We start from the raw sequence: 144,179 nt of genomic DNA, 5'->3' as shown, positions 1-144,179 counted from the left end.
ATGAGGTGGGTACATTTTATTTCAAAAAGTTATGGAGTACAAAGCTTAATGGAAAGATTAATTTTATTTCATCACTAAAGACATATAAGAAGTGTTTGGATGAATTTTGTGTTTGAAGTCAAAAGCAAGTATATGGACTGTAAGGTTGTTTTGCAGCTAATGGGGTGAGAAGAAAGAAGATAAAACTAAGTGTCAACTAGGTCTTATCACACTTAATGCATTTCAAGAAGGCTAATTGATCACAGATTGCCAGTGTGAATAGTTCAGGTGCTTATCCTTACCAGGCCATATGAATGTGCAAAGTATGATGCTGTATTATCCCATGTTGTCATCCCTTGCAAGTGGAGAATAACTGTGGTACTTAAACTTGAGAAGGTAAATGCACCTCCTGAGCATGGCCCTGCTAATTCTGGGACAGAAGTTTCCAGGTTGCAATGTAGATTTTAATCTAAGGACCGACAGTCTCTGGGCGTTTTGCACTTGCTTAGATTTTAGGCATTTTACAATTGTATCTGCTATGCAGACCGAGTTCATCCTGCATCACTTAGGAGGACTCTCCAAGAGATTTAAAAATCAATAACAGCTGGTGCACTGCTGATTGAATCAACAGATTGGGAGTGCCACAGAGATGGATAAATACTAAATACTTTTGTTTTCAGAGGTATAAGAAAATTCTTGCCTCCCATAGGGGAGCAAGCTCCATCTGTCTGTGCAGGACCATTCTCTGCCAATGGTGCCAACCGGAGTGGACTGGCTGGCATCTGTACAGTTCACAGAGAAATAATACCCTGTCTACTAATTCTAATTGGCATACAGGCATGAATGATGTTCATTCTGGAATACTCTATCAAGCTTACAACTGAAGGTCTTTCAGTAGGTAGAAGGTGTTGGTTCAGACTTCTGCTGTGGAGATGAACCCCCATCCTTATGTTATGAAGCTGCAAAAAGCCAGGCACCCCTATACTGCAGTGCTTCTGGTTCTGAGCCCATCCAGTCTGGCTTTGTAAATAAAGTGAGTTGACAGTAACCTCAATAACCATGTGGTGCTGATCTCACTGCAGTGCTTCTCAGCTTGCAGTGCTGCAGTGGTCTGCCTTAACAGCACGTCTGATTCAGAAAGCTCATGTCCTGGTTTCACAGGAAATTAATTACACTAGTTCTATCTCAAGTCGGTATCTCTAAGTCTAAGCAATGCTCCCAGTTTAAACACAATTGACTTTTAGGCTTAGCTGTCCTGTTCACACTGAGAAGTTGCTGCAGATAGCAAAGATACTGAAGTTTACCAATAAGTATTTGCCCCAGTTTGCTCTGGAATGTGAGGGCTTTGGCTCTTCATGGTCAGATTTAGAATCCTGGTGACAGAATGATTTGCTTACAGTAGAATATTTGTTTGTAAATTTTATTAAAGAAAGAAACACAACAAGAGAAAAAAGGTGTTTTTTCAAAAGGCATTTGTATCAGAGGCAGTTTTACCTAGTCCAACCCGTGTTTACATTTGGGGCATTCATTTTAATTTCCTATTGAATGGACAGAGAAAAGTGGCCTGAAGAGGGTTCTAGTTTTCTAGCTAGGAGTGAAATCTGGAGACTTGCTTATGAAGGCTTGCATACAAGGAAAAGCTAAAATGGCAAAATTAGTTACTATGTTGCAGCACTGTTGAATTCGACTTCATTTTACATTTTAGTAGCTTTTTTTTAATACAGTCAGTATGAAAAAAAAAAACACGGGCTAGCTACAAATTAGCCAGACAGTTGTTTTCAAGCAGAAAGATCATTATCCTGTTCTCTTGGACTAATCTGTCTAAAAAGTTTATAGCAAAGCTATCCTGGAGTTTGAAAGCATTTGTATTCAACCATTCTTTTTAGATTGTCAGGTAATTTTCTCTTTATGTTTTCTGAACCATCTATACTGCTTCACTGTCAGACCTATTAATAGCTTTGTGTGTTTTTCTTTTAAAGCAAATTGATGGAGAAGCATTTCTGCTAATGACCCAATCAGACATAGTCAAAATAATGAGCATTAAACTGGGACCAGCCCTAAAAATCTTTAATTCCATTCTGATGTTCAAAGCTGCAGAGAAAAACTCACACAATGAACTCTGAAGATAACGGAAAATGTGTACAAGCCAGCTTCCTCCACTGGAGCTCATGTTTTATTCAAAGCACAAAGACTCACCAGAATTATTGAGTAAGGACTCTCAGAAAGGAAGAAAACTATGTTCTGCACTGGTGGACTGTTCATATTCTCCTAGAGCCGGTATACATCTGAATCCTTCTGGGAAGTGCTCACGCTTTTGAGAAGGTACTTTTTAACAACCAAGTCAGCTAGTCCTATTTACCAAACTAATGGCGCTAATTCTCCATGGAGGGTTAGGATCTCTAACACTCTCTGGACATCAAGAAAAAACCTTCATTGATTATTTATGCTGTATTATATAAGGGAACATTAATATTTTCTAAGAATTCCTGAATTCTGCTTCGTGTACCCATTTTACTTTTTGGTAGCTATTATTTCTTACCATCGAAATAAAAAATGATTAGCCAAAAATTAGGCTATGGGCCAGATGAGACTGTTATGGCTAATACAAATTTGTGCCATAGTTTAAAGATGAAACCGTTAATGTTACATATGTGACACTTTATGCTACAGCATATAACTTTACAGATTATAAAGCTGTCTGTTTGCTTGTAACAAACCAAACCTTGTTGGGGTTGAAATTACAATGCTTTTTTGATAACTGAATGTTTTTACTTTTGCACGATTACAAAAATGTTATGTGAGTTTTTCCACCAGCATCTTTAATGTATTTTACCAAAAGATCAGTATAGAGAAGGCTGCAACTGAAAAATACAGTTTGACTTCATAGAAGACATTCATTTATGCTGCACAATAGAGCCCCAGCCTTTTACATGGGAGCCTGCTTACAGTCCTTCCACACATGAAGGAAAATACATGTATTTTGGGGTAAGATTATTAGCAGAAAAAGAAAATATATTTATTCATGGCTGCACATGATAGTCTCCAGTATACATACCAAAGCAGTGGAGATAAACAGTGTGCTAAAGCTAGGACTGCTACTCTGGCTTCATATTCAACGTAAGCTTGTATTCCTAATGGTGGGAGAATTATTTAACCAACCACTTCCTAGCTGAAAAATCTGATTTATAAAGGAATTAAGCATAGTAGGAAAGCCCAAGCATGGAGGGAAAAGCTACTTAAACACCTATCCTGTATAGGCATGAACTAGGTAAAAGGCATGGGTTTCAACAAGTCATTAGCAAGGCTGCAGATTCCACTAGCAGGTACTTGGAGGCTTATTATGTCAGGGAAATTTGTTGCACTTGGTATATATACACATAAGATGTAAACCGGATGCACTTTACACTGGAGAAAGCCTAGCTACTAATATACCAGAATTTTGCTTTTACAAGAAGAGAGAGAAGAGTTGGATCAAGCTTTTGGCAGCCCTCATCTTAGTACTGAGGTGGGCAGTTGCTCAGTAAGAACAGTTTTTCCGTTGTACAGAACTTGGAGAATTTAAAATCTTCCCACAGATTTCGCTAGGCTGTTCTTTGGCTGAAGTTCCTTAAGATTTCAAGAGCCCTTTGTGCCCCTTCCAGATCACACTGGTGACTGGTACCTGCCCCATAGTATGAGGTAAAACAGGGTCAGTATGAAGTAAGTTGCATTGCTCTATTAATTTCCTTCCATAGCATTGCATAAATAATATTTTTTACATTTTGTTCAATATTTGTACAGTCAAATTGCACTCTTATTGTACTACAATACAAATAAAACCTGAATTGGACCTGTCTGTTACATTCATGTATGCCCAGGATTCTCAAATTAAGCTGGATGTTCCAGAGGGTGGTGCGGAGTAGTTCTTCACTGTATTTCATTGTGCTTGTGCATCTGAAAGAGCAACTCAGCTACTGCAAGCTGACCTCACCCAAAACATTTCCTAGATCCATAAACTTGAATTTTGTCATTGACCACAGCTGACATGGAACGGAAGATGCTACATTCTATAGTTTTCCTTCCATGTACTTCCTTGAACTCTCACTTTCGGTGTGTGTTTTTCTCTCATGTGCCAGCTTTGAAGCCTTCAGGGAATACCAATGTTTTGCCACTTGACAGAAATCACTTAGGAACATTAGCAACTACCTGAATTCTTATATTCCTACTTATAGGGTACTGTAGTTTAATGAAATGGTTTGGTTAAATGAAATGGTCTGGTTAATTCTCTCTACGAGATGTAGAAAACTTCATTTGAATGAAGCTCTCTTTACTTAGCAAGAGCATAATCACTTCATTCACTTTTGTATGATATGTGACAAGGTAATAGGGCAAACTCTGTTACAAAGCACCCAACAAAAGCAGTAGGACACGAAAAATACTCCAACATAGTTGATCTTTGAAATGATAATTGCAGTTGTGTTGGAGATGACCCAGCAGTTACATGGCTAAGGATATCCCAGTTTCCACGAGAGGCAAGTGAGAATCCTGAAACTTCTTTCTATGAGAGTCAGGTCATTTATTGCAGTATTCTCCCCTCATACTGCACTATACCACTGTAATCTCTGAATTGGACTCACCCTTGTGCAAGCAGTGCTTAAGAAAATCCCTGCAGCTTCCTAAGCCACATTTTTGAGTGTGGAGAATACTGGTGAATGCAGATACTGCTTCGACTACATCAACACTTCTAGAAATGGTGAAAAATGAAACTCTTTAGCAGAATGTTTTGGTTTGGTTTGATTTAGTTTTGGTTTTAAAAAAAGCTATTTACCATCCTGTATATACTAACTCATGCCGTGGTCAAGCTTGCTGGCAGCTGCTGTTGTCCATCCAAAGCTATCCACTATATCAGGATTTTCAGGGGTGCAAGGCACTTAAGGAATTAAGAAGGCTATGGTAGGGAGTAAAGAAGACTGTGGAAGAAGAGAGTAGGGCTCCATTTTGTGCGGGCAGACAGGACACATACCATGTGGAGAAGACTGATCTGTTCTGGGGAATAAGCTCAGATAGAAAATGAGGCATTTGTTTCCGAGCACAAAAGCTGTTGTTACAAATGCATATGACAGCATCCCAGAAAGTCATTCTTGCTACTTTGAGAACTGATCTCAGAATCCTCATTTGGCAAATTTTGGATTAATGTTAAAAGAAAGAAGAAAACATATCATGCATTGGCTAAAGAATGAAAACTCATCATCTTCAGTGTTTTAAAGCAAAGAAATACATTCAAGCACTTTCAATGATCACATGAAGATAACATAGTAAGAGAGGTAACAAATCTTTAATTTGTGTAAATTCAGAACACTAAGTGCTCACATTCACTCATAAGTACTTTTTAATTCTGATGGTAAAAATACTGTCTTAATTTGTAAAATGCTTTATGTGGGAAACTGATACATAACACCTGCAGCAAGCTAGAATATTGTATTTACTCTAATGCTTCCAGACTGCTCTAGACAGTTTTAGATTTTTCCAAAAGTAACCAGCAGGCATCGTTAAACATAACAGTTAGTAATATACAGACGCTTTCACTAGAACAAGTGCAGTGATTTATCCTCACAGCAAAGATATATGACAAAATTCCGAATGTTCCTGAGTACACTAGCAAACACTGGGATGTTTAGGTATCTAGCCCTCTCTTTACTTGACCTGGGAGGAATGCTTGAGGGATGTCCATCTCAAAAATCAGGGACATGAGGAATTTCAGCGTCCTTTGGATTCTGCTTGGGCACTGGATATTGAACACGTGAAATGCAGCCACCAGTGCTGCCAGAGCTGTGGTACAGTCACTGAGCTGGGCTACTTCTTGTTTTTCTATGTACAGAGCAAACCTGCATGAATTCACATTGAAGGGATTTTTAACTTCCAACACTGGTGTCAATACCTTCACCTAAATGAAGAAAAAGAATATTTCAAATGATATCACAGCATCATTTGGCAAACTGTAAGTTGTAAAAACATCAAAAAATTCAGTAAGCGTAGTAGTACCACTTTGAATTTAACCTGCATTTCTGCGAATGTTTGCCTTTTATCCAAAAGGCAGGAGAATGTCATCCTTCTCCAGGAGCTAATTTGGGCCAGCAAGAGGCTGAGGGATATGCCCAGGCAGCTCATAAGAACAAGACCACAGCTGCTGGTGTTGTTTCCTACCTCCTCGTTCACTGCAGCAAACAGACTGCAGTCATCTCCAAAGACATCTGGCAGAAGTAAACATGCGGCAGTCATCTTCATATCTGTGAAAGACAAGAATTTTCTGAAATACAGATGAAAACATTGTAGCACTGTGATATCCTGGAAAAACAGATTGTGGCTTATGAAATAACTAACAACTCAGCAGTGGAACTGCTGCTCAGTCCAATTTGATGAGTAGCTTGTGCCACAGTAAAAGTTTAGGTGCCTCATCTGGCAATTGGCCATAGTATTCAAATTCATAACACACTCACAAACTCTATAGTCCAGTTAGGAAATGCATATCTTCCTCGAGTGGTCATGGCACCAAGTTTACTAGAGTTCAAGAAGCATCTGGACAACACTGTCAGTCATATGGTCTGATTTTTGGGTGGTCCTGTGTGGAGTCAGTAGCTGGACTGCCTATGTGTCCCTTCCAACTCAGGTTATTTTATAATTGCTTTGACTTCCTGGAATTATGCCTTTTTGGACAGCAAATGAAACTCTCAAGAAGCACTTCTCACAGAGTTTAGCTGAGGTGCAGGGATCTACAGCTGCAGTTCAAGAAGGGTAAATTTTATGACTAATTCTTTCAAATGTTTTGTCCCTACAGAACTACCCTCACCCCAGTTTTCAGATCAAAAGGTGAGTGGCAGCAGTTACTTGCTCCTTTCTCACAGCCAGCAAGCCAAACATGACATGGACCTCTCTGTATGACTCAGATCCCTGCTTTCCAGAGACTTTATGCTGTACCAGTTTGTGCTTTCACCCCTAAAGTGAATTTACTCCTGGAGAGACAGGGTACTTGAAATACAGCACTAAGTACTTCTTACATTTTTTCACTTCCAGCTTAAAAACAGTCCTTCTCTTTCTAAGGGAAAGTTTTTTTTTTACAAGACTGTTCCTCCTTCTGATTTCTTGAGGAAAAGATGGTTAACCTCCTTAAAGCCCACAACCCCTTTTTTATTGCTGAGCATGTTATATGGCATGGAACATCTCTTTTACTAGTTAGGGTCAACTGCATGGTTGTCCCCATCCCAGTCTCTTGTTCATATCCCCCAGTTCTACTCACTGGGAGGAAGAATGAGGAACTGCCTTTAGACTGTGCAAACAATGCTCAGCAACAGCTGACAAACTGGTGAGTTATCAGCCCCATTGTTTTGGTCACTAATCTAAAACACAACACCATACCGACTGCTCTGAAGAAGGTTAATTCCATCCCAGCCAAACCTAGTACAGATATTCAGAGCATAGATTTGTACTGACATTTTAGAACGTTTTCCTCTGTGTTCTCTTTCAGATGTTCTTGCAGCATAATGTTCATTGGATTATTCTTCACCAGACATAAAGATAATATGCTTTCTGAATAAATCTCCAAAATCTTAATTGTTTTCTGATAAACATCCATGTGTGTGAGAAGCTGGAACTCCCTAAAAAGCTAAAATAAAATATAATTATTATTGCAATGCTTAAAGCCAAAACTGAAAACAATAAATGACAGTAAGATAAGTAAAAAAAAAAGACTGTAAGTTGGATGGTATCATGGCTTCATTTCTTTTCAAAACAGGGAAGAAGTATATGAAGTATCATCAAAGGACTTCCAACAACCTGCTGCTGTTGCATGGCATGGTTAACTCTTGACTGATGCAAAAAAAGTTAAAGAGAACAGTGTTGATCCAAACATCCCTGAACATCCACAGTTGTGTCACATCTATAGTATAAATCAATGTCATTATTAAGTGTACTTCTGTTACCTGATAGGGGCATCTTAAGAAAGGAAAAAGTCTAAGAATGTCCTTTAAAGGTGTCTTATCACAGATCATCTTCCTTCGTATTTGCATTGTTGCATTCATTTTTTTATTCACTTCTTTCCAGTTTCTTAGAGTTTTCATATATTCTTGCTTCAGCCAGTTAATCTGTACGTACATTGCATCACCTTCAAGATAAGTAGATTCTTCCTAGCAACAAATCAAGCACAGAATTGTAACAAATCACTTTTCATCTGATGTGAGTTATCTTGTCAGTTCACAATGGAGTCTACATCAAAGTGTAGTGAGTGAAACTTAGCAGAAGGGTCCTGGAGGGCAGATTGAGTACTGGCTCTGTGAATTGACTCTTGTGTACTGTCACCCTATCATATACACAGAATCTGTCTTCATGTGGTTCCAGAGCTACCAGCTAGTTCTCCCAGGCTCAATTACACATTAGAGGAAATGCATGTGCCTAGTTTGCCTAATTGTGGGGTTGGTATTGTTTTTTTTGTTGTTTTTTTGTTTGTTTGTTGTTTTAATTAATAGGTTGTTCTAATATCATAGAATGGCCTGGGTTGAAAAGGACCATAATGATCATCTAGTATCTCAGTGTAACTCTTTAGCAATATTAGATCTGTATTGCCAAGAAAAATAGGATTTTCTTCATACTCATCCAGGTACTAAAAGCAGGACAAGAAACTTCCATATTCATATAATGGAAGTATTTACCAAGAAGGAAACCAGAGGAATTAAGAGAAAGAAACCTCTTAATGGAAAGCATTATTTGAGTCACTTGACAGACAATGTTATTCCATACTTGAAAATTTAATTAATGATTTTCCTCAGAATTATTATTATTTATTGTCCCTGCTGTAACTCCACAAACAGTAATTACAAGTGTGAGAGGTGGTTATCCATAGCGGTACATCTGTGGCTGTAGCCTGTGGCTATTTAGTTTCTACCATAGGAAGCAGTGAATTTGCCCACTGAAGCAAGCTGAGAAAACATACAGATGCTTTGTTAGTGTCATTACCACTCTCACACTACACTTAAACCAGCTTTTCTCAAATGTATCATCACTAATACAGCTATCATCTATGTCAGTGGTGGCCTATGGGTCAGGGCCAATGCAAGTTGAGACACTTCTTTGTTTTATTTCCCAGAATATTTAAAACATAGAGCTGAAAAAAATACAACATTCAAGACTGCTTTGCAGAGCACTCCGTATACAATTTAATTTTCCATTTTAACATCCTTTTTTAAATTGTGTATGTGAAATTCCAAGATTTTCAAGTACAACGTATAGAAGTAAAACATTGTCTCCCTCCTACTATATACCCATGGATTTCAATAGCCAATGTTATCGAAGAAGAAAGACAGCCCTGAATGTTAATTACCGTGATTCCCACAGGTACTCCCTAGCCCTTGCTAGGCCAATGTTACATCAGCATAGTCTGCTCTCATAAAGGACTTGACTGAACAGTAGCATTTGTGCGTGACCAATTAGACCAGGCATTCCTGTCCTCTATCTGAATGCCCAGAAGGAGAGGTCACAGATCAAATGATTTGGTTCATACCCTCCTCAAGCTGGCCGAGAGGAAATGGCAGAGCAGTGGCCATTTCCCTGAGTCCTTTCAAGACTCCAATGAACAGGGGCTGGTGGACTTTAAGTAGTCATATTGTTATATTTCTTAGCCTCCAGTAATTTTTTTTCTTCCATCATTTCTTCCAGTCACTTTTCCAACCCAGGCAAACTTGTGCCTTCCACAATGCCCTGCATTATGTTCAGCAGTTTAACTATTGTGGTGTCGAAAGCTATGCCTTCATCTTCTAATGATCTTACTGGATTCAGTCAGATAGAGGTCAAACAGTTCGCTTCTAGTTGTACAGCTACACCATGTTCTGTCCTCAATTATCTATTTTCCAGACAAGATTGTCCTATTTAATCATTCCACATAAAACAGTTGTTCTGTACTTTAAAAAATCCCTGTTATTATCTTTGCACATTGTCTGATTTCACTAAAGTCTTTACAAAACAAGCACCATACAGTTTAAAACACTAGCTGAGATACTGTGATACTACTGGTGTGTACAGGGGAATAACACATTCCCTGTTGTTTCTTTCTTAAATAACTCTGAGTATTCAATGTTTTTCTTCAAACAGCTGCTTAGCATTGTGCCAAATGTTCTTCAGCAAGATATAAGAATATCATTTGTGGATGATAATAATAAGCTTAGAGCCCATAGAGTCTATGTTATTAGAGCTGGGTTTTCTCCTTGATCCTTATTGAGCATCTATTGGCATTGAATTTTACCAGCTGTTTTTCTGCCCTGTTAACTCAGTAACATGAAGTTCTTCTACCATTCTCCAAAGACAACCTTTGCCTTTAGTACCCTTAGAAGCACCAGCAAATCTGGTCAGCCAGCTGTTCTCCTTTTTCCGCGTTGTTTAGAAATATATTTAACTGCATAAACTAAGCATTAACAATCTTTTCTACAGTACAACCAAACTATTTCTGCTCAGCTCCAGTTTATCCCCTCAGATTATATCTTTTAAGAGCATTTGAAAGGCAGGTGGTGAAATCTCTCCTGAAGTTAATGTAAACTATCAGCTGAATTTCTGATGCCCTCAGGGTTGCTGAATGCTTCAAAGAACTAACACCTTTATGAAGCATGGCTTCTGTTTACAGAAATTTCATTGATTCTTTCCCAAGTAATTCATCTCTTAGTTCTTGTCAATTTGGCGAATAAAAATAGTAAATTTATTGATCAACACGTTCCCAAAATTTTGGAAACTGGCATCAAATTTTCTACCTCCAAGTTGGTACATCACATTTAGAAGTTTAGCTGGTTTATCATTGAACACATTTGAAGTTTTTTCACAAATGTTGTTTGCTCCTAGGAATTTGCTACAGCTTATTTGAATGATTTATTGTGTAACTTCTCTACTGACCCCTTAAGACACAGAATCACAGAAATGTAGGGGCTGGAAGGGACCTCCAGAGATCATTGAGTCCAACCCCCCTGCCAAAGCAGGTTCCCTACACCAGGTCTCACAGGTAGGTGTCCAGATGGGTCTTGAATATCTCCAGAGAAGGAGACTCCACTACCTCCCTGGGCAGCCTGTTCCAGTGCTCCATCACCCACGCTGTAAAGAAGTTCTTGCGCACAATCATGTGGAACTTCCTATGCTCCAGTTTCTGTCCGTTTCTCCTTGTCCTGTTGCCACACACGGCTGAAAAGAGTCTGGCCTCACCACTTTGCCCCTCACACCTCAGATATTTATAGACCTGCATCAGGTCCCCTCTTAGCTTTCTTTTCTCAAGGCTAAACAGACCCAGTTCACTTCACCTTTCTTTATAGGGGAGATGTTCCAGGCCCTTCAGAGCCAGTTGAGACCTTGCCCTTGACTCCAGTATATCTCCATTCACCTAGGCAAGGCAAGCAGCTACAGCTGCATATAGTTATATGCATATAGTTATATATAGGGACTCTGCATATAGTCAGCCAAGTCTTGAAGAACTAGTTAGGTTAGTAACATTATTAATTAGCTAGACAACTCCATATGACATTTTTGTAAGGAACAATGGACAGGTACTGGCAAAAATAGACCAGCATCGTCAGAAAGAAACGCTGTCATTACCCACTAAGAAAAATAAAGTGATGGAAAGCCAGACTTTGTTATGGTAATCATCCATTACATTACAGGGAACGTGATCATAAGTAAGTGATTTTCTTGCAGTGTTCTGCCTGCCTAGAGCAATCATCACCTATAATCTTTTCATCTTTTTAAGCTGCACTCCTAGGCTGAAGAAAGCTATTGGTAATCCTAAATTATACCTTGTAAATATACCTTGTTTAAACTAGTAATCTGTATAATGGATAAAAATACCTAGCTGTGAAGTGCATCTAACCAATCAGTCAAATAACAGAACTTCAGAAACCTATGAAGTCTGCACTAGTACCATTTAGATAGAAAAGAAGGACAGTTTTCTACTGGCTTTAGTAGCTTTCAATATTTCAGAGATTACTTGGTTGTTTAAGTGCAGGAGAAGCCAAAGTTTATCTAAAGGATGCTTAATGATAAGTCTGAAGTAGAACACTTGGTGAGTGCAGAATATTTCTTGCAATGAAACAGTGTTCTGGAGCTGGTATTAGACACCAAATTTGCTATGATTTGGGGGCCTCCTCGTCTCCTACACACAGTAGCAAGTCTATGCCTTCTGTATCTAAGCAGTTCATTTAGTCTCTGTACAGTTTCATTCCAAGTGTGGAATTATACAAAGAATATAAACAATATACTGTAATATACAAAGCTACGGAAATACAGATTAGGTGGTAGTTGAGAGGCTAGAATTACTGCATCACTGCATTCTTCTATTTCCAGCTGATTTAGAGCAAGCGTGCTTGTTTATCAGTCAGGAACAGCATAGAACAGTGGACCTCACTGGTGCATAAAGACCAATGGCAGTGGCTGCCTTTAGCAGAACCAGCATGAAATTAGAGAACAGCAAACTCAGATGTTTATGGATGAGTAGCTGTTTACACAGGCAGCCTAGCTGAAAATATGAAGGGAGAAAGTGTCCTAATGTATACTGTTCATTATTTCTAAGCATGGTTCCATTCAAATACAGTCTGAAAGCTGTTAATTGAGTGGGAGAGTATGGCATCACTTGAATTTTACACAAATAATTTAGAACCTTAGGATTTATTGAATTCTAACATTGAGATAAATTTTGTCTTTTATACATATATAAATTAACAGACTGTCATGCTTGCAACAAAATGTCTTCAGTGCATAACTTGCCTTATAATTGAATTTTCATAGTCTTCAACCCCTGTTCCTATTTTCTAATTTGCTTTTTTTCTGGAAAACTGTAATAACTGAACATTAACTCAGTCACACCTAAACGTGGGACTCAGAATATTTTCATTTTTTCCTTTTAGTTTTTAATTTGTGAACAGGTTGATTGTTAAGGTAAGTAGGAAGGTAACCGAGAGGTGGATTTATTTGGGGAAAAAGAAGTTACCTCAATGGGACACCACTTTGCAACCTATTTTGCACTAATTTCAAGTGAGATGTCAAGTTAACTTTGACATTTGGGGTGTGAATGGGTTTGGAGAGTTGACTACTGAACCGTTATGCCAACCCCATCGCATTCTAATTTCTGGAGAATCTATCATCAAAGCAAGAAAGCTCATCTAGTACAGCAATATCCCAGTAAAAGTGTGACAGTAACTTTAACCTTTGGTTATTGCAATACACTGTGGAAAAGCAATCCTATGTAGACTAAAGACAGATCTGCATTAAAGATCTCCTTTTTCAGTGTCTAATTAAACAAATAATCCTTCATGTGGCTTGATTTTCAGTCATGTTACCAGTAACGCTGACTTTCATTGGAGTGATAATAAGACTGTTGGTTAGCGATATTTAATGTTTTTCAGCACAGTCTTAATGGCAGTGTACTTACTTGCTGGATAATAGGAAGAAATTCCTTTATTTTTAAATAATAGAAATTGTGGGTTTGTTTTTTGCTGGAACATGAGAATTTACTTTGATACCTTTAAAAAATGAGGGTTTTGTTTTGTTTTGCTTTTTGTTGTTGTTGTTTTGCTACAAGCAGATGAGAAATACTGTGAAACAGAATAGAAAAAGAGGTCAAACATTAATGAGGTAAGCAGGGTACATCCAACATTTTTACATCAGCGTAGCCTAGACCTTGCCTGAGGCCCTAGGAAGACTCTTAAGCCCTTGAATAAGGGAAGAATGACAGTTGTAGGAAACACATACTTGAGTGCCTATGCCAATAACCACTCTTAACTTGGCATCTCAAGTATCTGTAACTAAAGTCACTGGATCTGGGAGTCACACAGATAATAGGGCTCTTTGCTAGTGCTACAGATAGCTTTTGGCAGTCACCCTTCCCACAGAGAATATTCAAAGCTTTACTGGAACTGCATACAAATAGACTGCATCAAGATGCTAACCTTTAAACAATGAAGCATACATACATTAAAAAACTATGGTCCAAATGCCTCACCTATCTCACTTCCTGAAGCAAGATAGTTAGTAGTTTGGTAGGAGATAGGTTCTTAAACAAAGCCCAAATTCCACAGTGTCCATTTCATTAATCTTGTTTTTTCACCCACAAGATATGGCCAGAGATTCTAGTAAAAATATCAGTTAAGTTCTTGTTAAAAGCCCTAACTTGTACCCTTTAGCATGTTATGAGTGTCCCAGTCAGAGAAGTTGCTACTTCTCTTTAAGGGAAGGAAGAATTTTTATGCATGATGTGCATTACCAAGGTATAAAAGCTTCCAGTTACTGTTAAAAGCCACTATCATAAATCCTAGAAGTCATTAATGTCAACACCAAAGTAAAATGACTGACTAATCACAGAGTGATGAAAAGTCCTCTGGTGAGAACAGCAAGCATCTCTTGCTTATCTCAAGGGTGTATAGCAGTTCATGAATAGTAAATGTAGCCTAGCTGTTGTTAACGACAGTGATCAAGATCTCTTTTATAAAAAATGCCAACAGAACCTATTAACCCTTAGGTTTTAGAGAGTGAATTGAGAAAGGACCAGTAGAGAGCCCTGCACGTGATTGGTTTACTCACTGTAGACCACAGATTCGGATCTCTCACCTGGGACATATTCTTTTGAGGGTCTCCACTAATTTTTTCTCTAGAAAAGGCAGGTTAGATGGTAATAAAAATCACACAGGCAGGATTGGTGATGCGAGCATGTGAGTTTGTCTTTTAGACCATACTTTGATACAGGGACCATCTTGCTGACCAGTGGTAATGTTGGTATAGCTGTTACATTGCCTTTCGTTATGCTGTTTGCAGTTCTCTCATCAGCTCCCAGCAGCTAATAATACGATTTCCTTTGAAAAGACATCCCTAATTTCCTTGCAAGCCATGTTATTGCTTAGAGTATTGCTACTGCTTAACAGTTCTTGATTGCCGAGCCTACTTCCATCAGAGCTGGCATCAATTGTCAAGGTACTTATGCAAGCAATCCTGGCAGTAGCCTTTTCAGTGTTTTCTCTTTGCCTAAACAAAAAATATGACGTTTGCATACTCACTGGGAGTGTGGTGGAACCCTTGCCTGGCTAAATGGGTTCTTCTTCAGATTAAGAAATGGTTTTCATAGGTAGCTATTTATGTAATTATCTGAATCTTGTGTCTTGATCTTCGAGTACTAGAAAGTGGGTCTTACTGTTCTTTTTGGAATATGTTCTGGCATATTGCATCTCATAAAAACAGTGTATAGAAGAGTTTTTAATTCCACTATTGCAAGAAACAGCCTTTTTTTTAACTTTTTTTTTTTTTTTTTCCTGTGGCAACTTTCAAGTTTATCATAATGATGTTTAGTACGAAGTACGTCTTTTGAGTTATTTTATTTGGGGAAAGAATGATCAAGTGAAAAAGAAAATCTGAGTGATCTGTCGCAAGTTTGAATCTGAAACATAAGCAATAAGTTGAACTGAGAAAGCATAGCAGTCATGGCACCCTTCATGTCCAAAAGCTGAACACAAAGACTGGGGAAACAGCATAGATTGCTCTCATGCAAAATGAACATGTAGCCTACTGAAGGATCCACACTGACTCATATTTAATTAAAGTAGGCTCTGCTTTAATTATACACAATTACCCTCTTGAGCCAGTCAAATACTTTCAGAGCTAGACTTGCATGTCAGTATTAATTGCAAACTTTCAAAGCCACGTAAGTCATTTTATTTCTGACCACAAATGCTTTCTAATTTGCAAACTATAAAACAGCAAAAGCAAAATGGGATGAAATTTGTTATGCTCCATCAAGGAACTGCCCATACTTCACCCCTTCATGTTAACTCACAGAACAATGGAGATATTGAATGATATGAAAAAGCATGAGGCATAATGTGCGCAGCAGCAATTTGTACGCAAAGGTTTTCACTTGACTATCAGAGCACTTTAAAATACTAACTAAGCAGTGCCACACACTATATGTACACATCAAAGTTTTAGTAGAAAAACATTACATCAATACAATCATTGAATGATCATTTGTAAATCCACTTTCACACTTTGGCTGTGTACCTACAAACACATGATTTTGAGGTTTTTAATATAAGAGGAAAACAGGCTATCACTCCTGCTTCAGCAGTGTACAACATTCACTGCATAGACTAATTCTGTAGCTGCCAACAACATCCCTCAACCACGTGGCTCAGAGAAGAGTTTCTGTATCTCCTGCACATCAAGTTAAAACTTTGAAAATCTTTCACTCATTTAATTAATTTGGTTTCTTCTTTTACCTGCTGATGGCTTTTCTCCCCTTCATTTCTCCCTTTCCACCCCTATCCTGGGATCTCCTGCCAACTCCTATACTCTGCTTTCTTTGAAACCTTGTTTCAAGTTTCCAGTTCCTGCAGTGGCATAATCACATTGATGAACAAGATGTCATTTGTTTTAATCACCTCAAAGACAAACATACTCCTACAAAATGTCTAAAGGGGTTTCGAATCTAAAGTTGTATTGAGTTAAAAGAAACTCCATCTCAGAGTTGGCAGTACTCGTTCATGTTTACTTCTTTCTTCAGAAAAGACAATTTCTTAATCACAGTGAGTGGGAAGCCAGTGAAGTGGCATGAGACGTACAAAAGGATTGGTTTTACCATTTGCCTCCCTGCAGTAGGCCCTAAGACCACCCCCAGAGGCTCCCCAGTTTATCAGTCTGACAGCAGCAATATTTTACACAGACTAAGACTCAAAGCAAAAAAGACAACAGAGATAATCTGTTTCACCTCATTAAATGGTTGCATGTCCTTCAATAGTCAGCTCCCCTGTGCCAATCTGTACAAAGACTGTTTCCTACATCTGCCCTAAATCAGGTACTTTATACAGGTTAAAGCTTCTAGACTTCATCATGTAATTTGGCTCTGGTTATCCACAGATTTTGACCAAAGTCAGGAAGCCCATCACACTGCTTTCCTCCAACCCTCCTTCTGTTTAAAGATAGGAGGCCCATCTATTTTTTCTGAAGGAAGCTTTCACTGAAGTATCATCATTGAATGGGAAATCTCAGCCTTATGGTAAGACTGTTCTCACCAGCTGCATTGTTCTATATTGCACAATAATGTCAAAAAAATCACATACAGTATCACATATCTCAGCTTCCACCTGGATGCTTCCTGGGCCAGAGGCAAAAATGTATCAGGCAAACCACTCTTCCTTCCCCAAAGACAGATATATGCCTGGTAAAGAGTTAACAGTATGGACATACATAAACTAATTGATTGAATCTCTTCTTTATCATATTCTTGTAATTAAGTTTTACCATATTTTAATTGTAGCACTGAAAGGAATGTGAGGTGCATTGCCAAAGCATAATGTTTATGAGCTAATTAGTGTGCTTAAGACACTCACTGGGCATTAATAGCTCTTTGCAAGTCATTTAACTAAAGGGAAATAATGCATCTGCACATATACGTTTGTAAGCATCACTAAGCATGTTGTGCATTAGTCCAAATAGCTAGTATGTAACGAAGTGTGATGTGGTAGTAGGGTATGACCATTTCATGCCTTCTCAAGCATCACTTTGCATTCTTATTTTTATAGGTTTCAGTTCTTAGGTGTAAACCTCTATTGTTTTTCACTGTAACTGGAGATGTATAACCTAAGGCAGAGTGGGAACACTGCATTAAATATAAAAGAATTTTATGTCCAATTGGTGACATCTATAAATGATATCAAATATGCAGAGCATCAAAAGTTGGGTACCTCTTTCTGCGCTTTGACATCATAAGGTTTGTTTTCAGAAGATGAAGATTTCCTCCTCTGTCCTCTCCTGTGGCCAAACTTGCATTTGTTCTTCAAAACTTGCTCATCATCTTCAATGGCTCTCCGCACATATTTGAAACGATCTTTAAGCGCCCGTTTCCATACCAACTGTACCACAAAACAAACAAAAATCTGTCGTTGCCGGTATCTTGTAAGGATTTGCTCCATTCCTAATACAGGTTACTTAGATTTAATCTGATTCGATTTTACTTTATTTTTTTAATAGTTTGCCGCTGAACAGAAATATGATGTGAAGGCTTATATTTTGACATTAGCATAGTGGTGGCTTTAGGACTGAGGGATGCACAAACACCTGTCATGATCTGCCTCAATGTCTGCTAATCAAAAGGCCTACTGGCACCTGCACAGTTCCCCAGGTACATCTTTGAACCTATGGGTAAGGTTAGATGAAGACAAGATCACCAGTGCTGTCAGCAAAACCACAGCTTGTTTTCCTTTTCCAGCTCTTACTTCTGGATATTATCTCTGTGACATCAGGTAACAAAGCTATGTGGTGAGTCAGATCAGCTCACTGATGCCACAAAACCTAATATTTTGCCTCAAACACTACCTGGCTGATTGCAAAGCTCTACAAGTATTAGATCTAATACAAGGGAGCAGAAAAATAGAGTGAGAATTTCCCTTTTGCAGGAAGCCAGCAGTTACAGTGGATCAAACATGCTATTAAATTGGACTTACTGCTGCTGAAGTAAGAGGGTCAGTTAAATATGTCCTGGTGCTTATGAGATGCCTCAAAGGGTATAAATTGCAGCTTAAAGGCACTTTTCCACTCAGCAGCCAAAGACAGAACTAATGCACTCCCTGCTTCTGTGACATTTTTGTCTTTTTCATTTGGGAACAGAAAAACCAGGGTGCCTGCTGCTTCTCTGATCTGGGTGGACAGCAATATCCATGACATTATAGTGAGACAGAAGCCCACCTGTCCCCAGCTGGGTGCCTCTCAGCAGGACATGTCAGCAACTGCAGACATGCAGGGAGGAAGCCACTAAGCAAAGGCTGTTACACATTTCTACAGGCAAAGCCTGCAGTTGCAAGAAGTGAAAATGCTTTTGAGGATCTGACAAAATGACTGATTATTTTAGTTATTGAGGGGTTTTCAGTAGTCATAAGAAACAAAACAAGTGACAAGATGTGATGAAAGAGGTTCAGATAAGTTATTTTATTTTCTAAAACGGACTCTAAGTTGAGCCTATACTCACTGATGCCAAAAACCAGTATAAACACAAGAACTACTCCAAGCACCCTACCAAAAAAGTATCCTTTAATGTGTAAGGTCAAGTGTATTTCTACTAAACTCAAGTTTGCACTAGGCAGCACTGTACCTTTGCAGCAGGAATCTGACATGCCAGCCTTTTTCACCCATGGGGTGACTAGAAGGGTATCTCTTAGGCAGTAGTGTGACCTTGCATTCCTTCTGCTGTTCCCACCTCCCAAGGGTTCTAGTTGATAATAAGAGGATCTTTTCTTAAAAGCAACAGATACATTAATGGTGAGAAAACTCAGCAGCAGCTCACACACAAGCTCTGGGCCTTGTGTCATTTCCCTCAGCTTTTATGGGTCAGACCAAGGCTGATGTACCCTCCCAGGGGGGCACTTTGTGTCACCATCTACAGCCCTCATGGAAGTATCCTCTCTCTGGCAGCCATGCTCAGGCTTCTGAGAACTGGAAAGCAAACAAACCCATCTGTGTTTCTAGTGTGTAAAGGTCTGACTTAGGTAATGAGAAGAAATAGAGCACAGACTTCTCATCGTGTGCATTTACAGCATCAGTTTTATTATGCCCCAGTACTGTTCTCAAAACCAAGGTGACCACTTACCTTGGAAATTCCACTTCATCTGCCTGAACCACTAATGTTCCTTAACACCCTTCCTAATTCTGTCCTTATACATTTACAGTTAGATGCACATACCCTAGCATTGTGTTCCTAGCACAATTTATTTGTAAAAATCTTTATTTTCAAGGCTAGTAAAACCAAATCTAATGTAACATTTCTCTGAAATGTTTACACATTGTAAAACACTTTAAAAGATGATCAACTCAAACTATATTAACAACTGAGAATTTAAATATTCTTAGTGAACTTTTGTGTAGATTTGGTTTTTTTTTCCTCTTGAAAGCCTTCTTTTAGCTAGTAGATATTTCAGCTTTTTCTTCCACATGGATGAATATACTAATACCTGTGCACAGCTTTAAATATCTCACAAAGTTCAAAACATTCAGCTGTTTTAGCCCGTCCTCCAATAAGTTAAGAGTTTTAACTAAATCTATTTCTGTAACAGGATTCTCATAATCTCATCCAAGTCCCTTCTCACATACCTCTTTCATGAGCAAGACTGCTAGGTCATACATTTACATGGTTTCCTTAGCAAGTAGCATATTTTCTAAAAAGGAGGTTTTTGTTGCATTTTTGAGCCAATTATTTTATTTTCTATGAATACTGGAGGAAAAAAAAAAACAACAACAGGAACTTTTACCATGCTTATAAAGTAGTACAAGGATTAGTTTGTGTGTATCTGCCATGGGAGGGAACGGATTACACGCAGATTAAGAGCAGTAATTTACTAGAGAATAATCATTTTGCATGCATCAGTTGCATAATCAAGCATGTCAACAGTGTGATCCTGGATATCACTGGGATCAGAGCACTGCTGAACTCCAGAGTGGCTTAGGGAGGAATAAGCATTTACTAACCCCATCTGCCTTCCAAATAAAAGTGTACAGTTTTCAACATGAAACAGAGTCAGTGACTCTTTCCAAACAGTTCCTTGTATACTCTTGAAGTAGGAGGAATAAAATATAATAATGCCTTGCAGGCAGTCAGAAACTAACACCCCAGTCATCTTCTGACTGCTGTGACTATGAAACTGACATTTTATCTTAAAGCCTATTTTTCCTGTAGTTACTTGAAAATAATGCTTTGGTTACATCATAGATCAAAAGCCTAATAATTTATCTCTTGACTGAATTGAGGTAAACATTTATTTATTTATAGTTAAATGTCAACATGTTAATTTGGAGAAATGCTATTTTTTATGTCAAAGATGACATTACAGGAAAAAACTCTTTCAGCTATCACTTTAAAGCACTTCTTTCCAAAAGCCAGTCTGGAAAAGGGATGAAGAAATTGGTTTCATTTCAAGTGCTCCATAAACCTTTTAAGTGACTTTTCTCTCTCTCTCTCTCTTTTTTTTTTTCTTTCTTTCTTTTTTTTTTTTTAATGTTATGAAAGATTTATCAGCAATACCAAGTAATTCCCGCTTCTGAGGTGAATAGCATTCTGAAATTTATAGCACACAGGTAACTTATCAGTAACCTTATTTTAAAACTTACTCAGTTATATTAATCATGGCACAGAAAGATATTATTCCCTACTGCAAATTCAGATGGAAAATCATAACCAAGAAGATAGAATTATACATAATCTATGAAAACTTGAAACATTAAGCCTTTTACTAAAAGCTGTCTCTTTGCAATAGAATGAGATTGATAATACTCAGTTTCTACATTATGTACATGATGTTTACATGAAGTAGTTTGGAGATGAAAACAAATTGTGTCCAGTTTTATGGGAAAAAAAACTCAATGCTTTATGAGGAAACTTGTTCCCATCATGAAAATGTAGCTCTGTTCACAAGAAGGTAGGCAGGTTTTGGTTTGTTGCTCCATTGCACATCTTACCCCTGTTCACATTCCTAAGCTGTTTCATTTCCATGAAAGTTTAACAGAAGTTGTGACACTCCCAATATGAAGTTTTCCATTACATCAAGTTGTTTACACTTCAATGTTACGTTCTTGACCAGAAGCAAAAAAACAAAAAACAAAAAACAAAAAAAAACCTGTTCTGAAATGTAAAGAACTCTCAAGGGATGAAATTTTCATTTTGTCAGTCAAAGCACAGCTGCCTTCTACGGCCCACCCAAGGCACAAACGTACATACATGCTTTCCATGGACCAGTCCAGAACAGTTTCCACTGCATCATTCCAACAGCCAGTCAGGACACATCCATTTCTGGTGGAGGGCTCCAATCTATTTGGCTTGAGAGTTAAAAAATAACAACCTGCTCCTGATAAAGTTTCCCATTTTAAGGAAAAGAATGTGTATGATGCTGGGTTAGTTTTAAGCCTTTGTTGTTGTAGAACACAACTATCTAAATTTATAGTCTCCACAATTGTGGAGTAGCTAAAAGAAATGTCTGATGATAGTCCCAATAAAAATAGAAATTTGTCCTTCCCCTCCTCCAAACTTTGGTATACAGACCTACACCTTTAATACATTTCTCTACCTCAACAGAGTCAATGAAGAGGCTTGCCCAGAAGCATTATATTAGCAATACTCAGAACTGCAGCTCCTCACTTACTGATAGTGATTTTTTTTCTACATTTGCTTTGTAGTAAGCATGAAAGAAATATCAAAAGACACAGAACAACTGCTCTGAAATCTCTGTGCCACAACTTGGAAGTTTCCCAGGTTGTTTTCACCAGCACCACTTTGGGGATCGAACTGCAAAGCTACAAGCTATTTATTAAAGCATGGATTTATAGGTGGTTTCAGTAAATCTATTCTTTTCCTGTAATGAAACTCCTCTGAGAGCCCATCCTTAGAACCTCTATTTTAAGACAGATTTTTAAGGTTGTAAAAAGTTCTTTGGAAGGGCCCAGATGCGCACACCAGACAGCCCAATGGAGCCGTGACATTGCCCATAACCGGGCAGGGGTCTTCCACTGTGACGTGCAGAGAGATCTTCTGGATTAAGCCACACTGACCTAAGGTTCATTCTTCTGTTGCATTTCTCCCTTCTGAAGAAGCTGTTCATTTTCTTTCAGCCCTCCCGTCTTACAGATGAGGCTGAACCCAGCCCTTGAATATCCACCACATAATCCTCAATTAAAAAAATAAAAAATCTCAAAATCATTTGCTTTCTGGAATAACTGTGCATGTTATGAGTATGTATGTTGAAAGTTAACAGTCTCCTCTGAGTCTCACAAGATTTTACAAGAAGTTATACAAGTATTGCATTGCAAAGCAATGATGAGAAGTCAGAAAGTGTCCTTGGAGACCATGGACATATTTTAAGTCACAAGGGAGTAGGAAAAAAACATGGTTCAAATTTGAGTTTTCTTCTTACACTTCTTTCAGTTATGCGGCTGCCAAGATCCCTACCAGTGTTTAAAACCTTTTTATTTTTATCTTTTTTAAATCTATGCCTATATTCATGACAAATCTAAAACTAAAGCATTATGTTGGTACATACCTAACATTCATATGATTACAACACATTGCAAGAGGGTAAATCATCTGTTAGTCCACATACAGAAAGATTTGTTTCTGGGTTTTTTTAGTTTGTTTTCACCACTACTCCAATGTATCCCCTGGCAGAATTCAAACCCAGAAAAAAAAACAACTGTACACAATGAGCAACCAGGGACCTAGGGAGTGTTTTTTATGCCCCTGAAATGATCTCAGGGTAGCTTTGAGAAGCAGCACATAGTTGGATTAACCTTTGATTAACGCAATGAATTAAGAATGTGATTTGGCAGGCATGTCAAAGTGAAGCTTACAGCTCTGAATTAATCCACTATACAAGGAACTGATATTGATTTGCTCTGAAGTGTTATTTTCTTGTGATCGATTATGCTGGGAATAAAAAATAAAATTAAAAAAAAAAAAAGGGAAGAGTTATTTCAATATTTTAACAATAGATTATTGTTTACAATACTTACAAAGCCATTCCCATCTTCATTCAGGAACGGGTATGCCTGCATTAAAGCCCTGACAACAATGTTGTACTGATGACTGTTCGGATACCTGTATAAAGAAGGTCAAAGAAAGAGCTGGTTCTCTAGATGGTATTTGACACTATCTGGAGGCCATACTGATGCATATTAAACTGACACAATGTTCCCAAAGTATTTCTAAGACCATCAGTTCCCCTTCAAATAACAAAGAGAACACCCTGAAGATTTTGTGCAAATCTTACTGTTGGTTTCAACAGGTTTTTAGCCTTAAGCTTCGTCTGTGTAAGTAAGCACATTAAGAAGAATATCTTTACATTCATCTGAAAATTTACTTCTGCACTCTATTAGTAATGACCCCAAACAGACCTAACAATGTTTACTTACAGCGATCCTGCTAGGTACTTTGTCATGTCTGCTTGCAAACAGTCAACCATCCTTATTCTCATGCTGTGATCAGGGTATTTTCTTTCTCTTAGTACCATCTTGACATCGTAAGGAAAATTTGGTAAAGTATAAGAACATGTCCTACATCTTGCAGAACATAATTGCAGATTTGCACTGAAAAAGATTATATAATTGTGAGCGTATCTTTGATAAGGCAAACAAGAAAGAAAAATATAACCAAAAATTCAACACAAATGAAAGTTATTGCTATACATATTCAGGGCTTACTATCTTAATTTCTACATTTTATGTAGAACTCACAAAAGCTGCAATTAAAACATGTGGTGCTAAAATCAGATGTCAAACGTGAGATGTTATAATCAATCCACATCACATGAATTGCCATCAAATGTTCACTAAATGAAAGCAGAAGGCATGGCAGAAGTAGTCACTTGGGACACACTACCACCGCAAAATAACCATTACCTACCTTCTTTTATACTGTGTTTCCTCCAGGCCTACTAATTTACTAGTGACTGTAAAATGAACAGCTTAATAGAATAAATTATTATACAAGATATTAGCTGAGACTGTCCTCCCAAAGGGGAAAGCAATGAACAGGATAAGGAGAGTTAATCAATGTAACGACTAGAAACAATACACAAGTAGCCTGTATGTCACCTACACCTACAACTCTTAAGAGCCATCAGCACTGCGTGCAAATATCACACCTTAGCTGGTAAAAGCCTGTGACAGGAAATACCCACTAGTTATCTGGAGTGCTCTCGTCCACAGAAGTGGCAAACTGATGCTGGAAAAACACATGAAAAAAGTAGAGGATAACTGAGATTGAAGCACCTAGAAAGTGGTCCTGACACCCCCAGACAGCTTGCCAGTGCTGGAAGCCCAGAGCCAGAGAAGAAATTTCAGAATTAAAATAATCACCACAGTTGTTGAAATCTACACTTTATACACTTAAAGTTTGTAAACCACCACTTGGTAAGAGAGAGCTCCCATCATAAGACTCCCTAGAAAAAAAATTAACTCCATCCCAGACAAAACCATGGCACACTACTATCTGTCAGTCAAGTCAGTATTTCACTCCTAAAACTCTATTTGGTAGCTTCTACACAAGGCCTGCAGTCTTCACTGGAAGGTTTTTCTGTCTAGTCTCTTTCAGGGAAGAACATAAAGAAAAACCCATGGCAGCCAACATCTTAAGGGTATCAAAATTAACTGCAATACCAATGGACAAGCATCTGTAATAGCTTAATTTATAGCACTTTGAAATACTATTTTTCTGGGAGGCAGCTCATTTTGGGCCCATACAGCCACAGTTATGGCCTCACTACCTTATTGATTAAATTAGTAACTCCCTATCTTGCTAACCTTGTTATGCTACCACATCTTGGTGTCTTTTAATATAAGTTGGTAGCCTACAGGCTTGTGAAAGCTCTACAGATGTTCTACAACAGTACCAATTTCAGCACTACTGAAAATTGTGATGCAAAGCTTAAAAAGAATAATTTAGATACTGTGACCTGATCCCCATATATATTAATCACAGTAGCTAGCCGTATTCACTGAACTACTGTTTAGCAATCCAAAATTGGTACAAAATGGTCAGGGGATGCAGCACATCCAAGTTCACCAGCTTCTGTGGGACACGGATGGTTAACAGTAGATGCAAACTGCAACAAACTTGTCTAAGTACTTTGCAGTCTCACACACACACAAGAGACAAATTACACACGTATCCACACAGACACATTCTAATATTTTTTGGTTACAAATAGTTACAAAAATGAAAAAGTGATTTCAAAATTACTTGGAAATTCTCACTATGCAAATAAAGTTAATATGTTCAACGTAGCATCAGATAGGAAATTTAGAGCCTACAAGTTTGAATCCTGCACTTTCACCAGCTTCACTGAGGATGCTGATGCAGCAGACAGGCTGCCAGTAACTAAATACAATTTTCAACAAACTGTCATGTAAATCATATAATGTCTTGGGTTGAAAGGGATCTCAATGATCATGTGGTTCCAACCCCCCTGCTGCAGGCAAGGTTGCCCAAAATTAATGACTGGGGACATATACATTGAGAAACTCCATTTAGAAATGCAGGGGGTGTTTTATTTGAGTCCAAGGCCACTGCAAAACTCAGTATCAGTATGTAAAATGGCAATTACTAAGGCAAACTTGAACCTGATGCTCATCCTAAATTCCTGATTGAAAACCAAGGAATCTACTAAGAGTAGACTGGATGAGCTTGTCTACACAATAAACCTTAGACTACTAACTCTGAGGGAGCATGCTTGATTTGTCAAGTCACCCAATATGTATCTGAGAAATAAAGGAATACCACTTTCTAACACTACTTTGAAGTTAGAGAGTTTTCTTCCTGAAATTTAGGTGACAGGATATTCCAGTTTTCCTCTACCACCTCAGCTACAAGTTAGTTTTCCAAGTAATTCTGGTCACTTAATTCAAGAAAATAAAATGTTATTAAGGTGGCTAGTGGCCATGATTCCATGGCTATGCCCCCTTCCACCAGGCCCTCTCCATCTGTCAGTACTAAAAACATTCTCCAAATTCCATCTCATGCTCCAAGTTTCTCTTTACCCTTACCCAACACAGAATGTACTTCCTCACTCTCCAAATGAGATCAGAAAATTCCTTTCATCTCCATGGTGCAAAATATTTGACATTTTACTACCTTTTGCCAAAAAATCATTGCTGTAGGGCAGTCATGTTCAGTATGCGCAGTAATATTTTTAAATGAAATACAAGCTTGTTTGGAAAATGACAACTTCAACTCTAAATGTTATTCCCAGAAACAATCACTGGCAAACTTGTTTACCTAGAAGAACAGTTCAGTTAAACTGCACGTGCACTGTGATTTATGCATATAGCTGAGAACTTCCTTGTTAGCAAAGAACAGAATTACAGTTAGATTTTAAGTACAAAAATGTGGCCTGCTTCCAACCTGAGACACAAAGATAAAATTAAGATCCCGAAAGGTAAATTGCTATGTCTTTCCTCTCAGTTTGTGAGACATTTGACTTTGCAACAGTCCAATGACTGTTATGGTCTCCATTGTCCCCTTGCTGTCACAGGTCCTTTTCCTTACTGGTACTGGGAATCCTGTTACATTGCATCAAGTTATTTCAAGAAGACATAGAACAGAACAGAAAAAAAAAAAATAAATAAACAAAACCCACAGCTACATGTATTAAGTAACCCCTAGGACTCAAAAGCATTGAGGACAGCTTCCCTCACTGCAAAAGAGACAAAAGTTCATGCATCTACAGTAATGGCTTCCAGCTATTCAGTTAAGTTTCCAGAGTGCTTAAGTCCACAAATCTACAGTATTCATTGCTGCCTGTTTCATCAGCTTGGGTCCCAGCATCTTAGAAGACTTCACAGTTAAGCAGAACCCTATTCACATTGGTGGCTTCCTATGTTTGGCACTCCATGTTTTGTTTCTGTGCTAGCACAGCATTTGTATGTTATAGAAAAGGGAAAAGAAAATGCTCCTAAGGGAATCTGACTGGTAGAACTTCCATCTAAATCAGGATTTCACCCACATAAGATGTGTTTTGCTATAGCCAATTACTATTGCTACTTTGCTAGATTTTTTACAATGCAGTGCAACTAGTAGCTAGTATCACCCTCAAGTCTTGGCTTATTTCTTTATTGCATGTGCATCAGTGCATGTGCAACTCACATCATCATATAAGTAAATCCAGAACTGCTGAACTCAAGTGTTCAGAAACTATGAGATCGGTTGTCATAACTTCCAAAATAATAAGGCAGCAAACGGGAAATACTGAGGCCCTTTTTGTTCTCTTGCTTAAGTTCGTGTTCTTAAGCCTCTCACTACAATGACAGGGAAATGGAATTCTCATTTAAAAGAGACAACAGAGAAAAAAGTGAAGCAACAGAAATTCTTGCAACTTCAAATCCAAAACCCAAATTTAGATATTCAACACCAAATCCCATACAAACCAAACCCAACACAACCCATAGATAGAGTTTCTATGAAGATCAAAGAACAACTGCAGTTAAGATGAGCTATTAAAAATCAACAAAATATAGAATCATAGAATCACCAAGGTTGGAAAAGACCTAAAAGATCATCCAGTCCAACTGTTCACCTATTACTAGTAGCCCCCAGTAGTAAATTATAGTATGATATGTAAATTATAGTAGTAGTATATTATAGCATGATACGTGGAATCTACTATTAAAACAATTTGTTGATTCAGAAGTATTAGAATAAATGCATGGAAGACTTAATGTTCAAATTAATGGGCCAAATGCAACTTATGTTTCTGGAATCTCTAAGCACTGGTTTTTTGATAGGTGTAATCAGAGGAAGGAGCTTATGTCTGCACTTCCAGACAAACTATAAAGTACTTCTTTTCTTCTGCTTCTGACCACCAGAGACTTTGCACATCTGCTTGTTTTTTAAATGTTTGTTTTTCATGCTCATATGAACCAGCTGGAAAAAGAAAATATATCATATCCACTGGAAATCTCATCAACTATTATAGGAACTATTATTTTGTAAATGCACACTTGAAACACTAAATACAGACCAACAAATACTGATATATTGATAATGGCATCTTGCAATTCTGTAGGCCCACAGTAATAATTTTAAATAAGTTATTAAAAAGTTGTTAAAAAATATAAAACATTAAAAGTGAATGAAGCCGAATTTAAAGTAAATGTTTCAATTTGTTCATGTATTGACACCTTGTAAGCCCAGGTTTATTTGGATAACAATTGTATCTTCCGAAACTACAGCAAATGAGAAGTGTCAAGGCTCGATAGAGGGTCTGTTATCCTGTTTGTGCTCTCAAGCCTGCTCTGCAGAAATGACTTGAAGGTATTCAGACTGCAAAGCAGTTGTACAGCACTTGAAAGCCACAGAGCACGATTTTATAGGAAGAACAAATGTACAAATAAAGCTGTAACAGGGCATCACTTAAGGCAAACATCTGGACCATCACACTGGAAACAATGAAAGAAGTGATGTGTTATGCGTATCCTTTGATAAACAAGCACCCTGAGAAAAGGCAGAGAGGACAGAAACCAACCAATAAATGCTAGTTTTCACAGCAGTGTCAGGCATTTACAAGCAATGACAGCCTCTGTCTTAGCAACAAGATAAACACAAGGCTGCCAGGAGCCCTGAGACTGCTAGCACTCCAACAGAGAAGAGCAGGTATTGAGGAAATGCATTTGTTGAGTTGCCCTCTACATGCTATATTGTAGTCTTCACAGAAAGCGACAAGAGAACAAGAAGTTCTTCTCTTTGGAGCTCAACAAAAAGACTACCTGTTGTATTTCTGTAGCTGTTAACAAAAAGATATTCTGCAAGAAAGATAAACCCATACAATTGCTACAGCCACTTGCTGTGGTTTTGTGTTTCAACAGTCTTCTCCACTCTCTTACTCAGTAATGCAGACAATTATTTAACAGTTGTTAGAACTACCTACAAGAGGTAAGATACAGAGAAATTTTAAGCCAATTCACCAGCAATATAATACATAAAAGAACACATTATTCTTTAAAAGCAAAGCCACATTGAAGCACAACATTCAGATTGGAGAAACGAGGAGACAGAGACTACAAGTCAATCAACCTGAATTTTTAAACCATCATTGCTGAACTAAACTAATCCCTGCCAGAAATGACTGAAGGATTGCTCATATGAAATGCTTTGCCACCAGATAAATGGGAAAAGTGGGAGCACCCATGAAAGAGGAGGGAAAGTTTTATTGCTCTTAGTTGCTCTTCAAAATCTAGCCAGCCTGGTGAGAAATGAGTATATATTTTCCTTCTTCTTCAGAAGATAATCCAGCTAGTGCAACAGTTAATAGATGCCAGGGATGTTCAGTTCCATCTGCAGACCTAATCACTTCATTAAAACAGCTGTTTAGGAGGAAGACATTTGCCAGGTACTCATCTGACCTTTAAAGAGAAACCCTCATATGATTTGCTTAGGCCTTTAAGATTATAAATGATCACAGCTCCACTGATTTTCTACCACTTCACCAAGAGGGGCTGTTCCATTTACAGCTGCCTTTCTTTCCTTCTCTTGTGCTTCTCTGACCCAAGGTGAATTTGCATTGCTCTTTTGCAGTCCCCTTACCATTACAGGGTACTAAGGGCATTTGAAATCTTTGTACTGAGAATATTTGCTGAGAACACTTCTCAAAGCCAGCCTATTCTGGGTGAGGCTGATTCACACAGCACACTGGAAACTCTTTGAACAAAACAAGGCAAATTACTCATCATTAATTAAAAATAAGCATCCTTTAGAAGCAGAGGACAAAAATCATCACTGCAAAAAGTACAAGTGGCTTATTTCACGGATTTAAATGATCTGAACTTGTTTCACTAACAACTGCACTAGCAGGAACTTTGAGATTGGATTTTTTTGTTGCAGTTTTATTCTCTTGAAGGTCATGGTAGGACTTTATTTTAAAAGCATTAACTGAGTGACTCACTATGACATCTTCTCTGTTCCCCAACAGTCTCATCCTTATTTCTTTTTTAATATTTTAAGTGATAAAATCTTCTTTGGAAGGAACGCTTGTATTGGAATAGTGAAGCTATCAGTCACGTATATAGGGGAGAAACAATAGCTTGGCGGGGAGGCAAAAGGGGATGAGCAGACAGAGCCTCCTAGACAAGAAATCAGTTGCTGTGGAAGAGAAACCAGACTCTTCTACAGCAGTAGCTGGGCATCTCACAGAAGAAAAACAAATCCTCATCTTGCTTCCAGATTTTAAAGAGGCTCATTTTGATTCAAGGAAAATAAGGGTGCAAATGGACATGCCTACCTTCCCAAGTACTATATTTAAAGCACCTTTAGTACATGAATATTTTTATATCTATATTCCACTCAGTAATTAATAGTTTGCAAGACTGTCATTGAAAGACCTGGAGAAAAAAGAATCTTTAAAAACTAATAAAAGCAAACACATACTGTGCTGTTGGCACAAGGTAACCATAAATTAGTGAGCAAGCACAGAGGATAGAAGACAGATAAAACTTCATCTGACCTTTTCAATCATTAATTCTACTGCATTTCAGCTTCTGCTGTTTTCTAAATATATATGATGCTGATATCATCTCTCAATCAAATCAGTTCAATTACCCAGTTCCAAAAAGTTGAAAGGAAAACTGTAAACAGTCATACTGCCTAGCAATATTCTAAAAACTACACAGTAACAAAATCCAAGAAAATGAACCTCTGGCTTGCAGGATAACTTTCACCTTCATTGCCTGACATTTCCCAGTCACTAAGCATAAATACAAATATTGTATGCAGGGATGGGGAAGAGAAAGAAAGTTACACAGTATTTAATGGCAGTTTATATTCAGCTAGAACTTTGGAACTTTTTTTTCCACCTTTTGAAGGCTGAGCCCATCTTGAACCTTTGAATTAGTTTTACATTACTCCAACCATCCTAACACCTCTGTGAACACTACCCAATCTCACCTCTGTCTGTTCCTGGTTATTTGCTCTAACTTCAGCTAGTCACTTGCTCCAAAAACTTCTGATACCCACATTACTGCATGCCAGAAATCCCTACTCCAAACCACTTGCCTTCATTTCACCTTTGCATCCTCCTCTCTCCCCTCCTCACTTTACTGTTATTTCTTCTTGTGCTTATAGGAAGCAATATTTGACAGTTTTACCCTGTAAGACAGGGGCTATTGGAATGCTGTCAGCTTTTGGGTTTTTTTGTTTTGTTTTTTTTTTTTTGCATTACAGATCAGAAGAAGCTGGTGACTTTGTTAGGTAGATGTTAGGTGTTGCATGTTTGCCTATTCTTTCTTTTCACCATAATTAATTAGGCTCTGCCTTATCAAAGTTAAAGCTACACAGAAGCAGGAAACAGTTTAACAGATATTCTTCACCAACAGTACATTATGTACAACAAGATGCCCATCAACACAGATTCACCCTAATGTGAGTCTGAGTCATTCTCTAGTCATTAACTGAAACACATAAAAAAAATTCTGGATGAAGCCACCAATGTGACGTTATTACCAGTTTTGCTACTGTAAGCGCTGCTGCTAAAGCCTCTCTGAAAATTGCTAGAACTTGTCTTAGGGGAAGAGTAAATATGCACTGATACACTAGATCTTCCACAGACTATGACACTTTTCTTTTGGGAAGGCATAACTTCTTTCTATGACCCATCTCTTCAGAAGCTCTGAACTAGAGGATGCTCTGTAAACTGTTCCATCCTCAACTACACTCACATGAGATGCTGTTGCTATAAGTGACATCGCTGTTGGCCAGATTTGTATGAGGAGTTTCCCTTTTTCATGAATCAATGCATCTTGAAGTCACGCATGTTTCCAGACATCCAATTAAAATCAGAGAAATCTGATACTGTCCTTCAGTGGTGTATGGGAAATTGGTAATCACAGCCTGAACCTCTGATTAATCAGCTGAGGCAAGTTTCGGGTCAGCTGTGGGAACACAGGTGAGGGTAATTCAGCTGTGCTCCCGGAAGGGGTGGAGCCTGACTCTACCTTCTCTAGACTTTATTTAAGGGCTGACCGCCACTGAAGCAGCATCTCTTTGAGATTGCTCCTTGGTAGAGATTGTCTCAGTGTTTTCTAGCAGACTGAAAGCCTCTATTGGGTGAGTCTTTCTTTTAAATAACCTTTTGGATACTTATCACCACCTCTCTTGTACCATCTTTACATTATTGTCACTATACATCAATGTACATGTGGCTTCTACCTTCAATCATACTTGGAGGTCAAAAGTATCTTGACAATTACTTGGTAATGTCTCTATATCAGCTTCTCATATGTAAACAGTTTCTACTGCTTGGCTCAGAAGTTCCCCACCTTCCCAGTAATGAACACAAGATCCTATTTCTTAATTGTCCCAGTCTAAACTACTGGAAATGACTACTGCACAGAAAGCATTCACTTACTGCACTTGGAACTATATCCTGTAAACAGATTTAGTTTTGTTCCCTAAAAGGAAAGGAATTGAGCTAAATTCAGTTCATGTACAGAAGGAAGATACACTGAGGACAAGATGAAGAAGAGGGCAAGCAGTAGTGCACCCTCAAGTGCTAGGGTAGTATTGATTTAATTAGCGTGTCAGGGAAATACAGCTGATAGCTCTTGGAATCTCAGCAGCAGGAGAGACAAGGTAGTTTATCTTCACATGGACTCAGGCACCACTGTCACAGTGATGACTCAGCCATAGCTGACACTAGCAGGAAAGCTTCATGTGGCAACAATGCTCATACAGCAAACACTGAAATTCAGGCTTACATCTTTAAGCAACACAAAATGCAATATAATGAATGCTGTGGATCTATGAATCTTTGTTTCTTGTACAGAGAGAGTGAAATTATTACATTGTCACAGAATGGACTGGGCTGGAAGGGATCTCAAGGATCGTGAATCTCCAACCCTCTGCCACAGGCAGGGCCACCAACTTCCATATCTAATACTAGACCAGGCTGCCAACGGCCCCATCCAACCTGGTCTTGAACACATCCAGGGACGGGGCATCCACAACCTCTCTGGGCAGCCTGTTCCAGCACCTCACCACTCTCGTGGGTAAGAACTTAACATTACTTCAAAACAACATTTCCTATATACTGTTCCAGTCAGGAGTCTTTAAATGAAGTCATTCTTACTGGGCCTTGTTCAAAGAGCATTTGAAAATAACAGCCTCAAAGGTTTAATACAGCAAATACAGAAAGTTTCAACGAAAGTGAAAGTTCAGGAGTTTGATGACAATTTGTGCAAATTAAAACTGAATTCTAGAGCCAGAACTGATTAAAGTAATGGTAGCAATGTTGATGCTCATGTGGTAATGTCTATATTTCACATTTAACACACTGTTAGAGATTATTCAGAGTTTACATTTATAGTAATGACTTTTTTTTTCTTTTTGGAATTTCTGAAGTTTTGAAGTTTTTACTAGCTCTCTAGCTAGTAAACATCAGATCTGAAGTACTACAGAAAGAATAATTTCATATCAGACTGATGTTTTCTGTATGTACTCACCCACTGATCTCAGGAAGCGTTGGCAAACCTGCTTCACAGACACATGCAAAGGATTGCAGCCCACGTTTTTGTTGCTTGTAGTTATTAATCAGGTCCATTAGCAATGCTTGGTGCCCGATCTTCTTCACCAGCTGCTGCACCATACGATCATTCAGAGCCAACAGAGCTGCTCCACTTACTTCTTCTGCTGATTGAAGGATATTACAATCACTTTGAAGTAATTTTAAAGCTATAGAAACATCCTACATGGCTAGAAATGGGATGGTATTTTAGGACAAAATCAAAGATACTTTCTATTAGTGCTCTGTTTCTTCAGCTGCTTTAAAGAAATGATGTCTTTTAGGTACTGTCCTTTCCACTGCCAGAAGTTCAAGTCAGTGCCCAGTGATCTCTTACCTTCCAGTAAGAGAATGCTATGTCTGAAATGCACAGAAGCAGTGAATTAATATTATAATTCTTAAAATCAGACCTTACTTTGACCGCAGCAGATTGTTGGATTGTTCGTTTTGTTTTTCCATAATGAAGAAGTGCAAGGAGCACACAGCACAGAGCATGTTCACCTTGCAGTTTCTCCTGTACTTTTTTAGTGTTTATATACACAAACACATTTAGAGTATGCACCCTCTGAAATAATGCAACTGTAGCGGTATAAAATAGAACCTGTTATGCTTGTAGCACTGACAGCTGTCTCTCAAGAGAAAGCGCACCTCTTTACAAGCAGCCTTAGACTTTCCCCCTGTGCTTCTCAAAGACCACATCACAAACTTGCACTTATTTTAGCTTACTTGCATGCCAGCCCCCAAACAAGCTAAGTAAACAATTAAAAGCATTTTTAAAAGATAAAAGAAACTCAGAAACAACAAGAATTGCCTACCACGAAACTTAGGAACTAGTTCTGCTAAATTGCTCTGTCTCAGCCAGTTGCAGACTTGATCCACAGACCAACTTTCCATCGTTAGGTTGGCACAGCTAAGTTTCACTGGGAAGCGAAAAGAGAAGACTATTTTCATGCAGAACTAGAGGAAAAAAATATAGAAAGAATAAAGTACTTTGCGAATGCACTTATGTTTACATGCTCTGAAAAAAGAAAGAGTGAGGATAATCCAACTAATGCCTGTCGCGGGTGGCAGCTTCCTTAAATCTCTTTCCTCACCTCCTCTCCTTTCGCCGCTTTCTCTCTGCTCCCAGAGACAGCCTCATTCCTTATAAAACACGACCTGCTCCATCACCATTAACACCCAGGTTTCCATACAGAGAGGAAAAAAAAAATAAGGTGTGAAATTCACCACCACCGCGGCTGACATCTTAAAGAAAGACACACACAAAAAAGGAAAGACAACCAAAACCATCGGATAAGAGTCTGTCGTTTGTATGCTTGTAGAACATCAAGCACATTAACCCCTTCTGCACAACCAATGGGTAGTCAGGCAAACGCTTAACAGCCAATTAACGACAATTAGTGACATTAAATCTGGTGGGGTGGGGAGGGAACAGTCCCCGCTGGCAGCCTCTGGTCGCGTTCCTCAGGCAACAGGAGGCTCCGGAACGAGGTGACACCGTGGCGGGACGGGTACATCCCCGGAGTGCCAACTCTGACAGTAGAAAACTCTCTGAGAATGATTTTACTCTTAATGTGCCTTAGCTCCACTACATAAGGGAGCACCTAATGTGCCATAATTGTGCTTTGCAATCCACTCTGGACAATATTAGAGCAAATCATACAGGCAAGATTTTTCAGATGTGAACATGAGTGTCTGACGTTGTCAGCTAAGTACTTCCTTGCTCAAAACACGACCTAGCTTACTAGTTCCTAGGTTACCTTGTATTGTGGTTGGTACCCCATTTCTGGAGACTTTCAATGTGAGGCTGGATCAGGCCCTGGGCAGTCTGATCTAACTGCGGTGCCCCTGTGCTCTGCATCAGAGTTGGACAAGGTGGCCCTCAGAGGTGCCTTCCAACTCAAAGGATTCTATGATTCTGTACACAGCCTTGCTCTGCTGTCAGAGCAACGTTGGTATACCCATGCAAACCTCAGCAGTACCTATTCTATGGAACTACCAAGAAAAAAGTAAATAAATAACTAAGTAGCATACCACCATTTCCCCTCAACTGCAGAGATCCACCAAGACAGACACACTCAGATTATGCCGGTACCCTTCAGCAGCTTAAAAGGGTTAAGTTTAAGGGGAATGTCTTGCTGAATTACACAAGTGGATTTAATATGATATGACAACAGTAGCCATACAACTCCTCCCCCAGGCTAAGCAGCAATAACAGGGTGTGAGAAGTCATTATTTGCTGAGAACTCTGGTGTAAATTAAAAATCACACCTTCTTGTCACACTTTTTACTTCATTGCAAAGAATGAGACTCAAAAAGTCTCAAAAAAAAAACCAAATCAAACCAAAAAACTTGAAAGGTAAAACTTAATGCAAAGCAGAACTATACTATCCTTAATAACCAGTAGAAAAGTAGAGAGATACATTAAAATGGTGGAAAGGTCATTACTTCAATCCAGTAGAAGGTCTGCATCCCAGAATAGTTATTGCTAAAGCAGACATGGAGATACTAACATTTAAAAAGCATCAAGCAAATGACAGCCATGAAAAGCCATATACACTTTTATCACTGTGCAACCAACTCTACAGCACAATGTCCATTTGCACATGGAAATGTGGGTTGTGCACTTTAGGGATAATAAAGTGATGACAGTTTAGAAGTTTATTTAAAGAACATAATATTAAGGGTCACTACACACAAACTTCAAAATATGTCTCAAAAGTGCTTGCTCACTTCCTTGCAAATATTCCAGATAGGGGAGCTGGGAAAATAGCACTCTAGTCTTCTATCAGCATTCACTTGTGAGAAATAATCTATGGCACTGCAGACTACAGATACATTAATCTTTAACAGACCTCTACACGGCTGTCAGTGAGGTCACAACAAAGGTTTTAGTGCATTTTAGGACCAGAGTGAAGAATGTGATGTATGCACTCCTTTATGTCACAAATATGTGACAAATTTGGCACAGAGTCAGATCTCAGCATTACAAGTGTGAAGATTAGGAATTGATGCATATCATAAATAAAACTCAAGTGTTACCTGTGTGTATTTTTGAATTCTATCTTAATTCATTTTTATCTTTGTGTGCATTACAGAGATGTATTATTTTCCCTCTGCTTACTCCCAAACTAATACAACTATTTAAAATAATTAAATCCAAGCTACAATCTGGAAAGCAGAATGTCTAATCTTGGATACAGTACATGGAAATGTGATCACTTAGCAGGACACCAGTTATTCACCAACGCTCTTAGTAGTATAAAGGGAAGTACTCTAGGAGAAGCACCTCTGCCACCCTCCTAATTAAGAAAATGCCAGCAGCTTCCTACTGACAGTTATCAGGTACATGCTAGCACACAGCATCCATCTTACATCCATCTTACATTTGCTTATAGAAATAGTTAAATGAAGCAATGTGAGGGAAAGAAAATTCAAGTATCAGTGCAGGAATAAATCTCAAAGTTCACGCTTCAGTTCTATTTCCCGTGCTCTGCTGTAGAACAGGTAGCCACAACACAAACTTAGAACAGACACAGTGGAAAACCTGCATCAATTCACAATACACCTGTTTGAGAAGTTTTAGGAAGAAAATTTACACAACCATAACACAGATGCAGATGAAGGGCTAAAAGCCAGGCATTTCTAAACCTTGGTCAGAGCTAAAGAGAATACAAAGGTTACTGGACTTGTCTGTCAACTGAGCTGAAAAACTCTTCTGCTTTATGAATTAGTTCTGAAAAATATTAAGAAAAACAGCTCTCTCTTTAATATGTTTGATTCTGATTAAACATGAAGTTTCTAGTATCCATGAATTCAGTAGATGATCTTCACAAATAATTTTATCTATACTATCTACAGGGCTGATGGAAAAATGTCACACTTCAGCCCAAATACCAAGTTCTCTCTGTTAGACATGTGCAAGTTATTTGGAAAACAATAAAAGAAAGCTGACTTGTTTAAAGGTGATTTAACACTCATAAATGAGCTTCTGACCTTGCCATTGCTGGCAGCAGTACACAAGCCATTTAGTTATAAAAGAAAAACATTTTGTTTTTTGTGAACACAACTTCTGGAAATACAGCTGCTGTAACATCAAGTGCATCCTTTTCAATTAAAAAAAAAGAAATAAATACCCTAACAAATTAAAATACAAGGTTACTGCTTATGGTGAACAAGTAACTGTTAAAAATTCATAAACCTCAAAAATGAAATCTCATATATCACACAAATGTGATCAGGCTGAAGATCCTCAGTACAATGCGGGAACTGCTTCAAAAAGGTAAAGAAAAAAGCCATTTGTTCTTATAAGAGAAATCACACTGACTTCTTTTCCCTCAGAGTAGATGTATGAATTTCTCACCAGGACCACCAGTACTTTAGATCATGTCACTGTTTGTGTCTTTGCAAAGGACTTCAATCTATCCCTGAGCAGTGCAGAGACTTCTGACATATACGCCTTGCTGTACAATTCCATAGAAACCTAATTGACAGCTGCCATAATCCTGTCTCTTCTTCACAGTTGTTCATAGGCTCATGCAATCAGTAGCTCAGACTAAGCTGAAAACATACTTGTATATTGTATTCTTATATAGGTGGTTTTTGAATGGATCAGTCCCTCTAACCATCTCCTATAACAGATGGGTGAAAATAAACAGTGGAACCGTATCCCTAGGTTCACTTAGAAGTTGTATAGGTAAATAATGCATTACAGCAATTGAGATTTCTGTTTTAATGAAACATTGATTTATAAAGTTAGGCCATCATCCCAAACAGTGTGTAACATGAACTTCAACAAAGTTTTTGAGCTCTCCTGGTGTTTGATCAGTTGCACAAATCAGAAGGCAGGGAAGGGGTGAGAGTTACAGTAAAGACAAACAGGAACACCATGCAAATGAATGAATTGCAGTCACTGGTAAAGACAGATGGCTGTGCACAGTCAGTATATGGTCACTGACATCTTGTCCAAAGGTAACCATTACATAACTGGGAAAACTAAAGATTGATGCACTTTATGAATTCACAGAATGCACAAAGCTTGTCAGCTCTTTGAAAGAGTCAGGAAAACAAGTCTGAGTAAGTCTGTTGCATCTCTCTTTTTTGTTTGCTTGTCAGGGCCAAGAAGGTAAAGCCTTGAGGCTTTTGTTTGTCCCAGACATAGGGGGGTAGTCGAGAGGGCAAGGATAGCAAGAAAACAACCTGTGGAGCCTGCTGAGAATGGTTGGTTGTGGACTGCCTTGCAGCACCCTGACCTTGGACCTGGAAGCTCTTGAGGTGTTTGGGCATGGCTGTGCTCCTCATTCTGCATGGATGGGCAGCAAGGGACATGTGAAATACACAGCTGCCTGAGCAGTGTGTGGTCTGAAGAGCTCCCACATATCACCTTTGTCCCTGTTATACCAACTTATTTTAGGAGCCGAGAGCGGGGTTGCACTGAGCTGTGCATATCGCCTCCTGTACCCCTGACTTTCTATTTTAGCATCACTGAGGATTGCTGAATTATGTGATTACTAGCTGCTGACAGCACTCCTCCTCCAGCTTATTTATCATATGGAGATGATGAATAACTGGGTTTTAACACATTTCATGATGCACTTTTTTTTTGTTTGTTTGTTTTGCTTTCTGCAGTGAATTCCTAATGACTGTTTCAGTCATAGATTTTTGTGTCAAGGAATTTTGTTGGCATGTTAAACCAGGTGAGTTGATATGACTGAGCTAGATGGTAAAAATAAAGCAGGCTGTCACATTGACCTATTTTACACACCAGGAGCTGCACTTTAATTTGGCACCCTTTGCCTCAAACTCTTTAAATATGGGCATACTAAAGGATGGACCAAGCAATGTATTGGATTTTTTTGGCTAATTTATGTCTAGGGTATACACAGCTCACTTCTTCATGTTGTAGCCTTTATGGTTAACCAGATACAACTACACTAACCCAGTCATTATTGCCCACTGCCTGAGTGTTATTTTCTCATTGCATACAGCTGATGAAACCACACCTGATACAAGAGCTTTAGCTGAAATCACCAGTGGATACTCAGCTTTAGCTGAAATACACAGTGGATAGCCGTTTCTATCTGCAAGATGGAAGGAGAAAACTTGGAAGTTTGAACACTGCTGTTCAGGTTATGACAGTGTAAACAGGATATAAGTAAAAGAATTCACAAGGCTTTTTGAGAAGACTGCTTCATCCTGCTTGCCCCATTTTCATCTACAGCTTATTTATGATCAACTCAAAAAACAATAGCCCAACCAACCAAAACAAAGAGAAGGTCCCACAGATAAAGATAGTATATAATCAATCCTTTGTCTTAGTGACAGTGGTTTAAGTATCACAGTCAAAAGATATACTGGCATTGTATTTTTAGACTTGCCTGTTTCAACTGGCAAACCTGCTCCAGGAGAGGTTTCAGTGGTGGAAATTTCAAAGGAAAGTTAACACTTCATCCACGGCTGTAAATTGCTAGAAAGAGAGCAATCAGCCCCATACCCTTCATGTTATGGTCACCTAATGAAGTTAAACTTTTTCCAAAAAGCTAAAAGACATCAGACCCGTGGTTCAGCCTCAGGCAGTTATGAGGCATGTAGGAAAAGTAAGAGTTCAATGATTTCACTTTATTTCACTCACTCCGTGCCTCCTAAACCTACGCATTTTATAAATAAATCTTTTCTGAGTGTAGGTCTTGTTTGCATTGCAGACAGTCAGACTGAAGCAATACAACACCGAAAGAGGTGTGAAATTCTTTGGAATGTCTTAAGACTGCTAATTCAAAACATCATTTCAGTGTTAAAATGCGAGTAATTTCAACTAAATACATATCCCAAACAGCAATACATGAGTTATATGTACTTTGTTATACACCCTACCCAAATACAGAACTACATATTTTCATTTTGCAGATATAAAATGGGAGGTATTACAATGCTAATTGATAAAAAATATATAGATGAGAAAATTTCACATTTCCAGTTTTGAAAATGGCTGATGCTCCTTTATTTCTACTCTGCCTGTCTGTGTAACTGATTGTAAAGCAGACTTCCTTTTCAACTCTTGTACTGATAAGGAAAAAAGAGAGCTTTTACTGAATTTGTACAAACTTTGATAATCTGTTTGCTCAAATCCCTAAACTGTTCATATTCACATGGCTCAGCAGTCAAGGGGAAGTTGTATATCAAAAGCCATTTTTTTTTTTTTTTTTACTTTTTATTTTTAATCCAAAGCCTTTGTCACATCTGCTGTCTTTAGCAAACCCAAGAATTTCAAAAGGAATAATAATACTAAAAATCTGCTTCCACTGCCAGTCACTTTTCCACCCAGCAGACAGCACAGGGCAGCTTATGTGAGATAAGGTCAGTGTTGCCATGTTCATCTGCATTTCATCTTTCTCTGCCAGAACCCAGAAACATTCTGTTTTGAAATATTTTTTCCTTCCTAAACATTAATCAGTATATTGATATTCCAGTCATTGTTTTCACATTTGTGTTATCTTTTACATAATACCAAAGGAGAGTATGGGCTACTTAGTTGCCCACAAGCAATGCATTTATTTGACAGAAAGATATGTTAATGAACATTCATAGATGCAGTAGTATACAAGTAGGTATGCAGGCTCGAGTTCATACTTAGGAAACTGTAAACTCATAATTTTTGTGATCAGAATGCAACAAAACTTATTAAAATTGTTCTGTTTTCATATTTGAATGAAGGAGCAGAAGAATAATCTCCTGTATGACCTAAGATCTCAAGAAAAATATTGTATTAACTTGATGTAAGTAAACTGCCTTGAAATTGTTATTCATATGTCTCTCCATATGTATTAATAACAGTAGCTGTCAAATACAGCTCTGGTGAATACTGAAAACTGGACATTTGTAATACACACTGTGGCATGGAAACCATGCTGGGTGAAGAAAGATGTTCAAAGATGAACATGTTTTTGGTCCAAGACTTTGTGTTAATTCACATAATAATTAAGAAATAAAATTCTTATTCCTTTTTCTCATTGTTGGACAAAAGAACAAGTCCTCTGTAGCCCCTTTTCTTGGTGGCTCCCTTCTGGATGCTCTCTTGCTCAGGTGATGCAATCATTGGGGTGCTGTTCAGAGCCAAGCCACAAGAAAAGCACTGTCTCTACTCTCCAATGCAACCTCCCCATATTTCCTGCTCCCACTGTCCCCATCCCTCTCATCACTCCAAGCTCTCTATGATCCTATGAGCCCCACTTGGGACAAACACAGCCAAAAATTCAGCAGATAGTTTTCTGTCAGGTCTGGCTGTTGTCTAGTTCACTGTGGAGGCACAAAAATCTCTCTACCAATAGAAAGAAGGTAGTGACACAAAGATGGCAATGAACTACACCGGGTTTATGTGGAAAGACTTCTTCATTTTGGTAGCAGTGTTGGCTTGAAAAAATCTATCAAACTACTGCCTGATTTCAATAAGGATATAGACAAACAGCAGTTTGGGAAGGAGATGCCCTGATGTGAAACATTACTTCGACCTTCTTTAATAGAAATTAAAGAATTTAATAGAAATCAAAGAAGGGAGGAACCCTTACTTCAGAGGCGGAGTTTGGGGTGTGGTTTACCAAGAATAGGCAGGACTTGGGGGAGTTTAGGCGGAGTTTGGGGAGGGGATTACTAGGAATAGGCAGGACTTGGGAGGAGTTTGGTAGAATGGGGAAAGGCTTTCACTTATCAATAGCATATTGCAAAGGAAGAAGTTCTTAGAATTCCAGACCTGAAACCTTCAGATAAGAAACTGGACCAATCACCATAAAAGAAAACTCATTCAAACTGACTTGACTATACACTGTGCATGTCCAAGAAGGAGTGAAAAGCAAGAAAACATTCAAGGAATTAGTTAGCATAGGACAACCCACTGTCTAGAATGAGTTAGCAATACCTGCTTTGTGTAATCATGAGTGTGTATTTGTTCATTCATATCATTCATAAATATGACTGTTTGAGAGACACTAGTTGCACAATTGAGGCAGTACAAGGCCCCCAGTGCGGTGTGTATACACCTTAAATAAACTACCTTACATTCTGACTCTTGTGAGTCTGAGTGCTCTTCTGCAGGTCAACCCAGACCTCCATATTTCCAGTAATTCTTCCAGATAACATTGGTGGAAAAGTCTACTAAGTGTGGAATGTGGAAAAGCTAGGCCTCCTGCAGACTTGGGTCTGATTTGCCTCTGAGATCCAATGGACAGTTCATCCTGTCTGTTCCTGCTTGTTCCTGCAGTCCTGGCAATGTCTGGTATCACAGTATTTCTGCTTTTCTGAGTGACAGTGCAGCTGCTGTTTGCTCCTACTAGGACTTCTGAAAACAGCATCCATCATTTTCTAGTTCAAAGCAGAACAGACTCAGTCTTTAGGCTTGATGTGAGTCGTTCGGGCTACATTTAAATATTTGCATCACAAATGGAGGTCAGTGCTTCAGCTGTGATTCCTACCGTTTGGAAATTCATTGGCTCATTATTCCCCAGTCTAGGACAGTCAATGGAAGAGAATGTGTTCATGACCCTTGGTGACACTAACATGAAACCATGGCTTAAATCCTCTTTGTTAATTTAATCCAAGCTGCTGGACTCTGTACTGATATGCTAAAGGTGGGCAAACAGGCTTCCTTACCATTTTAATGTGGATGAGACTGTGTTTAACAATAGCTGAGGAGCCAGAAATCAACACTAGTAGGCAACCTGAATTCCTAAAGTTTAATGGTATTTGGAAATTCTTAGATTACACTTGCAAATCTTGTAAGCATGGACAAATATATACATTTTTAAATCATTATTATTATTCCCCACTTTATTTTTATTTTTATTTTTTTTTCCTGCCTTAAATGCAGTTGGAAGTTTAAGGTCTTTAGTATCTTCAAATTCTTGAGCTGTCCTCCTGCCACAGTGGGGGTGCTGGAGCTCAGACTTCCTATCATAACTCTGTGCCAGTCCAACACCATGTAAAGTTATGTCTAGGGCACAGCACAGGATGGTTTCTTTGTGTACAGAGTATGATTCTCTGCAGAAAATGGAACTGTGTTTTTCTTCATTTGGCATGACCCACCAATGCCATGGGTAGCCAACCAACCTGTCCTCTGGAGTCCCAGGTGAACGTGGGGAAAGTTCAGCATTTTCTTTGTCCTTTGGTCTGGCACTGAGCAGGGAGACATTGGGGGAAGCACAGCTGCTCAGGTAGCCTCCAATCAGGACATGACAACTACTTGTGCTTTCTTTTTACATGGAAAATCCAGCAATGTTAATATGGTTTTGTCTACTGCATTGCCTTGCTCCATATCAGCTTTAGAATATGAGTGTTTTTTCTTGCCAATGATATAGATACATCATTGGCAAGTAAGATTTAATGGTTGAATATATCTTTCCAACCTTAAATCCTATGAAATATCTAAAACTCAGCTATATCTTAAAAGGCTTAAAATAATGTGAGGACTTAATGTTATTAAAAAGTGTAATTAAGGCAGTCAAAGTATAGCACAATGATTGACTGCTAAATGAATTTTCAAATGCTACCATAAAGCAATATTTCTATTGTATTTATTCCATAATTTTTCTAAATGCTAGTAGATATGAGGTATATTATCAATTATGTTTTAGAAAGCTATGCAAATCCAGTTTTACTGAGGGGAAATGATTAGCTAAATTCCAGACTTTGTCTCTTAGGATCTCTTGACATTAAAGAATTACACCAAACAACTCCAAAGAGATTAACAGCTCATCAGTTTTTTTTAATGCGTGTCCCTGATAGGGTGATGAATTCTGAAAGCAAGCCACTGCTAATCCTGCAGTACTTTAAAATACTGCAAGCTATAAGCTTGGTTAGTTTAAGAACTATTTCACAATCACTTCTACTTTCTTTGCTGTGCAGACAACAAATATAAGAAGCTGCCTGTGATTATTTGTGTGTTTAGCACTGTTACACAATCTTATTTACAGTAAAAGTTTTTGGAAATAACTGGATATCGTTCTGTATTTGGAATGATAAAGTAAGATAGCTGGAATCAAATAAAGTTTTGGGCAAGTGGGAATGTGAAACTTGACCACAGTACATGGGCTGAAATAGGACAAACAAAATGCCTGAGGCTGACAGGAATGAAAAGAACTACTCCAAATGTTCGAAAACAAAATAGCAATGCAGAACAGAACTTTTAAAAATAATTGCAGTATAGCCAAGAATGTTAACATATTCATTAGTGCCAAGCATGTCTTAAACCTATTGTTAGCTTTGAACAAGCAGTGATTAAACTTTACAGAATTTCAGCAGAATAAAATATATCATAGAACGCTGTTGGAGATCACTGCCATATTCAACATAAGCAGCTGGTAACAAAACAAGTCTTCTATTGAAGTTTTTATGGATAATGAATTTCTATTAGCTGTTTTTCCTCCATTTCTGATACTGTATGGTTGAAGGGCACCTTTGTGCCTTTTGAAAGTGACAGCAGTAATAAACTGCCAGGCTCCCCAGATTTTTATGCAAGAAAATAAACCAGATTCTTGTATCTACCTGCTGGATCCTCTCCTGGCAGAAAACCATCTTTTATTTTATAAATATTTTAAAAAATAGAATCTGCAATTGCTCTGGTGAAAATTTCCACATGGAAGTCACTGCCAATTAGCAAAAATACCTTATATCCAGCTCTTGTTGAATGCTATGCTTTACAGGCTTCAGAAAAGCTGTGTTAAACTAAAAAGCAAAAGATTGGAAGTGTTGTGCTAGATCATGTACTGAATGTAGCCAAACTGTTTCTACTAAATATATATATTATTATTATTATTATGGTGTATTTTTTATATAGCTGAGAATTTGGATTCTAGTGTGGCAAAACTGAAGTAACACCGTGTAGTATCCATGACTAAGACAATGTCAGTACCACAGTTTTGAAGGCCTTATAGCTATACCTCATGCACCATGTGCAAGAGTTTTGGCTTTTCACATTTCCTAGCGTATGGAAAGGGAAGGGAATTAATACAAAGTTTGAGGGAATATTCTGGACAGCTATCTCAGTCTGGTCAGGAACAATCAGTACAAAGTTAGCTTTAAGCTTGTTGATAGCAGTCAAGATAGATGTCTACATTTGATACTTGACATGGTTTATTCATTGTATGGGAGACTGAGATATTAATCTCAGCTAGGGATTTTATACCACAGTGCTTTGTTTAGGAGTTAAGTGTCAAAGAACTTGTTATGATGGTGAAGCAGTTGACCTTGTTGTGAAATCATGGCAACTAATAGCAGCATTCATGGGGGATAGCCTTTCCTCCTTACTTTTATTTGAAAATTTCATCCCATACAAACATAAACTTCAGAGCAAATCTAGTCCTTCAGTGGCATAAAATGTGTCTAAGGGATTGTCCTAATAGTTATCTTGCTGGGTAGATGGAGAGGGAAAATCTAACTTTTAAAATACAGATTCTTCAAATATACACAGATAAAGGCTTACTCTTAAGTTACACTCTTCCAGTGCAAGGAATAATCTATTGCTTGAACGAGTGAAGATTAGTTCTATAGCAGTATAAGTAGTTACAGCTAAAGCTACATCTGAAGCAAAGGAGTTGTAGAATATCCCAGGCTAGGGCAACCTAAGGATCACTGAGTCCAACTCCTCCAAATGTTTTTGTTACATTTATTGCTAACATAATACTAGTAGGTCATGGGAACTGATCCAGTAAACTGGTAAAAGAAAATGTTAACTAAGCCATCTGTCAGCATGATAAAGCTTTGAACACAGGACACTTGCCAGTTATCCTTTCTATGTCTGACATTTTCCTAATTCCATGCAAAATTATGCATTAAATATTTTTGCTATAATCTCAGTGGGTTGTTAATAGCATTTATTTGTTTATTTATATGCATGCTAAGACATCAATGTTAGTCAAAACAATTTGTTGTTATTTGCACAGATTTCCCAAACCTCCTGGGTTTTTATAGTTTTGACTTACTTGTTCTTCAGTATTTGTGATTCACTTTCAGCCCAAGGATAGCATATTTAATTAACATTTAACAAACCTATACCAGTAATTCTAAATCTGGAAAAAAAACCTGATATACAGAATGTCTATCCTCAAATAATCTTGATGTTAAAATCAGATGAAAAATTAAATTTATTTCAAGTAAATACAAAATATGTATCTCTGTAAAACCCTGATGACTATTACAGAAAATGGACTTCTAAAGAAGCAGTCTTTAAAAGGTAACTATGGCATTTATAAGCAATTTTCTTGGTTTCACTTTAACCCATTCAATTAAATTTTCATGAGCACAGCAAAGTTAGTATTGTACATTTCACAGACTACAATCAACTTTAAATTGGATATGAGTGGAGGAAAAGTAAAAATTGTAACACAGAAAGAAATATTTTTGTTAAAAAAAAAACAAAACAAAACAAAAACCAAAGTACTGGATTCAACGATTGAAAGATTTTTGCTCAGTATATCCTTAAAAATCTTTCTGATAAATCAGATCTTCTAATCCTGTTAAGTTGGTGTGGCTTGTAAGACATGTTGATGATGTCAAAAGGTGTCTCTTTGACCTGAACTCAGCAAATGTATGAGGATTCACAGCAATGATTGCAATCTTCTCTTAATTAAACTGTATCATTGTTGCAAGAAACTTGCAGGAGTTTTGCAGGAGAAACTGGCAGTATTCCAGCCTTGCATCCTCACATGACTGACTGCTTGGTTTGCCGATGTGGACCCTGCTGTATGGGAGCTGACAAACAAATAGCTGGAAAGCTCTCTCTGCAGTTAATTGCACTCAAATTTGGGGGTGTAACACATGGATAAGAAACACAGCTTACACAGAGCAACACACCACCAGTCTGCTTGTCTTCTGGGAAAAAGTGATCACATTAGAACAAACTTCATAGCAAAGGCTTTTACAAAACTGCCACCAGTTTTCATTTAATCAGGTCATGTCTGTCCTGCAGCATGGAGCCACAAGGGAAAGTCCTGTGCAGTCTTCCCATCTGCTCTGAGAATGGTGCATATTTTGGAGCATGGTAGTTACTGTATTTATCTGAAAACTTGGTCAATGCTCTTTTAAGATCAAACTATAAAGCTCTGTGAAATAATATGGTGTAGTATAGTATAATAACACAATCTTTGAGGCTGCATATAATCCTAAGCATAGCATTTCAGGACAACTGGATAATTCTGTGCATATGTAATGAGTGGTGGCATCTCACAGAAAACTAAGCAACTCTTGAATTGAACCCATAAGCATGCAATGTAATAAGATGTTGTTAAGATGGCAGGCTCAGGTCATTGCACCTTCTAAGATTTTCAAAAGCTGCTGCAATTCTATTCTTGTCATTGAAAACTTAGTGCATGCCAACACGGGGTGAAAAATGGAACTTTTGTGCATAAAAATACTCTTGTAGCTCTGGCATCAGAAAGAGGGTTGCTGTGTTTTTCACTTCAGAATAGGTGGCTCTAACCTTTTATCCCTGAAGAACATCAGGTGGGACCATACTGGTGAGTTATGTCAGTGCATACTTTGCTGTGCTCCTTTCAGGACTTTTGAAATAGGCATCTGTTTTGATTCTTGATCAGTGATGTTGATTCTGACATAAAGATTGCCTGTAGAGGTATAAAAATGTAACTGCTAAATGCTCCTCTCTTCCACCTCACTGCCCATCCTTTCTGTTGGTAACATGAACCTTGGCCTACAGCATCCAGTAAATTATAGAAGAGAGTAAGAAGAGAAATATTTGATGAGTAGGTAGCTGAAGATTCTTAAGAATAAGGAAGAGAAGAGCAGAGACAAGATGGTCATGTGGCTAGCCATGGGATTTGTCCAAGGAGACTGAACAGAAAGGTACATGGATAGGCTACAGAGATGTAATTTGTTCAAACTGTGAATAGTCTTCTGTAAAACATGTAATACTTCCTCATTTTTTCCTTTGAAGCAATTCCTCTGCCTTATGTGGAGATGTATCTTATCTGATGTAGAATCGAACACCTCTTACTCATGTGAGATGTAAGCGTTGCTAACTTCAGATCCTCACACACAGAAATTTCACTTAGGTAATACCACATCTAAGCTGCTATGCCAAAGTTCTGCCAGGGCTTTCCATTTTCCAAGTGTAGCCAGTCAGAAAACTTGCAATTATACTTCTATGATCTGTATGGCTGAAAGACCAACATTTGTTTTAAACTTGCAGTAGTAGCACTGGACCTGCTTTACCAGTAGTTTTGGAAAAAATTGCTTTTAGAGATCTTGACGCAACTATTTAGAAACAGTAATATTGTTTTGCATTTTTCCTGCCTCAGCTCTCCCGTCCTTTGGCCAAGTCAATGCAGAAAGGATTCAGAAAGGATTCCGTGATGTTTGGATGACTGTGAAGGTTATCTCACTCAATTAACTGTTCTCCATTTCTCTAGAAGAGCATCTGGATCTGCATAGATATCACCTGACTTACATCTTTAGGAAATTGTTACCGGCACCTCCAAGTAACAAGCGTATCACTCTGCCATACTTCAGTCTCCATTAAATACTCACTGAAACTTAACCACCACAAATCCAAATATTCACCTGGACTAGACTAATCTTCCTCCAGGAGTTTATGCCTGCAGTTTCTCACTTACCTGCTACTGCCATTAGGCTATCAGACTGCCTAGATTTTGATATTGGTGGTGGACCCACTTATCATGCCTCTCTAGCATTCTTACTTTTAAGATATAATTTTGATTCTGTTTTTGGAAGATTAAAAATGAAACCAACTTTATGCAGCTGTGGCTTGATTCTGTAAGAGCAAACTCATTATATGTGTCACCATATATACTTCAAAGAAACAGAGATATGTGGCCAAGCACACAAGGTCCTTTGGAATAGCGTGCCTAAAGAACTTCATGTCATGGAAAATATAATACATTATTATTAATAAAATAATGTTACTGTGGATGTATTCTGAAGTACCCCATAGTGAACTGAGATAGTAGAGAATGTGGAGTAGCTTAGACTTTCTGCTTGGATATTGCTGCTAATTAACAGCTTTCTGAAGTGCAGGGGTGTTTCTTGCTGAAGGAGAAAATGAATGTCATATTGTATAGGATTATTATAAGCCATTTCTTTAGTTCACAGGATCTCATATAATCCTACATTAAGGATTACATACCACATTCTACTACTGATCTACCAGAAATAAAAGCAGATAATTGCCTATTGGAAAATAGCAGGTCTAGAAGAGCTTACTTTATGTACTGAAAGTTCCCAAATTTTTGACAAACTACACAAGAATTGCTCATTCTCCTACTCCTGTTTTAACTTCTTTGAACAGAAAAAAAGGTCTTTGTTCACAGAAGCCTTTTTTTACATTTCTTAATGCTGCAGACATTTTTTAACAGAGATGAGATGAAAAACTAGCTCTTTCAGTTGAAGCTTTTATTAGGATAAATTCTAGGATATACTGATCAGCAACAGCTCTTACAAAAATGAACTGCAATGTATTTAAAGACTACAGGTGCTCAAGTTTTACTTCTCATAAAGGGTGGTGAGGCACTGGAATGGACTGCCCAGGGAGGTGGTGGAGTCACCGACCCTGGGGGTGTTCAATGAATGCTTGAATGTTGTGTTGATTGACATGGTTTAGTGAGAGCTATTGGTAATAGGTGAACAGTTGGACTGGATGATCTTTTAGGTCCTTTCCAACATTGGTGATTCTATGATTCTATGATTCTAAGTTCTTCATTCTACATCTGATATGGAAAATGATATGCTGTTCAGGCTTAGTAAGGTAGAGGTGTTCTCCACTAAGATTTATTCCAATGCAGATTTTCTTTATTGTGTGGTTTCATAGTAATCTTGACCTGATCAGACTGATCAGAATGGAGCATTTCCATTCTCCTCTGCATTCTCAGCTTTGCAATTATCTTTTCATCTTGAGCTTTCTGAAAGCGATGGATCCTGTTGTGATCTATCTGGAGTGTAACCTTTTGGTGTGTTATGGTTCACGTGTTCACTAGGGCAGTGCTGCTGGTTGCCCCTGGAAACATGGGCATGAGACAAAGGCCTCACTGCCCTTGCGCTTCCAAATATTGTAGAAACCTCAGCACCCAAAGCAGTGCTCCCCTAAACAACTGCCTCTCTTGAAAACTTCTAAGCAATCAGGATGTGATCCAGGAGGGTCTGTACAGGATCAGTTTCTCTGAATCTAAATGTCATATAAATTCCAGTCTCAAGATTCAGCATCTTAAATTTCAGAGTGACTTCTAGTCCCCTGCTCCTGAGTGTTAACTTGCTTTAAACTTGGTCTTATGACACTTATGGAACATATATGTAACTCCAGTACAAATGCTTTTACTGTGAGCTACAGTTGTCCCCCTGTGTTTGTGCTGATTTATGCTTTGCTGAAGCTTGGTCTGGGCAGCTACATGCTTGAACTCTGATAGGATTATGAGATGGGTGGATGACATCCAAACTTGGACTAACCTCCCAGCATTTTAGGCCTGCTAAGTCTATTCCTTATTTGTTCTGATTGTGCTTAATTGAATAAAAAACACAGATCAACAGCATGCAATGATTTATCTAAGAAACTGGGTTTAGACTGTCTGCACCTAGAGGGTGATGGGTCTACCAGATTGCAGAGCAGCCTGGTGTAAGACTCTTCCAACATATGTCAGCCCAAGCCTTTGCTGCTGGAGCTGACTCTTCATTGCAAAAGTAGAACATGATTTTATGGAGACAAAGAACAAATGAGGCAAACCTAATTGCAGGCTGGAAACAAGGAAGCCCATTATACGGACTTGCAATCAGCCTATTCTCTGTATTTTCTTATTTTGCTATATTCATGGAGAATAAATGTAAAGGGTGAGGAATTTCAGGATATATTTAGAAGATAGCAACAGGACACTTAGGTTGCATAGGTGCCATGTAATTATTCACTTATCTGGGAAAGATGCTAAATGTTAGATGACAAAAGGTTATGCTGTGGGTTTCCCCATGGATTGCTGATTGCTGTTAGTAAGAATTGATCTCACTGTGGATTAACTGCTGTACTTTGTTACTCAGCACAACATGAAGAAAAAAAAAAAAGAAGAAAAAAAGTCAAGCCTGGTGAAGGTGTGATTTTCTTAGATGAATTACAAGCAATCTTTCCTTCTTAAAAATGTGTTTGCAAACAGGGGCTGATAAGCTTGTAGGACAGATGATTTCTATTAAAAACAGTTTGGCAAACATATGGATTAAGTCTTGCAGAGACAGAAGATACCCAGTTCAATTAAAGTAAATGGCAAGTACATTGATTTTAGTTGCACAGGAACAGACCCAGGACAGTAGGTAAAACAGTGACATTTTAACTGTCAGAGAGAACACAAAGACTGAAACCAAATGTTTACATGTTCAGTGACCTTACACCATAGGAAAATGATTTGTTGTAAGCGGACCCTACATGAAAAGAATATTTAATGATTAACAACTGCACCCTAATTCAGTGCACATGCATTTTGTGATACTTGTATTTGTCTGTCTTAAACCAAATGTTAAATAAAGTTGTAATCCATTACATGCATTTCTTATTTTGTTGAAGATATTCAATAAAAGCTTTTCCACCCTCAAAAAAAGGAGCAAAATCTCTGGATGAGCAAAATTATTATCAGAAACAGTACGGATTCACTAGGTGGCAGCATAGCTAGCAATTTTCTGAAAAACTTGCTTCGAAGTTTGTGCGTGTTTTAGGTGTATTTTGGCCAATCTAGACCTGAACACAGACAGAGAAATGGCCTTTTAGAAAGCTAATATTAATAAAATCTAACCATCGTAAGGGTGGTGTTCTTTCAAAACACGTTAATTTCAGGATATGCTCTGTATCTGAAGCAAATGACATATATATGTTACAGTGTGAGGAAATAGAACAGAGAAATTTAACTTCTAAAAGGAATCACATCATAGCTTTTGATTAGATCTATAGCAGACAAAATTCAAATCACAGCTTTGGATGGTAAAAACATAATATCCAACTATTAAAAGGTATTATGGGTGATCTGAGTTGATCCTAACCAAGGAAAATATTTAGTCAAGATTGCATCTCATGAGAAAAGCATCCTTGTCAGTGCTCTCCAGAACATGGCATAGGGCAAACAGCATGGTGCCAAGTGGAAGAGAAAAGTGAGTAGAGAAGGAAGCTTACCTCCTTGGCTGACCATTTTCCAAGGAATACTGATGCTGTAAACTTATAGCTGAAGTCTCCTGGCTGGATATGAGACCAGAAGTGGATTTTATTTGTTACAAGATCCTCCCTGATTTCACGGCTTTACTGTAAATGACAGTTTATTTTTTTTTCCTTCTCTTTAGCTGAAAAACTGGGTTAAAAGCTTCACAGCAGGGAAAATGTGTATGAAAATACATTGGTAAATTGACTAAAATAATTCAGCCTTCAGAACTTCGGAAATTCAGATGAACAGATTGGCCTTCCTTGTCTCTATATTTGCTTTACTATCAACAATAGTAAATTTAGAATGGATAATGATGATTTAATGAAATGTTCTGCAAGCAAGCCATTTCCTGTTGCAAATCAACGTAACTATCCAATAATATTCATTCTCCAGTGCTTCTCTCAGCCTCAGCCAGACATGCTTAATGTTTTTTGAGCATGTTTGCATCACCACTGCTGTTTGTTCATGTTAAGCCCAGGAGTTCTGCATTTAGTCAGGCCTCATTTTCTTTGCCTAATTTCCCGTAATTATTGACTGATAGATCAATTACTTTATATTTCAAACTTCAGAGTTTTAGATGAGTGGTTTCTTTTACGTTTTTTCTGAAGTAACTTTTCAGTAAATTTCAGGGTGCTTCTTTTACCATCAACAACTTTCTTTGCACTAGGAAAAGGAGTAGTAGATAACAATGAACATCAGTCACAGGGATTGGCAACAATTCACACAGTGCTTGAGCTGTGTATGGTCTGTTTAAGACTTCAGCAAACAAACTGGTCCTGTTCAGTCAGGATTGATGCATGTTTTTTATACTTTTGGCAAGCAGAGACCTATGGTTCAGAAACAATGTGTAATATGTTGTAAATGTTGCTGTTTATAATGAAATTAAACAGATTTTGTATCTTTATAGTGCCTGTATGTATTTCAGGGGATGAGAATATCAAAAATACTGTATTCAAAGTTACATTAGTAATTTTTAAAGTTCTTTTTTTCTTTTTTTGCCAAAATGTCAAGCTTTGATAATGCTCTCACTGAAATGCATCAAATTCTTGTACTACTCCTGCACTGTAGTAAAGCTTCTCTAGCACCAAGTCTCTGGGACTTGGACACCATCTTGCTCCCATATCTCAAAAATCAAAGTTCTGAGGTGTCATAGGATTCACCAAAACTAGTGGTGCCCTTTGACCACTTAGCCCACTCCTCATCATGAAAGGCATGAAATCAAGCTAGCAGAGCCATGAGTGCACCAAAACATAGATAGGAACTGATCTAATGTATTTTCCAAAGGAGAAGGGAGGAGTACAAAAATACAGTTCCTCTATCAGCTGCTGTAAAAGCAGAATAACAGAACACCATCAACCTTGCAAAAGGCTTGCCAAAAGATATGCTTTAAAACTGTATAAACAATTTGGATTCAGAAACATTAAACACATTCACACCTGCTTTAAATCTGTAGCTCTGCAAAATGTCATCTATTTGAATAAAAGCGTATATTTTTCTTTCAGCAAACATCTGTTTGGAAATGATAAATTTATTTTCCTGCTATGAACTTTCCTGTTTCACTTACCCATTTATCCTTCTGTTAGTATAAATATACATCACTGATTAATACTGCATGGCCATAAATACCCATAAGTTATTCCAGTCTTTGCCTTCTCTCCTTAGCCTACAAGATGAAGGTTTTTTAAACAATATATGCACAATTGCTGAACTTTCAAACATAAACAACCTGGAAACCAAAAATAACCTGCAAATAGGTAGTAGGAGCTTGGGAAAGTATTGTTTTGCTTTACCATTAAGTATAAGAAACATTCATTTTCAGTAGAAAGCAGACAACCTCAAAGTGAATGAAAAACAAATTCCCATTTAAATTACTTACGTGATTCAGAATCCAATGAATAACAAGCCAGTGGATAAGAGTATTTGAAAGGAGATTTCATTTTATGAGATATACAGTTATAAGGAAAGTATTACGTGCTTGATTTGAATCAATCTGAGTCCCAGAGATTAGGAAAAAGCAAAGTAATTGAATCAAATATTCATATTTAGAAGCCACCAGGTATTTCTTTAGAATAGAGTAAACAAGGTAGAAAATTAATGTGACATTTAAAACTATAAGCTCATGTTAATATTTGATGTATATTTCAAACTTAAGGTTGTGATCCTTGTGACATGTTCCAATTCAAGTAATATTTCTGAGTTTAATGGAGTTGTTTGAATAAATGAAGGTACATGATTATGAGTCTGTAGAACGAATAGAAAGACACTGAGACTGCAAGATAATCTCAAACTTTTGTATGGCATATTCATTGGGACGTAGAGTTTTGCTGATGAAGCTGCTGCAAGACCAAAAATGGTGTGGAAAGTGCTGCATAGTGTTTCATAACATACACATACACAAATGTGAAAAAAGCCCTGTTAAGTTTCTGAAGAAAACTAATATAAATGGTGGAGAAAATAGAGGAGGAATTTATATTAGAGTTTAGAAACTAATGAAAATCCAAATAGATGTATCAGTAAGGAAGCTACAGCTGTACTGTTACAAACACATAATATATTTATAAAGTTCAGTTAAGGAAATTGATGCATCTATTCTGAGTACTTGCAATTAACTTAAATTCATATAAAAATGTGTGTAGGCTGGCCTTTTTTTTTTTTTTTTTTTCCTAGCTTTGGTAAAGGATAGGCTCTGGCTTGCTAGCTCAAGATGAAAAATGTCAATTAATAGCTAAGTTAAGAAAAGCATTATCCTTGTTCTGTAGCGTAGACAAAACACAGTTCTACCCATCTCCCATATGAGAAATCCTTCCATGAATAAGACAAAGTTTAATAGAAGTCATAGCTATAGAAACATAGAATGACTGAGGTTGGAAGGGACCTTGGAGGTCACTTGTTCCAACCCTTGCCCAAACAGGAACACCCAGAGCAGGGCTCCCAGCCCCATGTCCAAAAGGGTTCTGAAGATCTCCAAGGAGGAGGAGACTCCATAGCCTATCTGGACAGTCTGTGCTAGTGCTGCATTACACACACAGCACAGAAATGCTACTTGATAGTCAGACAGAAACTCCTGTGTTCCAGTTAGTGCTAAAAATTCTAATCAGAAACACTGGTTGCAAAAGCAGGTTCAATTAAAAATGGCAATACTTGGGCATGTGTTGAAGACTTAATAAGGCTGACGATTGTGGAACGCCAAGCTCCTGTTGTCTTTGGAGTTATGTTATACAGACTGCTGAGCAACTAACTCTTTGGGGGCTGTGTGTTCTAGCGAATCCATTTCCTGCACTGCACAGCCATTTCTTATCTATAACTTGCACTTAGAATGTCACTGGAGGCTCATTGTCTGTAAACAAATAACTTCCTATATTTATGCAGCAATTTTTATTCCCATGCACTTTTAGAGCACTTTAGAGTAAAATTGGGATATTTCCAATACCAGCAAACCTCTAACTACCCTTGCTGTTTCCTATTGTGCAAGAAATGGCTACCCTTGGCAGTTGAGGACAAACATCATTCTTCTGCTCCTAGTCCCTGCATTTTTGAACATTATCAACTGAATCTTTTTATTTAATACTGTGTATGAATGGAATAATATATAGTTGGATTAACAAGCTCCTACATTTTGACAGTGAAAGTTCATTATTCTACACTATCCTGAGGAATCCTGACACAGGAGATTACTTTCTCAACTGGTAATAAATGGATCTGGTAAAGCCCATGTGAATACCCCAGGCACTCTTATGAACAGGTAAAATTAATGCTTGCTACCAGAGACAATATTCTACTCCTGGAGCAGGATTCTCAGTGCAGCTGGTGGATGTTGCAGAAAAACAGAGCAAAAAGATTCTTGTCAAAAACTCTTACGCTGTAAAGGTGCTGCCTGTACTGTGACCACTTCTCAGCTATGTTTGGATTCATCCCTCAGCTAGGCCTGCTCTGAGCCAGGTCAACTACAGGGCTGTTTGTCACTGTAATCTCTACTTCATCTCACACACTCCTTGTTGCTGGGATTGATGAGGCCATCCACAATTAGAATAACAGCAGGGAAAGAAACAAGACACTACAGGTACAGTGGCTTCTTGGTAGAGTCTACGTACTTGGTCTCAGCTTCATAGAACCATCCCCATGGGGTCCTGCAAAGTTTTTCAGACACATGGTCTTTCTCTGACTCTTCCAGCTCTATCTCCTGCTCTCCCTCTGGTAAGGACTGAAGTGTGGGTGTCCCAGAGCAAGAAGACCTCTGCTGCTTCCTGCCATCTTCTCAGCAAGTTTGATAATTAAAATTGTGGTTATTCTTCCTATCTGGACTGAGCCAGTGATTTTGAAATCCTCTGTTGTGAGACTGTATGCCCTAGGGGAGGAGGTGTGGCTGTGGAAAGGATCATGACAGCTTACTCATACTCTTATATATCCTTCAGTTCACCATGGCCCCAGAGGATCAGTCTAACTTTTTAGGGAAAGAAACAGAATTAGGCAACATCACATCACAGCTAAGAGGATTTAGTGTAATTAATCAGGTTATCAGCAAAGTCAGTGTCAAATAGACCTTTGATTTATTGTAAATCAGAACTCTGTGTTGTTGTTGGTGTTTATTTTATTTTATTTTATTTTATTTTATTTTATTTTATTTTATTTTATTTTATTTTATTTTATTTTATTTTATTTTATTTTATTTTAATGAATAATATGGATTTAAGCTTCAGTTGATTGGAGAAACTCAACAGAAACAGTGAGATGCACTCAGAACTCCTGGTAAATAAACTGCAGAGCTAAAATGCATCTGCTGACTGAATGACAAATAAAGGCTCTTATGTTCTGGTCAACAGTGTAAAACCAGGCTACGTAACAGCTACTGGTGAGAACATGAGCGCTGTGACAATTGGAAACTGCAGAGGAAATCTAAGCAGAAAAAAAAGTAATTAGTTGTGCAGCAATGTAAGTAAGTGGGAAACCAAGGTTAACAGCAGTAGTTTTCTTGGGGTGGAAAAAATACCAGAATGTGTGTGCCATTCCACCACGTATTTACATGAAGGCCTTCGATGACAGATGAAATAAAAACATGTACTAATCACCTCCTCTCTCTGCTATCCAGTACACTAAATTAACACTAAAGTCAATGACAATTTACATGCAAATGGATACATAATACACTGTCTGGTCATGTATAAATAACTGTAACAAAACAACTCTCCCAAGGAAGATGTTATCCAGCTTTGGTTAAGCTGTGAAGAAGAAAATATATTTTCTGAAAAGATGATAAAATAAACAAACAGATACTGGCAAAGTTCCTCACATTTCAATTCAACACAGGGAATGAATTTATATATTGTCAAACTACATCAACAGAGGCTACAGCTCTCCTGCTGTGAGCTCTTCTGCAGACATGCTGAAGCAATTAACAATATGCTAAGGTAGTCAAGCTCATTCTGCACAGCATTTTGTTCCATATTTTTTATTTCAACTTAGGTATGTTGGGAAATTTGATTAAAAATATATTTAAAATAACTTTTCTTTTTTGAGAGAAATTTTCTCCTAGCATCAGATTAACCTGCTTTGACACAATCTCTTTCCATCTTTAGTAGTATAATGAAGATATCAATACTTCTCTAAAAGTAATTCCCTTGAAAATAATTTTGCTATAATAAACCCTGGGAGACGTACATAAATAATAGATAAAAAATGCCTCTTTATCAAACTTCTGTGTTAATTAACATTTGAGCAAATCTAATATTCAACTCATTTATAACCCACTCATAAATGAGATTTTAGACAAAATGATGATAATTTGGGATTTATGTTAGATTTATATGATTGTTGTATAATTATTAATAATGGAATTTTTAAACATTTTGTTGTCTTTGTTGCTGAGTTGTTCATCATTTGCCTTTCAGAAGTAGGCATGAAAATTAAGAGAACAACCATTCTCCATTTATCTATTCCTCATAAGGTCTGGAAATTATGGCTGTCATTTTGCTATATGTTTCGACCTGACCTTTAAGATTTTCTGCACCTTCTTTAACTGTTTGAATAAAAACTAACTTCCTCTGGTTTCTCAGTGGAATTCAGTTATCCAGAGGACTCATACAATCTCATTACACAGGGAGTCCCTCAAGATGTAATGCAAACACACTCTTCTCTCTTGAACAGGTTCCGGTGCTATTATTGTGCTACTATCCTGAAAATCTACCCTGACAATCTCTATGCATAATGGGAATTTATTAAGATGATTTTGTTCTGGTTTTCTATGCTGAAGATATTTTAGCAATTTATTTTTTCCTGGAACATGAATATTTTTCTGAATTATTTCCTATATTGTAAGTGTGAAGATCTAGCTCTTTAATCAAGGATGGGCAGTAAAGGTATGTGATTACAGAGGATAAAATGCTAATGATTACAAAGAGGTGCACTTTCTTTGAGGCACTTCTCAATTCATAAATTTCATGTTTTCAAAGAGCATGCGCATATGGTAATGCAACAAAGGGCTTTTAGAACATTCATGTTACTGTAATGAAGCTATTGTCCAATTCTAGTTTTTTATTTATTTATTTTTTTTTTTTGTCTAGGAATAATAATATTTAGGAAGTGGATTGCTGGCGCTTGTAAGTAATTAATTACATCTTCTACATAATAAGAATTTATTACATAGACTTTTATTTACTGTGTAGTAAGAGATAGAAGAAATAACTGAGACTTCCCTTAATAATACATCCCAACAGCTGTACAAACATTCCAATGAGAAGCATCTCTTCAGTTTTCTCAGTGGTTCATGGCTTTGTCCTACAAGATAGGTGAGAAAAATTTAAGATGACGTAAAATAGGATGAAGGCCCAATTTACTGTCTATCACTACAGTGAAAATGATTACAGATAATTATAATCCATCAAATTTAAAATACTTCAGTAGTACCCTTAAAAATTGTGAACAAAAGTGATACATTTTTTATTATTTATATTTTCATTCAGAAGAACAACAATACTTTCCTCTATATATTACCCTTTCACTTGCTCCTGATTTCTTGTAAGACCACAGTAGAATTCTTTATGGAGACAGTACAACCTACTGCTCATGCCAGCGTTTACATGAGAAACTTACTGCAAAATTTCATGTTTAATCATGCACTGTGTGGCTTTTTGTTCTCCTACTGGAAGTACATGATGAGAAGATGGCATTTCTCTTTTCTGGCACTACTGCTGGTATTTAATAAGCAGAGATGAGCCCTTCTGCAAACAAGGAAACATGCTACCTGTGGTAACAACATCCTGCTTACTTATTTTGAAGCAGCCCAAACAGAAGAGCTGTGTATTTTGATTCCTAGTTAAGTATCAGGAAACCTAAAATGCAGAGTAGACCAAGTGTTTGCCGCAAACAATTCAGTGATCTGAGAAAAGAATATGTTTTCTATATTTTAGCTCATTCTACAAAAATATTTCACGAATATATTATTTATTGAGGGCTCCAGCCATAGTGGATACAAAAGCTTACGCATTGCCTTATATGTTCTTTTCAAGATGGTACTGCAATTTAAAGATTTCAGCACAAGAGAGTGTCTCAGACACAGGCCAAAGCTCACAAAGTGCATTGATAACTAAGAAATTGAAAACAAAACATCTGGAAGCCTTTTCTCTTCACTATCCCACACATTAAAAAATGAATTTCAATTCATATGCATTTCACTTTCTTTATTCAGTGTATTGTTCAGAGTTTCTTCATCTACCTGAGCATAATAAATAACATTTCTCTTCTTAGATGAGGATTTCAGGTTTCTGTTCAGACAAACATTTCACAAAAAAGGCATAAAAATATTTCATTATACCAATGGAAAACATTTAATAAAATCTGATTTCTTAGTTCACTTTATGACATATTAAAAGCCACTGAAATCAAACACTGTTTTCATACTTCAAGTGCAAATAAGTATTCCAGCACATTCTTTATGTTTGAAATGCCATGAATACTCTTGATGCTTCACAGAGAGAAAAATATGGCTTCCTATCTACATACATGGCTTTCAAAGATTAATTTTTTTAACATATGCACATTTTCATCATACTTGGAAAGTTGAGTGTTAAATCCTGTCTTTGAATTCTTTTCAAAAATGTTAGATCATATGAAAGTATAAAAGGATGAAATTAAATCAGCACTATTAAGCATTGTTGACCACCTGCCAATCATTTGGAAATAGACATTTCTATCTGCATTCTCACTGCCTTCAGAATCTGTTCAAGGTAAAGGTCAAGCCAGTAAGTAATATATTACCTAATATTCCATGCTATTTAATTATTGTTAACATAAATAGTGATAGATGCTAAAGTCCTATTTTTGATTCCAACATTTACTTGGTCCCGTGTTTCTTGGCTTCATGTTGCTATTGACAAATATTTACACAACATTTCTGCTGAACAAGACTTGATTGTATTCAGGGTTGCACAGATGCAAACCAAAAAGATGCTATTTGCCATAGAGAGCTTCTAGCAGGGTAAAGACAGCATATGACAGATGAACACTGGGAGTTGCACACATCAGCTAGAGATGCAGCAGCACAGGCACTCCTAAAATTTTTCTTCTCAATATAGGAAGGACTCTCACACTGTTGCTCTAGGGAGACCAACGAAGTAGCTTTACTGATACTTGATAAGTACAATTTAGTGTTCAGGTATAAGTCATCACAACAAAAATATTTGTTTCCTGTTAAACATCTTAGCAACTAGATGATGGATGCTGGCATCAAGGCTCAGGAGCTGGGCTGCTAGTACAGCATGGGGTTAGGAAAGGACACTAAGACATCACTTATAGACCTCTGAGGGTGGTTTCTGCTTGAAGAGACAGGGAGTAGGAAGTAGTAACACTGTCACAAATTAAACCAACAGCCTAGGAGGAACCATTCCTCTTTAGTAATAATTGTCTCAGTTCAAAAGAAAGTTACAGAATCACAGAACTGTAGAGGACGGAAAGGACCTCTGAAGATCATTGAGGCCGGTCCCTCTGGTAAAGCAGTTTCCCAACAGTACGTTACACAGGAAAGTGTCCAGGTGGGTTTTGAATACAAGGAGACTCCCCGGCCTCTCTGGGCAACCAGTTCTAGTGCTCTGTTGCCTTCAAAGTAAAGAAGTTCTTCCTCATTTTCTGAGAGAACTTTCAGTGTTGCAGCTTGTGTTCATTGCCTTTTGTTGCCAGTTCTATCCTTGAGATACCTGCCCTTTAGATATTTATAAGCATTGATAAGACAAGAACATTAGTTCAAGAAATCTCTAGTTGTACTTAAGTCCTCCCATGCTGCCTCTTGTTAATGCCAAGCACGTATATCACTCAAATTTGAATACTGTAAGTTTGTTTTAAATTCTTGTGCAAGTGAAGATCCAGTGGAAAATGTGTTGACGCCAATGAAGTCTCTTGAGTGATGGACATTGGATCAGGGCTTGAGTCCACATGGTAATACAACAGGGTACTGTATTTACTGCACATTACAAGTGTGTCTGTTATTGTGATTACGTGGCCATCTGAGCCGATTTGTAAATATGTAAATAGGGGTGTGAAGTAGCAAATGATGCAAATACAACAGGAAAGAATGCTCTGGACAAATATGGGTGCAGGTTTCTATGTACACAACATGGTACACTTCACCTAGGCATATGCTTCAATATAATACAAAGAACTACTTTAACGGGTCTTTGCATAACAAAACATACTGCATTTTTTTCCCTATTTTATTCAGCAAAAGGGATTGATCATATTAATCAGAAATGAGTACAGCTGGGATGCAGTGAAACACGCAAGATCTCTTTGGGTGTGTATGTTATAGAAGTATTTACACTGTTAATTCCATTTCTTTCTGAAAAACACTGGCATTCAGTTTTTATGACTGAATTTTGCTTAACAGCTTATATAATCTAAGATGGATTGTGATTTAATACTAAGACGCTATTCAGGTCTTGCCCACATTTTAAAGATCTTAGACTGTGTATTTTTAGAGACTAAAACCAGCTGTTAGCCAGAGATCTAGACATATTTTACAGTACTGTGATTATCAGTTATGAACTAACATTTATTATCACCACAGAATCCTTGTTATCTTATGGAGACTGAATTGGTACTGATAACGCTGAAAAAAAAAACCAAAAACTGAGTATGAATAAATGATAGACAGTAGGTTTTCTCCATGTCTTAATTAGAAGTAAGGGATAAAAGCTTTAGAGAAATATTTGAGTTTAATATTAAGTGGAAAGTAAGCTATGTAAGGTAACTGATTCACAGTGTTATTTACACTAAGTCTCGGCAAAAAACAATTAGGTTTGTTCTTTCAGTAGTGGTCCAGATTTGACTACAGCTCTTCACTGCTCATGGGTATGTATCCCTTTAACATTCAATTGTATTCACAATCTTAACTCATGGATTCATATTTATCACCCTAAAGCATAAGACAGTTCAGTGACCCAAATTCTAACCAAATTCCAGTAGAAGTGAGCCTGGACCTTTGAAAAACATCCTGTAGATATATTCCTTCTCCCTCAATGCATTAAATTTACAGAAGACCTGCTCACTGTTTAACTTACCCACTGCCTGGTTTATGGCAGCAAAAGAATGACTTGATTTGATGGGCTGAAAGATGCAGGTTGGAAAGGAAACTAGAATAATGCTGCTAACACCAATTTTCAAACAAAAGTACACCATGCCTTTAAGTGAATTAAAAGGGAGGATCTCACTCATGTGGTTAATTACTGATTCTTGCTATAATCTCAGAAGCAACCACCATCATAATTAATGCATTAACGTGTTTGTTTTACCGGGATGAGCAATATCCGTGTTGACTTTTAAAGCCTGGAATATTGGTTTTGACATTAGCTTACTCCAGAGATTTGCAGATGACTGAGATCTGAAGAGCCTGCGGCTTTATTCTCTTCTTCCTTTCCCATTGCAGAATGGGAGTAAATCCTTTAAATCAATGGTGTTCAGATCATATCAAGCTGCTGCAAGTAGAAAAAGTAATAGGCAAAATCTGAAACATACCAGATAAGAAGCAAAGCCATGCAAGTCAAATGTCTCCCAGACACTGGGATGGGCAGATCTTGCTGTGCCATCATCCACGGCAAGCTCCCACAAAACACACTGCACACATTTTAAAAACACAATTATCTTATTTTCATGTATATAACCTATGGGTAGTGTAGAAAAATCATGACTTGGTGGTTCAATGGGAGTGTGACCTTTGTGCATGTACCACACAAGGGTCTAACCCATCTCTATGTAACACAGAGATGCTCCCCACCTCATAGCATTGCTGACACCTATCCCCCAGCCCATTGCTCTGTCCTCACAGCCATGCTGCCTCTGAACTCCTGTAAATTTTTACTTTTTGTGAAGAGGGGCTGTTTGAGAGCATAAATCATCTAAAGACTTCCAAAGACCTGAGGAGCATCTTGTGGCGTGAAAATATGAATGGAGAGGATGTGGTGATGCCGTACTTGGTCTGGGAATGGAAAAAAAAAGAGAGATCTGACAGAAACATAAGAGTAAGAACTGAGAAGATCTCTTTCTTTGCAGCATTACCAGCCTCAGCCATCCCAGGAGACAGTTGTGGAGCTGGTGCTGGCTCACTTCAAGACCTTAGTCCAGATGTCATGATTTATTCATAGCATAGGAGAGTGAAGTTTCCACACATTTACCATTGTGACATTTCCCATGAATTCTAGTGGTAAATATATATATATATATAAATCCAAATATATGCAGAGACACTGACTCTTGAAAAAGAGATCTGGTGTGCACAAGCATCACCCTCTCCCTTACCCCCAGGAGTGTACAGTGGAGTCAGAGAACCTGAGTACACCCCTGTCTGCAGCCTGTCCCTTCCCTTGCTGGCATCAAACACAATGTGCTCTGTGACAGGCAAACCAAAGTACGGTTCTCAGCAAACAAGCAGAAACCTGATACTTGTAAGCTGTTCTTTCCTTCTCAAATCAAAAGATGCTGAAGCTGGAAATGTGATACTTCCAGCTTCTGCTGAATGCTTCTCTGCCCTTTGCTAGTCCTGAGCTGGATGTCTCCCTGCTAGGGCTGGGTGAGAGCTGGGGCTGTCATTGATGTAGCCATCAAGCAGGGGGACAGTCATCATGTGACCTCTGAGAACCCATCACTCTCTCTGCACCAGAGGTGTGAGGTCCTACAGCACGGTGGACAGATCACTGCCCATCTCAAGCCTCAGGTACATTCAGATATGCAGATTCTGAGTTCAACATTTTGTCTTCTCCTAAAGGAGAAGCACTGAGTAGAATAATGGTATGAAAAGCAACGGCAGCTTTGAGATCTAGTCAGTTTTCGAAAATCAAAGAAAACCAGCGACAGCAGGTGCAGGTTTGTTGGTTTTATTCTTTTCCTTTTTTTCCCCACGAGCTACACCCGACGTACACGTTGGGTAAAATCCCGTGCAAACAGGAGCCCTTCCCTCGCCGATCCCATCCGCTGGCTGTACTTCACTTGACAGCGAGGTGCGAGCAGCCGGTAGCCAAATTGTCCCAGGCTGGACACCAGGAATGGGCGGACAAACACAAAACCCCCAACATAAGCAGGCATAAATTAAAAAAATGAAGGAATAAAAAGAGCTGAATCACGGAAGTGCTCTCGTTCATGAGCTCTGAAGAAGCCCCCCCCGTCCCCCCGAATCACCCAGCACTCACCCCGCTCCCACCCGAACACGGCGAACCTCCCGGCCCCGACTTTCGAGCCCCCGCCCAGCTCCTCCTCCCTCGCGGCCGCGGCCCCGCAGCCCGCCGGGGCGGAACCGGACGCCCTACAAAGCTCGCGCCCGGTGGGGCGGGCGGCAGAGCGGCGCTGGGAGGAGGGGAGGCGGCTCTTGGGGGTCGGCCGCGCCGAGCTTCCGAGGGGAGAAGGGAAAGTTCTGACTCAGTCCCGCCGCCGTCCCACCGCGTGCTGCCTGTCCCTTTCTCCCTCTTCCTCGTCCCGGGAGGAGCGGCGGGAGATGGAGGAGCCGTCCCCGAGGAGTCGGATCCGCAGCCGGCGGTTTTGGGAGTGAAACTTTGCGGCGGGGACCGGCGAAGGGCGGCCGAGCACCCCTCCTCGGGGCCGGCAAAGTTTCTCGTGGCCGCCGCCCGCCCACGCCCCCTGCCCCCGGCCCCGCTGCTATGGCACCCGCCCGTCGCCGCGGGGCGAGCAGCGGGCGGCCGCCTCCGGTTGTCCGCGCGGCGGCGGTGGCGGGGGGGCGCGCAGCCCCCGGTCTCCGGGCGTCCTTCTCCGGGCGGCAGTGACCGCCCCGCCGCCCGCCTGCCCCCGCCCGAACCTCCTCGCGGATGGGGACGGGCGAGGGGAGCCGCCGCCTAAGCCCGATCCAGACGCCGCTTCACCGGAGCGGCCCCATGTCCTCCACCTCTCGCCGCGCAGCCCCGCAGCGCTCCCCGCCGTGAGAGCGGCGGACGCCCGGCTCCTCCCCGCAGGTAAGCGCTGGGGGATGTGAAGGGTGCTCCGCGCCCCCGAACTTGCAGTGCCTCCGCAGAAAGAGGGCTCTTGGCCGAGCTCCGGCTCTGGGGGGGCTTGGAGGCGCTCCCGGAGACCTGGGCGGCGGGGGGTCAAGCGGGCAGGGGAGGAGAGGCACACGGGGTTGGGATTTGTTTTTATTTTTCCCCCCTCTCTTCCCGAAATAGACTTTGTTCCTCCCGCACGGAGCCGGCGGCACGCTGGGGCTGCCGCTCCCGTGCAGCTGCTACACCCTCTTTTGTCTGCTTCGGCTCCGGAATAGTTTGCGCTCTGCCACCGCCCGCTGCGCCCCGGCCCTGGCAGCTGGCTCCGGGCTCGGCCACGCTGCCCTCCCCGCCTCGGGAAGTTCCCCGTTCGTCTTTATTGCCGCCCAAGTTCGGGTTTTCTTCAGCTTTGTTTAAGGAAAAATGGTGGTGTGCTGAGTGCTGGAAAGGCGAAGCGCGCGGACAGCAGGGGGGTTGCACGCCTCCCTCGGTGTGAGCGCAACTCGCTGCTCGAGTAAATCGCTCCCTGGGCATCCAGAAGCCGCTCTGGAGCAGGGTTTGAAGCGGAAGTATCAGGAGCAGGTCGGGGGTGCTGAGGAGGTCTCCTGATATCTATCTCCTGATATCCTATTGCCACAACCATTGTTGTGTTGGCGCTGAATTCAGCGAGTGCAGAGTTGAGGTTGCGGGAGGGATGTCCATTGACACCTGGGACTGATCGTCATTGTTAACCACTGTTGTCTGCTTCATACGGAGAATATAAAATATAACTGCTTTTCCACTTCAAAAACAAGAGCGTTTAGACAGAAGTATTCTTCTAGTGTGTCGTTTTGTATAATGTGAGCTTCAGAATAACCTGTGGTCATGTGGTGGACACTGTACTTATAATGCTTATGGGACTGAGGGCTGTATTGCTCAAGACAGTCCTGCCACCAAAGGTGGTGTATCCTCTGGCTCACCCTATTTCAGGATCAGCGCTCTGGCACTGCATTGTTAATCTTCATTAACTAAATGGTGCTTCCCAGCTGTGAAGGGAAACCGAGTGAGTACCCAGATAGAAGCAAACAGTGCATTTATTTAATTGTTTTCTTGTGCTCCTCCTTAGAAGGTACAAAAAACGCCCCAAAACTGAAAATTTTATTTCCACTGAATATCATTTGAACTATTTAGCAATGAAGCCAAGGGGTCTTTTGGGTTTGGAACACTTTAATGTTCTTCTAGCAAGTATTTTGCTAGGAGATAACTTAGACAGCTTATTTGACAGTAATTTGAGATGTGGGAAAAGATGTGTGGTAGGTAAGCAGCAGTTTGAAAAGTAAAATCACATATGATTTTTATTTTGTTAGCATGTTTGTTGCTCCTTTGTTGGTTTGCACCAGTGATCCAAAGGAAAGCTGGAAAAGGAATAATGATGCGGGAGTTCAGCACGCTAGAATTATTCTATTCCATGTATAGAAACAGTTCTGCCCAATACAGTCTCGCTAGAATTGCAACTGAATTCATTTTTATGGAAGCTCTGTAATCAGATTATAAGTGGTGGGCTGTCTGGATTTAATCCTGTAAAGTAAGGACTGAGTGAGCTCTCTTCTTGAAGCACTGCAATGTATGCTGACCCTCATGCAGGTGAGTAGTACCAAGCTCTGTCTCTAATGATTACCTGTGGTGTAAGTTTATTGCATAGTGCAATAGGGCAGAAACTCCATTGAAACAGTTCACTGTTTTAGCAGCATTACTGGACCTTTCTTGGACCAAGCTGTATTGTAATGGGTTCTGCTTCCATTTTCTTAAATGCACCTGTGCCATACTCAGTTATTCACATCAACCACATCTTGTGGGTTGTATGATCTCGATTGACTCATGCCTCTTTGGGAACAAAAGAGGGAAATAAAAAGTGAAAATTAGTTAAGGACTGGAACGTACATAGGAAACAGCAGGAGGAGACTTCTACTTCTCATAGCTTGTTTAGTATATTTTAGGAGCCAAAAATTTTAAATGCTGAAGATCAGAGAACACTTCCAGTAGAATCATTGAAACCAGATAAAGATATGATATAAAAAGTATGAAGCCTAGGAGCTGCTGTCATGAGTAGCTTCCTATTTATTTATTTTATGGAATGCTGTCAGTCTTGTCTATGATAGGAGTAGAGATGCAGTGGAAATAAGAGCTTGATATCCTAGGTAGTGATGTTGTTGTGTACACTTGACTTGGTGCCATTATGCTTCTTAAACAGATAAAGTACTTTTGTCTATAGGTTTTTGATGTTGTGGCTCTGGAATGACAAGAAAACTGCAAGTCTCTTTCCAGTGTGCAGGATCAGACACTGAAACTAGGATTCATTTGTGAAAGTATGGGCATCTTGTCTCAGTTTAGGTACTGTAAGGTGTTTCAGATGCTGGCATGAGGCTGGCAATGAGTCTAGGGAGAAGTTGACCCCTTGTAGAAAGGTAACTGAAGGCCAGATAGAAAATCCTGCTAGGTAGTGTTTATGCTGTGATTCTACACAGAGACCTTCAAAAGGACTTGAAACCTTATAGTTAAGATTTGTGATGCTGCAATCTAATGGATGTGGGAAGACATCCCAGATATGCCACTGCTGTGAGGATTCAGGGAGGTTCTTCCTGGTGTGTATTTACCAACAGAATCTTTGTATTGCTTCCTGCACCATGACTACCTTATGTTGCTCAAGCTGTAATGAAGAGTAATCAGTAACAACTGGAAATCTAGATGGTTCATATGCATCTCTTTATTTTAAAATATGTGCACTTTCCTGGTCCACTAGAAATTGAAGGCATTGAGTTAGTGCTTTTGTTTTAAGAAAAGAATAAAGTAAGGAGACATTTCAGCTTTTTTCTCTCACTAGCACATCACCCACACAATCTATGGGTAATTAGGTTCTTAATAAGTGGATTGTAGATTGCACAGAGAGGTGAAATGCTGACAGCGCCAGTGAATGAAACTGCTGAACAGATGTTTGGCGCAGCTGTTACCCTACCCACTAGTTTTAGTAGTCTTCATTTTGTGGAGCTGGTGAGAATAAGCATTGTTCTTAATTTCCTTCCTGGGACTACAGTCTGACTGTACAGAAAGCTTGTTCTTCTGTTCTGCCGCCAGTCATTTCTGTATGACGCAAAGTTTGGTACCTGCACTATCACTGTATTTGTAGTCTCTTCTCATCTCAGTGTACCCCAGCAGGAGCAGATAAAGTAGACTTGATGGCTGAACACTGTGTTCAGTACTGAAATATTCAGATTATACTGGCTGGTATAATTATATATTATACCTATATATCCTATAGGTATAATTATGTTATCCTACCAGGACTTTATTGCAGGATCAGTGGTTTTTAAACTTTGTGTTTTTGCTTGGCTACTTTTCCTTAAAAATCAAATGTTTTTTTTCTCACTTTTTTTTTTTTTTTTTTTTTTTTTTTTTGCACAGCCAGCCAAATGAGATGGATATTTCATAACAAAGAGCTGCTTGTAACCTTTCATCTACAGTACTGGCAGAGCGTGTTTGTATCACTCAGTATTCTTATTTTGATCTTTTGGTGATAGAAATATTACAAAGAACGTGTGGTTCTTTTTGAAAATAATTCAATAAGCAGAAGATGTGAAAAGGAAGGATGAGTTTCCTTTAAGTCATCATCTCTATTTTTCTCTGTTTCATGCTGGGAAGGTTTGTTGTAACTAAAAAAGTGTGCCACAGAAACACAGGGTCACCTAACCAAAACTGGGCACCTGAGGATCATGTCATCTTCAGTGAGATGCAGTCATGCAGCAGAGAATTTAGGGAAGGTAATGCCAAAAAAAGGCTTCTGGGAAGCGAAGCCATGAACTGCCTTTTTGTGCACAGCCACTGAGAATTGTTAGGAGGACTGTTAGGCAGTTGTCACTTCACTCTGTGGTGTCCATTCTGATAAACATCTCATTATTTGTATCCCACTGGAGTTGTACTCAATTATTCTTTTTATTTTCCTCCAATTAATTTAAGTAGAAACAAAGGACATTTTTTTCCTACATTTTTTTTTTCATTTCTATCCCACTGAGCTTCACAATGATACTCTTACTGATTCTGAGGAATGAGGATTTGATTGTTTCCACTTGAAATGCATTCTCTAACCAAGCAGATCTTAGAAATCACAAGAGATGGATGACATAGTGTAAGTTTATTCTCACTGCCACTAGTTTAAAGGCAGAGAACTCGAGAAGAAAGTCTCCTTTCATGACTTTTTTTTTCTTAGCTGTTTCACAAAGACCATTGGACTAGGCATCCCAGTGATGTCGTTTGAAAACCCATGAGTAAAAAGCGTTAATATTTAAGCATTTTGAAAGAGCATATTTCCATAAATTCACTCTGTCTGTGAAATGGGAAGGTTATTTTCAATGAAAGGTTGATACAGTTGGGCACTAATGTCCTATGACTGGTGGGAATTGGTTAGTGGCTTTTAATTCTTTAACGCCAAGCAGGAGAGGTTTTCACTTTGATGCCTTTGACTAATGCTGGGATCTGTGGTGTCAGCTGAGGGAGCAGATATGAAATCAAAACAAGTGGTTTAGTGATTTACAATGATGGTAGCACAACTTCTCCATTAATGGGGGAGGGCAAAGGTCATTTTGATTCTTTTTATTTATTTATTTATTTTTGAAACATCAAAGCAGATTAATTAGGAGGCAGTTAAGAATCTTTAGTTAGTCTTGATGAATTTGGTGTAATAATGATAGCAGTAATAGAATTTGATTTTTGTTTTCAGATTTTCCTTCTGAGTGTGAATAAATGGTTGCCCTTATCTGTAATCAGCAGCCCACTGATGAAGAACAAATTTGTATCTAATTAATTTTATTGTTTGTATTTTGCTATGTATTGAATTGAGAAAGAGTGCTGTTACTTGCCCATCCGTCCAGTTATATTTGTAAAATTGCAATTCAAAGCACTTATATTTTTTTCTCTCTTTTGTGTAATTCAAAATAATGAAGGCAAAAGGGTGTGTTGTAATTTAAAACAAGTAAAAGAAATACCAATCAATTTTGAAATGCTGTTACTGAAAAACATCTACCAATGATTTATTAGAATTCTGTGTGTGAGAAACAGCAGGTAAATGAATAGCTCTCAGAACTGCTAGAATGTTATACCATTTTCCTGCGTACTGGAAAACTCATAATTAAGAAGTAACTTTGTATCGTCAAGGCTTTGTCTTCATACAAGTTTGCAGGATTGTCATGGAATCGCATACTTGCCCAGCAGTTGACTTGATCCAGTTACCAGTTTGTTGTTTTTTTTTCTGTATCTTCCTGTCTCTGCATGGATACATGAATAGATACAATCTATCTTTCTCTCTTGCTCGGGTATGAAATTCAGCGTATATTGACACTGCAGGGAAATGTAGGTTTTATATATTACTTTCTGAAGAGGGAAAAGAGTAGCACTGTGTGTTTGGGCAGAGTAATACTGCAGCAAAGAAGCTTTCCTAAGTTAGCGTTCCTAGGAACAGGCAAGGTGTACACAACTTGGCTGCTATAGGTTTTTTGCACCATCTTGTGCTACACATTCAGTATTTAAGGTGTCAGGCTACTTTCTGATTTTGGAATAAGATATGCACCAAGGAACCACACTATCCTGTAGACATGAATGTCATGGTAGGATTGTTTGAGGTCAACTGAATAAACCTGATACCATGTGTGAGATTTGGCAGATGTGTACTTTGTGCTATAAATCTTAGAATCATTTAGGTTAGAAGGGGCCTGCGTGATAGTGTATTTAACAGTTGACTTGTTTCACCTGGGGTATGATTATACTTCTGTAGGAATAAGGAAGAAAGCAAGGTGTGAGGTAAGGAGGAAAAAAATAAAATAGAAGGGGCAGAAGAGAAAAAGTGAATGTCAAAGGGGAAGCTGAAGGAAGAAATGAAGGCAGAGAAATTATGAGGTAATAAATAGTATATTAAAAGGTGAATGTTGCAAGATTCAATGATGTTGATGGAAATAGGCTTAAATAATAAATAGGAAATTACAAACAATATATGGTGGTGTTTCTTTTCTGATGCATTCCTATCTTTTGATTATGAAATGAACTGACAATGAAGAGGTTGTATTCTGGAGGTGCATTTTAAGTTATTTATTTTCTTCTTCACTGTATATCAGAATATATTGATCTATGAAAGTGACATTAAATAGTTCTTGCAGAAGATGCACTTAAGCTAATTTAATCAACCTATGGAGATGCTGAAGGATCTAGAGTGTTAGGAGTTGCTGAGGTCCCTCAGTTTTTCAGCCCAGTGCAGAGGAGGCTGCGGGGCCTCATAGCGTCTGCAGCTCCTTACAAGTGGAGTGGAGGGCAGTGCTGATCTCTGCTCTCTGGTGGCAGTGACAGGACCTAAGGGAACTGCATGGAGCTGGGTTAGGGAAGGGTCAGGGTGGAAGTTAGGAAAAGATTTTTCACCAGAAGGTGATTGGGCACTGGAGCAGGCTGCACAGGGTACTTAGTCACTGCCTCAAGTGTTGGAGTTTATTCCCATTCTTCTTCTAATTCAATTTTATTCTCATGGGACATGGTCTCATTAGCCAGTGCCTCTGGAGGAATAACTGCCAGGTCCTACATATGTTGATGGATATAGATTCAATAGGCTATACAATATTGGAACGACACAAGTCACTGTTTTCCAAACCACATGTACATACAATACACCTACCGATGAAATTACAGAGAGAAGAATTTATTTGTTAGGAACAAACAATTCTGTGTTTTGCAGAACTCCAGTTTGTAGTTTTTCATTGTCCTCTGTAGAGTTAAAATATGGTATTGGAGAATGGGTTTATAGCTAAGACTGAGTTTCCTTTTCATCTTAGTTCCTAATATAGCGAAATTTTTTAATTAAGAATTTTTTTTCTTGTGAAACCTGGAGATTCTGATGAGGTGTCGTATACATTATGTAATTCTTGTAAAAGAAGTGCAGTGATCACAGAGTCAGGATTATGTTATGGGAGACTGAACCCAGATGGAGCTTTCCATTAATGTTTTCACTGGGGTATTCCTATACTGCCTTTAAAGCTACAAATGTTTTATTACTGTGCTTTGTGATATGGCTTTGTGTTGTGTCAAGTTTGTTACTTTTCTTGCCTTCTCCAAAGAATTTTGAGAATATCCAGCCTTTGTTGTTATGTCTGTTTTTAGTCAGTGTACATGGTGCTAGGTGCTTACTCTGTGATAGGGAAGGGAGAGGCTAAAGGGAGCACCTGGAGCAGAAGATGATCTGCTGTCCTTCCGTACAGGAGTTAGACCTAGTACTGCATTATTCTAATCGTTACTGTGCAGAGTTTTGAATAGAGCTTGACATGCATGGTTTTCAGATTTGAGCTAAGGGAGGATATTTTCAGCTCAGAATATTGAGTGCTGTGGAAACAGCCTAACACGTCTCTTAATATTCAGTGAGAAGCTGGTATCAGCATCAATCACAGGTTAAATATGTTAAAACTTGTTGAGATGATGGACTTCAAAGTTCAGTTATAAGCTTAATTTTCTAATTCAGTAATTGTTCCTTTACAGTTGAAGAAGCATCTACTGGGAAAAATGAGGAAGGCAAGGGGAAAAACAAACAAACAAACAAAACCGAACTCCAGTAGTGCAATCTGTGAAGTCAGATGGGGAGAGAGGTTGGTAAAACCAGAGCCAGGGGGGCACTGATGTTGTGGAAGGTTTGGTTTAGAGGATTTTAGTGATGAGTCATTTGTTCTGGAATTAGCTAGGGATGTTGCGCTTCAACAGTGAGAGTCTGCTGGGGAATACCCAAGTGGCTGAAATCCTTCTAGTATTTAGTGGCTTTTTTTTTTCTTTTAGTTTAGATGTTGTTATTGGAGATCCATTGTTTTATATTAATAATCTTAGAATCATAGAATCACTCAGATTGGAAAAGATCTTAAAGACCATTAAGTACAACCATGACCCAACCATACTACCCTAACAACCCACCACTAAATCATGTCCCTGAGCACTACATCCAAATGGTTTTTAAACATACTCAGGGATGGTGATTCAACCACCTCCCTGGGGAGCCTATTCCAGTGCTTAGCAACCCTTTCAATAAAGAAGTTTGTCCCGATATCCAACCTAAACTTAACCTGGCACAACTTGAGGCCATTTCCCTTTGTCCTGTCAAGCTGTGCTGCTGTGCAGTGTTTTGCCTAACCGCATGGATTAGATCCAGTTGCCCACATTCAGTAGCTCTGTGCTGTACAGAAAGCTCATAGAAAACACAAACTGTTACACTTTCTTTGCCTTACACCAAAAACTTTAAAAGTCAGATATAGTTCATTCTTTGACAACTTCAGGACTATGAATACAATGATGCTATGAGGACAGAACTGTAGATGTAAGGGAAGATAGGTCAGTACTGTAAGAGCAGTCACAGACATTATTTTCTAGGGGTAAGCCCACGTTCACAGATAATGTTGTAGACAAGCGGCAGGGAGACTTCCTTCTTATCTGAGTAACTGGAATTATGAGAAGTGGGTCTTACCATGTCATGTGGCTGGAAATGCATGTGGCATTAATATCATAGAACTGTTTCCTTTCTTTGATGAGTCTGAGTGTCCCTTGATGAGACTGAGTGTTGTCACTTGCCATGATTAGCAATTTAGAAGGGAAAGATATGTTTGGGTGACTCTCAGGTCTTCAGCAGTGACAGCGAAGATTTTGACATATAAAGTCAAAAAAAAAATATCAGTAAAAAAAGCCTCAGGAAAGAGGTCTGGTCTGCTTTTGTGGCTATTAGTCATTATGATCAAACTGTAAAAACAAAAAATATGAGCCTCAGCAGAAGTCTGAGAAACAAACCAACCTGACTTTCATTGAACCTTCAAAGATAGTATGACTTCATGTTGTAGCTTTGGGAGAATGGTAAAATTGAAGCTGATAAATGGCTCTTGTTAATCATTTCGTATTTGGCCTTTGTTTTAGTTTTCAGGATACTTTATTGTCAGACTTCTCAAATTGTTCCTTCTCAGTATGGGTTTTGTTTGTTTTGGCTAAGACTAGCTGACATAGTTATAGCACAGCAAATCTTAATTCTGCCTGAATAGTTCATGAACAGGGAGCATGAAAGAACATGACTAGCCAAGCTAGTATTGCATAACTTGAATGTGTCTGAATTTACTAGGGCTATTCTGGCTCATCTGATGATATTTTCTGCTTTTCTCAAGGAAAAAAAAGCAGCTCTTCCTTATGTATATCCTCTTGTGAGGAGAGTGGGGGGCTTAGGGACCTGTTTCTCCTTGTGTTCTAAGAAATAAAAGTAAATCAGGTAGTGAACTCAAACCACCCTCCTATATTGTGTAGATATTGACAAGACACCGGTGTGTATTACAACAAGTAAGAGTCTTATGAGCATGATGCTATGTGAAATGCTTGATAATAGCTGACTATGTTCCTCTCTGAAATAATCCTTCAAACACTTGAGATTTTCCATGTCCCTACATCACTTTGTCTTGTGTGTATATCTTAAGAGGTCTATCCCCTCCTCTTTTGTTTCACGTATTCCTTTTCATTCTCTTGCTACTAAGAGAAGAAAATACATGGAGAAATAAATGCTGGCCTCCTGTGTGACTCCTGCGAAGTTAGTGTATAAAGCTGTATAACTTTCACCAGTCCACTAATACATATGAAAATGGATTTTCTGCTGTCATGGCTCACATTTCCATCAGTCTGAATTTTTAATTTTAATGGAATGCTATTGTACCAAGTCACAAAAATGTTAGAAGACTGGATAACACACTGAGAACTGGATGATGCAAGTTAATAATCATCTTTTCCTGCTGTGATCTCTAGAACTCCATAGAAGGGCTGAATTCTTCTTTGGTTGCTATTGCTGCGGTGGTGTGGTGAGATCCTAACCTTGTGAAGTGAAAGGCAGAATTCACATGTATTTTGACAAGGTTAGGATTTAAATCAGTGTGTTAGGTACTCATGGTCCTAGTAAATACAGTGTACTGGTTTTTACATGGCCCAAAAATGTCAAAGATGCTTTCTGTGAGTCATGCTTTCATGACACAAGTAAAGCAAAACAACTCTCTTGAGTTAGAAGGGTTTTAGTTCAAAGCCGTAAGAATCAGTTTTCACTAATCATTTGCCATCTTGAAGCCTCTAAAGCTTTCTGGAATGTATTTTTCTACAAAGATGACTTTCTAGTTTATCTAAGCTGTGTTACAGTGGTGTTTTTGTTGTTGATTTATGATTGTAAGCGTATGGATTTTAAAACATCTGTCTTTTAAATTTCTAAATGACATTTCTAATGTGCCTGGCTAGAATAATAGCGAGGAATATTTCTATCTACCTTCTTTGATTATAGTAGGATAATATGCATGGTTAAGTAAATTCATCAATGTATGAAATAGATTGTTGATTTTTCTTATTTGTGATACTTAAACTTGTAATGGTAATGTAATGGAGAAGATGTCTCATATAGTCCAGGACAGATACTCTTTAGAGAACTCCTAGAAGTGCCTTAACGCTGATATGAAAGATTGTCTGAGGCCACTAAATCTCAGAAGGTCAGATGTTCATTTGGCAAAAAGCTGCCCATTGCTGAAAGCCCATATCCCCTACTTGCAAAACAGTAGAAAAATCTCAGTAACCTTTTGATCCCAGTCAGCTTAAGCAATAAGCTTAGAGTTGTAGGAGAGAGTGTAGAAATGTGCAGATAATTTACTTTTCTTCTTCTGGCTCTGCAGTCCCATCTGTTGGGGCAGAAGCACTGGAATTTTCTTCCCCCCTCTGTGACATGACCTTCTGCTTCACATGCTAAGAGGCAGTGAGGGTGAGAGGTCTGTGCGAACAAGGCTTCTCTCAGAATGCGCTCTAATAGCTATTTGCTGTGTTTTGGAGTAAACCTATTAAGTCATTTTATCTGCTCAGTAGTGTTCAGTGATCCAGAAAAAAACTCTTCCTCCCCAGTTTTGATGTGAAAAGAGGTAACAGAGCATGCACGTGTCCATTCCCACAGTGTCACTAGGAACTGGTTGAGATCTTCATTGACTCTGCCATAGGTAAGGGCTGCCAAGGTGGACTTGTGTTGGCTGTGAGTGTGGTGGTTGGGATCCATTAGGCTTAAAGTGTGGTCTTAAGGAAAACAAGTTTAGAAGAAAGAGTTGTTTAAGCGGAATAAAAACTGTTGCATTCCTGTGCTGAACAGTTTGTACTGCTAATGTAATTCAAGAACCAGTATTAAATTCATTGTGCATTTCTGAGCTGTTTTAAATGTGGAGTTGTATACCTAAGCCGTATACAGCAGTATGTAGAAATAAAGTGTTCAAATCGTAGTGGTCTCACTATAGAAACAGAGGCAGAAGAATCAGATGATGAGTCTTGTTCTTGCCTATGGGAGAGGTAAGCTGTCTTTGGATGACTTGCCTGATTGTGCCTTCCCAAAAGTTCATAGCCATCTCATTCATGTATTATTTTTATTCCTTTGGAAAATATGGTCTCTAATTTCTTTTCCCTCAGTTTGCTTTTCTGAAGAATGGAGGAATTTCTGTTTGAAGCTTATCAGTCATAAATACTCATGAGGGTTTTTCGAGACCTTTGAATGAAAAGTGCTACAGAAAATCAAATCAGTATTATGTATGCCGACTGGGAAGAGCTCTGTGAATGTTGGTGCCTGAACAGAGTCTAACAGTAAATGCTATCTTCATGCACCAAAATGCATTGGAAATAAAAATATTTAAACAAAAATTAACAGTTGAAATTGGTTACATTTTTAGTAATGATACAGAAGTTAGAGTTAAATATCCTTAGTTATGTCAGCAGCACACAGACAACTGTGATCTTTTCTGGCCATGAGCATGTTTATTTTTTGTGGAACAGTCTTATGTTTGTTTTTAAATGGTACTTTTCCATCAAAGGTATTATTTTAAATTGATTATTTAAGTTCATTATTTAGTCAAACGCAATGGCTTAATGTTAATTTTAGGCAAAAACTTCTAGCTGTATTGGTAAACAGTTGTTGGAAAGGCTGATACTGTTGTGACAATGCTGCTCTCCCGTGTAGCTCCTTGGATAAAATTTAGATTGCATGAACTTGGTGTAGTGAATGGGATGAGTGTGGCTGAGTAGTTTTGAAGTTCCCCAGACACACTGCACCATGCCTTTACTGTATTATTTATGCACAGCAAAAGTTGGGTTGATGCTGGTAAGCCTGTTTGACAAAATTATGTTCTCTATTGTGATGCCTGAGATAATATGGGCACCAGACATGGGGTGACTTTCACAAGGCACAGTACTCACAAGTTTACTGTAGATGAGCTGTTCCAGATGTAAGGCTGGATAATTTCTACAAACCCTGTTGGGTCAGAAGCAGCTGTCACACTACAAGTTTACATTTAATGTGCAATACTTCATACCAGCAATTTGGTAATGTTTCTGATGATTCAAAGATTTGAATTGTGTCTTCTACAGCTCACAACTGGATCACTTCAACATTCTCTGAACTGTTTCTAAGTTGAAATAGAAATCTTTCTTTTGTCTTCCTTTGCATCCTGTAGGAAAATTAGTGGAAACTTCATTCCTGATTGAATGTTGGTGTTAACTGTGCACTGAGCAGGACCTTGAAATAGATGACCACTGAAGACCTCATCCAGCCTAAATTATTCAGTGGTTTAAGTGTGGTGTTTTTTGTTGTTATTGGGTTGTTTTTTTTTTTGTTTTTTTTTTTTAATGTGAATAAATCTGCACCCTTCAGAGACATGTTGTTAGACATTAATATAGCTGAAGCCTTACTGAAAGGGATTTGTGAGCACTTTTTTAGTGGCTGTGGAGGTGAGGTTAGCTGTCTCTCGCTTCTGTGAAGGTTATGACTTCCACCCTGTGAAACGGAGCCCCCACCTGCATTCCCAGTTGTTGGCTCAGCAGTTTAGGAGTAACTGAGCCTTACTTCTCCTTGGAATAGGAGTGATAGCCCAGCAATGTGCACTCCTTTTGTTTCTTAAAGCCTCTTGTGTGTAGAATAAGAATGTTTTTATACCTAACAGTCCAAGTCCATCAGGGCTACTAACTGATAGTTAGTTTTGACATAAAATTACAAGTCACCATGTTTGCAGAAAGATAGTTTTGGCATGTTTATGGGATAGTTAACCAGCTGGAATAGTCTCCAACTGATACCTGCTGTTAGTGCTAGGGAGAACTATTGTGTTGCTTGTATATTTACTGGGTTAGATCGAAGTGTAAGGTGTCTCACTTTATATTCATTGATCATAGAATCTTAGAACAATTTGGGTTGGAAGGGACCTCAAGGATCATTAGGTTGCAGCTTCCCTGCCACAGGCAGGATTGCCAGCCTCTGGATCAAGTACTAGATCAGATTGTGCAGGGTCTCATACATGCTGGCCTTGAACATCACCAGGGACAGGGCATCTACAACCTCTCCGGGCAACCCATTCCAGCATCTCACCACTCTTTCAGTTTAAAAAAAAACCAAACAAAAAACAAAAAAACTCCTCTGCCATCTAATCTATCTCCCTTCCTTTAGTTTAAAACCATTCCCCCTTGTCCCTGTTACTGTCTACCTATGTAAAAAGTTGTTTGTAATCTCCCTTTTAACACTGGAAAGCCATAATGAGGCCAGTGATCCTTTCAGTATTTCTTGTGGTCCATGGGATAATCAGTTCCAAAAACTACTGGGTCAGGAACTGTCAAGCCATCATGGTTCATTCTCATGCCTAGCCCATCGTTAAAAGATTAGCACAGTTTTAAGCACTAGGGGGGATTGCAGGTTTGATTGTCTTTCAAAGCAAAATGCTTGCAATCATTTCCTAAGTTTTAAAGATTTCATCTTTCTGTGAACTGAAGGCATCAGTGAAGGGTGAAAGTAGAAGAAAAATATGAAGGATTACATCTTTAGTAGATATTCTTGAAAAACATCTGCAGGGGGGAAACAAGAACTGCTGAAGAATGACAAATTTTTTGTAACTGTTTTTTTCATTCTAATATTCAGGGAAAAAAGGAAAGCAAGTCATATTGTGTGCATTTCCCCCCCCCACCCCCCCAGAGAACTATGGGAGATTTCATTATGCTTAGTTTGACTTTAATTACAAAAGCTGTTCATCTGGAGTGCATGTAACTATAATGAATGTTAACCATGGCTCTGTTTTACATTGAAGTGCTGAGAGCAGAGAAAGTAGGAGGTTTTCTGGAGACAACATCAAGCACTCTTGATGTGGAGACTCAATTTTCTCATATTGATTTTAAAAATTGACCTTCTAGGTTAACATAGTTTTCCTGAAAATCGGATAATTTACATTTAATATGTGTAGCTTAAATATTTTGAAAACTGTATACTCTGATCTTTCACTTCACTGTTAGTGAATTGCTAGACTTTGCTATCAGAGATGCTTAGACTTAATACACTTGCCCCAAATCTAAGCTAACGTTAGGAAACAGTGAGTGGACAGCAGTGGAGCATAAAGATTTTTCCCTCAGAACTGTTCACTTCATGTCCAATTTAATCAAGTGGGTTTATAAGGATTTTGTCAATCATGCCAAGCCATGCTAAAAGATAACTCCTATTGGGTGAATGTGGATAAGCCACTGGATTTCAGAATGTGAGGACAGACATAAGGAGTGACTTATCTTGCACTTCCTTTAGGATGCAACTTCTTCAGACAAGTGGCTGGACTTGATACCAGCATGTGAATAGCAAAACTTAGTTTTCAGAAGAGCCCTTCATCTAATAGCTGGCTGTGCAAAATGTGGTTGGTTATGTCTACACATTGTGATGTCAGACATTTTAATTATCTGCTTAACTTGCATCATGCCATCTGGAGAAAATACTACTTCTGCAAAAAAGAAATATAGAAGAGATGTTTTATCCATGGTGGTAGGACTTTGCTTTGTTGTTGTTTGTTTGTTTTTGTTAGCTGTAGCTCAGAGTTCAGGTTACAGCATCTCATTGCATGATCTAATTGTGCCCAGAGGCTGCAATTCTGGATTGTAATGAAAGGGTGAAAGACTTATTATGGTCTGCTCAAAAGATGTTGGTTCTTTATTCAAAGGCTTGACAACAGAGACTATCTGATGATTGTTGTAAACTATATGCTAATTATGTTTTAAGCCCAGGTGTTTGGTAATACATGCTAGCTTTATCTGTAAAGCTTCTGGTTTTATTTGAACATTAGCATTTAGTCATTTTCATTTTTTGAAATCGCCGCATTCACTGATTATTAATATAATGTACATTTTATTTATTTCTACTTCTGTAAAACTATACTACCTTTCACCTATAGCAGGTATTAACTCGGTACAGTGTCTTTAGCTTTTGTATATAGTAATGTTTATCAGCCAACCAATCTGTTCAGTACTGTACTGTCTGAAACCCTTCAGGTCTTGGGACAAAAAACTGAGTAATGACAAGGAGAAGCAGGGGAAATTAAGGAGAAGAGTGAAAACCCATACTGAGTTAGTAATATTATTAAGTCTTTGTTCTCCCTGTAATAAAATGTTGTTTTACTTGTGCATATTTTTAAGGTGTTCTACTATATACCACATAATTTAGTGGACTTCAGTGTTTGCTTTGTTTTAAGGTTGCTTTGGATTAGGACCTATCATCAGTCTTAAGCAGAACATTTCTCTGGGAGCATCAGACAATGTGAGGCATCTCTGGTGTACCTCAGAATATCATTCTAACAATATTTTAGTGTAACTTTGATAAAAACCATCACAGGATTTTTCCTGTTTCCTATATGGAAGTGAGGAACTTACCAGCCCTATTTCCAAGAATTTGAATATGCATGTTAACAAAAAAAAAATATAACCTCAGGCATTGTGTTAAAGGAAGACTGGAAGCAAGCCAAAATATGGCTTTTAGTTTACAGAAGCGTATGACAAACCTAGGTTAGAAGGATATCCAGAGAAAATATCTTTCTCTGTGATCGCACTATACTTAATTGCAGTCAGTTTGCTGAGCATGAAAATATACTACTGGTCCAAGTCATTTTATGATTCTAGGATACATCTTTTAACTAATATTGAGGATTTGTTTCATAGGATAGTAACTGCACTGTTGGAGAAAGTGAGAATGTAGGGAGAGAGTTCAGGGGATCTACAGGTAGACAGATTCTTTTCTTGTGGAGAATGTACACAGATGTGTCTTGAGGAGGAAAAGGGGTTGTCCTCTGTGATCCCCGGACCTTGCTGAATGAAAGGCATTATTGAATTCTTCTTTATTTACTTTATTTTTAGAATTAAACTTTTTAGGCAAATTGAAAGTATTAAGTGGTGAGAAAAAAATAATGTGCTTAAAAAGAAACAAATGCTTCTACTACTTTTTAACAACTACTTCTATTTGAGATATGGTCTGCTGGTTTTTGTTATATTTTTTGGTGACATATTGTTGATTAATGAATAAGCTCATAGGTGCCATTGTGCCTGTGGGTTAGCTGCTGCTAATAACCTAATGGCTGAATCATTTGCGTATGACAAATGTTAGAAACTTTACACAGGACTACTTACAAACGTATTTATTCAACTTCTTGTTCAAGTGTCTCCTTTTAACAACTTTGATAAGACAGAATGAGTCATTCTTTCAAATAAAATACCAGTTTAGAAACATCATATAGCTCATCTGTTTTGTTGATAAGCAAAACCATATGAAATTTTGCACGTAATTAGATCTGCCAGTTTCTGTGGAGTGACAGAATTTTCCCCCACCATTCAAACAGTAGAATAGAAAACTGTAGTATTCTGGGCTTCCTTCTGCAAGTTCTTGCCAGTTCTAGCAGCCTTTTGTCACATAAAAAAAAAAATCACTTTGATTTTAAAGGAGGCAATTTCAGGAATTTAGGTTCACTAATGGCATTCTCCTTCTGTCAGTAATGAAAAAATTCCTAAGTCCAAATTGTGAGACTGTAATTTTATTTTACGTACAGTGTACAGCAGCTCTGAAGAATTTACTGTAATAGTTCTTTGACCTCAAAATGAAGAAGAAAGCTACTGCAGGTAAGTAGACATTTACAAATTAGGCTCTCTGTAGAAGTTTATGCTAAATTTGTAAACATAAAGCATTCTTTTGTCACTATAGAAATAATAATTTAAGTTCCATAATTCCTTTGGGTACATTAAAATGAGTCTTTTACTTTTCAGGGTTATGAAAAGATCAGCATTTTTAAGTTCCACTGTAATTATCATTGTATTCTTTAATAAGCCAATTTAATGCTGAAGCATGAATGTTTACAAATGAATAACAAGAATGGATCTCTTAGGGTTTGAAATGGACAGCCTCCAAAGTCTCCTAAGCTTATAAATAATAAACCCTAGTAGCAGTTGTTTGCTTTGCTGCCTTTTCAAAATATCAGGCATTACTGACAAGAGAAAAATTGAGTCACATATAACATTCTGATTCCATTTGAACTGATGGCAGCTTCCTGTTGCTTGAACTTAGGATTTAACCTTTTGTCTTGTTATGTACTTTCAAAGCACAAATCTGAACATTCAGATAACTAATTGCATAGACAGATGATTGAAAGTTATGCAGAGCTTGCAAAACATAGTTGGTGGACAGATAGAAAATCTGGAGGAGAATGTTAACCCTAGCACTTGTTAGCTGCCCTGCTGCTCTCCCACTAAATTCTTCTCCAGCTGAGGTAAATACATTTAACAGTTCAATAACTAAATGGCTGAACAAAGCATGAGTTTCTTCAACTTATAGCATACCTTGACTTACCTCTGTGTTTTGTCTAGGGTAAATAAGATGGGTTGATTTACTATTCTCTTCTAAAATCCTCAGCAGTGTTACAGGGAGAGGTTAGCTCCTCTTGGTATGGATTATAATTATAATTATTATTTTTTTTAATGGAATGTGTAGTATGGGGCATGTGAGAAGACCTTGATGTTACTTAAGCAATGTTGATATGACTGCAGGATTGAAGGCATCTTTACACCAGATTTAAGCAAACTGTTAAGGGCTGTTAGGGATGGTCGTTGCCAACAGCAGTTCCAGAGTTTGGCGGTTCCATCTGCCCAGCATTTTGTGCCCAGCCTGGGCAGTCCTGAAACCCATAGGTCTCTGTCCCAGACCAGTGGACACAACTGCTTCTTTCTTTTGCAGGTTCCACTGCTGGTAAAGCTGAATGCTTACCCCTGGGATGTGCACTCAGGCATATCCATTCCTACAGACTTTTGTAGGCAGGGTGCTGCCTTCAGCAGCTACCCACATACTGTACTTCCTGGAGTGATGTAACAGACAAGTCTCTTAAAATCCCAGAACCCTATGATTCTTCTTCCTCTTGGCTGGTAGAGACTGACTTACCCAAGTCTGCTCACCAATCCCCCCAGTTGCTTGCATTTCATCTTTGACTGGATAAAGTTAAATGGAGGAGGTTCTGTTGTTCTGTTTCCTTGATCTCCTCTTGACTGTTAAGCACGGATTCAGAAGCATGGGAAACATTATAGCGGTTACAATGCTAATTGATGCCAACTCCTAACATTTTTGGCATAACAGATCTCTATCTCAGATCTTACATTTCTTCCACTAAAATTGGCACCCAGAATGGTTCATATCCTAAATAGGAAAAAAAAAATGAAGGTTGAATAAAATGAATGGAGAAAGTACATAGCACAGATATGATGGACAGGATTAGGGGCACACAAACCCAAGTATAGGGTGTATGGGCAAAGGTAAAGTGTGTAGAGATCCAACTAGATCTTAAAAGACTAACAAAGAAACATGGCAGTATGATTTGAGAGATCCTTGGCAACTAAGTGAGAGTCAGTCAGACCCTTCCTGAGGAAGGAGGGAGATGTTGGCAGATGCTAATGTGAAGATGGCACCTAGGGAAGTGAAGGACTGTGAGGAGGCAACTTCTTCTACAACAGCATCAAAAGACATTCAAAGGAAACATCTGAAATGCTGTGTGTCTTGTTTTTGAGCCTCCTCTGGGATTTTATAATCTGTGAGTATAATCAGCATTATGTACTATGTGTTACAAGATGTATTTTTCTTAAGTTTAAAAGGCATCCATACTAACAGTAAGTACTCAAGTTAAGTGGCACTGCTCAGTTTTACTTGAGTTGTTTGTAATAGAAATAGTAAGGGCTCCAGAGTGATTTCCTATGAGGAATATTTCCAATATTCCTGCATTGAACAGAATATAAATCACAGCAGAATTTCTTCTGTGGTATATTTGTATTCTGTAGTGGTCACAGCAACAAAAAATAGCCCCAACTGGGAAAGTACTGATTATGTTGAAGAACCAATTTTCAGCCGCATCTTATTAATATCTTTGTTACAGGGGAGTTTTGTTTAGAATTTCTTTCTTTGTTAGGTTGGGTTTTTTCCTCATCTCAGTAGATAACCTGAGAGAATATGTATGGCTTGAAATACAGCTGTGGATTTTTATGATAGTAAGATGCAGATGTTTTGTTCTTAAAATCATTTTCAGATGTAACTATTTTGATAAGCAGCATTCAGAGACTTCACATTGTTGCCTAAGTGTTTTTTTGCAAATGTGGAATGGAATCTTGAATTCTGAGACACTGTTGAAAATAATAAATCAGGTGTGACTTTTTATTCACTAACACAGATTAATTGAATAATAAGCACACAATGCGAACATTTGTGGTTGCTCTGTATATATTTAAAAAATACTGTGAACAACAGGAAAAACGTCTTAGAGACAGACATTATCTCCTTTTTTTCCACTAACTTTCAGGGCTAGTTTAAGGTTAATGTATGGCTGCTTTATTCTAGTGAGCAAATGCTTCATAGTAGGCTTTTCATTACCACTGATTTCTTCTAATTTTCACTTTTCATTCTTCTGATTAGGTATGCTCTGTTATCTTAATTTGTTATAGTACTTGCCACATTTTCATGCATATGAAACATCTTCTTAGCTAAAGGAAATTGTCTATCTCAGACACTGCCAAGGGTTTCCTAGCAGGGAGTATAGGGAGCACATGATTCAGTCATAGGCAGCATGGAGGACTTGGACCCATCTGTGTAGAAGATTTGCTTCTTAGCACAAGTGAGACTGCTTAAGACATCTGGCTGTTGGTAAAACAGATTGCTTGTAAGATTGATAGAATTACTTGGTGGAGACATGGAGAGAGGTGAGACCAGATTGGGCAGTGACTTTCAGTAGCAGTCTGTCAAGGCCCTATGAGTTTTGGAGATGTGAGCATATGGTGAGATGAGGACAATGGGATTTGGCCTCGAAAAGTTACCTTTCCACTAAAACTGTAATTAGTTTTATTTTTAAAAGTCAGTTCATTTTGTCTCCTGAATTTATAATTGTGGTTTTCAGCATGTGCTCGTTGGTCTGCAAGGGGAGTAGGAAGATGGGCTATGAACAAGACATTCATGAATGATGAATAGGAAAACAAATTCCAGAGAAGGTAGCAGTGGAAAAAAATAAAAATAAAAATAAAAATTAGGCATCTGAGAACATTAAACTTTCAAAAATCACTGATCTAGAAGATGGATATCTTGGTAGCTGAATTACAGGAGCTCAGGCTTTCCTCTTATTTGCCATAGTCTTTCCTAAGCAGTTTAGCTTTTGAAAATGGGATTTGTTATTTGCCTTTTGTCTGGCAGTTCAATAGACTAATACTGCATCATGCAGTTACTTAAGCCTTTTCCTGGAAGACATACTTTTTTTTATTATTTCCAATTTTATGGCACAAGTGATTATGGTGTACTTCTAGCTCAAATACCTATTGTCTGTGTATTCAAAAAATAAGAGGAGACATAAAAGCATTGGAAATCAGTGCCTAATGTTTGTTTTAAATGTTGGAACTTGAGTGCTCTTGTAAAACAAAAAGTGTTAACATTTTCTATGTCACTATAGAAAAAAACATCTTAAAAGCTGCAATCTGAAAAAATCACATAGGAAACAAGATCTTACTGTACAATAAATATAAATAAAAATAAATATAAAAATAAATGGCAAATATGCACAAAATCCACAAAATTAAAAAAAAAAAGGACCATTTTCAATTTCTTTTCAGCCATTAATTTAACAAGTAAAACAAGTATTAGAAAATATAGTGTTTTTTCTTTTCTTTTTTCCCTCTTTCTTTAGCCATGGTTAAGTTTTAAGAGGTTTCATCAAGACTTAGGCCTTGCCCTGAATGCTGTGTGCTTTGAGAAGTCAGCATAATCAACTTCCTTTCCCCATGACGTGTTGCAGGCTGAACATTTCAAATTACCTAGAGCCAAAGTGCACAACACATTGCACTGCTGATCCCTGACAATTTATAGGCCAACCCTGTATCAATTATTATAGTAGTTTTGCTACTGCTTTCAATTGGAGGTCATCTAGGATTGTTATCATTTTGTGCTGACCTCAGTTCCGAGTGATGTTTTATTTGTTAACATTTTTCCCTTGTCAAGTGTTTCCAGTTATACACTGGGTATTTTATACAAATTGAAGGAACTTTGATAATCAGAAAACTGAATATTGTTATGAGTGTTAAAGGTGGGATAAAGAAGTGCACAGCAGCTATCAGTTACAATTGGGGTAGGTACAGGGGACATCTGTCAGTGCCAAGGATATTTGTGATGATATAAAGGCAGTTGTGGAATCGTGAATTTAATGATAGCCTTTCACCTGTGACTGGAGGTGGCATCTGTTTCCTCCATCTGTTCTATTCCTCTGCTTATCATCCCACATATGATCCCAGGGTGGAAGCTCAAAATAAGGAACAAAAAGGACATTAATGGAATTTCAGTTAAAAGTGTTTTGAAGTCCCCATGCAGCAGGTGGAGTTTCAGTGGATGCATATGGCCTTCTCTGAAGGAGAGGAAGCTGTAGCAGGCTGTCATAAAGTTTAATATCCTGCTAGGAAGCTTTCCTTAGCAACATCCTGTCTAGGATAGGACATATATTGCCTGACATAAAATTGTAGTGAAAATAAAGTTTAGAAAGAAAATTCCCTTTGAGAACATCCATTTGGTGGAGCTTCCTGATTTGAAGTAGCGTTGCAGTTTCTGCTTAAAATTCCAGTCTTCATAAAACCCAGCAAACAGGAATACACAAAAATTTTGGCAATCGGGAGTAGCTTGCAGTGAGAGAACAATGGGATACATTAAGGGAAAATAACTGGTCACTGCCATAAATATCTTCAGCACCTCTAATAAATCTGCTGTAGTTGGGCAGCGACTTTCCAGTTCTTGGCAAGCTTGTAGGATGTTCCATAGTAAAGACAAGACTTTGGAAAAGCTCAGGGAGCAGTCTTGGCTGCAATCTGTGACAGGTGGTAATACATGCATCTGAAAATGGTTTATGTGTTATAAGGATGTTTCCGAAGAGCAGCATGATCCAGGGAGAGTGAAATTGCATTTCATAAAAACAGTTGATTTTTCTAAACCAGACAAATGTCAGTCCTGTGCAGCATTTTTCTTTCTTTTGACAGAAATTGTGTGAATTATAACATGAGTCATTCCATACATGCAGTATTTTGGTTAAAAGAGTCACTTTTACGTGCGAAACATTTCACTCAGACTCGGTGTTGACAATAATATGAAAGAAGAGCTGCTGTAGTGTCTCTTTTCATCATTTTTATTTAACCATTGTCAAAAATTTGTAATGAGGTGAAACTAAAATAGAGGGTACGCTACATGTATATTAAACAGCATTGTTGCTATTTAATGCTATTTGCAAGAAGGGTGGTTTAGATTATTATTTCTTAAAGCAACTGTGTGAGTGTCCATACTAAATGCAGAAAGTGGTTTTGGCATAAATTAATAGCAACAAAAAGCAGAATTGGAAGCAGCCAAAATAGTTTTGGTGTTTTGAAAATAAAACATTTTTCTTTATGGCTGTCAAGAATATGACTCATCTTTCACATTACTATTGCCACTGTTGAAATGCTTTGGCCACATCACTGTGCTCACATCCACTCTTTGGTCTCAATTAGCATTCAACAAATGTTGATCAGTGTATGGGTGTCATTGTTTCTGTATGGAGGAATTCCAGTTACACACCTTTGCTTTATATGCACTTATATGTCAGATACCATTCTGTCAGACTGCCCCTCTGCTGTCACCTGTCATCATCTGTCACAGAAGTAATAGAACACTGCTGGGAAGATTCGCCCTCTTCTGCCATACCACCAACATCCTCCTCTGATGTCCTAGGCCAGCATAATAAAATAGGAGGTGATATTTTTGGGGTAGTTCTCATATTTTTAAGCTGGTGATAAGATGCAGAAGAAATATTTTGTTTGACACAGAAATACTTTAGGTTGATTATGATTTTGGTGAGAAAGCCAAAAGTTATTTATATAAACTCCAAACAGTTTCCATATTGCTATATTTTCAGGATTGCTGCAGGGCAGCTCTGCCTAAAGTTTCTCAGCATAAAGGCAGCTAAAAATGCAGAACACTGAGGTGTGTTTCAGGTGTTGCTGAATGTCCTCTACAAAATAGCTATATTTTATTTTTGAAAAACTGTACCACTGTTAAAAATTTTCATTCCTGCATGCCTCATTTTTTCTTTGCCTGTGTTGTGTTGTCCACATTTTTTGTAGTTTCCAAGTTACAACAGCATGTGTGAAAGGAATGATTCAGAATATCTGCATAATAAAATTTCAACCCGCAAGTGAAGGTGTCTTGCCCTGTTAAGGTCAATGCAAATTTTACAACTGATGTTAGAATTTTACCCAGTAGTCTCGCAGCCACCTTAGTTCTTGCGACTAAGTCATCCTATCTAATTTATTGTTTTGATGATGGCTCATAATTCAAGATTCCATTTCACAAATATGGAATGGAACAACACTTAGGTGACACTGTGTAGTGCTCTGAATGCTATTTAAAATAATTAGAAATTGAACCAGAAACCTTTGTTCCCTATTGAGAGAGAACGTTTGTAAATATATTTTCTCATTATCCAAGAGATCTCATTGTTAGTGTCTTCTGACCACAAGGTAGTTATTTGGTATTCATACCTTGCTTCATGGTAGATGAAAAACTTGATATCATTTGATATAATTTAATATCATTTTGTATTCTTTGCACATTCAAGATTTAAATAAAAGCGAGTCATAATTTTATATGCACTTAGAAAAGTAGAATTGCACTTCTAATTGTACAGTATTTCTCTTTTTAATTTAGTTTAGATAAATTATAGTAAAAACAATCCTATCAGTCAGTTCCAGATCAAATTTTACTTGCCTTACTAATGCAGAATTCCTGTTGAAAACTGTGCATTGAGTAAGAGAAGCATTTGAAGCATTTGCTTAAACATAAATCTTTGAAAAATGTTCTGATTTACAGCAGGTGATTTCAGAGATAGGAAAGAAAAAGAGAGATAAAAATTATACCTATTACTTTGCCTTCTATTTGGAGATAATTAAGTTCAGAGCTACTCAAACAGCATCAGCTATGTTACAGGATGCCCTCCACACCAGAAAATGAAATTAATCAGTCATTGCCATATTAAGTTAAAATGAATTAGATGCAGATAAACCCTGTGCTTTCATTAGTCACGTCAAGATGCAAATATGAAGATATATATCTTCGCATAACTGTTCACAGATAAACAAAATAATTAAATTCACTGCTGTTATGCAACAGATTTTCTCTTAAGTACCTTTTATTTGATTTATGAGAATACACAGTAGGTTCTTTATCTGTATTTTGGCTATGTTGATAAGATAATTTAATTTTCATTAATCTGAGGTGTCTGGACTCAGGCAGTGACTAAAGAAAACGTATGCGTTTATGCTTAATGCAATGAGTCCATCTAAATCTCTCTGCCTGTAGATGTAGATCTTAGTTTTAATAATGTTCTCCTGAGAGTATAGTATATGATCTGATCTCAGAACTTTGCAAGTGTTAGTCAGAATGATGTCAATTTTGTCCAATGATTAGGAACTGAACATAAGTTTTATTCTTTATCTGTTCAGAGGATTTAACTAATTCACGTCAAAGCAAAATTAATTTTGAGCTTTTGCTCAAAGATTGTTTAGACAGTGCTCTTGGGCATAGTGTTTGAATTTTGAGTGGTCCTGTGTGGAGCCAGGAGCTTGACTCAAAATTCCTTGTGGGTCCCTTCCAACTTTAGATATTCTTATAGAATATCTTTGAGATAGCCGTGAAGGTGTTTCCTCTTTGCTCACATGAGAACCAGACTACAGTAAAGAAATAAGAACTAGTCAAAGGAAACTACTCCATATTTCAAGTTTGAAATAAAAAACTCAGTAAGCTTCAAAAAATCAGATAATTACTGAGAGTATTTCTAGCAGTTACAGTGAAAATCAAAACAAACTCACTTTACATTACAAGAAAAATAGCTAGGGAGAAATTTGTTTTCTGTGGTTTGTATGCATTGCAACTCCCAGCGCAGGGCTTCTTGCAAGTGTTACGTGATAGGCATAAGATGAGTGTGCTGCTGTCATAATTCACCAGTGTGGTTTTCAAAAATAAGGTTTAGGAAAATGATCAAGATTTTATCTGCATTGTAGTCAAGTTGCCACAGATTTATCTGTTACAACTGGATAATTGTCCTGAAGATGGATTTTAAGTTAATACAGCAGATATACATGCTTTCATTATGTTATTATCAACTTGTAGTCTAGAATATAAGACGTTGTGTATTCTTGGTTATGAAGGAATCAGGTCCTTATGGTTAGAGAAGGACTTCAAGCCATTTAGAGTTTGTTGAAGATAGCTATGTATATTAGCTGAGTAAAAACATCTTCAGGATTTGGAAAGACTAGTCTTGGTTTTCTTTCTATGTAATCATAGTTAATCATAGTTGTAAAACATGTTAAATGGTTTCAGAAGATAACTGAGGTGACAGTGAGGAAATACAGGGCAGCATGGAGAAAAATCAAAATCCCAAATAATCTAGAAATCGGCAAAAGGAAACAAGTATGAAAAATGTAGCTCTGTTTCAACTGTATGTGACAGGATCAAGAGTTTTCCACAAATGTCCTCATCAATTAGTAAAAAAGTAAATTGCAGAAACTGTGGGAATTTTAATACCTCCAGTCCATTTGAAAGAACCACTCCCATTCAATAGCACTTGCTTATGTGAGTTCCTTCGCATCTCTGAGTAAATCTTTTATATTAAAACTGTCAGCAGGTTTTCTCAGGAAAGTAATAGGAAAGTATTAGGATCCAACCCTAGTGGATTCAATCCAGTCTTGGTTTCCTGCTGCATTGGCATCAGTCTGCAAGTTATGGAGGGTATTTTTTCCACCCAGCAATGCAGGGAGCATTTTAGATTGTAATGATGGCAAGGTCAGCTCCAATATTCAGATTCTTGACGTTCAGCATGCATTTCAATGTATTGGTGGATCGATGAATCAAGTGCTCAGAGAATTTAGAAAATGATGAATCTGTCCTGTTTAATACCATTGGGAATTCAGAAAGAAATTGTAACAAATTATTTCATTAGAGAGCAGCGAGCTATTTCACGATCAGATGCAGCTTGTCTCGAAAATGTAGTTGGGTTCAACTGTCTCAGAAAATGTGGCACAAAAACAAATGAGGACAAATCATCCAGGAGTAAAATGGAGCTGGAAGCAAGGAGAGTCTTTCTAGATGTCAAGTCAGAGTGATCCCATTGGGAAAAATACTCTTAAAATGGAGGCAGTAGAATAATTAAAAGATACTACAAAATGATACTGATTTCAATGTAATGAACTTGACGTCTTTTTTGGTCTTGAACATTTTAAAACAACATCTTGTGATATCTTTATCATCAGTAAATGAACTAAACTACTTGTTTTCTCTCTAGATTATAGTTTGACTGTAGGAGCAGCACTGAAGAGAGATTTTAAAAGAGTTGAGGAAACATTTTCACTTAATTGTAAGGAGTTTGTATTGTAGAAGTGTTGTACTTAATATGGTACAAAGCATGAGTTTCATTTTAATTTTGTGTGGAAAAAGAACACAATTAATTGTTACTGAGCAGTTGAATATTAAATGTGAAGTGATCCTTATGAAGAAGACAGTGTCTAGGGGCCAGCTTGAATATTTCAACAAAGCAGCCTCAGTAAGGAAAGATAAACAATGCTTTATTTGTTTATATTCCTTTTGTTTAAACAGATAAAAACTAAATGTAATATGCTCTACCGTATCTCTTGTGTAATCAATTGTTTGACAATAGAAAGATTCATAGTTTTGAATTTTCATATATTTCAACATTCTTGTTACTAAGCATGTTAATAATATTGATGCCAGCTCACCAGGATGAATATTCATCTGACAGATAGCTTGTGAAGAAACTATTGCTGCTGCTGATACTTCACAGTAATATTTGATAATAGTGTTTTTCAAGAGCATTTATGATTTATTAGTCTTTTTTCCTTCTCTTAATATTTTCTAGAGAATTCTTCAGAATTTCACAGGTTGTGTATGGATTGCAAAGAAACATGTTGAAAATTGAAAGACCTTTCAGTTAGACTGGGACTTTAGGAAAAGGAGTGATAAATCTTTGATAGTCACTTTGCTAATGCTTTCTGAATTAATAAAGTTTTTTTACATGTACAAACATGCATCCTATGTTTTGTTGTTACATAGAGGCTACTCCAATTTAAAGGAGTAATTTTTAAATTTAGGCATAATTCAGCATATTTTGAATCTGCTTTTAGTGTGCAGTTCATCACTCTGGACTGCTGAAATAAATACTGAAAGCTAGTTAAAAATTGTCTAAAATAATGACCGCATCACCTTAAAAGCATATTATTAAAGCAAACAATACAGCTGGCAAATTGTTCTTTAAAATAGTTTTCTGCATTTTTCTGTTAACAAAAACTGATGGGCCCTACAGCCCAGATCAATGGATAGCAAGATGTGCATTCATCAGCTGAAAGCTTACCTGAATTTCTATGAACCAGTTCTTTGTAAAGCTGATATGTGAAGGCAGGACTGAGGACGGAATAGCTGTCTAGGGGAACAGTTAGAACTTAATTACTTAGTGATTAGTAAATAGGAATTTGAGGATGGTGTTGTAGGAAGCTATAGCACGGTTAATAGTTGAGAACTGGACACTTTAATCCTCAAATGCTTAAAGCTAAAACTTGCCTTATTTGCAGGCTCAGACTCCAAAAGTGTCAAAAACTTCAAAGTATTCTGGACACTCAATTTCCTTTTTGATTGAACGTTCTGGTAACTTCTGAAAAAGGTCCTGGATTGTTCTCCAGAATTTTGCCCTAAGCTTTTTGTTGCATTTTTTGGTAATGTCTTTGAAGAGGAAACACATTAGACGTTTTATAGATACTACTGGTGATAATCTCCTGATGACATTTTCATAGCTCTATTCTGGACATCCTAGAATATGATACTGACTAAGAATAAGTTCAAGTATGCTGAGGTCTGTTTATGATTTTATGGTTAAGAAACATGAATCAGGACTTTTTAGCTTGAAACAGCATCTATTACTTACCCTTTCTATGAGCCAGTGGAGTAAACAGATTATTTGTCATCATCCCATGGGGCTAAAATCAACCCTCAAGACTTGGCACTCATTGAATGTAACCTAGTTACATTATCAGTGAAATAAAGGCTCGTAAAAATTGAGCTACAGTAGAACCACATTACTGTCAAGAATAAAAGAAATAAAAATGTAGATGAATAAAGATGTTCTGAATAGTATCTACCTGTTGCAGCCTTATACAAATCTAGATCTGTAAATCCCTCTCTGAAACATATGTTGAGTTCTTACTTGCCCTTTGTTCATCTTGTTCTTATTGCCCTTGCTTTATTAAAGCAGTATGCTTCTATGATGTGAAGCACAGAAATCTGATGCAGGGCATATAGTTAAGGAGTGCTGCATCACAGATGCAAATGGGATACTGTGTTCACTGTAAAGGAATGGAGAAGGATAAATGTAGCCTGCACTGATGAAAATAAGAACATGATTAGAAGGAGGCCAGGGCAAGCCCAATTCAATTGAATTTCAGCATGTCACAGTTCTTCAAGCCAGAGTGTCTGTAATTAAATTCAAAAATCAATGTTAATGCTCATCTGGGTCACAGAGCTCAGATCAGAAGATAATCAGGAAGTGCTGGAAAATTGAAGGTTTCATAGAAATGTTCTGCTGGCTGTACTTCATTTCTTCAGCCTTCCTCAGTAATATTTTTGGAACAAGTACTACTCTGTGGGGTAATGCAGTTAGGATTGTGATACTCACTAGGAACAGGTGTCACTGTGTTTATTCAGGAGTATAAATAATAGCAGAATAAAACAGGGGGGAAGTAGCACACTGCTTCATACATGGATTGGGATTTCCAATCTAGAATAAGGCAATGCATTCACATCTCAACCTCTAGCTGCCTCTCAGAGCTCTTAGTATTTGAGACTTCTAGAGTGGCATGAATATATCAGCATTTGTGAAAGCTGCTGAGTGATGGTGTGGTCCTGCTTTATATGTTATGTGATCCATGTTATATCTCAGGTGGAAAGAAAGTTGGAATCTCCTTACATAGACTGGTCACTGTGAGGTGGTTCACATGGGAAATTTATGGCACCAGCAGATTATATCATTATTATCATTAGCACTTTTTAGTGATACTTCTGTAGGGATCTTCGTTTAAGTGAGAATATTTGGTCAAGAAATGTTCTTCATGTGGACTATGTGTGAGAGTGTGTTGTTTGGTATGACCTATGAGCTAGAGGAGAGAGAATTCCTTCCCAGCTAATTTGGGGATTATTTAGAAATCTGTCCCACTGGTCACAAAGCAGGATGACTCATCTAGGATTTTCTTATTTCAGAATTCACTAAGATACTGCACTTGTTCCATATAGTGTGTGTGCACAGTTTCTATGAACTTAATCAGTTTTTGCTTGTCAGATGTGGGATTTTCTGGCTGAATTTCTGGATCTACATATGGATTTTGATCTGACACAGAACAGCTGTGTTTCTGTTTGCTGATTTAAGTCATCTTAAATAAAGCAGACAAATACCAACTACTAAGATTCTAATTCTGTGTCCCTGCTTTCAGTGTGCTTGGCAGTGAAGAGCTGACTTTTGTGCTTCTGTCATGACAAAGGCATTTACTGTCAGCCTTTGATCAACCATTATGTTTAGTATTGATGCTGACTGTTCATAGGTGTATGGGATGCTTCTTTTGTGTAAGTGGCACAGAAAGGCTATAGCATGTTATCACTATGCAGTAATAAAGATCTGCTATACAGACATCTCTCCATGGCTTGGAAAATGAGACTTGGAACTGGATGGAGTGGGACTGTCCAAGTGAAAAGTCTAAATATAGCTTCCAGCCAATCTGCAATGCTAGGGATATTCATGTTTGCAATTTGCAACTGACAAGAAGTCCCTCTAAGGTCCTTAGTAAAACATTGTAACTAATGGAATTTTGCCAATAAGAACACCAACAAAAATACCCACATGATTTCACTTATTTCCTGATAGTACAGAAGATTAAACTTTCTGATTATCTGGTAAGTATCTTATCTTTGGGTCGTTCTCCTCCAAATTTAGATTTTCAGGGAAACAGGATAGATGTTCTGAGTGTCCTCTCTTCTGACCCCCTATTTCACCCACTCAACAACTCAGCTGTGAAAAATTGCAGACGACCCATGCAAAACATTTTCTCAAATTCACAGCTATTTCAAAGGCAGTAGCATCAGTGTTGACTGGAATTTGGAACACTCTCGGTTTGGATGTGCCTTGATTACAACCACACCCTGGGATCTCAAGACAGTGTGAGAATCCACACACATGTACCAGGGTGATGCAAGCACTTTCCCAAGAGACCTAGCTTACATAACTGGTAAATGCTTAGAAGTGTTCAGAAGACTTCTTAGCAAATGCTGGCTATACTGGCTGGGTATGCTGAATCAGCACAGAGCAGTCCATGACTTTTCTGAGGACTGTATTTCTTCTTTTTACTTGTTGGTATCTTAGGTGTACACTACAATAATGAAAAATGAAGAATAAATGAGAAGCCTAAATGAAGTGCTCATGAAGTGCTTCTTTCAGTCTCTAGGCAGGCGATGGTTGATCCTTTCAGTAGAGGAATAAACAACAGTGTGATGTGGAGGGAAAAGGAGTTTCTTGCTCTACAAAATCGTATCCTCAAGCTGAACTAGTAGGATGTGATCAGCTTCCAAATCTGCCAGCAGCTGCATCTGACTAGTTAACTCCCACAGACCTTGCACATTTCCTACAAATCAAACAAATCAAACTCATGACCAGATGCTTCTCCTACTCTTCTTTTTGATTTCAGTCTCATATGCTGTGTTCCTTCATCCTTTATGTAGGTCATTTTGTTTGCTTTCTCCTGGCCTCCTATCATGTTCCTGTTTGTTATCTTTATCTTTGTTCATCTGTGTTGGTTAAATTACATTCTGACATCTCAGGCTGTTTTCACATAGTTGCATGATCTGGTTCATCTCTCTGCATGCTCATCTGCCTCTTTATTCTCTCTGGGTGGTCCTTACTGTTTACAGCTCTATTAACCACTATTTCAAATATCAAGTTCAGTTCAAGTTGTACAGAAATTTTTCCCTCTAATATTTGCTCTGTAAATTTTTAGTCAAAGTTTTAGAAGAAAGTAATATTTGTACTTCAGTTTTCTCATGTATCTGGCTTACTGGCACCTCTGATTGGTTTTGCTGCAGTACTTTCTTTGCTTTAATCAAGCAGTGATTACTTTCTTCATGTTTTAGTCCTATAATGAACTTAAACTCATGTATTTATGTATTAATCCATCTGCTTGAACCATTTACTTTACCCAAGTTTTTCTACCTAGAAAACCTTTTCTGCATAATCAAAATCCTTAAGGTTTCTGCAAGGAAAGGGAAGAGAGTGTCCGTCTTCAGAACTGACCTGTGTTAGGGCAGTAACTCGCAAATCTAAACAGCTGTTATACTCCTAGCGTGCTCTGCTTGTTGTTAACTGCAATAATACTGATAGTCTTAACTGTTCTGTAATGTCTGCTGTGTTTATCTGTTGCCTTTCACTCTGTCATTACAGTGGTGTTGGTGATGTCATTCTGCTGAATGTGACTGGCATTGAATTGTAACCTCTAGTCTCAGCTGTGAGACAAGTGGAATCATGAATATTTCTTACATGATACTCTGTGTAATTTTTCTAAATTTTAGTGGATACCCTCAGTTATGCTTGGATAATTTTCATTTTGTTTTTGCTTGTTGCTTTAACTGTCTAAATAATTCTATTTCAAGTAATTTAGTAACACTTTCTATTTTAAAAAATAATCAGCTGGTGACATTGTTTTTCACCCTTTCTCCTATACTCTGGCAGCTTCCTGCAGCTTAACCTATAATTGCATTTTCAGTTTATCTCCCTCTCTCTACTTCTTTGCTGTGCTCTTCTTACGCATCACTGATAATTTTGCAGCAGTTTTTTAGAAGAAAAAAAATTACCCACACTATATGTGTTGATACTTAATAGTCTGCTAAGAGACCTTTACCTTCTCTTCAGAAATGCATCTATAAACTGGGCTAAAGCTTTAGATGTACCAGACTGACTGATAGCTACAAATGCTCCATGATGGACTGAGAAGGCCCTTCAGCAATAAGACACAAATATAATTTTTTCAGTAACTGGTAAAAAAAAAAAAAAAAAAAAAAAAAAAAGGCAAAAGGCTCTTTATTTGCTCTCTCCTTGACTCTTAACTCCTTATTGAAATCATCTTTCAGTTGTTTGTGCTATCTATGTTTGCACTGCCAGTCAACTAACAATTTTTAACAAGGTGCTTCAATTAACTTAAGTCACGCATTCAGTTGAGTTTGAATACGCCTTACTTGTATTTCAAGTGCCTTATTGTGAACGTTATTCTGGCTTTGTGTAACTCAGGAGGATTTCCATTAAAAGAAATTGACTCTATCTTTGTAATTAACTGTGACCAGACACATGCGGATGGAAAGCATGCACAATACTAATAGCACTGTGATGTAAAAATTGCAATGCAAGTGAGGACCTCAAGGAGCTGAAAACATAATTTTGCAAGTAATTTTGTGAATAAGTCACAGCCTGTAGTACATACAAATAATAGTTGACTATCTCCTTCTAAAATTAAAATGTTACCTAACATTGGTCATCATTGACATCTGATGCAATCGTATGGATCGACTGAGTTCTTGTTTTAAATTATACAGGATAGTTCAAATGTATTAAAACAGACATATAGACCTCATAAATGGAGTGCATTGAAACTGAGCAGTGTACTAGCATGCTATCCATGCAATGTATGTATTAATAGGGTACCACGTTTTAGCTAGTGGTACCATTTAATCATTTTCATGTATTACGAATATTCTAATTTTTTTCAGGCCAGATGGCCTACTTCCACACAAACTCCCTGTTATGGACTCAATCTGCAAAGGGCATAACTGGAACAAATGGATGGAACTAAACAGCAGGATAGACATATGCTGATTCATAGATGCAAAATGAAGTCACAGAAGCTATTTTAGTGGCTTTAGTGCCATGGAAAAGCTGTGTTTTTGAAATTTAGGCCAAAAGGATGGAGTGCATACAGACCATTTAAGAGTCACAGAGGAAAGTTTTGTGATAGCTATGAAGTCTTCTCTGTGAACACATGGGCATTCTCGGAGCAAGCAGAAGCGAAGAGGTAGCACAGAAGGCCATTCTTATGCTCTTTTAGCTGTCCTTACTCTATGCACTGCCCACATCTCTGTTTTTAACAGGGAAGGAAACTGAACAAAACCATGGGAAGCCTAGCAGATCTCCTTCACTTTTGGAAGTGCCAATTTACAAGCTTCTGTTGCTGCTGATACTTAACAAATCAAGCAGAAAGGTGATCAACATTAAGGACTTTACTGTCCTAGAAACCGCTTAAGCCAAAACATTCATTCTGCTCCTTCTTCTCAGCAATGACAAAGCATCAGTTAAGCTGTTCAGAGTTAAGGAAAAAAATAAATTTTCTAAGCACATCATTTATCTATATGTAGACATATATTTGTCTGTCAAAGATGTAGAATTTCATAAATACGACCTACAATATTTCAGCATCTCGTTGCTGATAAATCACTTGGTTCTCCGTGGATTCTTGCTGTTTACAGTGTTCTTAGTTTTGGGTGTTAGAGCACAAGAAGTGGGTACTATAATGCAAATGGTAACGAGGATGATTAAAAGTAAAGAAGAAATTGTGAGGGATAATTTTCATACTGGGAATTAATTTGACTCCTATATTGACATTTCTGTAGCTTTATATATATGAAAGATTAATTTGCTAGTCTCTGTATCCTGGAACCGCTGCACTTTTTCATGTGTACTTCCTACTTTGCAGTTATGGGTCACCAAACTGAGGAGCAGTAGAAATACTTGCATGTTCTAATGATGCATCTATGTGGAAGTCTGGCTATGGCACTCCAGGATTCAGTTGAAGACCTGATGGAGTTTTACTGTAATTTAATAATGATTTATTTCTCAAATTAATGGGAAAATTTTGCAAAGTATTTTTGAACTATGCTTTCCTTTCTGTGTGAAATATTGCTTTATTTTTTAATCTAGCATTTGAAACTATTATTGCTAATGTATCTTTCTTCTTGGCAGGGTAAGTTGACTTGCACAAAGATCTTCAGTAGAAAAAATATTCTAACACTGACCCATTCTTTTTCTCAGTGTTCCTTGAATATAGTCATCAAAGGAGATTTCCAAAGGTACTGACAGAACAGAGGAATACTGCTGTAGCTAAGGACCTCAGCTATGCTGAAACAGCTGTCTCTGTTGGATACATAAACACTCATCATGTGGCTGGGGCACTCAGGGAGCCCAGATTTTTGCTTGAAAGGGCTCTCTGTATGTACTTTTCTACTGACACAGACTAAAATGACATAACTAAAAAGTTGGTGGAGGGGCCAGGAACCCGGAATGTCCCACTTCACAGGCTGGTGTCTTGTCCATTACTTTAAAATTACTCTGCCAGAACTAATTGACAGGAAGCAGGGTTAAGTTTAGATACCAAAGAACTTTTCAGTTAGGTTCTGTCATTATTTGAGTATCTTTGAAAAACTAGTCTTAGGTCTCTAAGGGTAAACAGAGAATGATAATTCCTGCAGTTTTCAGCCTGCATGTTTTACAGAACAAAAGAACGTGATATGTTTTCTAGGTCAGGAGTAAAGCTCTGCTGAAACACCACTGTTGCAGAACAAATAGATTTGAACTCATATCTAATACAAATATTATTTAAACCTTATTTTAAATGACTACTTCATTTTGTTCCTGCTATTATTTGATCTTACAGTAGTTGGATTTGTATACACAGTGAGAAATTACAGTTGTTAGAACATGGTAATTAACATGATTAAGTGAGCATGTAGAGCATAAGGACATTTGTTTGGTCTCCTGACAGCTGGTCGCTGCCCACATTAAGTGTGCGTCTCGCCTCAAGATTTCACTCTGACTAAATCAAGTAACAGATTGGTGGTTAAGCTAGATGATGTGTAGCCAAAGGACTACAACGTTTTGTTCTTATATACCTTCACAGCAAGTGCCTTCAACTGGTTTAATAATTGGTTATTTGAAATGTTGTGTGCAAGGACTGAAGAACCATCACGTCCTAGTGCATGTAAATGAAGATATTTGTTAACATCTTTAATCTTGTTTCATATTTGGTTTATAGGGAAAGTGAGCTTATTCATATTCTGGCACACTGAGCTCTAGAGTATTAACTTTTCTTTTGCAGTAGGTGACAGATAGCTTTTACAAATTCAGCCTTTCAGAACTAACTTGACACCCCTTACATTATTTATTTCAGGACTGTATGGCTAATATCTGGTCAGCACTTTAATCTGCATTGTGTAAGCTTGATTCCAAATTCCCATTAATTCCATGCATTTGGGATTATAGTTCTAGTATTTCTGGGCTCTGATGTTAACTCACAGCATTCACTTTCTTCAGAAGAAACTTCTTCATTTTCTCTGAAATGTCTGAAAGGTAAAATGAAAAAAAAAGGCAAACTGGAATAAATATACAGTCCCACACTCTTCTTATATGCATTTTAAATTAGATTGTGCTCCTAAAATGATAATTTTTTCAATAAAAAAAAAGCTTTTTTCCTATTTATACTGAAAGCAGACAGATGAAGATCATAAAAGATTTAATAAACTAATTATTTAGCCTATAAACATAACTGTCCTAGAATCTCTTCTATTACCTGAATGTGAACACCAACAATGTGAATGAACAAATGTTTCAAAAATAATCCTGAATATTTGGCTAAATAGCCAGGTCTACTTCCAGTTTTGCTACTTGTTTTCAGTAGGAAATGGGTTTATTCATGTGAAAGTTTTAAAATACATAGGTCACTCCAAAAGTGATGTCTCCTATTTATTTTCATGCAAACTACAACATATGCAAAGCACAGTAACAGTATTCAATGGAGCAAATTCTCAGCCACAAAGCACTGTTTTTTTAACATAGTCACCACTATCAGCTATGCATTTTCACCAGCAATGAACAAAAGCCTGCATGCCACGCATGTAAGAATATGCACCAGTGGAGCTGTTTCACACCTGCTGTGACAGCACTGGTACTTGGACAGTGTAGCTCAGCAGTCCAACTTGTGCTCACATCTACTCTTTGCTCTCTGTAAGCATTCCGCATGCATCAGTGGATGTCAGTGGGTACCATTTTTCCACATGGAGGAATTCAGTGATGCACCTGTGCTTCATACGCACTTGTCCAGTGCCATTTTCCCTGCTACCATTTGATGGGATACTGGTGGCAAGGTTCAACCTCTTCTTGTACCACCAACATCTCCCTCTGACATTGTGGGCCAACATAATAAAATAGGAGGCCCACAACGTCACAGGGAGATGCTGATGATACAAGAACAGGTTGAACCTTTTGAAGCAACCTCATAGCTTAGAAACAGATTTTATCACTTCAGTCAGTAAAACAGTTATCACCTTAGTCAATTTAGGCTTAAAAAATCCCAAACTAGTTTTTTTTTTTTTTTTTTTTTTTTTTCTTAGTCAAAAAACACATGCACGTACACACACAAAAAACAAACAAACTTGGAGAATGCAAGTAAGTATAAGCAAAAGAAAAGCTGACCGTAACAAAGTTTGTTTGTTTGTTTGTTTCGTGTGCATATTCATTCTTTTTTTCTTCTGCTTTTTGTTATAGTTCTCTAATGTGTATTGGAACAGAACATGATATACCCATATCATATGCCATATACCCATATACTCATGCATAATAAGTGAAAAATTCTGTGCATAAGTGAGGAAGTTACACACTTCTGAAGAGAAGTGATAGATAATATAATGCAGTGAATACAGACATTACAGTAGGCATACCACAAACAAACATGTCCAGTATCTGAGCACTTGTCTTTCTCTAATCCATCATCTAACACCTGTACTAAGATGGTACAGATATGCTGAGCAGAATGGCTGGACATTGTAGACATCATATGTGATATGATGTTAATGCATGAGATAGATGTTCTGTGGTCATGAAGAGAACATGTAGTTCATTGTACAGTGACTTAGCAGCTGTTTCAGACATTGGATACCTGATACCAACCTCATGTTTTATGCTGAATTTCTGAACTTCTGTAAACTCACCAGATTTCCATAGTATGTCTGTAAATGCAACCAAGGAAGGATCAAATGTAAAAGTGAGCGCAGCTGAGCCAGGCAAAAACCTGTAGACCAAATCTAGGCCAAGTCATAAAGCAGTGTTTTGAAAGCAAAATGTAGAGCTCAGGTTCCTTCTTTCTTTGATGTGTGCTCTGTGCTTTTGTGAGTGGCTAACGAGCTCTGTGTAATGCTGCCAATATTGGATGCTGCTGATTTTGCACAGAATTATCATATCTGACCCACAGTAAGGATCAAGCTGGAGAAGAGATAATAGCAAAGAGGACAAGCAGTTTGGGCTTCATACAGTATTGCCCGATGCTCACTTTGCTTTTGACCTTGGCATACTAGTTGGAATAATTAATGTACATGGCAGATACTGTAGGTGATGAAGGCATTCATAAGGGATTTTTCTTTTGTGTAATTTAAAGAATGAAGTCAAGACATTTCCAGAATCTGAGTAAGAGGCATTCTTAGTCTACAGTTATATTTATCAATATTTCTGAGTTGGTAGTTCTTTGTTCAAATTCCATATTTAGTTTTAATTTACCGATTAACTTACAGTAGTGTAGCCACATTGTGTATATGAACCCAGACTCTGAACTGCTGAGTCAGCTGTCTTGAGCAGAATCTTCAATATTTGTTTTGGAATATAAAAAAGCACTATGCACTCATGCCCATGAGCTTTCTAACAGAGAAGAGTCTTGCATTCTTTGGACACAAACTGAATAGCTCTGAGCATTTGGGTTCTGATCAGTTGTGCCTTTGTAACCAAGTTCTTTGCCAGTTGACAGGTTCACTTAAACACTAATGAAGTGCTATTTTATAAGACAGTTTTCTCTCTCTCTCTTTTTTTTATTTTTTATTTTTCCCCAAAGGAAAAGTGAAGAATGAAAGTATTTTTGGAATTGTTGTTTTGTGAATTGGTTAATTTTATAACCTGTCCACAGAGTTGTTATGCAGACACCTAGTATAACAGCCATGGGAATGCTCAGTTAGGAAGTAGGCTGCTCAAGTCATACCTGAACTTGCCAGATGTGAGAGTCCTACTTTAACTAATGCAAGAATAGTCATAAAAGTTAGAATAGGGAATGCTATGGCTCAGGCTTGCTAATGAAATAGAGCAAATATGAGTCTAAATGGAGATAAGATACATTCAGTGTGACTATGAAACATGAATATGCTGGAACGAGTAACAAAAATGATGCACCAGTTCGGTGCATCTTCTGGACTGGCTAAGAGATTATTCGGTTTGGAGAAGATGATGCTCAGAGATGATCTCATCAATGTCTGTAAATATCTTAAGGGAGGGTGCAGTGAAGATAGAACTGGGGTCTTTTCAGTGGTGGCCAGTACCAGGACAAGACACAGTGGGAACAGATTGGAACACAAGAGTTTCCAGCTAAATATCAGAAAGCACTTCTGTGCTGTGTGGGTGATGGAGGACTGGCGCATGTTGCCCAGATACTGTAGAACCTCCTCACTGGAGATCTTCAAAAGCTACTGGGATGTATGTAGAAAAATTACCTCCTTCTCTTTTCTTCCCAACATATGTTCAGTCCATCCTCTAGACCTTCTCTAGATCAGTAGCTTTCTGTCAATTGTTCGCAATTTGTGATCCCTCTGGATTGCTTCAAGTAGATAAATTACATATATATTTAAAGCAATGCCTATAAATAATACTTTTATGTTCTTATGTGCCATTCCTAGCTATCTTCCATTGTTTCTTTAGAGATAACTGATGAAGACCTTTGGCGTTGCTTGGGCCAGTACAATGCAGATTTGGAAACTGCTGCCAGATCTAGGTTTTTGGGTGGATCACAGTCAGTTGTCAAATTTTTTCACAGATTTTTACTTATCCTTAATAATAAGCTTTTGTTTTTCACCTGTGAGTGCAAAGATTTTACTGTTTGATATGCAATGCAAATACAGACCATTTGATACAGGTCTACCAGTATCTGGGGAGCCTGAGCTCTTAACCCTTGCTATGGACCTTCTGCCCCTAGACACCCTGGATTCTTTCATTACTTGACCCACATGCAGCCTGCCTTTCCACTTTTATGGTGTGAAATGGCTAGCATGATTTGGCTTGCTTCCATAATCTGGCTGGCAACCAGGAGGTTAAAAGGATATGATTAGTCCCTAAGCTTATCCCTTTGCAGCCTTAAAGAGGCAACATTAAAGGGAGTTCGAACCCAGAGGGTTTGTTTCAGCTGGAAATTTCAAAGCTTTAATATTTTAAATAGGCATGCAATTTTCTGTCTTTGGCTCTGCTTGCATGACTTCAAAATCCCAGCTGAGGTTATGAAGATTTTTAGTACATTTCACATGCTTTCATCTCACCTATTGTGAATTAAAGTAAAATACTTAAAATACCCTATAATCACAAATACAAAAGATACCCTTCTTACTTGCTTTTCTTCTTTAAACATATTTTAAGGACTAGATTATTAGGAGAGAGATGTTTTGCAAAGTAGTCCCGCTGATGTATTAGTCAATTGGAGAGGACTGTTTGTTAAGCAACTAAATAGATTTTTTTTTTTCTGGGATGTTTTTTCTGTTGCTTATGGAACTACTCTCTTTGGCTATTGCTATGTTATTTCTACCAGAAAGATTAATCTCTTTGTGCCTATAAAATTGATTTAAAAATATATATTTTTTCCTTTGGAAAATGTGATGGTATTGAACAACTGTGTCTATGCGAATGTAACGTGGATATATAATACATCAGGAACAAAGTTTAGACGTATTCTGTTAAAATCAATTTAATACTGATTTGTTTACTCAGTTATGTTACCAGTTCTCTTATTAGTTTATTATTTGCATTCTTGATTATAAGAATTTACACATTAATTGCTAGGACTTCAGATTTACCAAAGATAAAGGAAACTTTCCTTGATGTTGAACTTTGTCTACTCAATTTGATATTGAGACACTTGAATAGTAAATAATCGTACTAAAAACTAAACTATGGGGAATAGCATGTACAGTTTTGATAACTTCAAATAATTAACTTTGAATAATTTTTCAAACAGTAAGTGTTCCAGTTTTATAGGAAAAGAAATACTCATGCAAAAAGCAAAGGTTGTAAGTGCTAAGGGACATTGAAATCTATCTGGAATAAAACATGCAATATTAAAGAAGTATATTAGTATCCTTTTTTTTTACTTCCCATCTTTGCTGCTGGTATGCATTTTAAATTGAATGTAAGAACTCAGCATAATTCAAATGACAATATATTTATTCAGAAGACTAAGTGGTAGGTAGTGGCAATAACTTTTATTGTACCAAAACAGTTGAAAACAATAGATTTCTGTTTCAGGCACCTGGAATAGAAATGCCAAGCTTCAAGCTAACTACTGGTTGAAACTTAGTATAGTTTCTGAGAGATTAATTAGATGCTTAACAGTTTGACCATCTCTGAAAAAGAAAGTTAGTTGGTATCTATATTGCTAAGGTGATGCTAGTCATTAGGGAGGAAAGATGGATATTACCCTTTAGAGGGTAAAGAGAGAAATGAGGAGTTTATAGTTTGTGAAACCACAAGAAGTTAGCTGGAACCACTACCATGTACTGTGTAGTCAATTCCTTCCATTGAATTTTTGTTCTTGCATACACATCTTTCAGATTTTTCTAGGCTGCCTAGAGATAGAGCCATTGTGTAAGTAGCTGATATTGTCTTAGTTGTGATTAAAACAGAAGTGTGCAGTCTGTAATACATTCTTGCAGTTGACACATTTTATATGTGGGATAATCAATAAGTGAGTCAACTGGGCTCAAATCCCACCAAATCGTATCCCACCCATTTTGTCATTTCCTTGGCTTCCAAAGGATAACTGAGCATTACTTGTGTAGGTGGTTCTTAGCTTCAAAGGGGCTCAGTGATTCCTCTTATCTGTCACACCTCCCTGTGGACACGTCCAGGCTGTTCAAGTTGCTCTGCGCTCTGCAGCTGTCTGGAGACACCATCTGCTCTAATGAGTCCCCTGGTCACCTGCCTCTGCCCTCCCTTATTTCTCTAGGTGGACAAATTCAGATATGGCTAACACTATCAGCATGAGCACACCGCATTTCTTTTTAATCATCCATGAAAGCTTGACATACTGATACAAATTAAAATAGAAAATAGGGACCCTTGTCCATCTGTGCTAAATTACAATTTCTCTGCGGTGATTAATCCCTGCCTTACCTATGTTTTATGGAGTGAGTCTACTCCATTTCTTTGTTGATTTGAATCTGACCTTCTGACTCAATCAGCAAAATCACAGAATCAGAGAATAACAGAATATCTGGAGTTGAAAGGGACCCTCAAGAATTGTTAACTCCTGGCTCCACATCGGACCACCCAAAATTCAAACCCTATGTCTGAAAGTGCTTTACAAGCACTCCTTGAACTCCAGCAGTTGGGGCTGTGACCACTGCCCTGGCGAGCCTATTCCATGCCCACTGCCCTCTGGTGAAGAGCCTTTTCCTATCTCTCAACATGAGGTAGCTCTGTGCTGTTCCCTTGGGTCCTGTTGCTGTTATTAGAGAGCAGAGTTCAGCACTGCCCCTCCACTCCCCTTGTGACCAGTAGTGGCACCCAAACCTGCACCCAGTGCTGGAGGTGAGGCCTCACAGAGCAGACTGGGACAACCCTTTCCTGGCAGCAGCACTTGGCTTGAGGTACCCCAGGGTTCAATTGGCCATTTGGGCTCCCAGGACACACTGCTGGCTCAGATTTCACTTATTGCCATTGCTCTTTCTTTGATCAGCAGATATAAGTCTAGTGGTTACCAGCAAAAAACTTCTAGGAAAGCCTTTTACCCTCTTTCACAATTTTCTTTTATGATAAGCTTCCTTGAGCATCTTAGCAATCTTTGCCCATATGGAAAGGTGATAAAGGAGAATCCCATTCACTGTCTCTGGCAGCTTTGATATGGGCAGCCAATGTAACATAAGAAAGAAGCAGATGTCACTGCACATCTCAGACTGATAGTTCTCTTAAAATTACCCAACTGTTTGCAAACCTTTCCTGTATGAATTATTCCTCTGGCTCAAGTATACTCTTAAGATGCCTTGCATCTCCTCTCATCATTTCTTATCACATATATGTTTCCAGGTGTCACTGAGGGCTTTCCCCCAGGCTCCCTTTCTTTGTCCTTGCTGCATGGATCTCTAAAGTCCCTTTTGAGGCTGCTCTTACTTGTTAGCTGGGAAACCTATGGGGAGCAGCTGCTGCTCAGTCCTTTCTTCAAGATAAAGGGCACACAACAACCTGTTACTTCACTTGCTGCTGGATTTCTGGGAGCATCTAGAAACCATGCCAGATGCACAGGACTGCACTTGGCCCACAGCCGGCCTTAAATGTGAAGTACATCTTGCTAAGAGCCATGACCTGAAGCATTAAGAGCCTGAGTCATTCTGCTCTGTACAAATGTTGAAGTCAGCACTAGTAAGAGCTACTTTATAGGATCTGTTCCAAGATATGTTTTTCTTAGTCGATCTTGGAGTGGCCAACAATGATGGTGCAAGGGTCACTAAGTAACAATGGCATAGTACAAAGCAGTGCTAGACACAGGAGTAAATCTAGGCCAATGTTTCTTTCAAGGCTAAAACCATGGAATATTAAGCCTTTGGTCCTGTTGTGGCCTAAACCAGCAGGCATCTCAGCCCCAAACACCAATTTGCTCACTGCCCTCCAGTGGGGTGGGAGAGAGGGTGGCAAAAAAATGGGAAAACCCGAGGCTTGACATGAGGACAGTTTAATAGAAGGAAAAATACTAACAACAACAAACAAACACAGAACAAATGATGTAAATGCAGTTACCAGCCACTGACTAGATGCTCAGCCAGTCCTTGAGGAGTGGCTACACCCTTGGACAGCTCTTCCAGTTTTTTGTTCAGCATGAACAGCATGGGATGGGATGGGATACCTCTTTGGCCTGTTTGAGTCAGCTGTCCTGCCTCTGTTCCTTCCCACCCCCTTGTGCATCCCCAGTTTCCTCACTGGCAGGGCAGCGTGGGAAGCTAAAAATTGTTGACCCTGTGCTTTCTAAGCACTGCTAAGAAACAACTAAAACATCAGTGTGTTATTAACATTCTCATCCTAAATCCAACATACCAACCACTATGGAGAAAATTGGCTCTGTTTGAGGCACAACCAAGACAGGTACTGATGTTCTTGCTGAAGGTGAAACAAACAGAACACCTACAAGGTAGAATCTTGAAAAAAACAAACAAACAAACAACATATACTTTAAAAAAGCAAGATGGTAATGTTTTATAAAATGGCTTACAGACCTTTTCTATATTTTTTCCTCTGTACTCCATACCCATTTTACTGTTATTTGATGCACTTTAGAGCAAGACTGCATCTTTCACAGTGCTACCAAAATATTCTGTCAAAGCTCCTAACATAATCTGATTCCAAATCTTGTTTGTTTGTTCAGAAGCTTCAGTTCTCAATTTTGAGTGAGAGTAAATGTAATCATTATACTAAGCTAAATAAGAAAATTAGCATTTGTCATTGATACTCACAAATTGTGGCTATTCTGTGGTGCAAATAAACAGATCTGCAAGATAATTTGTGGCTACAAAGTCACTTTATTCTAAACATAGTATTTTCTTAAAAAAGATTTTCCATCTTAAAATGCATTTAATTGTAGAAGTCTTATGAAAAGCTTTCTTAAATCATCTCATATCAAGATGTCTGCTAATGCTGTGGATTTTATTAGGTTGAGATAAAAATTCAGCTGTTAATATTAAGTAGTATAGAAGCCTTACCCAGAACTGTGGCTTATTAAAAAATATTTCTTATGCACTTGGTAGCGATTTCTTCCATGAAAGAAAAGAGGTTAATAATATTGATGTCAACTGAAGGGACAGGAAAGTGTCTTTTTCTGTGTAAAAAGTGGTTTTTCATCTTGTTGCAGCCAAAGTTGGTTTCCCCTGCATCCAATTTCTGATGCAGATAAGGTGAAAAGAGGAACAGTGCTCCTCTGAAATGCTGGGAGGAAGATGACCAAATGGCTTAAGAGATCTCTTTCTCACTTCAAGAGATCTCAGTTTCTTTCTGTCCTTCAAGTAATTTTTTACCAGTTAATAATTAAATTCATGTATTTTTTTTCCTGCAGTATTTATAAATCTTGAAAATGAGATTTTTTTCTGTAGAAAGATACCTCAAGATGTATTTTTCTTTTTTAACACTTCAGAGTTAGAGAGGAACTCTTGCTAAGCTTGTGTTTAAAATATTTAGCAATCAAATCTGAGCTTATTTGGTTCACTCTTTGATGCAATCCAGGTAGCTGTAATAAACACAATACAGTACACAAAATATCAAATCCTACTAACAGGCAGAGCTTGGATTCAGCACTACCCTGTGCAGCTTCTTGGCAACCCTGAGGTGGACAAGTGTGGGTTTATGTGTGCTACAATATGCCACGTGAATATGGAAACTCCTACCGCTGCAAAGATCTTGGATGTGAGAAAGAGTAAGGGAGCAAATTAGATAATAGCTAAATGATCTATTCATTTCAGTAAAGATAGGTCATAATTCTCTTAATTTATTTCACAGAGAAAACTAATTACTTTTGATTGAGTAAGGACAAATTACAATGACTTTTTATAATGAGTAAGTCCTACTTATTTCTGCCCAGGGACTCAAACATTGTTTTACAGAGAAATAATCTTTTGCTTTTGGCAGAAACCCTTATAGAAAGACATATGAGAAGGTTTGTTTTCATTTATTTTTTTTAATACTATCAACCTCAAAAAACTTTCTTTTGGGGATTTAAAAATGTATTACATAAAAATATGCCTTTTTGTGAAACATTCAAGAAATTAATTGACACAAAACAACTAATGTTGCCCAAATAGCGTAAAAATGGAAGTGAATTGCAGTAAGTGAGAATTTCCAGACAGCTTAGGAACAGAAATCTGACACTACAAGGGAAACTGTTGAAGTTCTTTGAACAATCCTTTCAAGTCTGCTTTCATAAATTCAGAAAATGCTGTATACATAGTACCTCAGGCAGTTTTTTTTTCATTTCTTCTTTTCATAAAGAAAAGCTTTCTTACAGAAGGAGAGGAATCACTCTGCCTTTTAATAATGATGGTCTACGGAGAGAATTGAGGTTGCCACTTTTTGTATATCACGTGAATTACGGCTGAAGAAATAATAATGAACATTGGGTATTTTTTTTATTCTTTTTTTGTTTGTTTGTTTGTTTTTTGTTGTGTTTTTTTTTTCCTGTGTTATTACTTCCATCAGCCACTGTCCTTATACTGCTTATTAATTTCATAGTCATGAAATAATAGCAGACTGGAGCAACTTCTATTTGGAAATATGCTTACCTGATACATGTTGGAAATTCATGATAATGTCCAAATAGCACAGTCTGTCCAGTCTGTCTGTTTCTCATACCATAATACATCTCATCTTTTTTGCATGGATGTCACTGTTAGGATTTTTAAAATCCAAATATTTAAAGATTTCTGATGAAGTTTATTTTCTGCAAATTGTGAGCAGTCACTGGTTTGCTTTTCCTCTGCTTCGCTCTCTTTCACTTTATGCTCCCAGTCTAACTTCTACTTTATCTGCTTGTTAAACCATCCCCAGCACTGACATTTCACCTTTTTCTCTGCAGCAGACTATAAGCCTTTATCTCTGAGCTTAGCAATACCATCAAAGAAAACATATTTTTTTCATACCCAGCATATAACATCTTGGTTGTATTTTACAATATTATCTAGTATTCGTTCTAATCTATTAATTAACCTTATAATCTATTTTCAAGTCTGATTATGTCTTTTAAAGTAATAATTAATTATCCTGAACTGTGTCATTTTATTCATTACTTCTACTCATAAATAAGTGATCAAACATGACTTTCTTTTTATAAACCTATGCTGGTTCATATTTTCTACATAGCAGACAGCCAAGTGTAAAAAGTATAAAATGAAAAAACATAAAACCAACTCATAAAAGCAGTGAAGTTTTGAACTCATGAGCTTGAAATTTATGAAAATTGATTATTGGGTAAACTAAACTGAGTCTGTAGTCTGTGATGTAACAATGGAGATTGTATGCAAAGTATGCAGAGAGAAAGATCAGCTTAATTCAGAAGACAGAAGTGATTCTGTAGTTGACACTGAAGTGGTCTTATTAGGCTTATAAAAGATACGTGAAAACATTTTTAAAATGCCATGCGAATCTTAAAACTTCTATTATGTCCTAACTGGATTTAGATGTAGTAGCTTTTAGAAAGTACTAATAATTTAATTATCAATAAATATTTATATATTAACAAAGCATACACAAACTTTCATTGCATCAATGTTTCTGCTTTCTTTTTCCCCCAGGACACAATATAGAACTATGATAGCAACCGGAGGAGTCATAACAGGACTGGCTGCCTTGAAAAGGCAAGACTCTGCCAGATCTCAGCAACATGTAAATCTTGCCGCAGCACCAGCTTCTGAGGAGAAAAAACCAGCCAGACGCCGGCCCAGGGCAGATGTAGTCATTGTCAGGGGCAAAATTCGACTCTATTCTCCATCAGGATTCTTTCTTGTTTTGGGAGTGCTTATTGCATTCTTGGGAATTGCAATGGCCATCCTTGGATACTGGCCCCAAAAGGAGCAGCTTTTGGCATCTGAAGATAGCATATCAGTTAATGAAACCCAGGTCCTAAGAAACCAAGGAAGCATTTTACTTCGTTTCTTTGAGCAGCATGTGCACTCAGATAAGATGAAGATGTTGGGCCCTTTTACCATGGGCATTGGAATCTTCATTTTTATTTGTGCAAATGCCATTCTACATGAAAACCGTGACAAGGAAACAAAAATCATACACATGAGAGACATATACTCCACTGTAATAGACATCCACACCTTGAGGATCAAGGAACAAAAGCAGTTGAGTAGTGCCTTTGCTGGTTTGCTAGGGGAAGGAGAACTCAGGCACAGCGGGAGCTCATGTGCATCACGACTGGCTGCTAACACAGTCGCACCTTTCTCTGGCTTCAAGAGCAGTTTTAGAATGGATAGTTCTGCTGAAGAAGATGAAATTACTTTAAATGAAGATAGGACCACTGCTAGCCTACTGCCACCTCTGCTGACTGAGCAATCTGGTTCAGTGTTTGGACTTTACCCTCATTCTAGCAAGGCTTCAGATGACAAAAACACTAGTTCTATAAAGTGTGAAACGAAATCCATTGTATCATCTTCCATTAGTGCTTTCACACTTCCAGTAATTAAACTGAATAACTGTGTTATTGATGAGCCCAGTATAGACAACATAACCGAGGATTCGGAGATCACGAGGAGTCGGTCCAGAAATCTCTCGATGGACTCTTTGGCCATTCCATTAACTGATACCAATGAATCCTGCAAGCCGGCCATGCTTCCACGACATAATTCATTTGTGAACACTCAGCATGACCAGTTCAAGTCTTCTATGACCCTCGGACCAAGCACAGGAAAGCTTTTATCCCCTGGTGCTGCCAGGAAACAGTTTGGTTCCAACACATCTTTGCATCTTCTGTCTTCACATTCAAAGTCCCTGGATTTGGACAGGGGTCCATCTACACTCACTGTCCAAGCTGAACAAAGGAAACATCCCAGCTGGCCCAGGCTGGATCGGAGCAACAGTAAAGGATATATGAAATTAGAAAACAAAGAAGACCCAATGGATAGGCTACTTGTGCCACAATCAGTGGCCAAAAAAGACTTTACCAATAAAGAAAAGCTTCTTATGATATCAAGATCTCATAATAATTTGAGTTTTGAACACGATGAATTTTTGAGTAACAGTTTAAAGCGGGGAACTTCAGAAACAAGGTTTTAATATTTAAATTGGAAATTACAAGATATCATCCAGTATTTTCTAAAAAAAAAACAACCAAACAACAAAAACATTTTGACAAGTGTCTCCTTTTCAGTGAAAATTGTACAAGCCTGGTTTTAACCAAATGCTTAACAGCATATTAAAATTGCCTTGTGCTAACAGATCTTCATCTTCATAAGGCCAAGTTTTTGTCATAGTATCATACAGTTGCAATATTGTACATTATCAGTGCTCAGAGAGTTTTGGTACAACTGTTCCAAATTTTTTCCAACTCATTTTTCCTTCTGTTCTGTATAAGCATGTTAGTTACTATCAGTTTGACTCCAGAAGCCTGCATTAGAATAAAAGCTTAGTTTACTTATAAGTTCTGTTTATTTAATGACTGCGAGAGACTAAAAATTTTACTTATGGTCTAGAATGGGAAGTGAGCAGCAGTATGTACTGGAATTGTTAAATTCAGGCCTTTATCCTAGGTGTTGTCTTTCACATATGATACATCTCAGTAACTACAATCTTGCCACTGTCATTGTGAGAAACTTGTTTACATATTGAGGTGGGTGGTTAGAGAAGAGTGGGTACAATTAAAAACATTTTTGTGAATTCGTTGTTATTGATCAAGTTGAATACTAGTGTTGTGAATTATTTACTATGCTTTGTACAATAATGTTTCTACATACATTATAATTCAATCTAGTAATTCCAGGAAAACATATTAAAAAAATCTGAAAATCCTTCTGGGGTTAGCTCTCTAAGGGACCTTGATTGGCAGCAGTTTTAAAATCGAACTATTTGGATTCAATTAAAATCATAGGAACGTAATGATAACATGATTTTAAAAATGTGATATATAGTCAAATGATACTGTGATGTAATTCTGAAGAGAAGAATGGGAAGTGAATATATTGCCTCTCAATAGCAAGAAGCTAAATAACTAGGTCTCTATGGTCAAAATAGCTGATACAAAGCATACATTTCAATATGCACACTAACATAGTATGAAAGCCCTTGCCTGAATTTTTCTTTATATATTTCACATAATTATTGGTATGGTGGATCACTGAAAGCTTAGCTTACAAGATTTTGCAGAAGTTTGTGACATGTAGAACAATACTTTTCTCCTCAGATCAAACTTCTCAGTTGGCAGTTGTAGGCTGTTTATAAAGAAAATGAGAATTTGAGTGTGTATACCAGAATGTTTTATTTCATTAAGGTACCTAGGCCTTAATCCTGCCATGACTGACATGATAGAGAATGTCGCTTTGGGTTGCAAGGCTCACTTAGCAGGATGTTGGTCTTAATTGGTCATTTTGGATATATTCACTTAACCTAAATGCTCAGGAATTATTTAAAATGGCTTTTCCCAAAAAGAATCAGATGTGAAAATGTTGTTGTACTTCAGTTGATTATGAAAGATCAAAGACAGAAATACTCTTTTTTTAAAAATATTCAGCTCCAAGTTTCAACTGCGCAACGTTTATGTATCAAGAGCACTACTTGCTCAGTGAATTGAGGCATAGTGTTAACTATTAGAACCTCAAGCCTATATATTGTAATAAAGTTGGCGAAATATTTTGCAATGAAGCTTTTAATAACTTTATGGTTTGTGTTCTTAAGACATTTGCTATTTTTTGAAACAAAAATAAAATGTGTATCTACATATCTGATGTAAGACATTTTTTCCTCAATAATCTCAGTTCTTCAATATTGAAGTATAATCAGGTAAGATAATACTGTAAATAATATTATGCTAAATATATTAGCCTGCCACTAGATATTTGACTATGACTAATGTCAGCGATACCTCTACATGTGTAGAAGCTGAATTTACTGTTCTTCTGGTATTTATTTATTTAATGTAGTATGAATTTTTTTCCAAATGCTTTTGATATAAGGAAATTTTGTATTAAAAGAACATCCCGTTCTTTTTAGTTTAGCAGTAAGGAAGCTTAGAAAAATGGAAACTACTATTGAACAGACGGAAACGATGTAAACTTTTATTTCATGAATAGCTAAATTAAGTTGTAGTTTAAATGACTGGTTTTGCTCACTTTTTTACGTGAGAAGAGTTGTCCTTTTTGTAGGTATATCAGAACATGGGCTTTTAATTATTACATAAATGCCCGGTATTGAGAAACTGACTGACTTCAGAGAAAATTACCAGCTCAGAAAAACCAAGGTACAGTGACTGACTTAAGTTAGCAAGAAATTGAAATAGCAAATACAAAGAAGTTGTGTGATAGACAAACTGAAAGATTCCCAAACTACCCTAAAATTGAACATTTCATTTAGATAATGGCATATACAAAAGTTCCAGAAATGATCCCATCTATTAAATATTAAGTATACATGATAACTCTTCAAAGTAATGAAAAACCCTGTTTTGCTGGGTGTTCAGATCCCAGACTTTAAAGATGTGTGCCAAATCATTCATAAGGCATAAAGTCTAAAGTGCTAAGCCTGATGAGAGGTATGTTTTTAAAAAGTTGTCCAGGACTCTATTTCTGCCCAAATACACTAACCACAAGGGTAGGCATCAGACTGGAAATGAAGGGCACTGCATCTTTCTATATTCTTTGGATGGTTCTGACTTATTATCTAATTGGAAGAACCTGTAGACATTCAACAGGTGTGGTCATCCTCATATGTAGAGGTCATAAACCTTAGAGAGGTGCACCGGTCTGAACTCTCTGTAGCTCAGATGGCAAGTAAGGACCCTGGTGAAGACAGGAACGTGTCCTAAATCTTGTTATCTTTAGAGCATAAATGTCATATTCACTCTCTTGCTGATTCAGTTCACAGACTTCTTTATGGATGTAGATTATTTCTGTTATTGATGCTCTGTGCAGCCCCACAGTGACAGGACAACAGCAGGGTGAAAAAGAGTTTCCTGGATTGCTGTAGTCTTAGGTTCCTGCAGACATGTTTGTTCTTTCTAGGAGTGTTTCCATGGTCCTTTTTGGGAAATTCTGCCTTTATCTTGCCAGCACTACCTTTATTGGTTGTTTTTTATTTTCATGCCAAATGTAATATTATCACGAACGATCAGAAATACTTTAACAAGACTGTGTGCATGCATATGTGAAAATGTAAATTGTGTAAGTGGTCTGTTGTAGTACAGGAGTGCTTCAATTAGTATGACTTAGCTATTCGTGGGCAAATTCATGCCCTTTGTCAAACTGTTTCGAATGAAAATGGGGAGAAAATTAGCTGCAGTTATCACAGCTATCACATGTTAAACGTTCAGTTGACAATTATTAATACTTTCATCAATGTTCCCAATGTGACAGTGCTGAGTTAGGTTTCAGGACTCAGTGTTTTGAATTATCCTTGCTGGAGTACTTTCTACATTCAGCAAATCCAAGCCAGTAAGATTTATCTCAATGACAGCAGAATTGCAACCCGAAGTGTCATAAAGAGTGGAAATTTGATGTTGCTTTTATTTTACAGAGGTTTGCTGATATCATTAAAATATTGGAACATATTGAATGGAAAGCAGTATATCTATTTGTCGTTAGTTCCAATTCTGGCAGTTGATGCTTCAGTGCAGAGTATAGAGTCATTTTAAGTTGACCATAGGAAGAAACATTAAACTATTGATACTTATCAGTTTTTATTTCAGCTAGTGTAATTATTTAGGGTAACATTCCTGGTAATAGCTAAACCATTTCTGAATCTAATGGAAACCTTCATTTTCTAATGCAGTGTTTTTGTAAACTATTGAAGCAGTTAAATTATCAGCTGCCAATAAATACGCTTTCTTTGTCATTCTGAAGATTTTATCAGCACTTTAATTTCATTCCAACAGCCAATTGCCAGGCTATTTAAAAAACAAACAAACAAACAAACCTAGAATAATCTGGTAGGTACTGATATTTCTGGAGAATTTCTATTTTTAAAGAAATGCACAACACTATTTGTTCAGCTATCCTGTGATTCACAGCAGAACAGATTTAACACAGATCTTTCTGTTCTCAGAATAGGTTCATGCTTTGTAGGAAATAGTTGTTTTAATCTCTGAGTACACGTTTTTTCACTTTTATTATTAAATGTCAGCTCATTAAGACAACTCAGTTTTCCTTCTCATTACTCCCTTATTAATAATACATCTCTACTCAGGCTACATTAGCAGTCAGTGCAGCCCAACAGGAGCAGATCTGTGGCTGGAGATGGGATCCCACTATCCATAGCATATGCATTTCAGAGGGTTTTCATCAAACTAGCTCCCACCTGGTCCTGTTAGACTGAATGTCCGCTGTCCACTGAAACATGTCTTATGCTGCTGGAGCACATCTTGTTGTTTTCCTCTGGCACGAACCGAATCAATGCTATGAGGTTCTCTGATGTGATGTCCCATCCACTGAGGCACTCAAGGCCAGGTTGGATGGGGCCCTGGGCAGCCTGATCTGGTGGGTGGCAGCCCTGCCCATGGCTTTAAAGTCCCGTCCAACCCAAGCCAGTCTTTACTTCTGTGATTGCATGAACTGAAGTGTGGCACACGTGTCATATGATGAAATTAACTGCATGCTGGATCTCTGAAAAACTCCATTAATTTCCTCACTGAAGCCTCCTGATACCTTCCTCTGCCAGCCCATCTTGGCACCTCTGAATTTGATATTAAATACTCAGATCTTTTTTTTTTTTTTTTCCTCCTGATTCTCTTAACTTCCAGTTTAGCTAATAATTTCCAATGTACAATGCACCGTGTATCACAAGCCTTTTAGAAGTCAGAATGGATAAGATATGCTACATATTTTACCTACAAAATTATTATTATTTCAAGAAATATTAATGTGATATTATCTGTCTTTGACATATCTCAGCATTTGATCTTATTTCTCATTCTCAGTTTAGGTCTTTGTCTTAAGCCTACCATCCTATCTGGATCAGGCTTATATGTGTTCAGATAGCTCTTGTTCATTTTGCACTCTGTAAATGCAGTTTAAAAGATTACTGTTACTACGATTTTCAATAATTAATTGCTTCCCTCTCTCTCTCAGCTCAGTAGATTTATTGAAATTCTGTGCCATGATGTGTTTTCATTTGCCATTTTTTTCAGGCAACTGTAACAGGGATTATGTGCTTCTGTAGTGTGAGAGCATTTAAGACTTCAGCATTCTCACAGGTGAGGATTTACACATCTTCTGTTTTCACACTTTTTTTTTCTTCTATTTTCCCACAGTTTTCTATCTCCCATTTCCAGATTTTTTTTTCCTACTATTCATCATACCCTTATGCCATTTCCATAATAGTGCACACAGCTGAAAAAAAAAGAGACAAAGTTATCACTTAGGTATAGGCTACATCTGGAATGAACTTGTCTCCTTTATGTTTTCATGGTCTATCTTTTCCTTTAGGTTAAAGGGTAGTTAGGTTTTGAATTCTTTTCAGAAGCTTCCTATGGTGAGGGTGCATGTTTGTATCTGTTGGTTTGAAAAATGTCTCCTTTACCTCAAATCCCAACCTTCTCGTCTGGCTGATTTCAATAACTTATTCTGAAGTTATCAAAATTTGTTCAACTGAAATCAGCACCTTACTTGGAGTCCTTTGTAGTTTGTCCTTGTTGCTTGAAATTAATTGGATCAGCTCAGGGGTACCTGAGTGTGTAGGAGCATCTTGCCTGTGGCACACCCGACACTTAACAAAAGCAAGTCAGTGTTTTCTGTGATGACTGTTTGTGGTGACATCTGCTCTCTCTTCTGTCTAGGTATCTCTGTGCTTGGTTGTCACAACTACCATTTGTTCACAATCATTTTGTTTCTGGGAAATTAAGTTTCCTACAAGGAATAAAAATTCAAAGTGAAGACAAAACACTAATCAATGTACATCTGCTTTTAGTTCATACATCACAGGGAAAAATATTCTCATGCTTTCTTGCTATTTTCTTTGACTTTCTGGAGGCTTAAATATTTATACATTATATTCTTGAAAATAACCAAAACTGAGTATCCAGGATGAGTATAACTTTGTTACGCAATGGAAAGTATTCCTTTCAGTATTATTCTCCATACTTAATTGAGTCACATTCTTTTCGGTTTTTGGTCCGACTCGTGTTTTTTCCAGTGGGGTGCCATCACTACTGTGTTTTGCTCTTCTGTGCAAATGCAGTTAGTTTTGAAATGATTGCAGTACAGAACCACTTCACATAACTTTTCTTGGTGCATATCATTGCATTTTTCAAATAATTCTAAATTTAAATATATCCTATTCTACCTTGAAGGAATATTGTTCCAGTTTATAATTGTCTAATTGAAGCTACTAGTTTTTCAAAGGTCTCACTGGTTTCAAAACATGTGAAGATCAGCTATTATTAAACTGAGGTTTTAATATAGTTAAATTCATCTTGCACCTGCAGAGAATTCATTATATTTTAACAGACAAAAAGTACTCCGATATACATAGTGAGCACATTGTATCATCTCCAGCAAACAAGTGTTCTTCATTATCTCTTTATAGGGACCAGGAAGGGCATTACAATTATAACTAAATTAAATGACAGTACTCTTTGAATTTTATGCAGAGGAGTCAGGTGAATACAATAGATTAAAAGAGGTTATGAGTTAATAAACTGAACATTAGATTCTCATTAAACTGTGCTTCCTACGTTTGTATGCTTTATAACTAGCTCTTAAAAAGAGGTCTCTTATTGTCAGAGAAAACAGTTCTGGTCATTCTTCTAAATAATAAAATACATTTGTTTCTTTTCCTTTGACTTTTTGAGTCAAGAGGTGTTTTTGTTGTTGTTGTTTTGTTTGTTTGTTTTGGTTTTTTTCCCTATGAATGACATAAATACCTGTTATCTGGACTGGCAGTTTTGCAAAGCTTTTGTGCCTTTACATAACATTTTGTTCTACTCTACATTTTCCTTTTATTGGTAGAACAGGTTAGGGCATATCTGGGAGTCATTAGGGGTTCTCTGGTATTTATGTCCACGCTACAGTAATGCTTCAATCTCTAGACGCATAATTGATTTAAGATGTCTAAAACTTGTCTGCCAACATATAAGACAGACTCACGGTCCTTTCTGTCTTTCCAACCCTTTCTACATGATCCTGTTTCTTAAACAGCTTTGTGGTCACACAGACCAGGAACTGAAACGAACTCAGCAGAAACAGCTAGAGCAGCAGTAACTAACAAACAACCAATAGTAGCAAACAAACTGTCAGGTCAGGAAGCTGGTTTGCTTCTGTGCTCGCTTATGTAAGTGCAGAGGAAAAACTAGAATACCATGGCAGCATCTGATTGGGAACCTTGGCCTCCTCCAAAATTTCATAGTGACTCAGATGAATTAGCATTTTGGATGACAGCATAACCTACTGGTTCCTAGAGAAACAACAGATTGTGCTTTTTAGTATTTTATTTCAGTAATGAGTTCCTAGGATTTCGTGGAATACGTCTATGATTTTCTACCTTTATTTAAGTTTGACAAACAATCATTTTCTTGGTGATTACAAACACATTTGCAGAAATTGAAATCCATTCCTGAAAAGAGGAGAGAATAAGTTTACTTGATATGCATTATTGATAAGTCGTTTGTTTAGCTTCAGACTGATTTCTAAAGGTAGGCATGGGTGCTTGTTAATAGTTGTCTAAAATATCCAACTGCTGTGTCCCTGAGCCCTCTTACATCTTACTGATTTCCAAAACAGATTGGAAGGATTATTTCTGAATTAAATTCTTTCATTTGAATCATGTGCTAGATCATACATGCAAGAGATCTGTGCACACATACATATGTATATCTGTATACATATATAACATGTTTAATTGAATATGAAAACTGACCTACTTCAGAGCATATTACCTCAGAGCAAGCTTGTTCTGTTGCTCAGCAGGGACTAGCAACATCATACAAAGTGGGTGAGGAGAGCGTGATGCCTAAGCCCAAAGTGCTGGGTTGCCTTAATCGATTCCTGCCTCATTGGAATTAGTTGCAGTATGATCACGAGGAATGACTCAGAAAGAATAGACAACTGTTAATGAGATTCAAGTGCCTTTTATGGCTAATTAAAGTTCTGAAGTGTGCAGAATAACATAGTACCAAACTGAGTCTTAGAGGATACAGTATAAGACATTATCAAATTCTCTGAACTTCTGAAAAATAAAGCAATCCTCTTATTATTTCTGGAGAACCTCAGAAAAATCCAACAGTGAACTGAATCAGAATGAGATGTTACTGGGATCAGACTTAGCACTTAATGTACACACTTCTGTTATCATGATATTAGTTTAAAAAAAAAAAAAGGCAGCTAAATAAGGAATCATTTCCTTGACATATGGCATAGGCCATTATTAAGGTGAACAATTCTTTAGTCTCCTTGGCAGAAATCTCTTTCATTTGAATTCCTGGAACAGAAGCTTGTGTGCTGGCTTGAAACCAGACAGTGTGATTAGACTAAGACATTTGTTTTCCCCCCTTTTGAGGCAGGTATCTTGGAAGGTCAGAGACTGAAACTCCTTGCAGAGTTAATGGTTATAACAGAAACAGTAAATTCTATGGAACTGAACTCCCTTTCTGGTTTTATTTCTTCCCTGACATTGGGAAAGTGTGTAAAGGTAAAGAAAGTCTGAGTATTTTTGTATATGCTGATAGCAATATTTAGGCTTTGACAGATTCAAATGTGCTTATATGCACCTATATTATTACAGAACAATAATTTGCAGCATCAAGATCAGAGTTATTTTAAGAAACAGTAGCAGGAGCTTCAGACATATTCTGTGCTTTCAACAGCGATTCACAGTATTAGGTAAGGAGATTACGTAGGTTTCAATGGAAACAGAGTATGTAGGTAGCACAATGACATAAAATATAATAGCCTGTACCATGGCTAAAATCTTGATTCAGGAAAAGAAAGACTGACCTGTTCACCAAACAAATAACGTGTCATAGTTAACCTTATTTTCAAAGATATTGCTTACATTTGCTTTTGAAAATAGTGACACAAGTACTTTCATTACAGATGCCAGGATAAGCAGTGTACAACTGCTTGTAGCGCATGCATACACAGATCAAGTCCAGATAACATTAATGTTCAATTTTAAATGTGTCTACAGAAGACTACGTATCTTTCATAGTTTGAGTGTCTTCACAATAATCTGTCTTAGAAAAGCATTTGTATTTAATACAGATTCAGCATAAGCAAGCACATGCAGTGAGAGACAAAAGGACTGGTATTATTTAAAACCTGTCACAGAAAATGAAAATGATTCTTAAAGACTCATCCCTTGTCAAAGCCACAATTTCAAATGAACTCCTAATACATTGAGCAGAGTGGAAAGATGTGGCATCAATTGATGGAACAACAACTTTAAAATGATGGTTGGTATCTATTTCAGTTGACAAAATGTCAGTTTTTTGACTTCTGTAAACTTGGGAAGAGCTGGGCAATATCAGAAAAGGCCATCAAGAAGACCATAGGATTCAGAACATGAAATTATCATTGTTTCCACTTCATTTTGGGATCAGCCTAGTCCAATTTACAATAATTTCCTTTAGATTTATTTATTTATTTATGTTATTCAAGCCTATGGCTATCATTCTCAAGCTCAAAATGCAGCATTTGCCTTTTTCAGTATGAAGGAACCATCTGTTCTTTCTCCTACACAAATAATACAAAGAAGACATACAACTTCTGTAGCATTATCTAAAAGGAAAACAACATTTGCTTTCTTCAAGTGACATAAATAACATATTGAAAAGTATGTGAACATCTACAGCATATATGTGTTTGGTTATAGCAGAAAATTAATTTGATACAGTGACAAAAATACAATTTTCTGTTAGTAGGAATTAAGGTCTATATTGCAATGTTCCTGTTCTGTGACTTCCTGTTACAGTGAATTCTGGCTTTAACAGATAAGAAAATGAGAGGGAATAATTTTGCCCATACTAAATCCTTCCTAATTTCAGCCATTTGGCGTTGTGATTTCTACCCTTAAATTAACAGTTTATCCTAATTACAAACTCCTGTAAAGCCAAGAACTGATGTTACTGGGGATATTTCTTAAGAAGGCACTAAAAGAGGTCTTCATGCAATCACAATGGGGCATTGCTCATACGTGAGCTTGTGGTCTGGAACTGGCTGCTTTCGTGAAAGAAAAATCCAAAGAAGAGTGTGATTGGCATTTTTTTGCAGGTAATCAGGATTTGATTTGCCTCTAATTGCAAAGTCTTGCAAACAGAACATCACGTCCTGTTCTTTGTGCAATGTCTCCTGAACATCAACATGCTGAATCTCTGTGTGTTGTTGTTCTTCCTCTATATCCTGGACTAGAGTACCCGTACTGCTGTTCCCTAAGCGAGGCAGCAAGGGTGGGGAAACAGCAGGGCCACAGCAGATTACTGAAGAAACTCAGTCTGAAAAGCTGAGTGTTATCAGACAATTTCAAGTCCAGAGATACCAGATTTCAGTTGCCCTAGTTTATGAACTAGGTGGGAGTTTGGTGACAGTAAACTGGGCAGATTGCTGAGCAAGCAAGAAAGCTGTCAGAGGAGTCAGAGGAGTGGCTTTCCACATAAGAAGCACAAGCTGGCCTAGAACAGATCTCAAGGGAGTCCCTCAAAGACAGAGGCCCTATAGAGAGATAGAAATTACACATTTGGGAAAGAAAGAGCTTGAGGACTAGTGGAAAGACTCCTGGTAAATAACAGAAGCCAAACAACTTTCTGCTGTACCTGCTTTTACCACACTACCATGGTTTGACTGTAAATCTTGCAGTATTTGCAGACTGGTTTTCTTGCTCTTTTTGGGAATCTGTTCTGGTTGGAGAGCGAAACTAACTCTATCCAACCCCTCCATTTTTTACTGTGATTCTGCAGAAACTCTGGGAAGTGTGGCTTGAGCGTTCTCTGAATGCTCAGTAGTAAGAAAATGATGGAGAAATAATTTTATTTATTTACTTTTCTTAATTTAATCCAGTTTTGAAGACCCTGGACTGGGGAAATTTGTAGCCAACCGCAAGATCTCTGCTTTATGAGGTCAGCTTCTTTTGGAAACTCCTTGTAGAGCTGTGTGCACTTGAAATAAAAATACAGTTTCATGGGGGATCTGATAAATATTTATAAATACCTAAAGGGAATTGGGAGGCAAATGGATGAGGCCAGGCACTTTTCAGTGATGTGTAGTGAAAGGATGATGAGTGATGGTCTAAACCTTGAACACAGGAAGTTCTGTGAAAATATGCAGAAGAGCTTCTATACCGTAAGGGTGTTGGAGCAATGGAACAGGTTGCCCAGTGAGGTTGTGGAGTCTCCTTCAGTGGAGATATTCAAGACTCATCTGGATGCGTACCCGTGTGACCTACTGTAAGGTAGCTGCTTTAGCAGGGGGATTTGAACTCGATGATCTCATGTGGTCTCTTTCAACCCCTATGTTTCTGTGATTCTGCTTTGTGGAAAAGGCTACATGTGCCCCAGCAGCAAGTCTGAATCTCTATCTTGTGGCTGCAAATGGAGCCAATAATGTGATACATGACATCTAACTGAGCGGATGGGTTGGATTCGTGCCTGCCGAATTAACTACACTGCTGCAGGTAGGTGCAAGGGGAGAGAATCCTACTGCACTATCTTTTCCCTCAGTTTTTACTTTTTTTTGGCTATAAAAATCCCTTCAAGTGAGCATGGAAGAGAGTAGGAAAGAAAGGTTATTTCAATGTGTTGTTTCTGTGCTTTTGTGTAGAGATTTATTTCAGGATTGAATTTCTGAATTATCTGGGTTTTCACTCCCATATGACAGATGCAGATAATTCAGTGAGAGCCAGATCAAAGCTCGGAGCTGGTGAAATATGAGAGTTTCTTGGTTGTATGACATTTGCTTGTTTTCTTTCATTGACTTCTTGATCCCTTATTTATTTCAAAGAAGAGTTTTGATAAAGCAACATGATCAGTTGACATGTGAGCTAGAAAAAGGGAAGAGCATTTGCCTCCATGGAGTAGGTGCATTTGCAGGCTCCAAAGATCAGCAGAAGCATTTAAGTATCTACAGAACCTTGGCTCACCAGATTTTCAAGTGAGGTTGCTTAATACTTAGATTAACTCTTGTGTGCAAAGACCCTCAAGAACCTTATGGACTTCTATGCCTGTAGGTATTTCATGCCTGGGGCCTATTGCACCCTTCGAGGCCACCATGATGTAGCTATTTGCATTCTTAGTGCACAAACCAGGTATCCATAGGTATGCCAGCCTGCAAAGGGGCTGAAGAAACAAGGTACTCTGTTCTGCTTTCATCCCAGCTCACACAAGTCTAAGACTTGCTTTAGCTGGTGCTGGTGGTTGATGGCAAATGTGTGTGGAATGAACATCCTTAAATAGATGCATTCACTGCCATTTCTGTGTACACTGCCCTGAAATCTGGCCCTTGTTTGCACTTGACAGACAGAGTGGCTCCTCAACAACTGTTACTTGAGAGCTAAATATACAGTCTTACCCACACAGAGTGCTATCCCGCCTTGAAGACTGCAGTACAGACTTCAACCCCTCCCCCCCCCCCCCCCACCCCACCCCTCAACCCCCCCCCCCCCCCCGCACACCCCTTTCCCTGAGACAGGGGAGACAACACAACAAAGAGATATTGTATAGTTAGTAAAAACACTTGAGAGACCCTGTGGCAGAGAGGATTACATACATGCTGTGTCTTGAGGCAAACAACATGAGAAGCATAAGTTAAGGGATAAGTGTATTTGTGTTTTGATTTTTTCTTCAAATGCAGACTGCAAGACATCACCATTTACAGAAGGAGGTTATTGTCATCATTTGGAGGGTATAACGGAAAACGCATCCCAGATACAGACAGAATGCATTTTCAGCCTGGCAGAACCCTGGCTCACACTGTTTCAGTGGCGAATGTCCAGGATGATAATCCCTGCAAGCAATTACTTATCTGGTGCTGATCCTCTAACAGGCTGGAGGAGCAAAGGTCATCAGATGAAAGTAAAACTTAATTATTTTTTTTAATAAATGGAAGATTTATGGGTGACAAGGAAGGATGTTATAGCCATTTAAAAGTAGCAGTTGCACTCATATTGAGCATATGCATGCCTTTGGCATTTTGTTCTGATGACTAAGAGACTGTGGGTGTCAGACTGATAGGAAGGAGGTTAAGGACGGGAGAGTTGGGTCAATATTTTGCTGCTTTACTTTATAATACTAGAATTTCTCTTCCAGATGTATGTAGGTCACTCTGAAAGTAATGCCTTCTATTTATTTCCATGGAAGCTACAACAGGCACAGGGAGAACAACAAGACTAGTTTATGGAGCAAGTTCTCAGGTGAAAAATATTATTTTTCAGCATAGTCATCACCGTTAGCTATGCATGTTCACCAGCATGAACAGCAGCCTTCATGCCACGCTTCTAACAATTTCCCCCAGAAGAGGTGACCCAGTGTTTCATAGATGCCATGACAGTGTTATTGCTAGGAAAATGTTGCCCACATGGTCCAGCTCTCACTGTGCTCGTGTCTACCCTTTGATCTCCATTAATATTCAGCGAGTGTTGATGAATGTCAATAAGCACTTTTTTTTTTCTGTGTGGAGAAAAAAAATCCACTTGTATGTGCTTTCACTGGCTGGATGGCCAGGCCCAAAGAGTTGTGGTCAGTGGCATTGAATCCAGTTGGTGGCTGGTCACAAGCAGTGCCCCCAGGGCTCAGTACTGGGGCCACTTCTATTTAACATCTTTATTAATGATCTTGATGATGGGATTAAGTGCACCCTCAGTAAGTCTGCAGACAGCACCAAGGTGGGAGGGAGTATTGATCTGCCTGATGGGAGAAGGGCACTACAGAGGGACCTGGATAGGCTGGATTGAAGGGCCAAGTACTGGGTCCTGCATTTTGGTCACGACAATCCCAGGCAACCCTACAGGCTTGGGGAGGAGTGGCTGGAAGGCTGCCTGATGGAAAGGGACCTTGGTGTGCAGGTGGACAATTGGCTGAATATGAGCCAGCAATGTGTCCAGGTGGCCAAGAAGGCCAATGGCATCCTGGCTTGTATCTGGAATGGTGTGGTGAGCAGGACTAGGGAAGTCATCCTGCCCCTGTACTCGGCATTGCTGAGGTCTCACCTTGAGTACTGTGTTCATTTTGGGGCACCTCACTACAGAAGGAAAATTGAGCTGCTGGGGCAGGTCCAAAGAAGGGCAACAAGGCTTGTGAAGGACTTGAAGAATATGCCCTATTAGGAGAGAGTGAATGTACTGGGGCTGTTTAGTCTGGGGAAAAGGAGGCTGAGGGGAGACCTTATTGCTCTCTTCCAATATCTGAAAAGTACTTACAGAGAGAGTGGGGTTGGTCTTTTCTCACTAGTGACAGGTGAGAGGATGAGGGGAAATGGCCTCATGTTGTGCCAGGGTGAGTTTAGGTTGGCTATCAGGAAACACTTCTTTACAGAAAGGGTTTTTAAGCACTGGAATAGGCTTCCCAGGGTGGTGGTTGTGTCACCATTCCTGGATGTGTTTGAAAACTGTTTGGATGTAGTGCTCAGGGCCACGATTTAGCAGAGGGTTATTAGAGTTAGGGTAGTATGCTTGGGTCGTGGTTGGACTCGATGACTTTTAAGGTCTTTTCCAACCTGAGTGATTCTATGGTTCTATTATCCTATGGCAATAAAATGTAATGGAATGTTGGTGGGAAGGTTCAGCCTCTACTGCCATACCACCAAAATCTACCTCTGAAGTCTTGAGCCAATAAAATAGGAAGCATTACTTTGGGAGCGGCTCTTGTATCAGTTATTGTCCCTTTTTGTTTTTAGGCAAGTGAAGACCTCCAGTGAGGTCCTATAAGTGTAAAGAGAAAATAAATAGCTTCAGCCTGTCATTAAAGGCAGAGGTTTATTTTAAAGGTCACACTTGAAACATGGGTAAGGAATTAATTATACAGTTAGCTGACTGATAGTTTATTGATCAGCAGTTCCTGTGATGAAATGCCTTTCCATCTTTTAGGAATTAAGCTGCTGGCTTCCTTTCTTAAAAGCTAGCTCTCGTTGCTTTTCTTTGGGGTTTATGTGTAATTTCCATTAAGGCCCTTATAGCTTATCTGATGCATGTACTTGATCTGCTACATAACTACTGGATCTATTTGCTAGTTTTACTAGCTATGACTAGGCAACAACAAAAAACAAACCAAAACAAAAAAAGTGCTATTCCTCTCTTTCTCCACATTTTTCTCAAACAACGTATTTACCACTTCTGCAGCCTCTTTGAACATGAGAGTTTTAGTGGCTCAGACACAAGATTAAAGCTGGTAAGAAAAGGACTTAGGGCTATATTTTTGTTAGTCCCAGCAGAATTCAAAGCTCTCTTCATAGACCACAGAACAATGTTTGATGTGGAAGTATTACAGCATGATCACAATAAAGTCTTTTCCAACTTATCAGCATTTTTTTTTTATCAGAAGCTTTCTACATTATTGAGCCTCTGGGAATACAGCTGGAAATTACAGTCATACCACTGGAAATGTGCCCAAAGATCTGATGTCATATAAATGTAGGAACAAAAATTGTCTATATATGGGTGAAGCCAAATTTACACTGTTCACTGTAGAGGTTTTAAAGCAGCAGTGAGAAACAAGCACCCAGAGCATAACTAAGTTCTCCATGAGAGCGTGGGCACATCTCTTCTAACTCTAGCCAGGATGACTGGGTAAAGACAGTGCTAACAATCCTGCTGCTTTGCAAGCTTTGTTTGGTCTAGGCAATAGTAAGACCTTACCTCTTTATGATCATTTCAGAGGTAGTGTGAACTTCATGGGAGTTCACATGTATCCAAATACTGTGCATAAAGACCATAAAATCATGCCCTATATTTGTTAGATGCAACAGAGTCAATTGTGCTGGAAAGAAATGTTCCCTTCCTGTCCAGCTTCTTAGCATTTCCCAAAAGCATAAAGCTATTTTTGCTGGGAAGAGTTTTCCTTCCCTTTTTGTCTTCCACTCATATGAATTTACAGATTCTTCTACATCTGATTATAAAAAGGAAACTGTAGGAAATCTTCATTATGATCACAGAATTGCAGAATCATAGGGGTTGGGAGGGACCTTCAGAGATCATTGAGTCCAACCTCCCTGATGTTTGCTAATATCTTACTGTACTCTAGGGCTACAGATTTCTTCAGGTGGTTAGATAAAGCAAAATGGAATGTGAGTAAAGAATGTATCAATGAGAAACCACCCTCCTGCCCACACAACATGAGCTCTTCTCTCTTAGGGCATCCTAGGTGCTACTTTGTGTGCTGAGTATTAGTTTGGTTTTGTTCCATTCCTCTACATTTCCTCTTGTTGAAAGATTTTTTTTGTGTGCGTGTATGTATGTAACAGTATATAGCATTTAGCTGTAAGCAGGATCAGCTACCAGTGGCCTCGTAAGCTATAAGATGCAGAAATAGTAATAAAGTGATACAGAACTGAAAGAGATGCATTGGTAACTATTACAACAAACAATGCTGGCCAGCAGTGATTCCCTATTGATTCTGATATTAGTTTATTGTTGATAATGTACTTATTAAAAATGGAAAGGACCTTGGTGAGTCAGACTGTTAAAGAAAGCTGGAATGATCATACACTGCTAGGTGGATTTTGCCACTCTACCTACAGGCAAGTAACAGTTGGCAGTGGGTAGCATGCAGCAATTGACTTTTACATAAAAGAATACTATACCAGAATGGTGTCTGGTAAAAGCTTGACTTCCATTAAGCAGTTGGAACTGTTTCTTGCTGTTTTGGGCAAAAAGGTTTTGTATAATTAGAGTTGTAATTAGAAATGCCAGACCTAATGTTCTGTTGCCTTCTTTGGTTTGAGGACCATGGAAAAAACATTCATGTCTGACAGAAGTTTGCACCTACTAATTACTTGTGAAAAGATTTGGATGGAAAACAGAGTCTCAGTCTTCCAGTAGAAGGAAAGGCAATTAAAAGAGAAAAGCGAGCCATTATGTTATTCATTTCTCTGGTTCATCTGTGCCATTACTGCACTGTTATCAGTCAAACAATATTCCCTTATTAGTGACATTAATTCTGACTTTTATTTATTCTAATGTCTCTGAGCGTAGCTTTGTCATAACAGTGCCAAAAAATGGGAATAAATTGTATTATAATGAAAATAAGACTTGAATACCAACTGACAAATAATTCTGTCCATCTTTTCAAAATGTTCTGTGTGGCTAGGAAAGACAGATTTGAGGGTTACTTTAATTGAAAAGCTTTCACTGGTTTGTCATTTCCTCTTGAATCAATAGCTCTTGCTGCCAACCACAGAAGTTAGTTAACAGATGCTGTCATATAAGACTATTGTAACTTACCAGTTATGCAAAAAGTTTGAAACTTTTTCCCTTTCCTTTCATGAAGACTTATATGCTCTTAAAACAAACCTGACAGTGAGCTTAGGTTGCCCAATATTCAATAATAATAATAATAAAACCTGCTAACTTTATAGTAGATGATAAAGCATATCTAAAAAGCTAATTACCTTTTAGAGGACCCTATTTCTCTTAGCTAATGGGGAAGGGAACTGTCAGGAATTACTTTCCCTAATTAGGTAGTGTGGGCATTTAAAACTTGTTGAGAGTCATATGACTGTCGTAAATGCTGAGGATAGCACAGAAGTGGTCATTCTGTCCATTTAGTAGTAGAATCACACAATCACAGAATGATCAAGGCTGTAAATTACCTTCAAAATCACAAAGTCCAACCATCAGACTGACCTATCAAGTCTCATCACTGAACTGTATTCCTTTGTAGCACGTCCACACTGCTCTTGAATACCTCCAGGGTTGGGGACTCCACAGCTTCCCTGGGCAGCCTGTTCCATGAAGAACCTTCTCCATGAAGAAATTCTTCCTAACAACTAACCTAAACCTCTCTGGGGCAACTTGCAATCATAGTATCATATCATATCAGATCAGTAGTATCATATTGAATTTATTTATCTGCACAGTGGTGTAGTTTACATGTGTATGTAATAAAATATGGCATTTTTGATGGAATTAAGGGTCACCTACACTGCTACAGTGACAGACTTCTGCTGCTCCTATTGCGATTTCTGCTGCACACATGGTTACAGCTTTACTGAAAAATGGTACGAATTTGAGCTGCTATATGTGATAGATTATTAGGGTAAAACTTTAGCTATAATCAGTAGATATCTATGACAAATACTGGCCTTAAAAGGATACACTAAATTCAGAAATAAAATGGATTAAGACAATTTTAATTTCTTTTATGAATTCTTGGAGCCTTGTATTCAAAGAGAAGTACACTGGGTTTTTGGTTGTTTGTTTGCTTTCTAATGTAGTCCTGGAAGGTAAGCCTAGCACAAGATTTTCCCCAAGAAATATGCCTGGCTTCTTCTCCTTCCAAAAAGCAAGGATGATGGCGATAAATACAATTTCATGTTTTTCCCAATAAAGCAAATAGAGCTAGTTCATGTTAAAACATGATCTGTTCATCTGTAGAAGTAGTTCATAGTTTGAAATCTTTTGTAACTTCATATTTTACAGGGAGCACTGTCACTGCTGGGGCTGTGTATGGCATGTCCTATGCTAAGTTTCTCATGTCAAGTGAAGCACGTGATTGAATTCAGCAGGCTGTCTTCAGACCAATTTTTCTGCCTCATTAAAGTGACATTCATTGTAATGCAAAGTTGATCTTTGCTGAGAACACTGAATGGTGCTGCCCGACATCCAAGGTGCCTCACTGTACATGCAGAGCACTTAATATTTTTATTCTTATTCCTAGCATGGTTATTTATGTGGGTTCAATTTTCCACTTGGTCTTTTTTCCGAGCAGTTTCACCTATGGAGCTGAAAAGATACAAGCATTTATTTTTTCAGCTAGTGGGCAATAAAAATACCATAGGAAGATCAAATCTCATTAAGTTTCTGTTACCAACAGCTATACCAAGAAACGAATCCTTTTTCTCTTTCCACAAAAGCTCTGTACATATGCAATCACTTACTATATCATTCCTGATATGGTTTAAGTAATAGCTCACTTTCTTTTCCCAAGTTTTTAACTTTCAACTTTTAAACCTGCTTCTTACTAGCTAGGTATACTAGCCGCTTGTAAACATGATTTTATTGTGAAATATTGAATTGGAAAAAATATATTAAAATCTACAGATATTTACCTTAATATCCACTCCTAATTCAAAACCAGGCTCATCTCAAATTGATTTTGTTTATATCTTTGGAGTTAGTCCCAAGGATTTTTTTGCAACTTAATTTTTCTTTGATTGATTGATTTACAACACTTGAGATGTTTGGTTATTCATCCAAGCTACCTTTCTTAGTAGAGTTCATAAACTTGTGAGCTGTCTTGTCAGACAAACAGTTGATTTCTAAGATACCTTTGGACACTCCTAAGCTGTATAATACTTCCTTTCATGTCCAATTAGTTGACAGAAACCTTTTAAACAGAAGACCCATGAAAAACAAATACTGAATAAACTTATATGCACAAGTGTTATCTGTCAGTAGAAATACCAGCACATAACGAAGAGCAGCAACTCCCAAGTACATAAGCACTTCCACGATCCAAACTTAGTTTTCACAAATATTTGACTGGTATCGGTGTCTCAGCCAGCGGTACAGACTTCAAATGTCTACACTACACTTTATTGTCAAATGGTAATGAAATTGCTATTCAAAAGATATTGTAAGCTACCATGTCTCCTACATGAACAAGGCAAGTTGATTGCTTCCATAGATGGCAGAGGAAAGGAAACATAGCTGGGTGAAAAGGCTGAAGTGCCCTGTTATCTTTGAAGATGCTTTTTCCAAGAAGTGAGGCACACTTTCAGATCCCTGTGGGCAAGTTAGGTTATATCTGTGAACTGGGTAGACAGTGCTGAAGGCACTTTTGTCTCATAGGTTTCACAAGTAGCAAACTCACTATGAAAGGATTAATCAGTTTAGGCATCATCCCCCTTAAAGCAGATTCCACTTTTACTGTAGAAATCCTTGGAAAGAGTGTCTTATGTCAGTGATATACAGTGGTTATACCCCGTGGTCAACATCAACTTTAAAAATACAGTCATGACACCAACACTGCCTTTCTTCCATAAGTCTAAACTAGACTTCTAAACTAGACAGAGCTGGTGCTCCTTTAAGGAACAAGAGCTAATTTCAGTCTCATCATTATTCATGTAATGTGCTCTTTCATTTTTGATGAGGAAGGATATCCTCTTAAATGAGTTTTAAATCTCTGTGAGTATTTTACTGAACACATGCATAAAATATGGCAGGCTGAGCGGAGAATATCTCCATTCTTATTTTGTGGCATCCTCTTAAAGAAAATGAGTGTTTTTCTTTTTAACTTTTGCTTTGATTTATGGCATACTCAGTATGACTAAGGATATCAGTTAATTCTGTCTTGATCATATCTACACGTGATTCACATAATTTATCTAAATGTAGAGCAGCTACAACAGGGCCAAAGAATTGATATTAAAAATACATTCATCTAAACCTTTGGCATTTCTTTGATGCATGCATTTAAGCACTGAGCTGTTGGTCATGCAGAATTCGGGCAGAATTGATTATGAGGTTGCCTTGTCTTTTCAAACTAAAAATATGAAAAGTTTTAATATACTTTATTATACTCAAAACAAGATGCAGTATGGCAGCACGTGAGACTAATGGCTAGAAATAGGTAGTAATTTTGGAATATAGGTCTGCCTGTGTGGCAGTTGCTTTTTCCATCTTTGGAAAGCCCTTTATTCAAGGAACAAAAAAATTAAATCTGAATTGTTTTAAAGTCTATTTTCATGGGGTAGGTAAGGGGGAAAAGGAATTTTGTAAATTGTTTAACAATATAAAGTAATCATCCAGATTAATATTTCATAGAAGGAAACCATAACCTCCTGTATAGGAAACTGGTAATCACAGCCTGAACCTTTGATTAACCAGCTGAGGCAAGTGTCGGGTCAGCTGTGGGAGCACAGGTGAAGGTGATTCAGCTGCGCTCCTAGAAGGGGTGGAGCTTGACTCCACCTCTCCTAGACTTCATTTAAGGGCTGACAACCACAACAACAGCACCTTGTTTTGGAGATTATTCCTTTGTGGAGTTTGGGTGACCAGCCTCAGCATTTTTCCATTTAGATTTAAGCCTCAGAATTGGTGAGTTTCTCCTATAGATAACCTTTGGCTATCTATTATACCACCATTCTTGTATTATCTCCTACTTTCTTACTTTACACCTACATATTATGTAGCAGAGATCATGGAGAAGTGTAAATTACTTACTCTGGGTAGTAGATCTATGGTATCAATGAAAACTTATTTCAGCTGTGATAAAGATTTCTGAAGAATAACTATAAGTATTCTCAAGTTTTCACAAGGATAGTTTTATGAATTCATTCTTTGGTCTTATTTTTTAATACATGTACATATATATTTGGTCTTAGGTATTACTAAGTATATCACTATTTAATTCCATCAGATTCTTGTGTTAAGGTTTCTATACTGTTGCATTGAAAATGTTTAATGAAATGGAGTCATGCCCTGAAGAGTTTTTAGCGCTATATAAATTACCCACATCTTCTAATACCATTTTTCTGGAATTCCTGTGAGAGTTTTTGTTTCAGCTTAATACAGTTTGGTTTTTTGTTGTTATTGTTTTGTTGTTGGGTTTTTTGTTTTGGTTTTTTGTTTGTTTGTTTTTTAAGGTTAATTAATTATTTGGTGTACGTTATGGTAGAAATTTTCAAACTAATATTTCCTGCAGGAGATGCCTATATCTTCCTTTGTGCATTCATATCTTCATGACATAATAACATATATTCATATATATATTTAGATTCCATTTTGGAAGGCAGAACCCATTTAAGATGGAGATGTAAACTTCTCAGAATGAGTTAATACTCCCAAAGAACACATATGGATAAAATAAACTGTCAGCAACAGAGTTCAAATTAAAATTTCCACTTTGCCTACCAGCGCTCTTCTGAATAGCAACATAAACTGCCTCCCAGGAGGCAGAAACTGCCTCATCTTCCCCAGGTCCTCTGTACTGTTCTCTTATGTCTTCTATCCTGTTAGATTCCTGGGCTGTTTTTATAGTATGGTCAGTAATGCCTCACTCCAGCAAAAAATCTTCACAGTGAACCCCTGGACTTCACCTGTTTTTGGCTTAGGCCCTACATCTATGACTGGAATAAGATTTAGATATAGGCGCTGAAACAGGCATTTTAAATTTAAAACAAAACAGACAGCAAAACGTAAAAGAATAAAAAGGAGAGATGGTGTGGTTGAACTCCTTTGCATGTCTTTATAGAAGAGAATATGAGTGTGAGGTACTGTGATATATATACATAGCAATAAAGGTATTTTTGAGAGTTTGACTACTTTGTGGTAAAGTAAGTTCAGATTTTCTGCATGACTCAAGTGCAGCTGGTGTTCTAAGGGCTGTTTGCTTATCTCCCATCAAAATAAAAGGGGAAATAATGCATGACATTTACACAGAGGAAAGATAGCCAGTGAAGCAGGAAAATGAAATGCTTTCTAGCTACCTCCAATTTCCCTTCTCCTCCCCCAATGACATTATCAATAATTCGTCTTTTTTTTGTGTGTGTGTGTGTAATTTCTTTAGCTCTGAGTCAAGGATAATAAGGCTTTTCCACAATGATAGATCACTTCTGGGGATTTATGGGAATTTAAGGATGTTTCACCAAGTCTTCTCCCAATCCTGGAACAAGTCTTAATGGGATGTAATGAATCTCAGGCATTTTTTCCATGGTGGAAGCAGGATGGATCACCTGGAGTGAGTGGGAGCCCTCAGAGACCTTCTGAGGAATGGCTCTGCTGGGGTACCCAGGATGGCAGATACATGTGTGGTGTGCAGGACAGCCCAGGCTGTGGTGATGACTGCACAGCCAGGATTTACCTTGCCTCTGGGAGAGGACAAAGGGTCCAGAGCTGGTCCAGTCGTTCACACCTTTCATTAACAAAAGCAATTCTCTGGAGCAGCTGTAGAGTGGAAATTAATTAAACAAGAGGGGATGATATATCTGAGTCAAGCCTTTCTTCAGAATGATCCATCTTTTTTTTCAATAAATGCTTCTAAAAGTCACAGGGAAAAGGGAATGGCAAGGAGTTTGCACATTGTCAAAAGAAGAGCTTAGTGATTGAAAATATGGTGCTTTCTTTGCTTGACAAAATCCAAAAGGGTTTAAACAGCTTTGTTACAAAAGGGCAGGTTTAGCACAGACAACCTTTCCCATCTGAACACAGAACAGGATTTATTAATTAGTAATTATTTCTGTAAAGGACAGGTTCATACTGACAGGAATAATGAAAAATTCATAACAGAGATTTAACATTTCTAATCTGCTGGATTACTGTAAGGAGGCTGCCAAACTTTGGCGACCAGCCAGTGCTAGGAACACAAACAAATATCATAGTTCCCATAGTAACCGGGATCACCTTGGAGATGATTAATACCAGTCTGACTTACAACTGGTGTTCCTGAGATATCACTCTCTACTGATATAATTATGACCCACTGTACTGTAGCTGAGCATCTCCAAAGAAACAGAACTCCATATTTCGCAAGTTCTTCCTCCTACTCTTTGATGGTGGTCCAAAAAGGATATTCTTTTTCTTTTATATTAAGAACATACTGAGATAAAATGGAAAACCATATAGCACACATTCCAAAGCTATGCGTGCCACACACAAACATAAATAGATATACTGGAGACTATTTAGAAATACTCTGGAAATATATAGTGAACATATCCATAGTGCACTAAGCAAAACTAAGAGCTGTCAGTTTTCATACCTAATCCAAGTACATCAGTTGGTTCCAGTGTAAGAGTGGAGTTTTATGAACAGTATCCTATTCCAAGGTTTTACAGTTTTAGCTTAAAGTTATTAACTTCATATGATTCTGTCTGGGAAAAAAAGTTGTCAAAAATTGAAAAATATTTTAGACCTTGTTAACACTGCAGTCAGAGAACTTCTGTATTCTTTGAATAAAACTCCTGTGTCATTTAGTACTTCTGTTTCTACTTGAGTAAAAACTGAATAACAAATCTTGTACATAATTTGCCTGAAAGTGCTAGAGCTGTATGAAGAACTTATGCTATTATAATTGAACTAACAATCATTGCATACAGTTTTGCTTCAATTTCTTATTACTTTCCAGATACATTAAATGGTTTAATTTTAACAGTGACTTGTAAGAGTTTTACATTTACCAAAAAAAACCTCATCTTGTATTTACAGAAAAATATTGTTACTGACACCAGTAGTTAATTTTTTTCAAAACACTGCAACTTTTTCTTCAGTGCTGAGCAAAGAAATTAGCTTTCACTGTTTTTAGGTAAATAATCATGCGTTTTCTTTTATCTTTTTTCCTTTTTTATTGTTGAAATATGTCAGTATTTACGCTAGCATTTGATGAAAAATGTGAAAGTTTCATGGGCTACTTTAAGATATTTCCAGTTTGCTTAGCAAGTCTTAGGTTAGTTACACTAGTCTGAGAATGGAGCATGCCTACGTCATGATGGAAAGTAGTGATCTGAAAAAGTGTGTGACCTTGTGAAAGAATGAGGAACTCTAAACATAACCATATTTTAAAAAAAAGGGAGCCAGAATTTTTACTCAGCCAATTAAACTTCTGTCCTGTGAAAAATTGTCAGATACTGAGGAAAAACATTTTTCATGAGGAAATCATGTCAGAGTGTTCTAACTTTTTCCTAGGACAAGTCAATATGCTCTGTGAGTGGGAGAAAAGTAGATGACTTGGATGATTCAACACTGTTGTTTTACATTCTCACACAGCCCATCTCACAAAATTTATTCTTATTGAAATTAATTGAAGGCTATTTGAAAAACTAAGTGCAAGGGCATACTGCATATCAATGGTTCGAGACACATCAAGTCCAATTAAAATGAGTCCAGCAGTGAGAATGCTCATCAGAAGAGACTGAAGGTGTGTATGGAATAAAATGAAATAAACTGAAATCAAAGCAAGCAAGGCATGTATTGCAGTGAAGAGGAAGTGACTAACAATTTGAATAGTAAATATATATCCAAAAATAGTCTCCTTCCAACTTTTTGGAAATAAGGATTCCTTCTGGATCATTTGCTCCCCTGTGACCCCTTGCATCGAAAACATTCATTCCTCCTAAGGAAGATATGACATCTATGACATCTACTTCCCATGAAGGTTCACAGACAGTGGTTGCAACCTAATCTCCTTTCAGGCTGAAAGAGATGATGCGTACAACTTTGTGACCTTCCTGACAACTTTTCATGAATTTCCCAGTCTCCTCTTTTCCCTAACCCTGTACTCCAGGGACACTGAGAAGTTTTAACAGAGATTTTAGGCAGATTGCAGCTTTAAAAAAAGAAGATTCAACTTCTTGTCGTGAATGACGTTAGTATGCCTGTTTATACTACAGAATGCTACTGTCTCTTTCCATTTTTACTTTTTCTTAGTTTCCATGTGAATAAGATTAACTTGGTGGTGCTGTTCTTCATTAAACTGGAAAGCTCACCAATGAATAAGTAAACACTTATCTCAGTAAAGGCTGTAGGTCCATGATTTGTATATTTCTACTACCCTTCCATTTTTAAATTTAATTCCATCTATACAGGATTCTCTGGGGGATAAAAAACAACAGCTTCATGTGAGAGTGACAATTCAAGGAGAGGAGTGGTGGTTTTAAATGAAAGGAGATTTAGATTAGTTGTTAAGAGGAAATTTTCTGCTCAGAAGGTGGTGGGTCACTGGCAAAGACTGCCCAAAGAAGCTGTGGATATTCCATGTCCAGGGATGCTCAAGGCCAGGATGAATGGGGCCCTGGGCAGCCTGAGCTGGTGGGCAGCAGTCTTGCCTACAGCAGAGAGTTGGAACTGGGTGGTTTTTAAGGTCCTTTCTAACCCAAGCTGTTCTATGATACTGTATTAAAAATCTTCTAATTTCCTAAATTCATTTCTTATCACTAGTAGAAATCTTGGTGGAAACAAGGGCTAACTAACACATTTTTCCATAAGGAACAAAAACCACGTTCTCTCAAGGTAAAAGTACATCTATCCCAAATATTTTGGTGAACATCTATACGTTGTTATGAATTATACTAGATTGCTTCTACATAACTGTTTTTCATTGATTTTTGTTTATTTTTTACTAACACAACCATTGTTCTAATTTTGCAGTTAGAAATGGAGAAGAGGTTGTCTAATCACTTCTAAATGCATTCTCATATTCAGTGGTGTTACCCTCATCTATTTTGAGTTGCTCCAATGTAAGTTAACATGATGAGCCAGCTGTGAGCTCCATATCCAGAGCTATATTAAAACTTCATTTTGCTAAATTATATGTGCCTTGAGGCTTGCAATTTGTTCTTCAAGTATCTCACATATTCTTAGCTATGAAATAAATGGATTGGATTTCAAACTAAGGCATGAATCCACTACATATGCTTGCTGTAGGAATAGAATCAGAGGACAATAGTTGTTATACTAGAGTCTACACTTCTTTTGTTGGAAAAGAAACAAATGCTCTAACTTTATGAGGATCTGAGTATATTTTCCTCCACTTACAGTCAGGGGATGCTTATCTCCTAGCAAAGACAAGTTTTTACAGAGAACACTTTAAAAATTCTCTTTCAGTTCTTCATAGTGGAAGAAGGATGCCTTTCTATTTTCCCTCCTTGTTTTTGAAAATGTCATGTATCTTCATAATAATTTTGCTAAAAGTCATTTCTTGAGGAGAAATATGGAACACAAAGGTGCTAATTGGTGGCTATTATCAGTCTGCACATTGAACTTTGCTGATATGAAGAGCTTTAATGACTTCAACAGGGCCACTCATGGCAGAAAATTAAATACATGCATAAACTTTTCTAAGCTTGCCATAAATTATGCTTTACTCAACACTTTCTGAAAAGCAAATGTATGCTTGCTTAGAAGTCTTGTGGTGATGTAACACATTTTATAGGAGTAATAAACAGTGAAATTTTGGCCATGCTTAGTATTGGATAAGTTGAAACAAATAATTTAATCAACAGAGAGCAAGTAAAATGGAAAGTGAAGTTGTTCAAGCTCTCTATTAACTACAATTCCTGTTATGACCCCCTGCCACCAGATACATTTTTGGAAACTCACTGTTTAAGAGTATAAATTCTTAAAAGGCTTAAGTTTACACATATGTATTTTGATGTGTCTTTCATAGCAAGTATTTTTGTACATAAGTATGCTGCTAGATATCAGAAAAGCTATTAAAAATTCAGTAATATGTTTGCAGGTTCCTGACAGCCTCCTTGCTGAGTAATGGGATTATTACTTATTATTATGTTAATTCAAATTATATAAAAAATAGAAACAAAATGTATTGAAATAAATCACAAGCCTTTACGTATTTCAGTGTAATGTTGTGTGTTTCCCAAAGCCACCCCATGACATTGTGACAAATGAAATAGGAAGAAATTTTAAAAATTCTCTTTATTTTCAAAAATAGCAAGAAAACCATATGCCTTTATGAAAATGCACCCTGAAGGCTGATAAACATTTCCATTTAAGTATGATTTACCAGCTGAAATGTGAAGGATTCCTCTCTGTTCCAAGAACACCATCAGCTGATGATCTGAATGCTTCAAAGAGTGCCCAACTGATTTCAGGGGAGTTTGGTGCTGTGGTTAACTCATGAGAAGCCTCACTGACTATAATGAAGATAAGTTGTAGTCAAGCAGATACCAGTGCTCAAACTGTGGCTTCTACAGGATGATCTTTTATTGACAGATCAGTTTGAGGCAGAAAGGATTTTTTCACATATTCTTTTCTTGTGGTAAATCATTCCCTCACGCTATTTTTCATTCTTTTATGTCCCGTTACTGTCTACAACAGTTTATTTTCTGATAGAGATGAAAAGGACTAGGGATAATTAGTTGAGCACATTTAAATTCTATCAAGTGAATTTAAATAACAGCCTCCTCTCCCATAATAACTTTTGTGAATGTAACACAGAACTTAAAATGTAAGTTTAACTATTCCTCATTAAACCACAGACCAGCAAAAAAAAAATTATATATATATATTTATCACAGCCATAGAGCCTACCTGGATGCTGAACAATAAGGTATCTGTGAGGGGTTAAAGACCTGTTCTGCAGTAGTTATTGCCGCACATGGCATGAGGTATGTTGGGTGGAACTCCACTGTCAATCAATGCTGCAGAAGAAAGCAGAACCCAGTACTCCTCTCTCCAACTTCCTGATTTGCCCACATTCTATGGACATTCTAGGACAGTAAGTAAAAATAGGACACTTGTCTTAGGGATACATTTCTAGGTAAACACAGTCAAGTTTCAGGCCAGAGTTCTTATCATCCATTCTTGCACATGGAGGAAAATGTTGGTAACCAATTTTTGGCTTGTTCTTAAAATAGTAGGTAACTAGCAACATATATCCAGTACTGTGTTCACTAATAGTCACATGGACTGACAATTGAATACGAAGATATAAGCTTGCTTAGAAGGGAGAAGATGAATATAATGGCTATTTTTTAAATTACAGAGCTGTTAAAATAGGTGTTCTCTTAAGCTGGTAAAGAAATTATTTTCTCTATTTATTAAGTTTACCTGCATAAATTCATATGATCATTGATTTCAGCAGAGAAGTATGGGTGTCAAACTGCGCTGTTGCATTTGTTGTACATCAGACCTCACAAACCTTGGTGCTGATAACAAAGAAGCTCCATTACAGGAGGGCTAATAAGATTTCTGAGCTGTTAAAGCTGTATGCATAATTCATACAGTACAAACGGAAGCACTGAAGCCTTCAGCTCACTGTGGAAGCCTTGGAGGCTATAACAGATAGTGTGGTTACATTATTTACATTGCAGTTGCAGTTCCATTTGTCAAAAGAAATCAGTGTCTATTCATGAAATTATGACACTGACATGGGTTCTACATCAGGTATCTCAGCAAAGACTACCTTACCAGTTAGGTTCCAATTTCCTGAACCTGGTTATCCAGATCAGCAGTGGCATTTCTGCATGCATTTGTCTCCCTCTTCACCCATCTCCTGCTGCTCATTGACCTTAACAGTCCTTAGAGAGAAAAGTGTTCTGAATTTCTATGCTAGAAGAAATGATTGATGACCATGAAAACTGACAGTGCTCAGTACTTCAGAGGAGATGCCTAGAAACTTTAAGAACTAAATTATTTAAAAAC

The 144,179-nt window shown here is 37.9% G+C and overlaps 4 protein-coding genes across 14 annotated transcripts in view; 2 read left to right on the top strand and 2 right to left on the bottom strand.

Moving 5' to 3' along the window:
- L3MBTL3 (L3MBTL histone methyl-lysine binding protein 3) overlaps nt 1-3,819 on the top strand; it is a 78,471-nt gene extending 74,652 nt beyond the window's left edge. For 4 of the 8 annotated variants that reach the window (XM_015858558.2, XM_015858553.2, XM_015858555.2 and 1 more), the window contains 2 exons: nt 1-5; nt 1,959-3,819. The exon at nt 1-5 is cut by the window's left edge and continues 58 nt beyond it. In XM_015858558.2, coding sequence (XP_015714044.1) covers nt 1-5; nt 1,959-2,102 — 149 coding nt within the window. In that variant the 3' untranslated portion in view covers nt 2,103-3,819. The remainder of the gene's footprint in view (nt 6-1,958) is intronic. The other 4 variants (XM_015858560.2, XM_015858557.2, XM_032443584.1 and 1 more) reach the window with 2 other exon arrangements.
- Nucleotides 3,820-5,274: 1,455 nt separating this feature from the next.
- SAMD3 (sterile alpha motif domain containing 3) lies at nt 5,275-35,055 on the bottom strand. Its single transcript, XM_015858563.2, has 9 exons — nt 34,850-35,055; nt 33,976-34,162; nt 23,902-24,075; nt 23,503-23,587; nt 17,700-17,867; nt 7,935-8,138; nt 7,447-7,618; nt 6,163-6,245; nt 5,275-5,902 (listed from the first exon to the last, which is right to left on the bottom strand). Exons 1-9 carry the CDS (start codon nt 34,983-34,985, stop codon nt 5,633-5,635), a joined length of 1,479 nt encoding a protein of 492 aa, XP_015714049.1. The 5' UTR covers nt 34,986-35,055; the 3' UTR covers nt 5,275-5,632.
- A 30,452-nt stretch (nt 35,056-65,507) lies between these two features.
- On the bottom strand, nt 65,508-67,206 carry LOC107311709 (translation initiation factor IF-2-like). The gene is made up of 3 exons (XM_015858466.2): nt 66,874-67,206; nt 65,875-66,531; nt 65,508-65,717 (listed from the first exon to the last, which is right to left on the bottom strand). Exons 1-3 carry the CDS (start codon nt 67,204-67,206, stop codon nt 65,523-65,525), a joined length of 1,185 nt encoding a protein of 394 aa, XP_015713952.1. The 3' UTR covers nt 65,508-65,522.
- Nucleotides 66,393-118,788, top strand: TMEM200A (transmembrane protein 200A). 4 transcript variants are annotated; one of them, XM_015858547.2, is made up of 4 exons: nt 66,393-66,648; nt 83,577-83,646; nt 112,249-112,360; nt 113,531-118,788. In XM_015858547.2, exons 3-4 carry the CDS (start codon nt 112,350-112,352, stop codon nt 115,014-115,016), a joined length of 1,497 nt encoding a protein of 498 aa, XP_015714033.1. In that variant the 5' UTR covers nt 66,393-66,648; nt 83,577-83,646; nt 112,249-112,349; the 3' UTR covers nt 115,017-118,788. The 4 variants fall into 4 exon arrangements, with proteins under 4 accessions (XP_015714033.1, XP_015714034.1, XP_015714036.1 ...); XM_015858548.2 differs by lacking the exon at nt 83,577-83,646; XM_015858550.2 differs by lacking the exon at nt 112,249-112,360.
- The last annotated feature ends 25,391 nt before the right edge of the window (nt 118,789-144,179 follow it).

The sequence above is a fragment of the Coturnix japonica genome, chromosome 3, assembly GCF_001577835.2.
Source record: "Coturnix japonica isolate 7356 chromosome 3, Coturnix japonica 2.1, whole genome shotgun sequence".
Taxonomy (NCBI): Eukaryota; Metazoa; Chordata; class Aves; order Galliformes; family Phasianidae; genus Coturnix; species Coturnix japonica.
The sequence above is the reverse complement of the archived record's forward strand: the minus strand, read 5'-3'. Positions and strand labels throughout refer to the sequence as shown.

Coding starts and splice junctions, on each gene's coding strand:
- SAMD3 (XM_015858563.2), bottom strand. CDS start 34,985: ATGAAAATAGTCTTCTCTTTTCGCTTCCCAGTGAAACTTAGCTGTGCC. Junction 17,868..23,502: donor ATGAAGATGGGAATGGCTTT/GTAAGTATTGTA, acceptor TTTGTGGTACAG/TTGGTATGGAAACGGGCGCT. Junction 6,246..7,446: donor AGAGGAAAACGTTCTAAAAT/GTCAGTACAAAT, acceptor TGTCTTTCACAG/ATATGAAGATGACTGCCGCA.
- LOC107311709 (XM_015858466.2), bottom strand. CDS start 67,206: ATGCCCAGGGAGCGATTTACTCGAGCAGCGAGTTGCGCTCACACCGAG. Junction 66,532..66,873: donor CCCAGCGTGCCGCCGGCTCC/GTGCGGGAGGAA, acceptor GATCGGGCTTAG/GCGGCGGCTCCCCTCGCCCG. Junction 65,718..65,874: donor CGTGTTCGGGTGGGAGCGGG/GTGAGTGCTGGG, acceptor CCTGGTGTCCAG/CCTGGGACAATTTGGCTACC.